The sequence below is a fragment of the Brassica napus genome, chromosome A9, assembly GCF_020379485.1.
Source record: "Brassica napus cultivar Da-Ae chromosome A9, Da-Ae, whole genome shotgun sequence".
Lineage (NCBI taxonomy): Eukaryota > Viridiplantae > Streptophyta > Magnoliopsida > Brassicales > Brassicaceae > Brassica > Brassica napus.
Genome location: NC_063442.1, coordinates 31,093,232 through 31,213,492, shown reverse-complemented (window position 1 = coordinate 31,213,492; position 120,261 = coordinate 31,093,232). Strand labels below are relative to the sequence as shown.

At 35.3% G+C, this 120,261-nt stretch overlaps 15 protein-coding genes, 1 long non-coding RNA gene, 2 other non-coding genes and 2 pseudogenes across 21 annotated transcripts; 11 read left to right on the top strand and 9 right to left on the bottom strand.

The window, feature by feature from the left end:
* Positions 1–3,093: 3,093 nt before the first annotated feature.
* On the top strand, positions 3,094–5,494 carry LOC106440985 (probable pectinesterase/pectinesterase inhibitor 6). The gene is made up of 2 exons (XM_013882767.3): positions 3,094–4,170; positions 4,622–5,494. Exons 1-2 carry the CDS (start codon positions 3,186–3,188, stop codon positions 5,284–5,286), a joined length of 1,650 nt encoding a protein of 549 aa, XP_013738221.2. The 5' UTR covers positions 3,094–3,185; the 3' UTR covers positions 5,287–5,494.
* A 6,432-nt stretch (positions 5,495–11,926) lies between these two features.
* LOC106440986 (21 kDa protein-like) lies at positions 11,927–12,912 on the bottom strand. Its single transcript, XM_013882768.3, has one exon. It carries the CDS (start codon positions 12,819–12,821, stop codon positions 12,126–12,128), a length of 696 nt encoding a protein of 231 aa, XP_013738222.2. The 5' UTR covers positions 12,822–12,912; the 3' UTR covers positions 11,927–12,125.
* A 4,171-nt stretch (positions 12,913–17,083) lies between these two features.
* On the top strand, positions 17,084–19,590 carry LOC106444707 (endoglucanase 4). Its single transcript, XM_013886153.3, has 5 exons — positions 17,084–17,952; positions 18,291–18,383; positions 18,464–18,737; positions 18,870–19,033; positions 19,132–19,590. Exons 1-5 carry the CDS (start codon positions 17,323–17,325, stop codon positions 19,453–19,455), a joined length of 1,485 nt encoding a protein of 494 aa, XP_013741607.2. The 5' UTR covers positions 17,084–17,322; the 3' UTR covers positions 19,456–19,590.
* A 1,872-nt stretch (positions 19,591–21,462) lies between these two features.
* On the top strand, positions 21,463–23,035 carry LOC106440987 (dynein light chain 1, cytoplasmic). Its single transcript, XM_013882769.3, has 2 exons — positions 21,463–21,929; positions 22,550–23,035. Exons 1-2 carry the CDS (start codon positions 21,696–21,698, stop codon positions 22,706–22,708), a joined length of 393 nt encoding a protein of 130 aa, XP_013738223.1. The 5' UTR covers positions 21,463–21,695; the 3' UTR covers positions 22,709–23,035.
* Positions 23,036–24,014: 979 nt separating this feature from the next.
* Positions 24,015–31,261, top strand: LOC106440989 (mediator of RNA polymerase II transcription subunit 23). Of its 2 annotated transcripts, none has more exons than XM_048740967.1 (20): positions 24,015–24,252; positions 24,325–24,368; positions 24,437–24,536; positions 24,606–25,457; positions 25,529–25,766; positions 25,847–26,064; positions 26,142–26,340; positions 26,415–26,689; positions 27,145–27,231; positions 27,350–27,432; positions 27,510–27,672; positions 27,748–28,164; positions 28,412–28,525; positions 28,607–28,732; positions 28,803–28,954; positions 29,101–29,341; positions 29,430–30,210; positions 30,304–30,485; positions 30,565–30,668; positions 30,811–31,261. In XM_048740967.1, the coding sequence occupies exons 1-20, from the start codon at positions 24,148–24,150 to the stop codon at positions 31,013–31,015; spliced, it is 4,686 nt and encodes a 1,561-aa protein (XP_048596924.1). In that variant the 5' UTR covers positions 24,015–24,147; the 3' UTR covers positions 31,016–31,261. The 2 variants fall into 2 exon arrangements, with proteins under 2 accessions (XP_048596924.1, XP_048596923.1); XM_048740966.1 differs by having other exon boundaries at positions 27,338–27,432.
* Positions 31,262–31,424: 163 nt separating this feature from the next.
* On the bottom strand, positions 31,425–32,991 carry LOC106440990 (ubiquitin-conjugating enzyme E2 variant 1A). The gene is made up of 5 exons (XM_013882772.3): positions 32,759–32,991; positions 32,461–32,600; positions 32,008–32,133; positions 31,804–31,930; positions 31,425–31,662 (listed from the first exon to the last, which is right to left on the bottom strand). Exons 1-5 carry the CDS (start codon positions 32,784–32,786, stop codon positions 31,607–31,609), a joined length of 477 nt encoding a protein of 158 aa, XP_013738226.1. The 5' UTR covers positions 32,787–32,991; the 3' UTR covers positions 31,425–31,606.
* Positions 32,992–35,155: 2,164 nt separating this feature from the next.
* On the bottom strand, positions 35,156–36,800 carry LOC106442797. Its single transcript, XM_013884441.3, has one exon. It carries the CDS (start codon positions 36,099–36,101, stop codon positions 35,367–35,369), a length of 735 nt encoding a protein of 244 aa, XP_013739895.1. The 5' UTR covers positions 36,102–36,800; the 3' UTR covers positions 35,156–35,366.
* A 219-nt stretch (positions 36,801–37,019) lies between these two features.
* Positions 37,020–37,649, top strand: LOC106440991 (60S ribosomal protein L27a-2). Its single transcript, XM_013882774.3, has one exon. It carries the CDS (start codon positions 37,092–37,094, stop codon positions 37,530–37,532), a length of 441 nt encoding a protein of 146 aa, XP_013738228.1. The 5' UTR covers positions 37,020–37,091; the 3' UTR covers positions 37,533–37,649.
* Positions 37,650–42,617: 4,968 nt separating this feature from the next.
* On the bottom strand, positions 42,618–42,724 carry LOC125578730. Its single transcript, XR_007316813.1, has one exon. It is a non-coding gene; the product is annotated as a small nucleolar RNA R71 (small nucleolar RNA).
* Positions 42,725–47,254: 4,530 nt separating this feature from the next.
* LOC106444708 (putative FBD-associated F-box protein At1g05080) lies at positions 47,255–50,218 on the top strand. Its single transcript, XM_013886154.3, has 3 exons — positions 47,255–49,580; positions 49,656–49,793; positions 49,881–50,218. The coding sequence occupies exons 1-3, from the start codon at positions 48,678–48,680 to the stop codon at positions 50,205–50,207; spliced, it is 1,368 nt and encodes a 455-aa protein (XP_013741608.1). The 5' UTR covers positions 47,255–48,677; the 3' UTR covers positions 50,208–50,218.
* Positions 50,219–50,432: 214 nt separating this feature from the next.
* Positions 50,433–53,589, bottom strand: LOC106440992 (glutamate--glyoxylate aminotransferase 1). The gene is made up of 14 exons (XM_013882775.3): positions 53,277–53,589; positions 52,975–53,129; positions 52,809–52,874; positions 52,618–52,735; positions 52,449–52,530; positions 52,274–52,361; positions 52,016–52,174; positions 51,764–51,937; positions 51,539–51,670; positions 51,395–51,460; positions 51,245–51,309; positions 51,075–51,166; positions 50,834–50,990; positions 50,433–50,747 (listed from the first exon to the last, which is right to left on the bottom strand). The coding sequence occupies exons 2-14, from the start codon at positions 53,080–53,082 to the stop codon at positions 50,618–50,620; spliced, it is 1,437 nt and encodes a 478-aa protein (XP_013738229.1). The 5' UTR covers positions 53,083–53,129; positions 53,277–53,589; the 3' UTR covers positions 50,433–50,617.
* A 4,572-nt stretch (positions 53,590–58,161) lies between these two features.
* Positions 58,162–58,584, top strand: LOC111211688. Its single transcript, XM_022712952.2, has 2 exons — positions 58,162–58,511; positions 58,563–58,584. The coding sequence occupies exons 1-2, from the start codon at positions 58,162–58,164 to the stop codon at positions 58,582–58,584; spliced, it is 372 nt and encodes a 123-aa protein (XP_022568673.2).
* Positions 58,585–60,516: 1,932 nt separating this feature from the next.
* On the bottom strand, positions 60,517–62,932 carry LOC106374472 (tryptophan aminotransferase-related protein 1). The gene is made up of 5 exons (XM_013814488.3): positions 62,827–62,932; positions 62,135–62,444; positions 61,483–61,760; positions 60,960–61,252; positions 60,517–60,867 (listed from the first exon to the last, which is right to left on the bottom strand). The coding sequence occupies exons 1-5, from the start codon at positions 62,892–62,894 to the stop codon at positions 60,650–60,652; spliced, it is 1,167 nt and encodes a 388-aa protein (XP_013669942.2). The 5' UTR covers positions 62,895–62,932; the 3' UTR covers positions 60,517–60,649.
* A 1,462-nt stretch (positions 62,933–64,394) lies between these two features.
* Positions 64,395–69,236, top strand: LOC125578393 (annotated as a pseudogene).
* Positions 69,237–76,915: 7,679 nt separating this feature from the next.
* LOC106430822 lies at positions 76,916–78,067 on the top strand (annotated as a pseudogene).
* A 1,938-nt stretch (positions 78,068–80,005) lies between these two features.
* LOC106430823 lies at positions 80,006–82,130 on the bottom strand. Of its 3 annotated transcripts, none has more exons than XR_002662390.2 (4): positions 81,803–82,130; positions 81,168–81,703; positions 80,951–81,036; positions 80,006–80,412 (listed from the first exon to the last, which is right to left on the bottom strand). It is a non-coding gene; the product is annotated as an uncharacterized LOC106430823 (long non-coding RNA). The 3 variants fall into 3 exon arrangements; XR_001286087.3 differs by having other exon boundaries at positions 80,117–80,412; positions 80,951–81,458; positions 81,563–81,703; positions 81,803–82,128; XR_002662391.2 differs by having other exon boundaries at positions 80,117–80,412; positions 80,951–81,703; positions 81,803–82,127.
* A 7,969-nt stretch (positions 82,131–90,099) lies between these two features.
* Positions 90,100–94,713, bottom strand: LOC106430840 (tryptophan aminotransferase-related protein 1). The gene is made up of 5 exons (XM_013871636.3): positions 94,574–94,713; positions 93,774–94,083; positions 93,120–93,397; positions 92,601–92,893; positions 90,100–92,507 (listed from the first exon to the last, which is right to left on the bottom strand). Exons 1-5 carry the CDS (start codon positions 94,639–94,641, stop codon positions 92,311–92,313), a joined length of 1,146 nt encoding a protein of 381 aa, XP_013727090.1. The 5' UTR covers positions 94,642–94,713; the 3' UTR covers positions 90,100–92,310.
* Positions 94,714–102,158: 7,445 nt separating this feature from the next.
* On the top strand, positions 102,159–102,265 carry LOC125578689. The gene has a single exon (XR_007316772.1). It is a non-coding gene; the product is annotated as a small nucleolar RNA R71 (small nucleolar RNA).
* A 4,864-nt stretch (positions 102,266–107,129) lies between these two features.
* On the bottom strand, positions 107,130–108,590 carry LOC125578392 (classical arabinogalactan protein 9-like). The gene is made up of 2 exons (XM_048740965.1): positions 108,041–108,590; positions 107,130–107,863 (listed from the first exon to the last, which is right to left on the bottom strand). Exon 2 carries the CDS (start codon positions 107,861–107,863, stop codon positions 107,480–107,482), a length of 384 nt encoding a protein of 127 aa, XP_048596922.1. The 5' UTR covers positions 108,041–108,590; the 3' UTR covers positions 107,130–107,479.
* Positions 108,591–112,164: 3,574 nt separating this feature from the next.
* On the top strand, positions 112,165–114,939 carry LOC106364087 (F-box protein At2g38590-like). Its single transcript, XM_048740964.1, has one exon. The coding sequence runs from the start codon at positions 113,802–113,804 to the stop codon at positions 114,612–114,614; it is 813 nt and encodes a 270-aa protein (XP_048596921.1). The 5' UTR covers positions 112,165–113,801; the 3' UTR covers positions 114,615–114,939.
* The last annotated feature ends 5,322 nt before the right edge of the window (positions 114,940–120,261 follow it).

The window sequence follows — 120,261 nt, the reverse complement described above, 5'->3', positions numbered from 1 at the left end:
AACCCCAATTGTACTTTCAAATAGCAAAAAAAATGTAAGGAGAGATGTCGATCTTGAAGTCGAAAGGGAGTAAAAGATCTGAAAGAGAAGACGAATCATTCACAAAATATATTTGACTTGATTTCGTAATGAATATAGAAAAATTGAATAAGGAAACCTGAAGATTGGTAGAGTCGTATAAAACCCGAATTCTCCTACCGGACCTTCCATATTTAGAATGCAGCTTCTGTCACCTTTCGACTCCACTTAAGGACACCATCCATTTTATTTCCTCTTGAGTATATCTTTCTTACGATCCATTTTCTCTTTCTTTTTTTTTAGGTATCAAATATAGAATAATTAAACTATCGAATATTTCAGAATTCAGATCCAAGTTACTCAAACATTCTCAGATACGACGTGAAAATAATTGAGTGGACGTGCATACACATGACCATGATAAAGAAAACTGGACTACAGTCAGTATAAATCTGTTATATGATCCACATGAAAACGAAACATAGTGACCATATACAGAAATTACATAGTGATTGCTCTCTACAAAGATTTAATAGTACTTTTCACGATAAAAAGCAATGCATAGGAAAAGGCTAGCTAGTGAGAGAGTTAACATATTTTCTTGATAAGTCCAAAAGAAAACACCAAACTCATCTAACGAACTACCACTACCACCACCCGCACTACTGTCTATCACATTCATAAACACACGATAAGCAACACACAAAGCCTTTTGTCTCAAAGCCGCTTCTTATCATTAATCATATAAGAAGTAAATTTCGTCGGTTTCTACGTAACAAACCATTCGAGCTGACTGAAGACAAACTCCCGCTCCCAATAGTACCTTCCTGATCTATCATCTCTATATTGCAAAACTAGTAGTCTTAGCTTGTACTCTTAATCATAAGTTTAGCTGCTTCTATATACGTGCGTCATGTCGGTAAATATAGTTTTCGGTATATATGATCTATTTTCTCTTAAAATAGCATATTTTATAGTCACTTTTCTGGTTCCTAGACAAAACTTTCGTAATATCTATGTGAAAATTGTAGTTCATTCACTTTCATTTTCAACAATCTCCTTCGTATTTATAATAGATTTGGATATCTTTGAATATACCACCCAATCTTTGACAAGTTACGTAAATAAACTCTTTGTACAAAAAAATATGATGGACGACCAAACAACAAGTTCTACAGCCATCTATCACTTTTGTATTTTAATTAGCGACAGATTATTTCCATTAGTGTGTCGTTTTTCTTTTCTTGTGTACGTATGACCATACTTAGATATGAAATGTGACATAATCATTGGACTATAACTGTCTTCCATTGGCACTAAATGTTCGTAAGCTGTATACCTAATGTAGAATCATCATCTAATTTCCACGCTTATGTGATATGTTGTGAATAAACAACAAACGCCAACTAACTTTCAATAAAGCAATCGAACTTAAAAGCAAAATGCTATTAAACCAAATATATTTTTTAAGGTTTGTATTGATCATGTAAATGAAAAAAGATTTATAATCCTTTAGACATATATTAATATATAGTAGTCTTAAAACTCAATTTTTTTTTTCATTTTAGGAAGCATTCTTATTCTAGTAAAGGTAGTTTTTCTAATTATAAAAGCATCTCGTACCGCGGAAAGCCTCCGATCCCTGCAGCCCCAAGATGTTGATTTTGATTGCGAGTAAGAGATTTAAGACACTTCCAGAATTAACACGATAGAACTTTGAATTTCTAAATGCTTAACACTACAGAAAGGCATTTCATCGACATTAGTTATTTTTGTTACAAAAATGTATGTATGTTATACCTATATATACATGCTTTCTTTTTATTCTTTTTACTGTCAACAATGTATTTTAGAATTTAAAAACTTGTCATATATATATGACTTCCATAGTTTCTTTTGGAGTTAAACGCATGACTAATTGTTATGATTTAGCTACGTGACAGAAAATTGCAGATCAAAGTGTCGTTTTTTATAGACCTAAACACATTAATTAAAGGATAAAGTAAGAAAACTTGTAACAACGAGGAAACAAATGATTTCCACAAAAGACGGATTGAATCAACTTTCGAATACTTTAATTTGGTCAAGCTCACACGAAACTCATGTGAGTGATCAAAGTCTGAAAGCCTTCTACCTCTGATTTGGATATGTACTTAAAACACTTTCTGAGAAACACCCTAACGCTTGGTTGGTGGATTTCACATCATAACAATTTTAGATTTTTTATTGGTGATATGTGGTTTTGTGGTTGGAGAAGCAGAGTTCTAATAACTTTATTTCATCATTATTCACACAAAACTGTATTGTACCAGTATAGGCATTCTCTTCGATAATACAAATATATAATAGTCAAAACTTTGCTAATTATCATATAGTTTCACATCATTTGCCAATACTTTTATACTTATTACGCTAAATTTTTGTAGGATTTTTTTGATTATTTAGGTTTCATCTCATTTTTAATATAGAATTTCTAAACCGTTTTTTTTTTCATTTCATCATCTTTTCTAACCATTCATCTTTACAGTCTCTTATTATATATGATTAGTTTATTTCATTCGTTTGTTCCTTTCTATATATTAAATTTGTTTCATAATAATCGAATTTCTATCACCATTTGAAGTCTCAGGTTTTGTGACATTTGGCATTACGGGAAAGGTCCCATGTATCTCAAACTTCTTACACATGTGGCAAACCATCAGCCTCGTGCACTTGTAAAATCAAAAAGTTAGTTTATTTACATGGTTTGTGTGATATTTGAGCTTCCTTTCCTACGTAGTTGTTTGTGTTAAGTTCAAACCAATGGCCATAGCTAACTTGGATTCTTCAAATATCTTCTTACTTCATACATATGTCTAACATTGTTGTTTCATCTTATAAGTTATTAACTAACCACGTAAAAATGTTTCTACATTGTATTATAGCAAAATAAACCATAACAATGTGAGGATACAAATTAAAGTTACAAGTTTTCCTCAAAATTCAATCATACATCACACTCTCTTACGTGGTTGCATACGTGTGTATATGCATTTATGAGAGCTAAAGAGTATCCATTCATTTGCATATACTTTCATACGTTTATATATAACTCTTACTTCCTTATGAAACCACAATATACACTTTCTAATCCAATAATTCTCTATTGATACCTTTCAAATCCCCAAATGGATCACAAACCTCCCAGATGTTTATACACCAAATATATTATACCAATAATTTACGTCCTATCAATTTCTCATACCAACGCCTATTTCATTACCTCATGCAAACAAACTCCATACCCTAACGTCTGCGCCCACCACATATCTAATTCACCTCTCAACACTTTAGACTACCAAACCGATGGGCTCGCTTTCCACGACCTTGTGGTTAGCTCGACCATGGACCAGGCCGTTCACCTACACCGCCTCGTCTCTAAGGTGAAACGGCGTCGTTCTTTCCACAAACATGCCAAGTCAGCTTTGCTCGACTGCTTGGAGCTTTACGAAGACACCATAGACCAACTCAACCACTCTCGGAGATCATATGATTTTAACTTTTCAGCGCATGATAGACAAACCTCGTTAAGCGCTGCCATAGCTAATCAAGACACTTGCAAAAACGGGTTTAAAGATTTTAATCTAACGTCTTCCTATTCAAAATATTTCCCTATACACGTTCACCGGAACCTCACTAAATCGATAAGCAACTCTCTGGCGGTTTCAAAGGCCGCGGCTGAGGCGGTTGCCGAGAAACATCCAGGGACAGCGTTCACAAAATTCAACAAGCAAGGAAGTAGCGGCGGAGGAGGTGGTGGTGGTGGTCGGAGATTGATGTTTTGGGACAACCAGTTTCCTTCGTGGATCCCTCTTACCGACCGTAAACTTCTGGAAGGTTCAGTAACCACGGCTAAACCCGATCTTGTGGTAGCTAAAGACGGTTCGGGTCACTACACAAGTATTCAACAGGCGATAAACGCAGCAGCCAAACTTCCAAGGAGAAACAAGAGACTTGTGATATACGTTAAAGCCGGCGTTTACCGAGAAAACGTGGAGATCAAGAAATCAGTCAAGAACGTGATGGTTATCGGTGACGGCATCGACTCTACCGTCGTCACCGGTAGTAGGAACGTTAAAGATGGCACGACGACGTTTCGGTCCGCAACTTTTGGTACGTCGTCCGTGCTAAATATCAAAAAAATAACTTTTTCAAGTAGTCTTTATTGCTAACTATATCGATTGTTCACACATATACATAAATTTTTTTATATAAAAAATACTACTATAAACTTTTAATACTAACTAAAATTACTTTTAAGTTTTAATCATGAATTAGCTACTAGTTAATAAATTTTCGCCAAGTATTATTTCATAACTTTTCAATAATTTTTGATTTTCAAAGTATATAATTTCTTCTGTCAAATTTTTTTTTTAATATGTTAATATTTTGCTCTCTTTTTTAACGTCTAAACACATAATTTACCCTTTAGATATAACTCTTGAATTTTGAACCAAAAATATATAAATGTATAATAACTCTTGAACTATTATTTAGCAACATGATATATTTTTTTGTTTGGTAAAACAAATGAAATATTTTATTTCTTTTAACCGGCCAACAGCTGTTGCCGGCAGCGGTTTTATCGCACGAGACATAACATTCGAGAACACTGCGGGACCGGAGAAGCACCAGGCGGTGGCTCTCCGATCAGGATCAGATTTCTCCGTATTCTACGGCTGTTCTTTCAAAGGCTACCAAGACACTCTCTACCTTCACTCCCGCCGTCAGTTCTTGAAAAACTGCAACGTCTACGGAACCGTCGACTTCGTCTTCGGAGACGCAACCGCAGTCCTCCAAAACTGCAACATCTACGCTCGTAAACCCATGAGCGGCCAGAAAAACACTGTCACGGCTCAGTCCCGCAAGGACCCTAACGAGAACACAGGTTTCGTCATCCAGAGCTCGACGGTGTCTACAGCGGCGGAGACGTACTTAGGAAGGCCGTGGAAGCAGTATTCGAGGACGGTTTTCATGAAATGCAGTCTCGGAGAAATGCTAAATCCGGCGGGGTGGTTGCCTTGGAGCGGTGACTTTGCTTTGAGGACTCTTTATTACGGAGAATATGGTAACACTGGCGCCGGAGCAAGTGTCTCCGGTAGAGTTAAGTGGCCAGGTTATCATGTTTTGAAGACGGCGACCGAGGCGGGGAAGTTCACGGTGGAGAATTTCTTGGACGGGAATTATTGGATTACTGCTGCGGGAGTGCCGGTCAATGCTGGTCTTTGACTTTGTGTTTCATTAATCTTGACTTTGCATGTGGAGTCTTTGGTTTTTGCTGGCGTGTTGATGTTTATATGATATAGTTTTATTGTCCATGTAATGGATTGCATATGGATTGTTTTGAACATAGAATAAGAAAATCAATGTAATGTGGGTTTGGTTGGAGGAATTGATATACTATACATTTATGTTATATAAGCTTTGAAAGTTGAAATTGCAGTTGTCATTAATTAGATTAGATCATGGTTAACTTTAGTATAGTCTTCATTGTGATTTTAGATGGATCTATGGTGCTTAAATGCTTAATTATTTAGACTATGTAACAGTTAAATTAACTTCGAAAAGATCTATATATATGTGGATACTATGCTCAAGGTAATGAGATACCACTCCTGATTTTCTTTTTAGTGTTTACTTTTGTTTTTTTTTTTAAACTTTACGGAGGATTTGAACACTTATATACATATTTATACTGTAAAAGACAAAATATGTATGTAAACTTAGAAAAGTACAATATGTTTATGTTTGCTTGATAATCAACATCGCAGGTTATTTTAGAGTGTTCGTTGTCCAATATAGAAAATAAAAAAGAATTGGAATTATATTATCGATGGCTAATTCCATTCGGTTTATACTTTGGGCTTTTAAAGATTTTACATGATCCAGATCCAGTGATACAGTCTATCTTTAGTCTAAGACCATTCACGAATTATGTGACAAAGAAGATTCTACTGGAAACAGTAGTGGTGATTGGTGAACCCTTAGAACACTTTTAATGGGGATTCTATCCATTAAAATTCTAAATATGAATATGTGTGTATGTATATATTGTACATACGCATATACAATATATACATACACACATATTCGTATTTAAAATTCCAGTGGATAGAACCCTCATCGAAGGTGCTTTTAAGAATGTAGAGTTAATGTGCATTTCACTTATTAATAAAATTTAATAGTCGATCTGCTATTCTTCTAGACACCAAAGGCGTCCTAATGAAATATAAAACTAGCAATTGTAGATTGCATGAAATCCCTACTACTTATATAATATATATATTGAAAACATATGTATAAAGAATTTTGTGCATATATGTATAACCTTGAGGACTGATGAGTAAAGAGCATAATGTTTTCATACATTGTAGATTTCTGAAAGTGATCTATAGGTAGTATAAGTACTATCTAACGAAACGTTGAAACACATAAAATTTACATTTTGTTTGACGTTTACATCATAAATTAATGGATTAGACACATTATGACTGGCGACTGAATTTAAAATTTGTAGGAGTTCATCGACTTATAAAGAAAGGAAACTAAAAACATGTTCACAAAATGAACACGTGTCAATCAGTAAGCAATAAATTACAGGTAGATCCAACAGAGATAGGCCCTTGAGATTGCGACAAGAAACCGAAAGGACTGTTGTCTCAGTGCGTCTCGTGAATCATTTCTTCCCTAATTCCGATACCTATTTGCTCTTGTGGTTTTCTTATTTTTCTCTACTTTTTCTCCCTCAATGGTAAATACTACGACGACACTTTGACTTTTTTTTAGCCATTCAAAATTATTTCATGCTTTGGATCTAGAGTAATCTTAGAGGAAGCGTATCTATCATATTAAAACTCAAGTACAGTGTTTGGAGACTTGAATAGGACTTTTAAAAATTTGGAGTGTTTGGAAACATGGATTGCAGTCTTTTAAAAAAAAATATTTTTGTTTGAAAACAAGGATAGTAGTATTAAGAAAAAAAAGTAATGGGCTTATATTTTTTTAAAAAATTGAAAGTTATCTAGGCCACTTTTAAAATATACCAAAATGAGTCAATCTAATTCCCTAAAATTTTTTTTTCTAAACTAACCATAAAACAAAATTTAAACTTTATATACATATTTCAAATCAAAATAATAATTCAAATTTGATTTATATCAAAAATTGATTCAAAAATATACATATATTCAAAAATGGATTTTTACTAAACTATTTTTCAATAACCATTATAAAAAAATATTGTCAATATATATAAGAAAAATATAATACAAAGCCCAATTTGAAATACCAACTCAAATTATGGTTTTCATATTTCATATTAAGTTTTAAAAATATAATATATGTAATTATTTATATGATGGTATGTATAAAATACTATTAATTATATGATTACTTATATGATGGTACATATAAAATACGATTAATTATATGATGATAAAATACGATATATAATAATGACTAGGGATGGGCTTTTGGATACCCATACGGGTTTAGTTCTGATCGGTTTGTATTTTGGGTTTTCGGGGTCAAAGATTTCAGCCTTATTAGAATGTTTCTAAATTTTGGTTTGAGTTCAATTTGAATCTTTGCGGGTTTGGTTTGGGTTTGGTTAACTAATTTAAATTATTTTTAAAGTCTTAAATCATTATATATTGTAAATTTCTCAAAATGTATAAATAAAATAATATATTACGTATAAATTTGAATAACATATGTCATAATACTTAAGCTTAACATATCAATTGGCTTGATTTAAAATTTTGGATACGAAATCAATAATTATTTTAAGTATTTTTGGTGATTTGAGTATACTTTAACTATTTCAGATATTTACTTTTGACTATCTATATATATTTTCAAGTATTTAAACCAATTTAAAAGTATCATTTTTGATGTTTTATATACGTTAAATCTAAAAATAATTAATATATATAAGTATATAAATCTATTTTTAAATAAATTCGGATACCCAAATACTTCGGTTCGGATCAGATTCGGTTCTCTAAATAACAAAATTTTGAATAATTAGAATATTTAATCAATTTATGTTTGGGTTTGGTACTATATCTTTGGATCGGTATCGGTTATGTTCCTCGGATTCATTTTTCCAAATCCTAATAATTACATGAAAAACAAATATCAACATATTTTTCAAAATATACACACGCGCGCCTGCGCGGGTCAAAATCTAGTTGAAGGTTTATAACTGGAGTTCACACAGCTTTCGAAAAAAAAAATATTAAAATAAACAAAAGAAGTGAATCCGTCTTCTGCGAGGTCACTGCACTGAATCCGGGTCATCACTGTAGCGCGGGCCCCACAGCACGTGGCGGCCTGCGATTGGTCCGATTAATTAATTTGTTTTTTAAAACAAAAATCAAACAGAAAAAAAGATAAAAAATATATTTTGTGAACCCCTTCCATAGGATTCACTGATGCATATGCCCTTATGATTTTTTATAACACCTTCTCCAACACACTTCTATTTTCATCTTTATATTTTTTCTCTAAAATAGAATATCTCTATTATAGATGTGTATTTGCTCCAATGTATGTCTTTATAATAGAGTTCTTTTATTTATAAAGAAAAATATAGAAATGTGTTATTTTCACTTCTAAATATAGAAGTAAAAAATAACATTCCTCTATATTTTTCTTTAAAATAGAAAAATTTTATTATAAAGTCATACATTAAAGCAAATCCACATATATAATAGAGATCTCTATTTTTTTAAAAAAATATAGAAGCATACATTGGAAATACTCTAAACCTATAATCTACTAAAAACTTTATGCATATTATTTACATTCTTGTAAAGAAAAAAATATTTTTTTGAGTTAAAAGGTAAAAACAAATTCTTATAAGAAATATGTACTTGGTTTTATTGTTATGTACTACTTATATCACTGGGAATCTTCAAATTTTTTTAATACCAATTAAAATTGTATTCATGATATTTTATGGGAATTTGATGGCATGTTCTACCAAACGAACATTATTATTCAGTGTAGCTTATATAAAACTGCTTAGTTAGATATGAATGCTATACAATAGACGCGACTTATGTGGTTGTACAATATATTAATCACTATCTTATAAATTGGAATAGCATGAGACCTAAGTCGGCCAAGTGTGACAGAGTTTCTATTGTGTCCTGTGTGCTATAGCGACAAAGAAATGAGATTGTGGTCAATTTTAGGGGTCACGGGTTCTTGTTTCATTAACACATACTTCCAACTAAATATAAATGTATGTATAACTTTGGTTTTCTATAATGAATTTCCTTTTTTAAAATGGACCATACGTTTGGGGTTCATATATACTGTACAGCAGCGTAAACAAGTTAACTGATTGGCACATTCAATTATTTTATTTAATTAACCAAGCGTTCCGTAGCTTGGTGGTAAAAGAGGTACAGCTGTACTGCCCGCCACCCGGGTTCGAGTCTTGGCCACAACGGATTTAACATCCCTTCCGTTGGGGCGCTGGACCCCTTTCAGGAGGATAGTTGGGAATGTGGCTGCCCAGATACCAAAGTTATCAAAAAAAAAAAAAAAAAAAAACAAGTTAACTAAAGAACGCAGCGAAATGAAGAAAAATGAATGCAGAATACCAATTAATCAAAGAGTTGATGGTTCACTTTCTATTTTTCTTGTTTAAATATAACCGTGTTGGACGCATAGTCATCTAAAGAGTGCATGAACAGCTAAACGCTCGGTTTATAAGATTCATTGCTTTACTAACTAAATTCTCAGCCATAGGTGCCACTAGTCTCCATGAAACTCAGATCATTATATAATTAAGCCATGAACCAAAACGTATCATTTATTGCTTTTGAGTTTGAATCTCATAAACTTTGATACTACTATATATGTTAATGAAGATCTTCCCACAATCATATATATGTATTATTATTGATAATATGCATAAAAGCACTTACGGTTGGTGTATGAAAATTATGAATAATCATATGTACACGAATCTGCGTTTGGTGAACCAAACACTATATTTTATCATTTATATTCTCGCACTTGATTGGAAATATATACATGTACGTACGGTAGTGACACAAATACAAATAAAATAAATTGGAAATGGGAGAAAAAAGGTAAGCATATGCATGTGTAACGCATATACATGTTGTAACCCATTGCAATGGCTCTATAGATTGTCGGCCATTGACATATAACGTCCGCGTAGTAGTGGCGGAGTTACAGCGCATGCATACATTAGCCATATTGTATACTTATTTTTGTATCATTACCATTAGATATCAATAATATGTGACTTATTGATTGGTTCAAAATATATATCCAAAACATATATCGTGTGATATAGGTTTAGCTGGTAACTGCTGACTTGCGTTTGACTCGTTTTAACTTGTTAGCATTATTGAAAATCTCTTTTGCCCAGATTCTTCTAAATTCTTGTATTATTTTTCAATATTTTGTTATCAACATTTAAACCACACAACTAGATTTTGATCCGCGCTTGAAAGCGCGGGTTCTTTTGTTATAACAAATTTTGATATGAATTAGTATTGTGTGATTGTTTTACATTATTATGTTACAAAGTCGAATTATATAAAAGAAATAATTTTTAAAAATATTATATAATTCATGAATTCCTTTATTTGGAATTTTGTATAAATCTTATGTAATTCTCTTTTGCGCATGGGTATTTTATATGGACTCCGAAAAACCAAACCAAAATCAACTCGAAAATTCTGGTTCGATTCGCGTCGGGTCCAGAGAAAAATACGTATTTTTTTGGAAATATGGGTCTTTGTTCGCGTTTGAGACCTACCCGAAACCCGTTTGGGTGCCAAAGTATCCAAAATGTTTGTGTAAATTATATATATTTGTGTATTTTGGATATTTTTTTTAGTATACATATATTTTTGAGTTTTAGTTTGAATTTCCGGTTATAGTTTTGAATTTCGAGTAAGAAATCAAATTTTAAAAATATATTTGGGTATTCAGATAAAATTTTGGGTATTTTCTGGTTCCTCGGATCAGATTTCAAGTACAATTTTAGGTCTTTTGAGTATTTTCTGATTTTCAGGTATTTGTTTAGATTTTGGATATTTTTTCGTGTTTCGAGTATATTTATGTTTATCGAGTTTTATTTGAGTCATAAATATCTGAACGGATTCATATCCGTTACATACAAAAAAATAACATATATTTAATAGTTATTTGAATTATGGAGTCGAAACCATCAAGATACAAAAGAAACCGATCCGAACCCAAATAATATTTTTTCTAAATACCTAATTAGGTCTAAAAATCCAAAACCTAGCAAAATTCATTGATTCGTTTTATAAAATTTTGGGTGAAAAATACTCTCTAGGTTTGATCTATAATGTTTAATAGGACATGACTCATTTATATTTCAAAAGTTGATCTCGTAAAAAAACTTTGATCTAATGGAGGAGGATGATATATATGACAATGACCCCTACGTATTAAAATTTTGGTACCGTTTATTTCAAATATATATATATGTTAAATTGATAGTCATGATCTTATTAAAGTGGGTGGGATTTATTTAAATGTTAGAATATATTATTTTGTTGCTATATAATAGAAGATGGTTAATAATATTTAATTGTATACAATAGGTTGGACTAAAAAATAAATAGGTGCAACAATCTTGTATAAGTAGATTTTTTAGGACTTCTTTCCTTTTAATAGTATTGATGTCAAATACTTATGTTATCTACCACTAAATTTAAATTGAGATAAAGGCAAATTTATTTTTCAGTTCATACAGTTTTGTACCTTAGAAGTTCAGAAACGATTTATATTTGGTAAAAAGACAAATAAATGTAATAAAATTAATCGACTTCTGTAAAATAAAATAATAGACTACTAATAATTTCCACACTTTATTTTAGTAATTTCCACAAACGAAAAGCGTTAACAAGAACTTCTATTCAGCCAATAACAAACAGAATTATCTTATTATACATCTCTATCATGCACGCGTGAGAAACAAAAGCAAAAAAGAAACCAATAATTTATTTTTTAAGTAAAAAAGAAGAAGTATATATGATCAATAATAATCAACGTATCGCATTATCAACACATCGATTAACTAGGGCCAGCGCATTACTAGTCAGCTTCTTGACGCCATCGACCCGAGCGCACACCTCATCTTTCCTCGGCTCATCTTGAACATCTTTAAACTCATCTGTACAAGTCTCCTCATTGGTTAAAGCCGCACTAAGCCAAGTCTGCACGTTACTCATCTGAAACCTGAAAGACTCGAGCGAGCCAGTGGTGACCAAATCCCTCATCTGTTTCATAGAGTCTCTCATTTCATCAACTGCGTCTTTTAGGTTCTCGAAGCAGTCATGAAAAACTGCTGCTGCGGTTGGGTGGTGGCCACCATCTTCGTGGATTTCAAGGAGAGTAGAGACGTTGGAGAGGTATTTGCCTAACTCGAGAGCATTGGAGAGAGTGACGGAGATTGCGGCTCGAGCCAAGAGTGCTGGGTCGTTGTGGACGTAGGTTGAGAAGTTTGAGAGAGAGGAGACGCAGACGTCAGGGTATAACGTGGTGTTGCAGCTCCTCTGGATGAAATCTGAGTCGTCTGATGGGGATGGGGATGGTGATGGTGATGGTGATGGAGAGGGTTGAGAATGGACGGTCAGGATTAATGGGAGAAGGGTTGCTAAGAAGAAGAAGAGAATTGGTTGATGAAGAGAAGGTTTCTTCATGATTTCTTCTGTTATATGTGTGTTTCTTTTCTGTGACATTGAAGTTTCTCTCTTTTGGGTTATGGATTTTGTGACCTCAAGTTGATATTTATATAGAGAAGGTAACACAAATATAGCTTATCCCTTTTGTGCCGTAAAGCGAAATAACGATTTGACGTCAATACCTTATGAATTTTTTTGATGGGTTTTGGAAAAAGTTGATATGTGTGGCTGTGTCCATATGCATAATGGGCCAGGCTGAAATTGTGTGTATTGCTTTTGTTTGTGAAATAAAAATGCAAGCTCTCTTAAATGGGACGAAAGTTAAGAGTAGCATCTAACTTTGTGTTAAACAAATCCGGAGCAAAGATGCATACAAACGAGAAAACGACAATGTGTGGATACCAACTGTTCTAGCTAACGGAAATTTATTAGTAATATTCCGGAGAATTCGATCGATATTTTATTTCTTAAAGTAAAGGTTACAACTTAGAATGTAGTGATGATAGATGCTACCTTTACAAGTTTTCATTGGCTGCTTGATATCGCTTGAGATATCTAAGAACCATTGATCTTGCATCCGATGGGTACATAGCCGAATAAGCATATGTTACTGATCCACTTCGGCTGTAACTAATAAACTAATATGGAATCAGTGGAATAAAAATAAATGGGATGATACGAATGAAATACAGTAAAAAAATAGAATGAAATTCATTTCATTAATTCATGAACCAATTTGTTATGTAATAGTTATTTTTGTATTTTATCTATTATTTTTGAAATCGAAAATGGGATGATACGAATGAAATACAGTAAAAAAATAGAATGAAATTCATTTCATTAATTCATGAACCAATTTGTTATGTAATAGTTATTTTTGTATTTTATCTATTATTTTTGAAATCGATGGAATGACTATTACATTATATTCATAGTAAATGGTAAAAAAATATGTGAAATGAATGGAATCAACCATTTCACATCATTGTATTCCAAAAAATTGTAATCCGGTTACATCTTTCATGTGTACCATGAATGTGTCGTATTGATATATACTTTTAGGCTGTAACTGGTAAAATAATAAGAAATTGGTAAAATTAAAATAAATAGAATGATAGGAATGGAATACATAAAAAAATGGAATGAAATTTATTCTATTCATTCATAACTAAATTTGTTATGGGATCATTCATCTTTGCATTTTACTTATTTAATTGTGGAATTGATGGAATGAGTATTCCATTACATTCATGTCAAATGGTGAATTTTTTTTTGGAATTAATGAAATAAGTCATTCCATTCCAAAAAGTAGGTATGGGCATTCGGGTTTTCGGATTGGGTTCGGGTTGGATTTTGTCGGGTCTGGGTTCTTCGGGTCTTAGATATTTAGACCCAATAGGTGATTAGAATTTGTCGATGCAGGTTTGGTTCGGGTCATGTCGGGTTTGGGCCGGTTCTGGTCTTAGATTGTTGGACCCAATAGGGTAATTAAATTTTTTCAGTTCGGTCCAGTCTAAAAAAATATCAGCAACACAAAAAATACCTGAAGATATTTAAATACACGAAAAATATCTAAAATTTTACCCAAAATCTGACCTCAAGACATGATAATACCCAAAATTTTATCTGATTATCCGAATTATATTTTTTAATCTAAAAATTTACCGAAACCCAGAACCATGCCCGAAAACCAAAATCCAAATCTTAAAAATACCCATAATCTAAAAATATACTGAAACACCCATATATACTTAATATATACTAGAAGTTTTGGGTATTTCGGGTACCCATCGGGTTTCGGATTCGGTTCGGGTCGGATCCAAGACCCACGGATCCTCCACAACAAGACTCAATAGGATAAAAAGATCAGTTTGGTTCCTATCCGAACCGAGATTTTTTGGGTCGGTTTTGAGTTGGATCTTCGAGTCCGGATAAAATGCCCTAGCCTACCAAAAATCAACAATCCAGTTGCAGTCTTATATCTCATGTTTTTCAAAATCAGAGTTTATAGCTTTTTCAAGTATCACTAAAAACTAACTCAGAAGATCTAGCAATAAATTTCCCTAATCTAAATATGCTGATTCTCTAGCAGTCAGTTTCATAATGTAAAACTGTAAATATATAATAATCTAAATGTTACAAATCATAATACACTAAAAGTATAAAACTCATCATGTCTAAAACATGGTGAAGAGCTACAGGGACGCAAATACTTTTTTTTTTCGGTCGAGCCAATCATTCTCTATTGTGTGTATGAGTTCGAAATTAGATATGCCTCTTTAAGATTTTTAATTGTTACCAAGCGAGTTTTGGTGCTTTTAGCATTTTGCTGGATCTTATATTTTAAATGATTCCAAGTGGCAATCTTTTCACTCCTTTGATCGTCTCTCTTTCTCCTAGTGCTGGAGATTTGAAGGCTTAAATTATTGCCTTGAAGGACCAAATGTTAAGAGACACATGGATGATGGAATGTTAACTACTACTTCCGATGATGGAAACTTTAACTACTTCCACTGACATTAAACCCAAATTAAATTAAAGGCCCTTAGTTAAATTAAATCAAAGTTTAGCAATTTCTTCTTTTCAAACGAATGAAAGGGAGAAAACAAAACGTAATTTTGTCAAAAAGTTTAGCAATTGGTTATACCTTGCTTGCATGAGAAATATTCTCTTTATGTTTTTGAATATTGTAATTTGTTTCCGTACATTGTTGATTTCCCTTAGTTCTAATTTGTTGACCAACATCTATGAATTAGGAAGCACTTTACTTCAAAATATTGCACTAAAAGAAACACACAATTTGACTTTTAATATTCACATCAAAAATTAACAAACTGTAATTATGCATGTATATAGGTCTATAAACAACATGTTCCACAAATCTAAACTTGCATAAGGTCTATAAAGTTTACTTTTGCTCTCTACTAATAAAACAAACTTTCCATCTGTCTTATGTTTCAGAGCTTCTATTTTGCCTATGGCCTGCATGGTTGGACCAGCTTTGATTCATACGTCACTCATTCCATTGGAGGTTTCATATATTTCAAGATCAACAATATTTTTTTGGTCTAAAAAAGGTGTTTTCACCTCTTTGCCGGAAACCCAAGCATTGTAAATAGTCCCTCTTACCGTGAGTTGAACGTGGCAGAAGTTACAGCCGCAACCCATTTACCACTAGACCAACTTAACGTTGGTGATCAACAATATTTATGTTCTTCTATTCAAGACTGCTGTAGAATCTTTAGATCACTAATGAGAAAAATGATCCACAAAAGTATAAAGAGCATCTTCAATTAGCCCCCCCCCCCCCCCCCCCCCCCCCCTCTTCCTTTCGAATTGCTCTGTCCTTGTCCTGTATTCACACCCTATATTTCAATGTGTTTATATCTGTATTAGACAAAAAATCTTCAATAGCCCCCCCTCCCTTTTTTACGTATATTAATTTGTGTTTTTTTTAAACATAAAAGACCGTATATTAATTTGTTTACTTCCCAATAATTTTGGCTTTACATTTTCGGGAAAAATAAAAAAAGAAAACAATGTGGAAAATATTGAATGGCGCATTGAACAAGGAAGATTATATGCGTCGGCTTTGTGCAAGTTGCAAGTTGCAAGTTGCAACATCCCTCGCGTTCCAAGTCAACCTCGCATTCCACGCAAATCGTATCTTAATCAAATGGCTATCTCATCTAGTTTATTAACTATATACTAGTATATGTCAAATTGTCAACGTTTCTTCTCTCCTGTCTCAAATTTATAACATTCCCACTCTTTCATTATAACGGCATTTTTATGGTCATGTAAGTATGTATGACTTATGTTTAGACTTTTTTTTGTTGGAATTCAAAAATATAGGAACAAAGTGATACATATTTGTTTGGATTAATATAATTTCAATAATTCGCTAAAAAACCATATTTGACCATATTACGGAATAACATTTTGAAGTTAAACATTAAGTTTTGGATAGTTCCAAAAAAAAAACATTAAGTTTTGGTTTAAATCATATGTATTTAAATTCGAATTAGTTTTCTGATTGTTTAAGTTACATAATATATATGATGATTGGTTACCGGAGTTGAATCCGGCACATTACTCCAAGTATATGAATACATGCATTATATACATTTAACCATATATAGCGTATGTTTGAGTTGAACCGGTTCAATGATATGACCAACATAAGTTCTTGAAAATTGCTATAAACAACTAGTATATCTAGACGTAACTCTTGGGTTAACTTGTCATGGATAGGGCAATACGGAAAAATCTTTACGTATATCCTAAAAAGCCTAAATTACTGGGAATCGCTCGTCAATCACGGGCCGTACAACCCGACCCGATCAACCGTATCTACCCAACATGGTCCACCTTCGTCCAATCAATGAAATCCACGTAGGAACTATCCATTGTCACTTGTCTCGTGGAATCCCAAATGACTCTTTTCTTTTCTCGAGTATAAAAGAGCCTACGCACAAAGAGTCTTTCACATCTCTCCCGCTATATCTCACAAATACAAAAAAAAACAGAACAGAACCAAACTCAAGACTTATAGAAAATGGCGGGAAAATCGTTAACTTTGTCGGGACTCGCTCCGGCGGCGGCGATTATTCTCGCTTTGCTTCTACTTTCACCGGAGATCTGCACAGGACATGACTATCGCGACGCTCTCAAGAAGAGCATCCTCTTCTTCGAAGGTCAGCGCTCCGGCAAGCTGCCACCAGATCAACGCCTTAAATGGCGCCGTGACTCCGGATTACGCGACGGTTCCTCCGCCGGCGTGGACTTGACCGGAGGCTACTACGACGCCGGAGACAACGTGAAGTTCGGTTTCCCGATGGCCTTCACGACGACCATGATGTCATGGAGCGTCATAGACTTCGGGAAAACGATGGGACCGGAGTTAGAAAACGCCGTGAAAGCGATCAAATGGGGAACGGACTACCTCCTCAAAGCGACTGCCATTCCCAGCGTCGTGTTCGTACAAGTCGGAGACGCTTACTCCGACCACAACTGCTGGGAACGTCCTGAGGACATGGACACGCTACGAACGGTTTACAAAGTCGACAAGGATCATCCTGGTTCTGAAGTGGCCGGCGAGACTGCAGCCGCTTTAGCCGCCGCGTCGATCGTGTTTGCAAAACGCGATCCAGCATACTCAAAACGCCTGCTGGACCGTGCAGCAAGGGTACTCTACTTTAATTTTACTTTAACGTTCTTAATTTTCTTCTTTTTAGCAAAAATTGCATGCTTTGTCCAAAAGTTTAAACAGATAATTATGCTTTGCTTGCGTGATTAATGTTCTCTTTTATGTTTTATTATCCGTACACTTTTGATTTCTTGTTCTAACAAATTTTGACAAACATGCAATTTACGCTACTGTTTAACTATAAAGCACTTCACTTTAAAATAAATAAATAAAAACCACAAAATCTGACTTTGTTTTTATTTATTTGTTTGTTTTGGTCAACATCTGGCTTTCTTTAATGACTTTCAAAATGTTAATTCATTAAATCATGGACGTAGGTGTTTGCGTTCGCTAATAAGTACAGAGGAGCGTACAGTGATAGTCTTCGCCAAGCAGTATGTCCTTTTTACTGCAATTTCAACGGTTACGAGGTAACTAAAGGTTTTAATTACCACAATTAGATCTCATAATCAAAAGAAGTAAAACGTTAACTAGATGAGTGTGCGTGCAGGATGAGTTGCTCTGGGGAGCGGCATGGCTACACAAAGCTTCGAAGAAACGAGTATATAGATTGTATATTGTGAAGAACAAAGAGATTCTTAGAGCTGGAGATACTATTCACGAGTTTGGTTGGGATAACAAACATGCTGGGATTAATGTCTTAATCTCCAAAATGGTCTTAATGGGAAAAGCAGATTATTTTCAGAGCTTTAAGCAAAACGCTGACGAGTTTATCTGTTCTTTATTGCCTGGGATTTCTCACCCTCAAGTGGAATACTCACTAGGTAAAAAAAAAAGAGAGTTTTAATTAACTAGTTTCTCTTGTTTCAAAAGAGAAAAAATTAACTAGTTTCTCTAGTGACTTTATTTGTACTCATCATGTTTGATTTTTATTGTGTAACTTAACACAAACACAGGAGGATTACTAGTGAAAAGTGGAGGGAGTAACATGCAGCATGTAACATCTTTGTCATTTCTATTATTAACATATTCTAATTACCTAAGTCACGCCAAGAAGGTGGTGCCTTGTGGCCAATTCACAGCTTCTCCAGCTCTTCTCCGTCAAGTAGCCAAGCGACAGGTAACTAATTAATATTCTTACATTTCGCTGTTTCAGCACCGAGATGAAGGAGTGGACATAATAGTATTTTCTGTTGCTTGTATCGTACGTTAATGTAGGTGGACTACATACTAGGAGATAATCCAATGAAAATGTCGTACATGGTTGGGTATGGTTCGAGGTTTCCACAGAGGATTCACCATCGTGGAAGCTCGGTTCCTTCGGTCGTGGATCATCCTGCTCGCATCGGGTGCAAAGAAGGATCTCGTTATTTCCTCAGCCCGAACCCTAACCCTAACTTGTTAATTGGCGCTGTCGTTGGTGGGCCTAATGTCACTGACGATTTTCCTGATTCAAGGCCGTACTTTCAGCTGACTGAGCCCACGACTTACATCAACGCACCTCTACTGGGCCTTCTTAGTTACTTTTCGGCCCATGCTTAATATTCCCAAAGCATAATGATGAATAGTAGTCTGCTTGTCAAGATTTGTCTAGAGGTGTGCTGATAACTCGTCACCACCCTAAACTACCAGATGTTGAATGTTTATTAGTTTTCTACACCAAGACAATTCAGCCGATAAGGGAATTACTCACAAAACATTGTTTTTACTATACATGTTTATGTAGCACACCAAAGATCAATTGTAATTTGGAATTAAATAGTAGCTGAAATGCCTTGCTTGATGGATGATACATGTCGGTACTTCTTATCTTTTCTAGATGGCATTTTATTTAAATTGCAAGGAAGAAGAAATTACAAGGTTATGAGCCTAAGGGTTATGAGTCATCTAGTTCAAGAGAATAGTTTGGGGAACACAAATGCTCATTTGAGATATTTACTATTTTGATCCACAACTATATCTTAACTTTAAATTTGTTCTGAAGGTGCTTCTCATAGATTTGAATGACATAATCTAAATGATATTGCGCTGACCCATAAAAAAAATCATTTTATTTAAGAGAATAGTTTGAAAGAGAACAAGATCATTTGAGTTTTTTTTTACTATTGTGGACTACAAACAACTCTGAAAATGCTTTCCATAGATTTGAATCCATATAGTCTTAGAGCATCTCCAATGGTGTTATCTGTTAAGCTAGATGGACTTCCAACCTAAAACCAATTGGTGCTAAGTGGAGTGGCCCATCCATCTTATATATTGCTAAGGATCCCTTCCAATATCCGATGTGGGACATTTATCTCTAATACGCCTTCTCGAGATGATGGCTCTTTGAGCGTTAATCTCGGAATGTTCGGACAAGGATCGATGGGCCGACTTTGGGCTGGATCGATAATGGATCGGATTGGACTGCATGGATCGGACTCTGATACCATGTTAAGCTAGATGGGCTTCCAACCTAAAACCAATTGGTACTAATATTATCACCATTTGAGTCTTTATGATTATTAAATTAATTATTTTTATAGAATAGTTAAGGACTTTAATTAAAATAGAATGTCCAATGGTGTTCTCCAATTTGAAGTTCTTAAGAATAATAATAAAAAATTTAAAACATGTAATATGATCAAATATAATGTGTATGATCAACTCCTATTTTTTTAACTCCGTCATTATACGGTCCAGTAAAACAACATCAACCCTCTTGTTTTTGCTCATGCTCAGTATCTTTTGTCGACAACAAGTCGATTAGGAGACTTCCTCCTCTCAAACATAGCTGTTTTGAAATCATTCTTCGATTTCCTGAATCAAAAACCAGAGCTTAGAGAAGAGATCAAATTAAAAGATCAAAACTTTGTGATCAGAATCACCTAACGAACCTTCTCGGTCTTGGCTGGGCAGATTTGGAAGAGTACGAAGCAGCAATCGAGCATCATCAACAACACGATTTCTCTTGAAACAAAGGAGAAGGATTTATTGAGAAAATCAACACACAATCTCAACACAAAAAAATTCAATTGTGAGAGAGTGACGGAGAAAGAAAGACCATAGAGAGAGATTACAGAAAACGCAAAAACGAAGAATGCCACGTCAACAAGGATTCATTCATTTTAATCTTTAATTAGGAACTGTTCCTTAGCTTATTTAGATTTTATATTATTATTGTATTGGTATTTACTTAGGATTATGTGCTAAGGATTTATTTAAATCTTCCGTTGCGGATAGTCTTATATACTTCTTAATAGTGTATTGGTCCGCAAAGAAATTCAATGTGTCTTTCCATTAGTGCAAATCTTCACCAAATTTGACATTTGAAACTTTGCTAAGAAACGATTACTCTTTTTATTTTTAGACCATAAAAAAATTAAAATATTTTTATAAATACTTACAATAAAAATGCGAAAAGGTTTTTTTTTTTTTATCAAAGAAATGTGGGAAGGTTATATAAGTCCCCGACAAAATCGAAGAGAAGGCAGGAAAAGGGTAATAGTTATATTATTTGAAGACCAAAGACCAAGGGTGTAAAAGTTATGAACTTGTCTTTGGTCGGCTGGTTTACGCTAACACAAGAACGCTATTTTGTCTTACTCTCTCTTTCTCAAAAAGATCATTCCTTTTTTCTTCATTCTCTCTCTCTCTTTCTCAGACATTTTTGTCAAACAGATGGTGCTCGCTTAACGAACTAACTAGCCCTCCGGGACTCTCTCTAGCTTTGGGTTTCTTCTCCGATTTAGAAAGGAGGAAAAAAGCGAAAACGAGATCCTAATGCAAGTAGAGCGAGGAACATGGAAGGAGTAGAGCTGGAACTAGAGAGAAGAAGCAAGTTCTTGAACAGCTTGATACAGCAGAAGAAGAAGGCTAAAGAGCAGCATGACCTTAAAGACGAGTTCAATGTTCGAGTTAGAGCTTCCGACATGCCTCTGGTTATGCAGAACAGGGCCTTCGGTTTGTCGCGTGAGCTCTTGAACGCCACTCCTGGAAAGGCCGACAACAAAAGACTCGCTCTCTCCCTTAAAAAGGTCACATCTTTTCTTCTTCTTACTGCTTTTGGGTCCCTATGGGGCTACCGTCTCAAGTCGCATGCTTTCTGTAGATTGTGTTGCTGTCTTCTCGATCTTGCTTTACTTGACGAATCTGGAATCTTTTCCGTTTTAGGATTGGGTGGGGCATAAAGTATGAGTTTCTTTGTAACTAGTCTTGAAACTGGATGTGTTATATTTGCTTATTTGAGATGGGTTTTTTGAGCTGACTAAGGCCATGACTTATGAGACCTAGGATGTACCATTTGATATAATGGATTTTATAGATGTTTCTTTATCTGTTCTGTCAAGTGTTAGATGCTACTGGTCATGATAAATCTGAAGCATTTTGCTTTAGGAACGAGCCCCGCTCAAGCGTAGACTTCTTTCTTCAAAGGAATCGGTTGTCTTCTGATAGACCGGTCTGGCGTTACTACCACCATATATAGAATTTGACATTTATGCAGCTTTTTCATAGAATTTGTACATGTCTCAGGGTCTAATGATGGACACTTTAAAATCTGGGCATATTGTTCCTACTTAGAGAGCATTGATTGTTAGCTTTTAAACTTGCATCAAAATGTATATAAACTTTCCATCTGATCTTACTGTTTTTTCAGGATTTTGATTCAGCCTATGGCCCTGCATGGCACTGCATCGTTGGGACCAGCTTTGGTTCATACGTGACTCATTCTATTGGAGGATTCATATATTTCCAGATCGACAAGGTTTATGTTCTTCTTTTCAAGACTGCAGTGGAGCCCCTCACCAATGAGTAAATGTTGATCCATCTAAAAAAGACCATCTTCAACTAGTCCCCCTTCCTTTCTGTTTTCTCTGTCTCTTATTATTCACACGCTATTTAGTTTCGAGTTTGATGCAAATCAATAACAGGTTTTTAACTCGTGGCGTGTAAATTTTCTTCTCCTGTGAATTTTTTCAAACTTCACAAATGCAACTTGAAATCGCCTTGAGAAACTTTCTCTTTTTCAGTACTTTCGCTACTCACTTGTGTATGTTGTAAAGCTTTGTTTTGGATTGGATACGAATCGTTTAGGTATCTAGAACTGGTAAACAAAATATGATTACCTAATCATGAACTTTCCCTTTCAATATCCATCCGAAGTAAGGAGTTTCAAGCACATGCATATGTTTGGGTTCGTGAAAGAATGTAGCAGAAGCCTATGCCGAGATTGATAAGTCTTTTCTGAGCTGTGAATTTTTTTTTTTGTCAAACAACTTGCATTTCAGTCTACAATAATAAGTCGATCAAGGCCTGATCTTGCCAAAGAGTCAGCCTTAGCCTGAGAGTTCTCTAAACGAAGAATAAAAACATAGGATAGTGGACAGAAGAGAGTGGCAGATTAGTCAAGCAACGATTGAAAAACCTGTGAATCAGTTTAACTACAAAACACAACTAGATTATTTTATTTGGTTTAAAATGGTTTCTAACATTTTCTGCATCTTAGTTATATTTTGCTTAACTTAAATGTCTGTAGTTTCCCCTAACTACAAGATTATTGGTCATATACTCCTTTCCGTTTCACATGATTTATATTTTAGAATTTTCGGGCATATTAAAAAAATATTAAATTTCAATTATAATTTTTTTATAAAATTACAAAAATATATATTTTATAAATTTTAACTAACCAAAATAAAAATATATTGAAAAATATATTGAAAAATATAAAAAATACTCCCTCCGTTCCGGAAGATAAGATTTTCAAGAGTTTATTATTGTTTCACAAAAATAGATTTTCTATATTTTTAAGGTATTTTTGTATAATTTTGAGAAAAATTAATTGTGAATATTTGAATTGATTAAATTTTATTGGTGGGTAGTTATTGGAAAATGTATTAAAAATAAATTGTAAATTAAATTGTAAAGATTTATTATATTCTTAATAAACGTGAAAATTCTAGAAAATTTTATTTTCGGAAACAGAGCGAACATGCTTTTTGGAAATAAATTATTTTTCTAAAAATAGATTATCACGGAAAAGAGGGATTAAGTTATAAGCAGTAGTTAGCGAAAGATTTTCCTAAAAATCCTACTTTCCTAACAACCAAAGCTTGTATGGAGAGTTTAGTTGACAAAAGCTTTGTTTCTTCTTTGTGTTCTTGTCAGCAAAAAAATAAAAAAAATAAAAAGAGATACCGTTTAAACCCAAAACCTGAGAAAGATCACAAACGAACAAAGTGACAGAGAGAGCAAATGGATCAATCGCAGCGCATAGTCGCTGCTCCTTCATCTTCTCGATCGTACCAGTTCCATCCTGCTCGTGCTGCAATCGTTGATCTCTTCAACCTCTACCTAGGGGTACAATCTCTTCCTCCTATCTCCCACCTTCTCCAATTTCGCTTCTGATTTCACTTTTTTTTCCTTTCACAGAGAGGAACCCGTCAAAAGCCCGATGAACCCATACGAGATCCTCCGTAGGTTTCCACACATCCTTCCATTAGCAATCAATTTGACAAATAAAAATCTAATCTTTCTTGGACAGGAACAAATCACAGAAGCGTGTTCACGCTCCCGTTAGAGACTTACCACCTAGAAACGACCAATTCATTGCCGATTTCGAGAAGCTTCAGACCCAATTCAATGTAAAGCTTCCACCTTTTTCATCTTAACATACTAGTTTTTGCTAATACCCAACTCTCTTTTTTAATCAGGACCCGGATCAGTTCCGGGCCATCACGGAGTCTGTTGTGATATCTATGGTCTTGCAATGTAGCAATCACGCACCTAGGGCTGAGTTTCTTCTCTTCACCTTACGTACATTGTGTAGAATTGGTTACGTTAACTGGGATACCTTTTTGCCTTCCCTTCTCTCTTCCGTCTCCGCTGCTGAGGCTTCACTAAGCCAAGCAGCAACTACTGCTGCTACTTCTTCTCAGTCTTTACTTCCTGTTGGTGTTGGTTCTCCAGGAAACGAACCAACTGCTTTCTCAAAATCTTTAGACAGTGTGCAGCAGATTGATATGAGGAATAGCAGTCAACGAGTTAGAGCTGCAGCGGTGAACAGTCTGCGTCAGCTCAGCTGCAAGATCATCTTGATTGGCGTTGAGTTTAACCTCAAACCCGCCACTCATTCCGAGATCTTCCAGTGCATGATGAGCTGGCTTGTGAACTGGGACAAGAGTGATGACTCTGCGGGGAAGAGGTGGAGATCTGAGAAGAGTCTAGCTGAATGGTTGAGGAGCTGCTTGGAAGTGATCTGGCTGTTGGTGGATGTGGGAAAATCTAAGATTCCGTTTTATGAGTTGCTGCGGAGTGGTCTGCAGTTTGTAGAGAACATCCCTGATGACGAAGCCTTGTTCGCTCTTGTCATGGAGATACACCGGAGGAGAGATGCGATGGCCATGCACATGCTTATGTTGGACCAGCATCTTCACTGTCCGACGTTTGGTACTCATCGTATATCGTCCCAACCAACTGCTAATGTTTCGGCAGAAGCTGTGGCTCACCTTCGCTATTCTCCGATTACGTATCCAAGTGTGCTTGGCGAACCTTTATCTGGAGAGGTGAATAGTTTCAAAGCTTAGTTAACTATTTGTGAATTTTAATCCTTTTCTTGTATATTTGACACTGGTAGGATTTGGCAATGTCTGTTCCACAAGGAAGCTTAGATTGGGAAAGAGCAGTGCGTTGCATTAAACATGCGATCCGCACTACTCCGTCGCCAGAATGGTGGAAGCGTGTTCTTGTTGTGACCCCTTGTTATAGGCCTTCTGCACAAGCGGGGCCCATCCCTGGTGCTGTTTTCACTTCTGAAATGATTTGTGAGGCAATCATTGACAGGATTGTTGAGCTTCTCAAGCTAACCAACTCAGGTAATGTTAAGAGTTGAGATACCACTATACTAGGATGATTGTTTTGGTATGAACTTTGGTATCTTCTTCTTTCTATGCAGATGCAAATTGCTGGCAAGAGTGGTTGGTTTTCTCAGATATCTTCTTTTTTCTAATCAAAAGTGGATGTACTGACTTTGTTGATTTTATCGATAAGTTGGTCTTACGCCTTAACGGTGATGATAACCATATTCTTCGAACGAATCATGTGACGTGGTTGCTTGCACAAATAATACGCGTGGAGCTTGTGATGACTGCTTTGAACTCCGATCCTAAAAAGGTCAGTCATTGCTCAATAGCATTGATCTTGTACTTCCTTTTTCTTTGAGCTTGACAACACAACTTCTACTCTATCAGGCGGAGACGACTAGGAAGATCTTATCATTTCACAGGGAAGATAGAACGGATCCCAATAACCCTCAGAGCGTGTTGCTTGACTTTGTAAGCAGCTGTCAGAATCTACGGATTTGGTCACTAAGTGCAACAACTAGGGCATACCTAAACAATGAACAGCTGTTGAAGGGGAAACAGATTGATGAGTGGTGGAGAAGCCAAGGTAGAGTAGATTACTGACAACTCCTTACCGATTATGAAAACTACTCCCTCTCTCAGTTATGTTTCTTGTTTCAGGAGAGCGGATGATGGATTATATGAATTTGGATGATAGGTCGATTGGCATGTTTTGGGTTGTCTCCTATACCATGGCGCAACCGGCGTGTGAAACGGTTATAAACTGGCTGTCTTCAGCTGGCGTGGCTGAGTTGTTGCCTGGAGTAACACCAAACGAGAGAACGATGATGATGCAGGAAGTGAGCCCGTTGCCCATGTCATTGTTATCTGGCTTTTCGATGAACCTGTGCTTGAAGTTGGCCCTTCAGATGGAAGAAGCCTTGTTTGTTAGCCAGGTTTGTTTACTACTTTGTCTCAAAATGTTAGGCTGTAGCAAGTGTGTTAGCTTTAATTTATATCTATAGCTATACAATTCACCAAGCTTTATTTAGTTTTAAAGTCTAAAGCCAAAAAAATAAAGAAATAGTTGTAGAAAGCTTTATTTTCTGTACTAAGCTGTAGGAAAGAATATTTGCTGTAGAAAATATTTTTTTTTATTTTCTTTCTCATTTAGTTTTTACGAATACATCAGATACAATTAAATCAAAAATTCGACTGACTAAATTCTACAGTAACATTTGGACAGCTACAATCCAACCAATCATCCACATTATATATGTTAAGTGATGCAGTGGTCTATGTTGCTTTACTTAGTGACCTGTTTTCTCCACGGTCGATTGTTCAGAAATGTTATAGTAGATTTTAAAATCCTAAGTAAAATGAATTTATGTCATATTAAAACATATGGCAGCTGGTTGTTCCTAGCATTGCAATGGTAGAGACATACACAAGATTGCTGCTCATTTCCCCTCACTCTATGTTCCGTTCGCATTTCACTGTAAGCTAGTTTGCTTCCTTCTGATTCTCTCATCATCTTGTATTTATTACTGTTTTTTTTTTTAATTTATCACAAGCGATTCATGAGATTGCCTAACTTTCTGTAGCAAATTGCCCAGAGAAATGCTTCTCTGTTAAGCAAGCCTTCCGTGAGTTTGCTTGTTCTTGAGATTCTCAACTATCGTCTGCTTCCGTTATACAGGTAAAAAATGAACAAAAAAGTTCTCAAGTTGAAGTAGATCCTTCTATACTGACATCACTAAATGCACCTTTTTGCAGATACCAAGGAAAAAGCAAAAGTTTACTGTATGATGTTACTAAAATACTCTCTGCACTGAAAGCAAAACGTGGCGACCACCGTGTATTCAGACTAGCCGAAAATTTATGCATGAATCTCATTTTATCACTCAGAGACTTCTTTTCTGTTAAACGTGATCAAAAAGTAAGTGTGCGTGTGTGTGTTTTCTTTAAATTTGGTGTCAGGATTAATAATTGTTCTTATGTTACCTATCACTAGGGGCCCACTGACTTCACCGAAACATTAAGCCGCATAACCATCATGACTCTAGCCATCACGATCAAAACACGTGGCATCGCAGATGCTGATCACATGGTTTATCTGCAAACCATGTTGGAACAAGTACTGGCGACGAGCCAGCATACGTGGTCCGAGAAGACGCTGCGCCATTTCCCATCCCTTCTCCGTGACGCTTTGATCGGACGGGTAGACAAGAGGGGCCTATCGATTCAGGCGTGGCAACAGGCTGAAACAACTGTGTTGAACCAGTGCACGCAGCTTCTTTCGCCAGCTGCTGAACCCGCTTACGTCACGACGTACCTCAGTCACAGTTTTCCTCAACACCGTCAGTATCTATGTGCCGGTGCTTGTCTGCTTATGCAAGGCAACCCTGATAAGATCAACAGCGCAAATCTGGTATCTTTTGCTTAGTCTCTATCATGGTTCTAACAATCCTTCTAGGGGGCAACTCAGTTCTAGCCGAGATGATTTTATTAAACTCCGATTTATATGATTCAAATCGGTTTAAAATAGGTTTAAATTGATCTAAATCGGTTTAAAATAGTTACCACCTAGCAATTTTTTGAACCTTGGTCTCTATTCAAACTTGTGAACAGATTTTTATTTGATAGTGGTATGATTTTCTCTTGGAAACGATTATTAGGCACGGGTGCTGAGAGAGGTTACTCCTGACGAAGTCACTGCTAACATATACACTTTCGTAGATGTTTTGCTTCACAACGTTCATTTAGACCTTCAGCGAGGACACGGCTTGGAGGTTCCTCTTCTGTTTGTCTGAACAGCGTGACCGCACTTTTTTTTCCATCTTTTTTACATTGCTTCTTAATATTTTTTTCAGGAGATTCTAAACAAGAACGATGCAAATCTTGCATTTTTCTTCTGGACACATGAAATGCTTCCTCTCGACATTTTTCTTCTAGCGCTCATTGACCGTGATGATGATCCGCACGCCTTGATAATTGCTGTATGTTCCTCATGCTTTTACCTGAAATAAGCGCAAAGATCATATTAAAGTTTACATTTTTTTCCTACAGAGAAGGATACTCGAAAGGCCAGAGCTTCTACAGAGGATTAATGTGTTCTGCGTAAACCGTGGGAATCCTGAGCACTGGCTTTGCACGCAGGTGTTCAAACGCAATGAACTCCAAAAGGCCCTTGGTAACCATCTTGCTTGGAAGGACAACAGGTAATAATGATGTGTCTTAGACCATTTCCATGAGTACTTGGCAAACTTGTATGTGTGTGTGTGACATTTTTATGCCTTTTTCGTCGGCAATTTTCTGTCGCATTCTGTTAAAATTTGGGATTGTTTTGATTGTGTTAAACCCCCAGGTATCCAACGTTCTTTGATGATATTGCGGCACGTTTGCTTCCAGTTATCCCGCTAGTAGTGTACAGGCTCATCGAAAACAATGCGATGGATACAGCTGATAAAATTTTGACTGCATACTCGAATTTTCTGGCTTACCATCCTTTCAGATTCACGTTTGTCCGTGATATACTCGCCTATTTCTATGGCCATCTCCCCGGGCAACTTGTTGTGAAGATTCTCAGAGTGCTTGGTCTCAGCAAGGTAATTGAAAAATACCACCAATCTTTCTAGTGTGTTATCTCATTTCTTTATAGATCTGTGAGAAATCATTTTCCATTTTCTCCTGCAGATTCCATTCTCTGAATCATTCCCACAGTACATCACACACACCGGTCCTGCCACGTGCCCACCTTTGGATTACTTTGCCAACCTCCTACTTAATCTCGTAAACAACGTTATACCTCCACTTAGCAGCAGCAGCAGCAACTGTAGCTCGAGGTCTGGCTCAATGGCTGACATCTTAAACACCTCAGCGAGACCTCCTCACGGTAAAACACCAGGAGCATCTCAGCCCGGACCAGCGAACGCCTCCGAGGGACAGAAAGCATTCTACCAGATCCAGGACCCAGGAACCTACACTCAACTGGTTCTTGAAACGGCCGTGATCGAGATCCTCTCTCTTCCCGTCTCTCCCGCTCAGATTGTCTCTTCTCTTGTCCAGATCATCGTCAACATTCAGTCCACACTTATTCAATCCGGCAACGGGTTCCACGGTGCTGCAAATGGGGTTGGGCAGGGCTCGTCAGTACTGCCTACGTCTCCCTCGGGAGGGAGCACGGACTCCATGGGGACAAGCAGGTCCAGTTGTATGAACACGGCGAGCTTTGTGTCTAGAAGCGGTTATACGTGCCAGCAGCTGTCGTGTCTGTTGATTCAAGCTTGCGGGCTTCTCTTGGCTCAGCTCCCTCCGGAGTTTCACACGCAGCTTTACATGGAGGCTTCGCGTGTGACGAGGGAGACATGGTGGCTTAGTGACAGGAAGAGATCACAAGGTGAAGTGGACTCTGCTGTTGGTTATGCTCTGATGGATCCTACATGGGCTGCTCAGGATAACACCTCCACCGCCATAGGTAACAACACTATATAGCTTCTGAATCCTTAGGTTAATGATTCTTTGTATTTTTTTGAACATGTTAGATTATTGTTGTCTTCTTTTTTTCTAGGAAATGTAGTCGCCTTGCTTCATGCTTTCTTCAGCAATCTCCCACAAGAATGGCTTGATGGCACGCATCTCATCATCAAGAACATCAGACCTGTAACATCTGTCGCAATGCTCAGAGTCGCGTTCCGTATAATGGGGCCACTTCTCCCGAGGCTTGCTAACGCACATGCACTCTTTAACAAGGTACTCTAATGAACCTCTGACTATATATTTCTTTATTGTCAAATTTTTTACTTTGCTATTCTTTTCTGTTTCTCAACAGACTCTAGCCCTTCTCTTAAGCACAATGGTGGATGTTTTCGGAAAGAACTCGCAGACACCGGTCCCTGTTGAAGCATCCCAGATTGCAGATCTAATTGATTTCCTGTAAGATTCTTCTTAATTACCATACCTATAGATTCATTCGTCTCTTTATCCCAATAACAATTCATATAATTGTTCAAGTGCTTAATTTTGTAAGACTTTCTTTAATGGAGTTTCTTTTTGTGTCGTTTTCTAACGGGTGCAGACACCATGTTGTTCACTATGAGGGACAAGGAGGAGCAGTCCAAAGTAGCAGCAAGCCGAGAGCAGACACTTTGGCATTAATCGGAAGAGCAGCAGATTCTCTCCGACCAGATGTACAACACCTTCTCTCTCACCTCAGAACCGATCCCAACTCGTCTATATATGCAGCTGCTCATCAGAATACCGCGAAGACCAACACCTCTTAGGAAAAATAAAATCAGATAATATTTGGTTGGTTAGATCGATAGAAAGAAGCACCGAAGCTGATACATCTCGCAACTTATTCTCTGGTAAATTTGGTTTATGGTCGCAACTAATTTTATGTGTACCTGTATATATTATCAATGATAACGTTTTGTTTATCATTGAAGCATGAGGATGAGAAAGTGCAAGTCCACAACTGTTCTTATGTCACTTTCCTTTTAACTAAATATATATCAACCATTTCTTCACATACACGGTACTATCAGTTAGAACCTATTTACTCAAACTTCCTATTTATTGACTAACAAGAGCAAAAACTAGCTCCCTTTTTTCACAACAATTGGCGCATCTAAGCGGAGGATACTGTGAAATTACACCAGTTAATAGAACAACTTAAGAACTCGTGGCACATTTAGAAGAGAGGAAGTTTATTAGGACCATTATCACCTGTTTTTGGTGGACATATATATATATATAATCTCAAACAACACTACAACATTAAGTTGTAGGCAATTTCCAAAAGCTTCAAATGATGTTTTATATACATTGTCCTTTATATTAATACAAATTGTTGACAGCCCCAACCTCTCTCTTCACATCACACAGCACTTAGCTGGTCCCTTTGGATCTGCCCTAGCTTCCTCGGTACCTGGATAAAGGTTAGAAGCAAACAAGACTTATCATAAGCAAACACACACAGTCCAATAAAAAACTAGCTATTGTCAAAGTTTGTCTTATCAGAAAAGAATTGTAAACCGAGTTTGGTTCTGGTACTATAGAAATTACTTACCTTCCGGGGGCTGAGCTAACTTGCGGTTATGAGAAGTCATCATTTCTTTTTTCAGTTTAACAAGAATGTCCTCCATTGTGTATTCTCGCCGCCAGTTAGTGAGCATAGGGAAGAGACTCGGTTCAACCTGAGAACATACAATTCCTTGTTATAATAAGCTGACATACATATACAACACCAGCAATGAGATGTCACAGAGGTTACCACTCCAGTCTCAGGGTTAACGCAGGCCATGTTTATCCGGGTCTGGAACTTCACACTTGGTGGACTCTCTGGGTACTCCTTACCACAGAACAACTTCAGCTGGAAGATCTTCCCTTCGTATGCAGTCTAATATTTAGTCATATCACCAAACAAACATCATCACAAGCTCCTCAAACTCGAAAAAAATTATTTATTTATTTCTATCCACCCCTCAAAAGAGGTAAGAAAATGTAGCTGAAACCCATTTTGAGTAAAGCGCTGTAAACTAAAATTAATGGATCATTTGCAGTAAAAGGTTAATTACTTTAGGGCACAAAGACATTACCCAAAACATAGGGACAAAAAAGTAGAAAAAAAAAGACATGATTTTTATTTTTGTTAGAACACTAAAAAAGCTTATCATATTCAGACAGAGAGAGAATGTAAGACAAGGGTTGTGAGGAGGGAGAATACATTATGAGGGCCGAGAATGGTGCCAGTCCAGGATTGCATATAGATATCATCAGCATCGTCCATTCCATAGCTCACCGTACCATCTCCGATACCTTTCTCTCCTCTCTCTAGCTCTTCCAACAATCTAAAGTTCCTTGGCACTACACCCCCAACAAATTCATCAATTAGAAAACCCATGTGCGTAATCAATGTTTTCGAGATCAGAAACGTGGATCCGGTCACATTCTGTTGATTAGGAAACCCTAGATCCCAAATTCAATAGCAATGATTAAAATGAAGAGGAACGGATCGGACTTACCAACGACCTTGGCTTCCTCCGAGCTCATCGTAGACGGAATCGAGATCAGAGAGAGAGAGAGAGAGTGTTGAAGTTTGTAAGAGAAAAGATTGGAAGACGCAGAAAGATGGTGAAAAGTTTTTGGTCGTGTTTCTTGTTGAGGGGACTCCAATTATTACCCGGATCCAGGATCCGCTTCCATAACACTCGGATCTACGACTGTAGGAATTTTAAATTTTATTTTATTTAATTTTGGGTATCCATTATCAAATTTATAAGTGTTTATTTATACATAAAATAACTTCTAAAACAACTTTAATATTGTATTATATTTTATAATTTATTTTATTTGTGTTAACATTTCGACTTGAATATTCACAAATATTTCAATGTTTGATATCCAAATTTTAAATATTCACCAAACAATAGATTTATATTGGGATAATTAAAACATGGATCCGAATAGAGGTTTGAATAACATCAAGGGGGTGTATTGAACCAAGTATTTTAAAAGATTGTAAGATTTGAATTAAAATCCCTTGTTATTCAAGTAGTGATTTAGATATATTTTTTCAAATCCTCTGTTATTTTGTATAAAGTGATTAAACATCACTTGAAATCTCCTGTTATTCAATTAACAATTTATAAAACTTTAGCAAGTCCAGTGTTATTCAAAGGTAAATAGCATTTAGAAAATAATAATTTTTTAGAGAAAATTTGAGAGTACTTTACGTTATTTTTAGTTAAAAACAATCCTTAAAGAATAACATCTGTAGAGATGTTATTTGAGAGAACTAAAAGAAAAAAAAAACATTGCCTTCCCGCAAAAAAACCTACGACTCTTATCTCCAGGTTTCTCTAATCTAAAACTATGTGAAACCTGAACGTGTGATCTTATCACGTACACCTCGAATATTGATTCAATTGAAGAAAAGCCATCGTGGAGAACGGGGCGGAGAGAGGGAGGGCGGGTTCGTGGATCTAGGTCGCAGTTACTTCTTATAACTCTAGCTTTGTCCCCTCTTATCTCCAGAACCTGAAGAAACAACACCAGAGCCAGCCATAGACTGTAGAAAGACAAGAAAACAACTAATCAAGAACCAAGATTGTCAAATACCTCTGGTCTAGAGTCAAGAGCACCACTGGACATTCCCACATCAACTCTCCATATGCCACAACCATATTCACTAACAAGGAAAAAAGAACATATTTCATTACAGTTTTTCTACAGAATCTTCTATTTAAGATATTTGGGAATGAGTTTAAAAAAGAAATCAGTTTAGGCCTATAACTGAGAGTATGTCCTACCACCATCGCCTTGGCACCAACAGCTTCAAGACAATTCAAGCTGATGATGATATAACAGTTTTCAGGACTGTGGTGACTCGAATTTAACTTGCCTGTTCAATTGATAGTCATCCTGATCAGAGGTCTCTCTTGAGTAAAGTATGCTCCAAACATAGTCATCCTGATCAGAGGTCTCTCTCGTTAGTTTTGGCCTGTTCATTAAGTAACCTCAATAAGGAGAGTATTGCAATTTCATCCAGCCACGATCCAATATATCTCCTACCTGAACTACTTACTTACTGTAATTTTCATGTATCAGTTTCACATAAGTTGGTACTTAGAAATGTCAAGTAGTGTGACTGTATAAGCCAAATCTAATAATCTTAATCATCATGACAACAATTTAGAAACAGATTGATTGGAACAGGTTGCTTTCACGACAAGCATAGTATACTGTAATATATGTCAATGGCGAAGTTTGATTTCTTTATGCATATTCATAGTGATTAGGTAGATAAACCCGTAAGAAAAATTATATTGACCAAAACTAATATTTCATGTTTCAAATCACCTAAACAACTTTAAAATCTATACAAGGTATCTTATCAAATCACCTAAGATTTTTATTTGTATTTTCAAAATTTCATCAAAATCACTCAAATAACATCAAAACTCACCTAAATCCCATTTAAAATTAAAAACACCCTAAAAGCTTCCAAAACCCTTGATTCAATACCCCCCCCCCTCCCCCCCCCCACCCTCCCCCCCCCCCCCCCCCCCCCCCCCCCCCCCCCCCCCCCAAATGTATGAAAATGTATTTTCATCTATGTAGCAATATTATTCTTGTTCTAAGACTATGGCAGAGAGAGTCTCCCAGCTACCTTGTAGAAAATTAACATGGTTTCTTTTAAAAATATAAATAGTTAACCAAAATGTGAAATCTTATGGATATATTAATATGGAAGTGGGGATATTCCAGACTGCGAACATGTCATTTTGTTAATACATATCATGCTATTTATTGAACTGTTCAACAATTGAGTATAGTTTCTCGTAACAAATTAAGTAACCAACACAAGAACGCAATATCCTTATAAATAGATCTCGTAAGAAAACTACAACTAGTGAAAATAAGCAACCCATGATCTTTTGTTTATTCCAGACTGCGAACATGTCATTTTGTTAATACATATCATGCTATTTATTGAGTATTCACAAATATTTCAAATCCGAACATAATCTTTTGTTTATTTCAAAATCAACAAACCAAAAATAATAAAAGCCCATAGAGCTCCGACTATTTAACAAGTGTGATTTATCATTCTTCAGCAGTCAATTCTACTCAGGGATCATACGGTTTGCTGCTGTTCTTGTGTTTTTTGTTGTTTGATGATGACGCTATGCTTGGAGAAAATAAGCAACCCATGGCTCTTGATGGTGCTAACTTGTCAAACCACGAAACTAACAACTTGGACTTTGGTTTCCTGTTTGACCGTTTTTCTTGGTCTGGTTCGGACGATGATGGCGACATTAAATCAATAGAGGCAGACGACGCTGAGCTAGTTCTTGATTTCTCTTTAGAAAGTAGCTTCACTGCTTGTGCTGTTGTTGTTGGCGGCGACAAAACCTTACCATCTCGAGATTTTACACTCTGGTCGCGTTTGATACTTCCCGAGAAAACCCGAGTTCCGTCAACAGATGAAACCAACGGACGAGAATGCACACTCGGAACATGTTTGATTCTTCCGGAGAAGTTCCTTTTCTCATCAACGGAAAAAGCAGAAGCAGAAAACGCGTTTACGTGATTCTTCTCGGCCATGCTCTTGGAGTGGAAGAGAAGCTTCTTGGACGATGAAACCGGGTTGGGTTGTCGAGAAACCGGGTCGGGTTGTCGAGAAACCGGGAGAGATTTGAGACGGCGGAAACGGGTTTCAAGATTAGTGGGAAGAGCAGAATCGGTGAAGCCAGCAAGGTTGATGGCGGCGACTTGCTCAAGATCGTAGAGATCCTTGGCCTGTGAAAGAAGATCCTCCACAGCTGAAGCGTTTTTACTAGAAAGATATCTGAAACTCGACATTATCGTTTTTTCTTTTTGCGATTCTGTGAGGTTTTCGAAGAAGGAACGATGAATTAAGCTTCTTCTTATACCCAGCACAACGGCTACTTCATGCTTTTATCGTTGCATTTGTCCTTTTTTATGCATTTATAAAATGTTAAATTTCCTTTTTTTTGTCCGCAAACGATATGTTAAATGTCCATGTTCATACGTTACAAGTTAATGTACATATAAGTATATCTCCAAAGATGCTTTTTTTATCCTTTTATCCAATTCCAATAATTGATTTATTAAGTTATACCTTTCCTCTTACCAATACAATTACACTTGCTTGTATAAATCCATTTGCATCCAATAAAATGTTTATCTAATGTCAAGTGTTCAACTATCTATGGTTTGTTAAAGTTCAAGGCGTCTTTTTCCAGTTTTCTGTAACAAATTCAAAACAAAAAGTTTAGCTTCAAATAAATGGTTTGTACTAGCTTTTACAATAACTAGTACAACACCAAAGACCTCAGCTAAAGTTCACCTTCTTTTATGAAGAGTATCAAAACTTTCACTTTCGTCTCAAAGATTCAGGCTTCGTAGGCTTTGCCTCATGTCTCCATCCTCTTGCTCAACCTGAAAGACATATAAAAAAAGAAGATATAGAAAATCCTTTGCCAAATATAGTAAATACAATTGGAGAGTTAATTTTTGTGTTAATGAAAACTGTGTGTTTAATACAAAATCATGATGGTTACAATTTTAAAATCACAATGAACGCAAGAAAAAGATAAAGATGGAATACATCATGAGAGCAATACAAAAGCTCTGTAAAAAGACTTTCGATACGATATCGTTTTTCGTTCACATATCATTGGGCCTACATAATCCATAAGGCCCAAGTCATTATCGTGCACATTAAAAGGCCCAAACACACAAAACATTTCTCATTTATAAAAACCCTAGCCGTGCAGTCCCTATAAAAACCAAACATCCGAGGAAGAACCTAGTAGCAGATCTAACGAAATGGCGACGGCGTTGAAGAAGAACAGGAAGAAGAGAGGCCACGTCAGCGCCGGTCACGGACGTATCGGGAAGCACCGCAAGCATCCAGGAGGTCGCGGTAACGCGGGAGGTATGCATCACCACCGTATCCTCTTCGACAAGTACCATCCAGGCTACTTCGGAAAGGTGGGGATGAGGTACTTCCACAAGCTCCGCAACAAGTTCTACTGCCCCATCGTCAACCTCGACAAGCTCTGGTCTCTCGTCCCCGAGGACGTCAAGGCCAAGTCCACCAAAGACAAGGTGCCCATGATCGATGTGACGCAGCACGGCTTCTTTAAGGTTCTTGGGAAAGGTCATTTGCCTGAGGGCAAGCCTTTCGTTGTCAAGGCTAAGCTTATCTCCAAGACTGCTGAGAAGAAGATCAAGGAGGCTGGTGGCGCCGTCGTCCTCACTGCTTAAGTTAGTTCGAGTTTCTCTTTTAATTATTGTCTTTTTGTATCGTTTTTTGTTGGACTCAAAGTTTGTTGCGTTTTGGAATGAGAGATCTTTTAATCAATATTAATGGATTTTATAATAGGTGTTTGGAGTTTGAATGTTTGCTATAGTTTGAATGAGAGCTCTTTGCTTTCTATGCAAGTTTTGCTCGTTTGGTCTTCATATAGTTTAAACATCTCAAGCCCTTGTTCTTTAGTATCACAGTCATCATGTTTAGAAATGAAAAGGAATATTTTTTTTTGGATTTTTTGAATGTGTGCTATTGATTCTTCACTGGTTTCATGGATATTCTTTGGGGATCATTGCATTGTAAATTTCTGTGCTTTCCCGTTTCGTTTCCACGCTGAGTCTCGTTTCTCGTACAATCTTCTTTTGTTTTAGCCCCTTGGTTGCTGTCTTCTCGTTGTGAAATGAGTCATTACAGACTGTTTTAGCTCATTGTTTGCTATGCAAGTTAGGTGTGTTTCGTCTTCATATAGATCATTGCATGTGTAAACAAACATCAGTAGGTCTTGCTCCTTAATATCTCATTTTATGTTTAGAGATTTTTATATCAGTTTTTTTTTCCTAATGATGATGAGAAGCACTCTCTCTGTTAATAGCGAAACTACAATGCCTAGTTCAATGAACCTACTTTGATTGTTTTCACCACCTGCCTAAAATTCTCGACATTTATCTTTTAAGTACACACAAAATCTCAGAACCAGTCCTGGTTGTGTAATGTACCCAACAGCAAGCCAAATGCCACAATGGTTGGCCATCCCAGTATGTTAATGTCAATGCTGTAATCAAATCGTTAGTTCTCTTATTACCTGAAATTAAAGCCCCATAGTGACTACTAGGAACTCACCATATTTGAAGGAGCAGCCACATAGACTTGAGGGTTCATTAGGTAGCACGCAAACAGAAACCAGTCACTGAAACCCTTCATCGATGAGCCTTTCTGAATGGTGTTGATATCTCACCAAACCATGACCGCAGAGGCAAGTTAGAGTTTTGCAAAGCCTCTGAGATTCTTGAATGCCTTCCATGAGAGCCCTGACCAAAAAGCTCCATCTATTAATCACCACGACATATTCAGCCCGACGGCTCCTCCAGCCATTCCCCAATCGAGTTTCAGCATCAGTAACCAACTCAATATAGCATGCTAAAACAGCACGGTCGCTGCTATAGCCGCCATTGCAACCACTTTGGTTTGTGCCTATAACAATAAACGCATGCCAATTAGTATAAGCTATAAGAAGACAGTCTTCGAGCTAAACAAAGTTGAATCTTCAAGTAACTATTGTTACCTCACCTGCAAGAACTTGGCGTTGGCGAAGTTGACGGCGTAAGCAAAGAGCTGAGGGATCATCCCAGAGGGAGAATCTTCCGGCGGCTTTAGAGACCTCAGCTGGGGACTGTCCGAGGAGACTCAAAAGTGGAGTGGCAGAAACGTATAAAAGGCAAATTAAGAAGAAAGGCAAAAGTGTTAAGATGATTCAAGAATTTTGAAGATATATATATTCCCATCATCTCTAGTTGCCTTGCTCCATATGCTTGCCCACATATCGTCGCCAGTGCACATCCCATCCCAAGCTTAATAAAAAATTTTACTTATTCAAGTGAGTTATATATACTCCTTTTAAGAAAATTAGCAATTTATATGATGCACATGTTAATTAATCGGAGGACATAGTTTTAATGTGAAATAATGGAAACTCTTTTTTTAACAATCTCACGGTGTTGTAAGTTAACTAAAGTCATATCCGACCTCTTAATTCCTTTGGTATATTGTGTTGTATTCAGTTTCCTGTTCTTTATTATATTTTCTATCCGTTTCATGTTTAATCTTCATACTAGATCCGCGCGACCGCGCAGATTTTATTTTTGTTTCAACACATTTCAAATTTGTCCAATTCTATTTTATATTTAAAAAACAATATAAGAACTGTATTTTGTATTAGTAGTTTTTCATCGGTGTATTAGAGATATAACCGTGCAGTGAAAACACTATTATAATATTGACTAATACGATTTGGATTGAAATAACAGTGTATTATAGATGTGCTGTACACAAATCTAATAGTAACCAATACAATTTGGATTAACATACATATCAGTGTATTATAAATATAGATGTAAGGTGAACATACTAATATAACATTAACCAATACGATATAGACTAAAATCCCTGAAGTCTTCATTATAATTCTAATAAAATAATTGTAATAATAAGATAGATAAACAAACAAACGCGTCAAAAAATAAATTAAAAATACTTAATAGATTAACCCCATGCGGATATATAAATGTTTGTATAAATGTTTAGATATAACATTTTTTATTTGGTAAAAATTTAAATGAAACTGTACTAATCCAAAAAAATTATAGTTTCAATTTGTTTTATTAATAGAATAGTATTTTCAATGTGTATGCAAGAAGTTCAATAAATAAAGAATAACAATGTTTGGTTAAAAAGTTAAGTGCAATTAAAAAATATTTTTGTTTTATATTTATCGGCAATCTAACTATTATGATCCAGGAAGCAAAATTTTATTGTATATGCACATGTCAATATCAAATTAATAAGCCCATTAGTAACAACAGTAGTTGTACAGAAAAATGAAAAAAAAAGAATAAAAATGGTTACCCATTATTTCTTTTTCTTTGTTTTATTTTCTTCTAAAGACTTAAACATGTCTTTTTTTCTAAACGTGTTTGTTCCTCTTGGAAGTCATCAATTCATGTTGAAAAAGTATCTGTAACCCGATCAAAATTTAGGAATTCAGAGAACCCCAAGATTTATTTCTTCATTCTCGTTAAACAGAGCAAACCCATTAATAGATATACTCGTAAAAGGTTAGAATATATATATTCGTATTCTTTGTTTTTAATATTCAATTGATACTGATTATTTTGTTCTTATTCAGATTTATTTATTTCTTGATAGATTTATCGATTCCTATATAAGATCGGCTATCAATATGCTCGATTGAGACATGCCAGCTTCTTACATTCTCTGTATGTTTCCTTGGTCGATGTCTTTCTTTCGACATTGTGCTTTTTGGGAGCTTTTTATGAATGTCGAATGATGAATGATATCGATAAGTATTTATGGACACTGATATATGGTGTTTTATACATCTTGTATATATGCTTTTAAATTGGTTTTCAAGTCTTTATCGAGTCTTCCTAGTCCTTTTGGAGTCATTACAGGTCTGGAGTTGCATTGGATGGGAGATGGATCAGCTGGAACAAAAGAGGCAGAAAACAATGCAATTTGGTGGTTTTCACGCAGAACAGTCTTGATGACTGTTCCGGATAGCGGAGCAACCCAAGTGACTGTTCCGAGTGAGTGTTCCAGCGGCAGAGATTTTTTAGGAAACTACAATCATTACGGGATTTGCCCTAATTATCCATATTTTCTCTCCCAGCCGCCTGTGGCTTTGATATATCATATTTTCTGTTTCTCTTTATGATACTACGCTAGTTTACAGAGAGGAACCAGACCCAAAAACTCCATTGTTGGATTTGCTTATTGTAAAGGGAGAAGGATCTCTACACTCTTGAGAAGAATCCTGAACCCTATCTCTTTTATTTTATTGATTCAGCATGTTTTCTTCATCTGTTATCTCTGTGTTTTCTTGCTCCATGGCTGAGTAGTCAGCTTGCTTAGTCTAGGGTGTTAGGGTGTTAGATCTGTGAGCTTGACATAAATAAGTTATAAATCGATTGTCTTCATTCACTGTTGTTCTTAAGGCTTGCATCAAGTTAACCACTTAGTGCCTGATTCTAGGTTTAATCTATTCATCAAAAGTGTTATAGGTTGCTAGACATAACTTGAATGAGCATTGCATCCCTAATCAGCGAAAGTAGATATTAGGGTGTTTTGTGAACATATCGGACTTGATCTCTATTGCTTGCTGTCGCATCTTGATCCAAACGAGAGTTTAGGTATCAAGATCGATCAGCATAGGGGGCAGTTCCACGACAGTGGGCTGTTCTACTTGAGTGATCCGAGTTCTAGACTGGTCTTTAATCGAACTTGAATAATTGTTTGGCTCACACTTGTTTAACACCCGATCAAACCACCCTAGGCTAGCATTTTAGTTATCTGAATACTTTAATTAATCTTGTTACTTGTTTCTCACGAAACCCTCAAATCTTAAAACCCCCATATTGTTTTAGCTAAGTATTGATCCCATAAAGATAAAGTGTAACCGTTGGTCTCTGTGGATTCGATCCTAAAGTGCTACATCGACATACCATTCGATTGTGGTAGTGTGCACATTAGGTTATTTGGTGTGCGTATACACGTAATATCAAATTGGCGCCGTTGCCGGGGACCATCTTTTTACCTTTATTTTTCGGTTATTTATTTAGTCTAAGACCTCTAACTTGCCTTATCCTTTTTGTTGCAGCTAATCTTCCAGGTGCATGACCAGTAGACATACTCGGAGAAACGCACAAGGAGAGTTAGTTACATTTACCAACCAGGAGCTAGCAAGGTTAGAAAGAACAAATCGTCAACAGCCAAGGCAAACTGACACCACTATGGGTGATCACGCCAATCAGGATGATCTCGCTGCGGCTATGGCACTCATGCAGCAGCAGATGCAACAAATGCAGCAGACCATCCAAGCTCAGCAGGATGCTGCTGAACAGGCTGCTCTCGCGCAGCAAGAACAACAGGCGCAGACTGTTCCAATCGGGCAGAGAAACCTTCCGCGTAACATCCCTACTACGCGCTCTGCCATTGTTCCTCCACTCTGCACCAGGCAGGACTTCGAGATCAAGCCTGCTTTGATTGGTCTAGTACAGAGAAAGGTGTTCTCTGGTCTCTCTACAGAAATTCCAATGGAGCATATTGAGAGCTTCGAAAAAGTCTGCAGTTTCACTCGCGCGAATGGTGTTCCACCAGATTACATCAGGTGCATGTTATTCCCATTCTCTCTTGATGGAAAAGCTGCACGGTGGTTGAACTCTCTCCCTACCGGCTCTCTCACTTCATGGGAACAGGTCCGATCAGCGTTCCTCAGCCATTTCTACTCTAAGGCGAGAACAGCTGCATTGAGGAACAAGATCACCTCCTTCAGACAGCTCACTGATGAGCTTTTCTGCGACGCATGGGAGCGCTTCAATGACTATCGCAGAGAATGTCCTCACCATGGATTTGATGATGATTATATCCTGGACATTTTCTATGATGGAGTGGACTGGAAATACCAAGGTGCTCTAAACTCTGCGAGCAATGGAGATTTCATGACTCAAACCACTGCTGGAGCGTTTAAGCTGATTGAGAACATGGCTGCTAGCTCAGCTAATAAGAAAGAGGAGAGTGATTGCTCCAAGAAAGGAAACAGTTCTGACGCCCAGAAAATAGATGAGCTGACTGCCAAGGTTGATCAGCTACTGAAAAACAACCAAGGGCACGTTTTCAGCATGGAACAACCTACGGCCGGGCATATTCAGAACCAGAACCAGCGACAACCGCAGAGCAATCCGCATGCTGTTCCAGCTACCGGGAACAGTCAACCAGATGAGCTGAAGGGTCTGGGTATGATGATGCAACAGCTGTTGCAGGGTCAGCAGGTTCAGGCCAAGGCGTTGAATCAGGTAACCACGGAAATAGACACCAGGATGGGCAACATGTTCACTGAGCTGAATAACAAGTATGACAATCTTGCGATCCATATAAGAAAGATCGATGTTCAGCTTGCTCAAACAGCTGAGAGTGTCAAGAGGCAACAAGAGACGCTCCCTGGAAGAACTGATAAAAATCCTAGGACTGAGCACTGTAATGCAATAGAGCAGTCGTTTGCTGAGACTATTCTAGTCGCAGAAGAGAACACAGAGCAGTCTGCTAGCTCTGAAGTGATTGCTCCTAGCGAACCTGCTGAAACTCCACCAGTCCGAGTCTATGTTCCTAAGGTTCCCTATCCAATTCCACCTAGACATCTGATGGATCCCATTAGTGAAGAGCAGCTGATAGGTTTTAACAAGATGGTGAGAAGGCTTCCTAAAGAACTTGCATTCGAAGATGCTCTGCAGATTCGTCCATTGCTCCAGTTCTTTAAACACTGTAGAGAGACTCAAGAGGAGATCAAGGTCCTCTATATCAAAGCACTGTCTACACCAGCATTGAAGGTATTGCCTAAGGTTGATGATCCTGGAAAGTTTGTTTTCCCATGCTCCATCGCAGGAACAACCTTCAAGGATGCTCTTTGTGACTCTGGTTCTTGTGTGAATCTCGTCTCAAAGGCTATTGTAGACGATTTGGGTATTGCTGATGTTGAGCGTTCTCAGCTGACCCTGACCTTTGCAAACTCTTCCAGAGCAGTCCCATATGGAACCATCCGCAGCCTTCATGTTCAAGTAGGGGAATGCATTGTTCCTGCTGAGTTTCAAGTTGTTGAGATGAACAAGGATCATGAGATGCCTTTGATATTTGGAAGGACATTCATGGCTACTGTTGGAGCAACCATCGATATGCCCAACAAGAGAGTCTGCTTCTCCAACATCAACAAGAAAGTTTTCTACAAGGCTGTACCCACCAGATCTTCCTCATCACACGCCTCTCGCATCTCAGTGTTTGATGTAGAAAAGCTGAAGGTTGTTCCAGAGAAGGAGCATGGTGATAAGGGTGAGAGCAGGCTGTTCTCTGATGAAGATCCTGCACTGATCCTACTAAATCAGAGGGAATTCAAGGGTGAAACAGAAAGTCCAGAAGAAAAGGGTCAAGGGAGATCCTACAATGACTTTGATACCTCTCAAGTGTGATGAGAACTCCATTGAGTATGAGGTAAAGTGCAAGGGTACCTCTAAACCGTTCTCTAAAGTCAGAGCTATTCTCACACATGAGCTGAAGGAGAAAGGGAAGCTGCTGTGAAAGGGTTGTTGAGCAGAGTTCTGAAGCTGAACATGTCTGATTGTGGAGCTTGTTTTGGAACAAGCCCTCCTGCTCAACCCGACTGATCCCAGTCACCAAGTCAAGCTAGAGACTTAAACCAAGCGCTTGGTGGGAGGCAACCCACTGGTGAGTGTCATTAACATTAGGATTTTCTTTTTACTTATTTTTGTTTTTAGTTTGTTGAGTCTCAGGTCATAAATCAGAAAATCCGAGACCCTTGACTGGAGCAAGCAGCTGGCTGCTCTCATTCCAGAGCATCCTTTACCGGAGCAACCGCGTCTTGCTCTGTCAGGCTGCTCCGCGCCAGGTAAGTATCTCGAAAAAAAAAAAAAAAATTTATTCTTGTTTTCACCTTCTCTCTGATTTATTTTCACACCAGGGACGTTGTGAAGTAAGTCTGGGGGAGGGTTTTCGTCGTTTACTAACTCGTTTCTTTCTTTTGTTTTTTTTTGGGTCAATTTGAGTCAGTTTTTATTGAGTCAGTCAAAACTTTGTGGGAATTAGGACCTTATTCTGTGTTGATCACTGACCACCTCGTGCTTTAGTTATCTTATTCAGTGACCTTAGCAGTGGCGAAAGACACACATGTGGACCTGGAACACCCTGACATATCTCACTTGATTCTCCAGAAGTTCTCAGCCGATCAGGTTACACTGGGTAGACTTAACTCCACCTTACTTGAACCTAATCTTGACTGAAATTCTTCTTGTTATGGGCATTAGATCAGGGAAACGAGAACACACTCAGGACTTCTTATCCTTTTTATCCATCTTGCTGATCCTGAGTGGCTAGCTCATCTTTAGCTAGTTCCCACCCTGCACCTTAGCCTTTATTCCACCTTCATGCATTTGTTTTTCAGTGTCATATGTGCAGATATGTGCAAAAAGGTCGGAGAGGAAAGGATCAACGCAGCCTCCTACTCGTTACTGCTGCAGAAATTCAGTCAGAAAGGAGAACAAGCAGATTAAGGGAGCAACCGCTCCATAACCAATGAACTGCGCAAGAGCAGGGGTGGAGAACCAGAATGGTCGCGAAATCAGAACCACCAGTGGCACTCAGAACGATCATGTATTACCTCCTTCTTCGTCACATCACCATATCAGTCTTCAAAAAAAAAAAAAAAAAAAAAAAAAAAAAAAAACGAGATTAATGTGATGGAGAAGGGGAAGAAAGAAAAGAAACATGGAGCCACTGGAAAGGTCGAGCAAGAAGTTGGTACCAAGTATTGAAGAGTGTGTAGAGGAAAGTAGAAAGCAGAACAATCAGTTGCCTGTTCCGTCATCAGAACAGTCGCACCAGATAGAGCAAAAACGAGTAGAGGCTGTGGACATCAATGGATCTATCCTCTCTTGCCATTTTGTGTGATATCCTGCATCCTCTTCAATGAAATGGTAGCCCCTAAACACTCTTAACTCCACCATTAAATAGCCTGTTCCACACCTAGACCGTCTACCCTGAATGATGCCTGTGATGAGAAGCTCACGCTACTCTTAAATGAATGTAGGGAGTTCTGTCTCGATAGTGTTGCTTTTTCAGGTTTGAGATGAAGAGTATGGAGCCGATTTTTGAACAGCAGTCAGTGGGGTTCCGGTAAGGGTGTGTTGTCCTAGTTTTACTGCTTGTATGGTTCAGAGATTCGTGGTTAAAGTATGGTTGCTGAGAATAGGAGAGTTCCCACACTTTCAAACCTTTCTCCCTGTTCTTGATACTTGACATTGTTTGAGGACAAACAAGGATCTAAGTCTGGGGGAATTGATATATGGTGTTTTATACATCTTGTATATATGCTTTTAAATTGGTTTTCAAGTCTTTATCGAGTCTTCCTAGTCCTTTTGGAGTCATTACAGGTCTGGAGTTGCATTGGATGGGAGATGGATCAGCTGGAACAAAAGAGGCAGAAAACAATGCAATTTGGTGGTTTTCACGCAGAACAGTCTTGATGACTGTTCCGGATAGCGGAGCAACCCGAGTGACTGTTCCGAGTGAGTGTTCCAGCGGCAGAGATTTTTTAGGAAACTACAATCATTACGGGATTTGCCCTAATTATCCATATTTTCTCTCCCAGCCGCCTGTGGCTTTGATATATCATATTTTCTGTTTCTCTTTATGATACTACGCTAGTTTACAGAGAGGAACCAGACCCAAAAACTCCATTGTTGGATTTGCTTATTGTAAAGGGAGAAGGATCTCTACACTCTTGAGAAGAATCCTGAACCCTATCTCTTTTATTTTATTGATTCAGCATGTTTTCTTCATCTGTTATCTCTGTGTTTTCTTGCTCCATGGCTGAGTAGTCAGCTTGCTTAGTCTAGGGTGTTAGGGTGTTAGATCTGTGAGCTTGACATAAATAAGTTATAAATCGATTGTCTTCATTCACTGTTGTTCTTAAGGCTTGCATCAAGTTAACCACTTAGTGCCTGATTCTAGGTTTAATCTATTCATCAAAAGTGTTATAGGTTGCTAGACATAACTTGAATGAGCATTGCATCCCTAATCAGCGAAAGTAGATATTAGGGTGTTTTGTGAACATATCGGACTTGATCTCTATTGCTTGCTGTCGCATCTTGATCCAAACGAGAGTTTAGGTATCAAGATCGATCAGCATAGGGGGCAGTTCCACGACAGTGGGCTGTTCTACTTGAGTGATCCGAGTTCTAGACTGGTCTTTAATCGAACTTGAATAATTGTTTGGCTCACACTTGTTTAACACCCGATCAAACCACCCTAGGCTAGCATTTTAGTTATCTGAATACTTTAATTAATCTTGTTACTTGTTTCTCACGAAACCCTCAAATCTTAAAACCCCCATATTGTTTTAGCTAAGTATTGATCCCATAAAGATAAAGTGTAACCGTTGGTCTCTGTGGATTCGATCCTAAAGTGCTACATCGACATACCATTCGATTGTGGTAGTGTGCACATTAGGTTATTTGGTGTGCGTATACACGTAATATCAGACACATTATAGTGGGAGGAAATGGGTATTCCCTAACCTATTAAGTTAGGTATAATAATTACAAAATCTTCGGATTTTATTGACACCGAGATTTTAGATCTAGTATAATAAACTTGGAGAATGAGGTTTTCCATATTCATAATTTTTCAAATCTGGCAATTTGAGTGGAAATATTTGATTGTAACTGAGGTTTTAGCCATAGTAGACTCAACTTGGAGAAGAGGTTTTTCCATAATCAATTTTTTTAAAGTAAAAGTTGATGTTTCTGTTATTGAAAGAAGAATATACATTAGTATATTCTTGTTAACTCGGAGAAGAGGTTTTTCCATATCGGTTTGGTTAATTTAATCAATTGGTTTAGGAGATAACCAGACCAAGACGTTCGGAATTGTATAATGACTGGCTAAAGACTCGTTAATGACTTGCGGTCGACTCGACTCGTTAATGACTCGTGGTCGACTCAACTCGCTCATGACTCGCTGGCTCGACTCGCTAATGACTGACTCTTGATGCAGTGACTTGTTTTCACAGAATTATTGTAACATGTGTAAAATTAATTTTTATTCTTATCTATCTTATAGCAGGTGCGTAAGCATGCCGATCAAAATATTTGATTGGAGATATTTGTTGTATTCATTTGACTATAATAAAAAGAGGGTTTGTTATATTTGTACTATGATATGATATTAATATGATAATGTGAGTATACTATAACAATATAATAGATGTTTTGTTTAATAGATGTATAATAATAGAAGTATAATCTAAAACATATAATAAGATAGATCTTACGGTGGAGTAAAGTGAAAGGTGGTTGATATTGAACTGTTTAAGGAAATATAAGGTTATGGTATGAGTAATAAAAAAAAAAAAAATAATAATGTGATGTCCAATTTAAAAATCCACCTAGAAGTTGTAATGTTTTTATTTTAATAAGATAGATAATATATTTATACTACGTAAAGAAACATAACTCTTCAAATTATCAACGAGTTGATGAAATAGGAAAAATATAAATTTCATGTTTTCTGTTGTGATTTCCTAAGCTAATAAGGAGAAGAATGGATTGACATAAACCGTCTGGTACTAGGAAAAAAAAACTGATATAAATAAATTGCTAGCGATTGGCTTTTTGCAATCTGGGATAAACAAAGCGACACAGAAAAGCAATATCAATACAAAAGAGCTAAGAGTTTTTTGGTTAAAACATCGATCGATCTCTATTATTAGCTAGGTTTGCTCGTGAGAAAAGATCTCAAACATGCCTAACAAAGCTGCAACTTGTCAAGAAATTAAAGAAAAAGTTTGTGAAGACAGGATTAGTGCTTTACCTGATGCTTTACTTGTGCAAATATTGTTGCTCCTTCCGATTAAAGAAGCAGTAGCCACATCGATTCTATCAAAACCATGGCGTTGTATCTGGACGTTGATGCCTAAACTCGTTTGCAAAGATACCAAGCATACAAACAGTAAAAGCGTTTGGTGGTTTTTGGAACAGTCATTGCATCTTCACAAGGCACCTATACTAGAACACCTAGAAGTTAAACTCGGTTCAAGATGTCCTGGTGACGTAGATGTCGGAAAACTGATTTTAAACGCGGTTGAACGCTACGTTCGATTGCTAGACTTCAATCTAAAGTGGCCAGCAAAGCCTGTAAGCTTGCCTAAGACACTTTATACTTGTAAAACGCTCAAGAAATTGATTCTCTCAAACAAGATTCTCATAGAGCTTTCTTTCGAAGCTTTCCTCCCCTCGCTTACTAAACTGGAGCTTATCAATGTGGTGTATAAAGACGAGGGTTCACTCATTAGGCTTTTATCAAGTTGTCCTGTTCTGAAAACTTTGATTGTGGTCCGAGAGAAGAATGACAACGTGATTAAGTTCACTGTGAAAGTGCCTTCTTTAAATAGTTTAGTTTATGTTAATGATAATGATGACGATGGAGTATGTGGTTGTGGTTATGGTAGGGGCTCTTTGATTATAGATTCCCCACAGTTGAAGTATCTTTGCGTCAATGACTTTTCTGAAGATGGTTGCTCGATAGAGAGTATGAGTCCTAACCTTACCATGGCCAGAGTAGACGTTGGTTCTCCCCCTAATGAAAATTTCTTGACATATCTTTCTTCTGTCAAGTTTCTCCATATGACTTGGATCGATGAAACGGTAAGTTACCCTCTCTCAGTTTTGTGATCACATTGAATCATCTACTTATGTTTGGTTCTTTGAAATTGTTTTCAGGAAGTATTCTGTAGCTGCGTCAACTACTCTCAGCTAATAGAGTGTATACTACGTCCATGTCGCGCAGAGTATTGGGTAGAATCAGTGAAGCTGTTGCTTGACAACTCTCCTAATCTTAAAGTTCTTATGATCGAAACTGTAAGTATACCTTCTTCACTCAGGTTTTGATTTTTATTATGTGTTTATTAAATTTATATATAGTACTTTTTTGTTGTTGTTTCTCAGAAGGACATAGGTGAATCCGCTGATGTCCCTCGTTGGAGCGATGTTCCAGCGTGTTTGTCGTCTCAGCTCGAGATTTTGGAATGGAAAAAATATGGAGGGACGAGAGACGAGAAGCAGCTATTGGAGTATATCCTTGCAAGCTCCAAGTGTTTGAAGAGAGCAGGAATCTCCATGAGGTATAGCAAGGACTGCAATGATAAAATGAAAAAGAAGTTGAGGAAAGAGTTAAAGGCCATGCCTAGGGCTTCAGTATCTTCTGAGCTTTTGTTTCCTGCTAAAATTAAATGGAGATCATCAGTGGCACAACATTGTCTTTTTGATTTGTAATAGTTTTACATTCGATTACATTGGTTGTCTAGACTAGACAAGTGTTTGTGACTTTAATTTTGGTTCGTTATCTTTCTTTCTTTTTTTTTTTTAATTGATTTTTGCAGTGACATTTAGTCTGGTTTTCAACAAAAGTCTTTCACTTCTTCAGTTCAGCTCAAGAAAATATTCCATATTCTTATCTTCAATTTAACTGCATAATCTCAAATATGTAATTTATATCAATTTGCAATTTTATATCAATTTATTTCACTCTTTTATATCAATTTGCAATTTTTTTTTAGTAGAGGCAGAAAGAGAGTTTATATTAGATAGAGAAGAGAGTGTACTACAGAGATTTTAGCTTTTTAAAGAGTGTAGCAGAAACACAATAGTTGTTCCCTCATTATATAACAAGAAGAAAGAAGTAATCACATTCTGGAATAACCAAAGCTATTCTCATACTGAGTCATGAACTCGTCGTTGAACTTCTTGAAACTGTCCATGATCTCTGGCATCTCTTCTTCCGCAGGCAAGATTGTTGTCCTCAGATGGAACACACTGTGAAAAGAATAAGAACCGAGTTATAAAACATAAGAAGATATCTCATCACAATCGAAGAGAAACGAAAACCAAAATTATGTTACCCTTCTTTCTGTCCAAATCCAGAGCCAGGCACTGTGGAGATTCCTGTGGCTTCTAAGAGCTTTAGACAGTAGAAAACATCTGGCACTTTTCCTGCTTGTTTAGCAGCTTGAAGAGCTCCAGGTGGTAACTTTATTTGAGGAAACGAATACATTGCACCTAACATATATATATATACACACACATGAATCAACAACAAGTAATGTCTTAATGTCTTAATGTATATGGTTCTTTGGTTATTACCTTCTGTGAAATTGCAGACGACGTTTTTGCAGCTGTTGAATCCATCAGTCATGATCTTTGCTCTTCTTCTCAAAGATTCAAGAATCCCCTTGCTACAAAATGGGTGATATTATAATGATTCAATCCAGGGATGATGCTTAAGTGGCTTTTATGTGTATATATATATATACCTCTCACGGGCGAACTGGTCATATGAAATGTCTCCAGGCTTTGGAGGACTAACCATCAAACCCATCTGCACCATTCATACCACTCTCAGAACAATTCAAATGATTTCTACAAATACAAATCCACATTAGTTTTAAGTCTTTTTGACTTACAAAGATCTGAGCAGAAACATTCGGGCTCAGGGCGATTGATGCAACCTTGTATATCTCTTCAACAACCTTCATAATCAAGAATCATGTTATGGTTTTGACACATAACATAATTAGCTTTAAAGAAGAGAGGTTTAAAGACAAAACCCTGGGAGGGAAGTTGGTCATCTCAAAGTATCCACCTCGCTGTCCACATTCTCCCCAATAACCTTTAGAAACAGTGTGGAAAGATACAAGCTGGACTTCCTTGCTGAACGGCGAACCCATATCCATCAAAACCTTTTTTTTTTGTTTTTGTTAATAAGAATCTTCAATGTTAAATGAATGATCACAAGTTTCACTGAAACATGAAAAGCAAAGATAGAAGCTGACCTTCTTGGAGCTGATAAAGGGACGCTCATCCTGGTATATGTTCTGCTGATAAACCTCATCTCCCAGAAGAACCAACTTCTCGCTGTGACAGAACCGTAATATCTCTCTTAAGTTAGCTTCGCTTAGACACTGACCAGTTGGGTTCCCAGGGTTAATGATCACCATCGCCCTTACCTGTATCCCCACCATTCAAGACAAATCAGTACCTGCATTGATAATTGCAAGAGAAGAAGAAAAAGAGAGAGTGCTCACTGATATGCCTTGAGAACGAGCCTGAGCAACGGACTGTCTAAGGTTATTAACATCAAGCCCCCAGTTTTCAGACTCATCGAGATAGTAAGGGACAAGAGAACCGCCTAAGAGTGATATGGTAGCTGAGTAGAGTGGATACTGTGGAACCGGAACTAGAATCTGCAAAAAAAAAAACAGATAAATGAAAGAAGTGTCATGAGTTAAAAATATCATAACAGATAACTATAAGACTTTCTAGGAAGAAGAGAGAGCATTTACCCCGTCTCTCTCACCGCGTATAACACAGTTCAAGATCTGCATCACACCTTTGCTAGCTCCATCAGTGAGAAATATGAGCTCTGGATCACTGTGTTATGAAAAAATAAAGAAGCAGAAGGCCTGAGCTGGCTTTGCTTATATATCATTGTGAGGAAGATAAAATGAAAACAATCACCTTGGATAGCCATCACGTCTTTGAATGAACTCTGCAACCTCTTTCCTAACTCCTGGAAGGCCTCTTGAGTCACTGTAAGCACCTGTCAGACACACACACACAAAAAGGGAAATAATTTTTCTGATAAAAACAGCTAATTAATGAGTTTGCTGAGCATAATAATAAATACCTAAACCGCCTGAGGTCAAGGAAAGATAATGCTTAGCTCTTGCAATAGCATCAGCTGGGAATATCATTCCAACGTTCGGGTCATCTAGTAGAAACGGTGCTTGACAGAGCGCAACCACCTGCATCAATTGGTTCTTGTTTTTTAATATCTAAGCTTAAGGATAGATTGAAGTATACTATAAATATATATACCTGGCGAGGAAAAGTGAGTGGCTTCTGTCCTAAAGCATGAGGGTTCCCAACGTTTGTGAAAATAATCTGTTTTTATGCAAGCATTCAACACAAGTTAACAAAACAAAAACTGAAACACTGTCAAGTCCTAAACCAAATAAGAACCACACAGGTCTAAAGTTCAAACCTTTTTGCCTTCTTTCTGAAGCTCAGAAGCACGGAGATAGAGTTCACCTCTTACAGCATACTGACACTTCTTCACGTTTTCATTCAGAGACTCGTACTCTAAAGCCATTTGATCTTTTTCTTCACGCTTAAAAGCAATCGCAACCTCACTTCAACCTTATCGAAACAGAAAGAGTTTTGTGTGAGAAGCCACCAAGAATAGAGCAGAAAGGCGACGCCTTTTCAAATGGGTTTTCAAAATTAAAATAGTAATTGATCAAAGAAGAGAGAGTTCATGATCGAGCAAATTCATCAAACACATACCTTCGAACTCAAATCTTGTGACTCTGAAGAGTCTCTCACGTTCCGCAAGAACACGAGTAGAGGGATTGTATTGAACTCTAAAGTGTGCGACTTTAAAAAAAAAAAAAAAAAACTTAATAAAAAAAATATTTGTGAAGCAGATTACAATTGTGTGTTTGAAATAGATTTGGATCCGATCATGTGGCTTCTTAACGAAGGAAGCAGCAGAGCCACTTAAATGGACGAACGCGATTTTTCAGACAAAAACTCTTCTTCAACAATATCCAATAATCATTTTTTATGCTCCCTTCTGTGAGAGAATAAATGTGGCGGAGATTCATGTATCAACTTCTTCTTCAGATTAAATATACTTTCAGTTCCACCACCAATAGGGTACAGCCACGTCTACACTGAGGTTCTCAAAAGGCTTCAACTATAAAATTGAGTTGATTCAACACTTCAATTATAAAATTACTAGTATTATCTGGATATTATTATTTTTAAATAAATATATTTTTATGATATTGTTTACTATAGAAATAATGTTATTTTGAAGGTTTTATATTTAATCTTTCTTCCAAAACCAGGAAAAAAAAATCATCACATATGAAAAATAAGATTGAAGGAAAGCATATCTCTTGCATAATTGTAGATAACTGACATTAGTATATCTATACTATTATTTGAGAAATGAATTTGCTTACTTGTCATATTTTCCATGATTTTAGTTAATTTAATTACTTGTCATATTTTCCATGATTTTAGGATAACTCATTGGTTTAATTAATATTATTTTTTATTTTTTATTTGATATATATATATATATTTATCATGATATCTAAGATAATTAATAACCATTAAACTACTCTATTGATATATATATATATATATACTATTATTTTAAAAAATAGTTTTTAATATATAATTATCATGATATTTATCACATTTATTTAATAAATTGATAATAACAATCTCTACTGTTAATATCTTCATTACTTTTATCTTATATTTAGTTTATAATTTTAGTGACTAAAATCATAGTTAGTTTCTTTGATTTTTATTTGAAATATTGATCAAATACATATTATTATAAAATATCTATATGAGTATACTAATTTATCTGAATAAATCGGGTTTTTTGGTTTATTCGATTTGATCGCTTAATATACAAAACCATATCCATATAATGTGGTTCGGTTTTAAATTGTTCGGTTTTACTGGATTGAATATCCTAGACTATCGTTATTTTGTTAATGTGTTTTATTTGTGATTTTTATAATCCTTTCACTTCCACATGATTTCTTTTCAGTCCAAATACAGTGTGTGTTTAATTTCAAGTACAACTTTCCTAATTTAATTATTACTATTAGAAAATATTTTGATTCAAAATCTACATCACATAAATAAAAATAAAACTTCTGAAACAAAAGAACATAATTTAATACATTGATTACTAATATGAATATTGAAATTTTATAATTTATAATAATTTGAAATTTGTATCTAACTTAATAATTATATTTTGTTAAAAAGAAACATTAGAATTAACAAAATGTTAGGTATATATATTAATCTGCACAGGATGCGGGACATCAACTAGTCTATACTATTATTTGCGAAGTAATTTTTAAGGAACAGAGCTCTTACGTTGAAAATTAGAACGGTTAATATCTATAATACCCTTAATGAATTTTATATATATAATTAATTATATAATCAAAAACGAGTTTTTATTAATAATATTAAATATTTTAAAAAATAAGATAATTTTATATCTAATATAAAATTTTAAAATAAAATATAAACAATTGTAATAAATTCAGTGGTTAAAGTCAATGTTATCTTTAATAAATTTTAATTAAACATACATATTTAATTAGATTTTGTCATATATATATATATGTTTGATTTATTTTTTTTTGAAAACATAAATAATAAGTTATTATTCTGGTTTTTAAATTAATAAAAAATAAACTAATAAATATTTGTAAAAATGATTAAGCCCGCATATGAAAAATAAGATAATTCTTATATATTGTGCAGTTATTTTAAAACATATTTTTCAATTATAAAATTTAAGAATAATATATAAAATAATTATAATAAATTCAGTGGTTAAAGTTAATTTTATCTTTAATAAATTTTAATTAAACATACATATTTAGTTAGATTTTGTCATATCTTATATGCGTCCAAACGACCTATTTTAAAAAATAAATATAAAAATATTAGCTTACTTGTTCTGTTGTGCCAATCTCAGGGACTCCTCCAAGAAATGGAAAGCAAACCACTATGAGAAGCGAAGCACTCTTCAAAGAGAAAAAAAGCCACACGAAAAGAAATGTTTTCAGTTATACTGTTAGCGGTTGCAGTCACTAAAAAATACTCAAAAAAACTTACTTTAACCAGAAGAGAGCGAGTGAAAACTTTGCTATCGGCAGTATTGTAGACTTTGCTATTGGCGGTAAAGCTCTCTAAGCTGCTCACTTCTCTCAAGGCCCAACTGGTCAGCTTTGACTTCCGATGCTTGAACTATCTTCCTCTTTTATATGTCTCCATTGTAGTATCCATCTCCCCATTCCAACGGTTTTTTTTAGCCCCACATCAAAATAAATAAACTGACCTGGGGCACATTACTTATAGCTTCATCCAATTGTGTTCTCTCTTTTTATCTAAAAGATTAGATTTGATCCGCCCTCAGAGGACAGGTATATTTTTTGTTTTACATATTTTTTTAGAAATTTGATTTTTCATCCGTGTCTTTCTTTGTAACCATATATGTATTTTTTTTTAAGTATATTTGTGTTTTTTTTGTAATCATATTTGTGTAAAATATTTTTTTAATTATTACTAAGAATTTTGATAATTCTATTGAATTAGTGATACTGCATAACTATACAATTGTGTCATAGTGATTTTACACAAAATATTTGTACTTTAACGGTAATTTTTTTTGACATCAAACATCTACAAACTTATACTGACTCTGTAAAGCAAACCGGTAACTCTACGTCCATGTGAACAATGAAAGACAGTTGTTTCCTAGCACTGCGTGCTAAGCTATCCGCCTTTTGATTCTCCGTCTGAGGTACATGAATGATCTCTGAGTTTAAGAAGCTTCTTTTCAAAAGCTTGATGTCTTCCAGGTAACTGTCAAATGATGGCCATTCTTCTGGTTCTGAAACCATCTTTACCAATTGAAAATAATCCGTCGCAAAAGTGATCTGAAATTGCCTTAAATTCCTCATACATTCCACTGTCCAGATTAGCACTTCCACTTCCAAATGAAGAGGTCAAAGGCTTGCCCTTACATTCCTTGCCCCTAACAATCCATCAAAACCCGCTACTTTAACCGTACATAGATATGTTTTTTAAATAACAAAATATGTTTACAATTTTTTATTAATCATATAGTATCTAAATAGATAAAATTGTATGTTTTTCATTAACTTTTCCTAATTTGATTTCATAAATAATCATAATAATGTTATTATTATACATAATAGTACACATAATATTACAGCAAACAAAAATATTAGACATTATAATATGTCTTAACAAAAAATATCTATATTATTAAAGTTGAAGTACACATTGACATTGTTTGGCAATATGGATAGTAGTTAAAAAAAACTATTGTTTGGAAACATGGATAGCAGTAAATTAGAAAAAAAAGATAATGGGCTTATTCTACTAAAAAATTGAAAGTCCATTACATTATATTAAAAAGTAATGGGTCTATGTTACTTGATATATATATTCAAATCAAAATAATAATTTAAAATTGATTTATATCAAAAATTCATTCAAAAATATACATATATTCAAAATTTGATTTTTACTAACATATTTTCCAATAACTATTATAGAAATATTTTCAATATATATAAGAAAAATACAATACAAAGCCCAATTTCAAACACCAACTTAAATTATGGTTTTTATATTTAACATTAAATTTTAAAATATAATATATGTGATTATATATATGATTGTACGTATAAAATATTATTAATTATAAGAAAACTTATTTGATGGTACGCATAAAATACAATTAATTATATGATAACACATATTTTGTAACCTATGATGACACATATATGATATATATAATAGTTATTAAGGGTATGCGTTCGGGTTCGTTTTCGGGTCTTTTTGGGATTTCGTGTTCAGTTTAGATCTTTGAGGATTTGGTTTGGATTTGGATAATTAATTTAAGTAGGTTTGGTTTAAATATTTGGATAGAGGATAAATAATTATTTAAGTATTTTTGGATTTTTGAGTATATTTTAACTATTTAATATATTTACGTTTGATTATTTGTATATATTTTCAAGCATTTAAGCAAACTTAAAGTATCATATATATTCTGGATGTTTTTATATATATTAAATCAAAAAATAATTAATTTATATAAGTATACAAATCTATTTTGGATACCCAAAATATTTCGGTTCAGATTAGATTTCAGTTCTTTAAATACCAAAATTTTGAATAATTCAGATATTTAATCAATTTCGATTCGGATTTAATACTACTTATTCGGATTGAGATCAGTTCAATTCTTTGAATTCGAGTTTTTTGCCCAACCCTAAATAGTGACATAAAAATTAAATAACATCATATTTTTTTTAAAAAAATATACCTGCACGGGCGTGCGGGTCAAAAATCTAGTTACACATTATAATTTAAAATGGATATTGTAAATCAAGACCCATGGCCCAATATTTTTTCATCTCCCGACAAAACACTCAAGACGACCGTCTAGGGTTTTATAATGATGGGCTTTCAAATTAGCCCAATATAGTTATCGCCCATAGATCTGAACCGGTTCAAACCTAATTTCTGGTTTATTGTAGATATAAAATCGAACCGGGATGAGGATAGAGAAGCGACGACGGAATCAATGGCTACTGTAACTGCTTCACTTCGTCTTCAACCTATATCCTCCCTCTCCTCATCTTCCTTTACTCCTCCAAGCTCTAGACCTCTCTATCTCAAGTTTCAGACTTCTCACCGCGAAAATCTAATACCTCTATTCCCTTGGAGTAATCTCTTAGAATCAAGACTTGCTCTGCTGGTGGACAACCTCCCGCACATCCTCTCCGTCGTGAACTTCCTAAAATCTGAAGGAATATCCGACGAAGATTTCCCTCGCCTCGTCGACCTCTGCACACAGCTCTTCTCTCTGACTTTCTCCATCTCCGAAACCGATCAATCCCGTCTTCGATTTTCTCACCGGCGAGCTCGAAGTTGGTACCCCGCAATATTTCTCATATGTTTGTGTTTGATTAAATTTTGATGCAGTTCCCGATTATTATGCGATTGAAGTGGTGTTACATAATATATATTTTGATGCAATTAGTATCTATACTATTAAAAGTGAATCACTCATAAAAAATCTACTTAAACAAAATTGTTGGACCATTTCATTAGACTTAACTATTTATTTGGTCTTAACTTATATTTCTTTAACTATATAAATACTTTATATAATTTAAATGAATTCATTTATTATTTTCTCATAATGTATTATAAATTGATCTAACAATAAATCTATATGAATATATGATAAATTATTCAAATGTGATCATTACCACATATGATTCTATTAATAGTATAAATTTTTAATGGTTTAGTTATGTTTAATAGGTATATAATTTGTATTTTAAAATTTTAAATACTCATTTGGTTCTTACTTTGGTTTCTATTTTTTTTTATGCTCGATTATTTATGAAATTCAGCTTAATTTTGAGTTTTTTTTCCAATTTGGTACGGTTCAGTGCACTCGGGTAAATGTACTCAAACATATACATTATCTCTTATATAAGAAAAAAATATTTAATTTCAAAAATAAATCCGCGCTTTCTAAGTACGGGTCAAAATCTAGTTTTTATTTAAGTATGTATTGTTGAAATAACTGTTGGATCTACTTTTATCAATAGATCACACTACTTTTTTAATAGAATAGATTATGCAGTTTTTAGGATAGTGAGATCATGGACACATTGTAAGTAATATTATGAAATTTTATTATATATTGAAAAGTAGAAAACACGAAACAGTTTATTGCATTTGGATGTTTTTGCAATTTTATTTTTTCTTTAATTTGTATAGCATATTCCATATGTCAAAATCTGATTGGTAAAGTGACATGTGCTTTAGTATATAATGAATTATTAGTTTAAGACTCGCGCAATTGCGCTGAATGAATATTATATATAAAAATAAATTTTATCTATTATTATTTATTTGCATTCAGTTACATATTATGTATATAATTAAATTAGACTAAACACATAAATAAAAACAATACATCATCTTTATTTGTGATACTTTTTAGTAAATAAATCAAAAAATCATTTTATTTATTTTATATGGTATATAACTAAATTTTAATGACATGGACATATATATAATATATTTTAATATAAATATTTATTATTGAGAATTCATACTTATATGATAAACATAAAATTTCTAATGTATAATTTTTTGAATGCAAATTTCAAAATTTAAATATTAAGGTTTTAATATTTTTTCAATACAAATTTGGAAATTATCATATTTAAGTATTTTTCTATGTTATATAGTTTAATTTTAAACTATATTAATATATAATATGAATGTCTAGTAAAAGAGATTTCATATTCATATGATTTATGATCATTTGTATCTTGTTATTGTCTAAAAAATTAAACCATTGAACACAAAATTTTAGTGTGAGACATTTAACATTTTTAGTAATTTATAGTCGTTTTAAAAATTTAAAATATAACATATAATATTTTTTTATTATATGGTTAATGTGGTTGTTTAATACTATGTTTTAATAATATAAAATTCAACAAAAAAGATCTGAGATACAAAAATTATTATCAAATATTTATTATTCATAACTAATTGTCATATATACGTTAATTATATTAGGCCATTTCGTAGATTTTATTTAAGGAAAGTGCAAGAATATTCTTTTGTACACTATTTATTAAATTAATAGTTAGTTTAATAAAAAAGTATAATATAAGCTAAGATGAACTAACCTACTTTTCTAAGAATTTTGAATTTTATTCTGACACGTAGCTACAAAACAATATTGTAATGTTTCTCAGTTAATATATAAAGGATTTTACAGCGTATCATTTTTATACCATAAAAGATAAATTCATCATGTGATGAATCTATACGTATTTTTATCCAGTTCGTTCAAATTACGTCTCCATATAGAAAAGTTGACATTTTTTTATTTAACACTCAATGATAGAAAAAACCTTTTAAATTATTATTATAAGATAGATTCAGAAGAAAGGAAAACATCACAATACCATTGTGCTCAACATTACGAAAAGAACAACCATTACTGGAAATGTCATATGGAAAATAAAAACAATAACTTAAGGCTCAGAGCAGGGGATCTCCTCAAAACAGTTAGGATACTTGATGGTGAGAAGCCTGTTGAGAAAGTCCTCAAAGTCTTTGTTGGGTCCAAGCATGTTGACGCGTACGTACTTCTTATCACTGCCACATCGCTCTCCTCCTCTTGTCAAAACATATTTTTCCTTCAAGAGACTTTCGAGATCCTTATCTTCGTTACACCCCAGCCATGCAAATGCTGCAACAACCATTTCAACATATCCAAAACCATTAGTGGACGACCAATACCTTACATATTCAACACACACAAAATGGTTTATGGTTTATTACCAGGATAAGTTGAGCTGCTTTTGCCAAAGAAGTTGCAAAAGGCTTGAGGGTAATCAGGTAGAGTGAATGTGTCACCGGTCTTATCTACGACCCAGCGTAGACTCTCCCACCGTGTCTTCACCTTCTCGTTACCATACTCGAAGAAACTCTCCGATTTGATGCGACAACTTTTGGTGAGTTCATTGAGGATCACGGTGGCTCGAATCTGCGACTCCTTAGACACACCAATTGAGTTGATTGTTAGGTATTGCACCATCTTCTTAGCCACCTCTATGTCCTTCACTAACGCCCACCTTCACTCAAAAAAAAAGTAAATAATTTCAATACTAATTAATGCTTGTATAACGAATTGCATAGATAAGGACCAAATGTGCCTCGTTTCACTGATTGTTTCTCACACATAAATGAACAACCAAAGTGGAGAAAGTACGTTTATCAAACTCTCACACTATATACCGACAAGGATTCAGGGTCAAGTAACTTAAAATGATTTTAAACTAAGTAAGTGGTTAGTTTGACTCACCCGATGCGGGACCCAGCGTGACCGGCGATCTTAGAGAAGGTGAAGAGCATAATGTCGTGGTCTTGACGGTGAGTGATAGGAGTGTAGTGTGGCCAGTAATACGCAAAGTCGTATATCACTTTCCCACCACGGTTCACCACCGGCTCTCTGATGGTCCCATCAGGATTGTTCGGTGATGTCACAATCTCGATGTATGGTCCGGGTTTGTTGAACGTTCTTGCGTCTCCTTCCCACTTGTACAGCTGCGACTGAACATACGATGCCTCCTCCTCGTATGTCTGTAACAAAACGTATAACATAGATATTAAACGAAATTTAAAGGATAGGAATGTAAGACGTTAGCATTATTAATATTAAAGTTCAATTTATGTTTTTTATCTTTGGATGTGTCATGTGTTGCGTGCTCATGAAACATGTATTTGCAGACCATCATAACATGTTTTGTAGCTAGGATATAATTAGGTTATGGATTTCGATTTCCAAATTAAATTGTGTGATCTACTATGCTACAACCATAGTACTAACAAGTGATGATGCAACAACTAGAACATTTATGTTTTTATCATCTCTATAGCCTAAGTGCCATTTCATGAATATGTTATGTTGTTATTAACAATGTTGTTTTAAATCTATTCAGTGAGTGAGGGCTTACGGAGTAGTAAGGAACCGCGGCGACAATGCTGAGAGGCTTGTCCTCAGAGAGAGAAGAAAGTGCGAACAAAGCGGCTTGACAAAGCTGTGAAGAGCCATTACCCACCACGATGTAGCGTTCTTCAGTCGCTGCGTTGCCGATCGCACGGTGCAACGCCTTGATCGCCTCAGCAAGATCTTGCCGCAGGAACCAACACACGTTCGTCTTATCGCTAAAGTAGCTCATCAGGTCCCATCCTGGTATCACCACAACACACCTCTCCTTCATCGTCATACTCATCCAATACTCTTGGAATGCCGTCGGATCTCCTCTGAGAATGATTAACACAAGCAAATTTATCATATTCTTTTTCACTTTTATTTTATTCGTTATGGATTCCTTTTAATCTCGTTTCTGCGTTAAAGATATCCTTCACTTTTATACATTATACAAAGTAGTGTATTGTTTCTCAAATATGAAATCACAACGCTTAGGGTTTTGCAACAAAATTTATTTGACAAAAAATATAGTTGACGATAGTGTCAAAGACAAATACTAGAGAAAAAGTATCGTTTGAAACAATCGAGCCACCGTGATCCTCAATGAACTCACCAATTAAATATAATTTCTCTCAAAGAAAAAAACAATCACGCATATATGTTACTTGGAATTAAAACGAACTTAGCCAATTTTTTGGTAAAATTAACACATACTGATCGAGATTGATGACCGGGTTGGCTGCATCACTGCTGGAAATCTTCATGTTTTCAAATCCAAACATCTTCTCCCCTGACCTCGCTCACTATGTTGCTGCTATTGTAACTAATGTGTTTGAAAACCGTATGGACGATGGTGCTTTTTATAAGGACGCAGAAGGTGAAAGATATGTGATGTGTATCTGTCAGCTTATGGGAAAAGATGCGCCAATTTCTGTGGTCAATATTTTGTTTATTCAACACTTTTGGGTCAAAATGTATACCATAAATATCATATTTTCTTCACTTTTTAGTATGCCAAATGTCTTTTTTGTTTCTGTTTTTTTTTGTCATCCTTGCCAAGTGTCTTACTTGTGTACAGAGTCAATTTACAAAAGGGGAAATGCAATATTTAGATAATGTTACCTAAATACATACTTAGATTTACTTACAGTGTAATTGATTAAAATGTAAACATGCCACGTAAGAGATAAGAACACAGGCTTTACTGTAGCTGTATAAGCAACGTGTTGTGTTATATTTCGACTAGCAATTTCCCTTTTATTTGTTCTTATTAGGGGTGGGCAAAAAAACCGAACCGAACCGATCAAACTGAACCGACTGAACCGAAACTGATTCGAACCAAATCAAAGTTTATTTCAAATCATTCGGTTGAAGATTTTCCCAACCCGAACGGTTCAGTTCAGTTCAGTTTAAACCGAACCGAACCGATAAACCGAAGTGTTTTATAGTTATTTAAATTAAAAATATTAGTAAATTAAAATCCTAAGATTAAGCCCACGTAATTTTCTTTTACACTAAGAAAATCCTAATATAGTTTGATTTCCATGAAACTAATATAATTTATTATACGGTTTCATGCTTTTGTGTAACCATTATTGTATTTCTCTCAAAGACGTGTTCTGTTTTCAATTTTTGTTAGTGAAAAGAACAATATGGAATCATGGGTGTAGAGTTATAGTAAAAATATAGATAAATACTTGTATAGTATATATATAACATATACTAATTATTGATTCGTTGCACTTTTTTTGATGATATCACATGGAAGATGACTTATTACATGCTTTTTTTAATTCTTAAGAGACAAAAATATTGTTTTTTTCTTTTTATTTAGTTAATTTTGGTTTGATTGAATTCTTATAAAGTTATAAACTATATTTGTAACATTTTAAAAGGATTTTATTTTGGTTTTATATTAAATTTAATTTACATACTTAATTTTTTATTATGACCAACATGATTATTTCATGACAACCATACATTTATGTATTAAAACATAATTTCTTGTACAATAAATAAACTAAGAAAAATCCGATTAAACTGAACCGAACCGAAATACAAACCGAATTGAATATGAACCAAACCGAATATAAACCGAACCGAACATAACCGAACCGAAATCGATCCAAACCAAACTAACTATGGTTTACTTCAGCTGAAAAAAATCTAGAACCGAACTAACTAAACCGAACCAAACTCGAACCGAACCGATAAAATAACCGAAGTGCCCACCCCTAGTTCTTATTGTGAATTTGGAATAGTTAATTATTTAAGATATATATATATATATATATATATATATATATATATATATTTTAACGCTTATTTATTACGATATTACAATTATGAAAAAGATTACATAGATACTTTATTATGTATGTAAGATAGAGAATTATGAAAACTAGTCTTGGTAAATCTTTGGAGTGTAAATGTGATCCGTATAGGGTTTTCCAAAAATTGGAAGCTATAGTTTCAGTTTCTGACTTTATATCGTGAGTAAAAATTTGGTTCTCCAACTATCCGGTTGCTTGGTTTTAGTTGTTTTCCTACCCCTGCTCAAGACCCAGTTATTGAAACATGACGACACAAATACAATAAAAAATGTTCCAAGATCAAGAAACACTTTTTTTTTCTTAGTAGACAAAAAAAAGAGATCAAGATTAACAATTATAAATGTGATTATCCTAAAAAAAATATAATATATAATATATCTAACCCATGGTAGGCCCAGCTTCGTATAGGGTTTACGAGTCTTCCGTTGTTACGTATACATAGAGATTCTGAGGTTCAAGGGACAAACAAACAAAAACCTAGTTGCAGGTTTAATTAAACAATGACTAGGATCTCCGATCTTCCGGTAAATTTGGTAGAGGAGATCCTCTATAGGGTTCCCTTGAAATCTATGAGAGGAGTGCGATTAACTTGCAAAGAATGGGACACTTTCAAAGATGCATATTGGTAAACTAAGGGCAGTAAAAGAAGGTGAGTCTCTGATGATCGCAATGATAGAATACAATCTATATCTCATGAAGGTCACTCTCGTGGACAATGAAAATCCATTTATAGAGTGTAAAGGTAAACTTAACAAACAAACTAAGATATCTCAAGTTTTCCACTGTGACGGTTTATTGTTATGCGTCTTCGACGATGATGATACCAAAGCTATTGTTTGGAATCCGTATTGGTGTCAAACAAGGTGTTTAGAATTTAGATATTCTCATCGCCCATATAGACGGGACATGTTCAGTTACGCTCTAGGATATGAGGACAAGGGCTCTTGTCGTAGCTACAAATTCTTGAGGTTTATAGATCAGTGCGTTGACTATAAGACCAGAGACGAATTTCTATGGTATGAGATTTACGATTTCGACTCTAGTTTATGGAAGTCTCTTGATATCACTCCACACTGGCGTATACTGTGTCATCAGCCTGGCGTGTCTCTCAAAGGAAATACTTACTGGCCTGCTTCACAAAGAAACACAAACGATGTGATTGACGATCACATTATCTGTTTCGATTTTACAAGTGAGAGTTTTGGTCCCCTTCTGCGTCTCCCGTTTGACGCTGGTGATGAGGACTATGTAACTTTATATGTTTTACTTACGCACAATGAAGCAGGTCCAATGGAGTTTGAATATGGATTACTACTAAGATTGAGGCAGAAAAGATGTTGTGGAGCAAGTTCTTGAGAGTGTTAGAACCGGATCATAACTCTCTGATTACAGGTGATAGTTTCTTTATTGACGAGGACAAGAAAGTCGCCATGGGTTTTGAAGAAGACTACTCCAAAACTTTCAACATTGCTGGAGAGGCTGGATACTATAAAAAAACTGAAATTCGTATAACGTTTAGGGGGAAACATACATTGTAGGGCAAAGGCGTGTTCTTATGTTCCAAGCCTAGTGCAAATTAAGCAACCTGCTGCAGGAGGTAAAAGGAAACACCAAAGCGACTTAGAAAAGCAACGATGTGATCAAAACATGTCGAGACTTGTCTCACTTAAAAAGCGTGGCACGGTTTGGTGGTAATCTGCAGGAGGAAAGCAAAAGGAGAATAAACGAGATGATTAGTCTTCCAACTATGTCTTTCATTTACTCTTCTGATACCGTATTTTTAATTAATTAATTAAGACTAGAGGTATCACCGCGCTACACGCGGTTTGTTTGTCTATAAAACTTACATGTATATTTTTAATATTAAACTTAAATGGCAAAATTTAATTATATAACTTATTTGTTTTGATATAATATTTAACAAATTATAAAGATATTTTGAAAAATATAATTTTTTTCTTCAAAATATTTTTAATTTATATTTTAGTATATATTTTAGATTTAAACATAGTTAAAAATTCTATTAATCTTTTAGTAATCATGTTAAATTTTATTAAAAGTTCAAATACTCTATATTTAATAAATTTTTAATATTTTCTATTATTTTATATTTCTTATATTTCTTTATAAGTAATCTGATTTAATTTTTAAACTATTATTTTAAGAATAGGTAAATGACCTTCATTTCATATATATATATATATATATATATTTATAAATGTGTAATAATTTTGAATACTTAAATCTGTAAAGTTTGATAACCAATAAAAATTATTCAATAATCTTTAATTTGAAACTATAGTTATTCAATATTAAAATTTGTTTGGTATTTACTATTATTTTAATGATAATTTATTAAAAAAATGTGAAATCTGGAGATTTCAATGAGGATGATTCCATGTTTAGATACTACGTAAAAGTACTTTGGATAGATTATGCGTATTTCAAATATGCAGATGTTATTAGTCATTGTTGTTGTGTAAAAAATAATATATATATATATATATATATATAACATTGCAATATTGTTTGTACGTTAGAGTAGAAACATACTTCCATTACTATTTTACATTCTTAAATTAATTATTAATTATTAAACAGTTTAAAATGGAGTTAAAATAGCGGAAATCAGAATATAAATTTTTCGAGATTTGAAAAACTTTCTCATATTGCATCGATTGGTGATGTTCTAACCTAAATTGATCTTTACAGAAAATTATTTCATAATGCATTGATTGCTGACTAAATTGAACTTTACACAAAAATATTTCGTATAACATTATAAATAAATGATGGAAAATTAATCTAATGTATATATATATATATGATAGACTGAAAATAACAACTAAAAGAATTACGGCAAATTTCTCAAATTGCTCTTTTAAGATTTAATAACTCACAAAGAGAAACATGACTAAAACATGTTTCATTAAAGAAGTAAAAGACCATTCTACTTTTATTTTATAGATTTAAATATAATAATTATTTAAATAAAAATAGGGTCGACGACCTATTTCCACACCATAACTATCATATAGTAACAGATCCACACAAACTTTCACCCTCGTCATAATTAGACACAATTAAACTATCTCAACCTATTTCCACCCAATTTTAAAGATCGAAACTCGTTTCCACACAAAGGAAGATTGAGCTTAGTTTTGATAGTTATTGTGTGGAAATAGGTCGTCGACCCATAAAAATACAATAATAATTTTTATTTTTGAATAATACAGTTTTGAATTCAAATTTTGTTTTTTTTCAGATTTCTCAATATTTTAACTTGAAATCCCAAATTATTACTGAAACTAAAAACTTTTATGTGAAATTGTGTAGTTTGTTTTAAAGAAAAATCATGTACACACCCCTCTAATTTAAACCATAATTCTATATTAGTTAATTATAGAAGTATAAATGTCTATTTATCTTTTAGTGAAATCTCTTTTTTGTCATTTTGACCCTTGAATGCTATATTTGTAACAAAAAAATTCTAGATCATCCTAAAAAACTTCTCAGAAAAGTATTTGTAATGAGCTAATCAAAAGCCACAAACATATTTTAATTTTTACTTTAATAGTATATGCTGATTTTTTTCAGTGGTACACACGAAAAGCCACAAAGTTTCATTAATTATTTACTTTATTTAGTATATACAAATCTTGTATGTTCTGACAAACGTTTTGACATAACTTTATTTTAATTTATTTTGGTATCAATTTTACAAAACATTTAGAGTAGACATCAAAGTAACGCTTAAGATAATTTTTAATTTTATTTTTACTGAATTTTAATTTTTATTTATAAATATGTTTTCTTTATTTTTTTAACAAATTAAACACAATGTATCCATTTAGTTAGTTAAACGTTTTATGTTGTTTATCTGAAAATATCATATGAAGTACACTCTAAGAGAATGCTAAAATTGGCTTAGATCGTATAAATTTTCTTGCGCTACACCCAACTGCTGACTTATATATTTCAATTTGTTGCAAATGTGTTATGTATGTTTTTTATTATCTGTTCTTCTTTTCTACAACATTAACTCAATAAGTTATTTTTTTCATAAGTGTTCTTGCATGTAAATGTTAATTACTTTATCAGTATTGAGATTTAAGAGTATAATATATATATATATATATGAGTGTGTGACTTGCTAGAATTGACCTACCATGAATGATTTCCCTTGGTTAACAATAATTGTTGTATTATATTTGGCTATAAAAGAAGAATATATAGTGCAACAAACATAGTTAAGGAGAGGAAGATATCTCTAGATTCAATATTTTTTAATGATGTTGATTGATTGTTAATGTCCATTTAGTTATCATGTAGGGTTGTCTAGTATTTGTTTGGGCAGTTAAATTTTCTTAGTCACTTTCTTTTGTTATTTTATAATATGTTCTATTTTAAGTAAAATTAATGAAAACTTGACGTTTTGGTTTTCTTTTAGCCAGCGAAGTGGAGATTGAAGGAAGGAGGAGCATCGTATACGTCGGCTATAGTTTAATAAATTAATAATCAAAGTTTTTTTTTGTTGCAAAGCAATATGACATGGCAATTTAAAAACATATGGTTGGCTGATTTTCTTTGCTGATGTGGACATCCTCTCCTTTCAAGTTATTCTTCTTTTAGTATAGTATAGATGTCGTTTTGGTGTTGGTTACCTCTTTTTTTTATATATTACATTTTTTTGGATGATTAGTTTTAGGGTTTAATTATAGTTTCGTATTCCTTAGGTTTTCACAGATAACAAAGATCACTATAGTGACGACATTCCTACTCCTCCACAGCTCTCTGAGTCAGTAAACGAGATGATTAGTCTTTCAAGGATTAGTGACGACATGAGCTGAGTGGGTTTTTATAATAGTGTTTATTTATTAAATGGTTTTGACATTTTGCAACACTACATATTTTATCGATTATAAAATAATGAATACAAATGTTGGTATCTTAAATATATTATCGTTGTTGAATAATTAACGTATTTCATCTCATTTTAATTTTTTTTTAAGACTTCATATGCACAAAAGAAATTAAATTTTACGGCTAACACAAATCACCAAAACTAAATAGACAATATCGATTGTATAATGACGAAAATGAATTAGGTTTTCTGCTCTCGATTTGTTTACTATTTACTTTTCATAAGTGATTTTATTTTCTACCTCTATAAAATTTTGCTTTCGTTCCCGTCTTTCTTTCATTGATATGAGTTAAGTTTCTTTTTTTAACTTCTTCTATGAATTTGGTTTACATAAGTATCAATTTAAAAAAAAATAGACATCTGTAAAAATTAGTTAACTTCAGAAACATATCTAATAATCAAAATTTTGAAAACAAAACACCGGCAAACAATACTAACGGGTTAATGTTCAAATATAATATATCAAGTTGTTATAGAATATAAGTGCAAACTCAAAATATAAATGTCTGGTCTAGTATATGTTCACCAGCTCGGTCTAAAAATCATCTAATTCAAAAACAACAAAACAAATTACTTATTTCACCAGTGCAGGTAATATCTGAGTCCGAACGGATAATATCCGAACCCGAATGGATATATAAAGATAATCAAACATAAGTATATATAACCCTATATTTCTAGTTTATTTCTCTCACTTTATTCAAAATATTTGTATTAATGATGTTTATTGCTCAAAATTAGATAGTAAATTATGGACAAAATTATTTGCTACTCAATTAAAATACATATTAAGCTCTTGTTTCTTGCCTTAACAAAAGTTGCATTTAAAATTTCGAAACAACTACTAATTTTGTGTCTTTCTAACCTATTAATAGTTTACTCTTTTAAAAATTAGAAAACCAGTTAAGTTAAAAATACAAAAAATAAATTAAACAATGAATAATTTATTTATTTTTTCTTCAAAATTTAAATATTTGAATCCAACCCAAAATATCTGAACCCGGACATAAGATACCCGAACAAGACTCGAAATGTAGAAATATAACCCAAACCTTTATACTGAAATATCCGATATGAACCCAAACGTGTATCCGAACGTCCATCCTACGATATATGATTATTTTTATCTTGCTTGAACAAAAAAAACTTAAACCATTGATCACAAAATTTTCAAGGTGGGATTTTTACCAATTTTAGTAATTTATAGTTGTTTTTAAAAATTCAAAATAAAACATATAAGAAAAAAACTAATTTTTTATTATATGCTTAATGTGATTGTTGAATTTGTTTTAATAGTATAAAATTAAACAAGAAAGAGAGAGGTTAGAAAAATTGTTATCAAATATATATTATTCATAATCATTAATTATCATATATATGTTAACCATATTTGGTAATTCCAAAACTTTTATTTAAGAAAATAAAAAATTCTTTTATACACTACTAATTAATTTGATTGTTAGTTTTTTTTTCTAACAATTCTAAGAATCATTTTCGTGATGACATGTGGCTACGAAAATATGTTGTAATGCTCTAGGATTAATATATAGGGGATAGTATACTTAGTGGAGGATATAGAAATAAATTATATCTGAAGCAGAATTATAAAATCGGTTTCATAACTTTATAAAAATAAATTTTCAACATGAGCAGTATTATACAAATTCACAAAACTATACTAATTTTAAAAATTTATAGTGGACGGTTTCCCCTTTTAAAGATGTCAATGAAGGCCGCAACCTGCGGTTATGGCTAAGTAGCCTAGTAGCGCGGTGGATATAGACATGTACACAATTTGCGGCGAGTCGTGTCCACACAAACAAAAATAAAATAGAGTCCGCTGCGGATTGGACTATTTGTATGCTAACTCGCTTAACAATTTTAAAAATAAGAACTTTGAAAGAATATAAAGATTATGAATAATATAAGGCACAAAGGTTTTCCTAAATATATTATTATCGATAACAAATGGAGTTCCGCAGGTTGGCCATAAAATCACTTAACTATGCAGGACATGTGTGGACGTAAATATACAAACTGCAATCTACGGTAGACTGGCCCATATAAAGTTGAACCCCTTACAGGTTGGCCTACTTTTATATGGATTGACCCATAGAAAAAGACCCCCTCTCAAACACAATGTAGAATCGTCTCAAACACATGTGGATTCGTCACTTACTAGCTAACCATAGTTGGTGCAACGAAAAACATGTTTTCTAAATCTTTCAGCTATCATATGTTTACATTAAATTTTGAGTAAGTGGTTATTTTTTATATAATACCTAATTGATAGAATTAAATAAAGCTATTGTTTGAAAAAATATTTCATCCATTTAATGTATTTTATTGGTTTTAATGTTTAATGTTTTTATTATTGATATGGATTTATTGGATTAATCCATTATTATGACCTGCATTAATTAATTTTAAACTATTTTTATGATTGAAATGTGGTAATCTACCTATTTATTTTTCTAACGTTTATTTTTAAATTAAATTAAACCAAAAACGTAAATGTTTGTTGTGTTAGGTGCACATTTACTTAAAGTTTGTTTTAGAATCTATCGGTCAAATCACTAATGTTTAATTTGTTTAGGTATGTTTATTTAAATTTAAAATCATAATTCTACGTATGAAATAATCTTTTTTTTTTTTTTTGTCGACGACGTATGAAATAATCAAAATTAGATATTCATCAACTTTTATTAAAATTACAATTTAATATGATATTAACTTATCATTGTGTTTTTATATTTTTAATTTATATTTGATTATTTAAAATAAAAAATATTTGTAATTAAATTAAAATAATATTATAATTTTTAAATTTTTCTTAGTATTTAGTTTCTAAAATACAAGGTAGAATATTTTTATTTATGATGCTCTACCCATTAAAAAAAGTTATACTTTCCAAAATTTTAAAATACATTTCAATAATTTTGAGAATAATTTTATTAATGCTTCAAGGCTTTGTCCTTAAGAGTTGATTGATCACTTCAATTATAAAATTATTATTACTAAGAAACAAATCCGCACGTTCGTATGGGCAACTAAATTCTTTACCAAAAAAGTATTTAATATTAATAGAATTATCTATTTATATTTAATACTTTTAAATTTTGTTTGATTTAATTAATGAATATATTAGTTTAAAATAAAACAATTTAATAACTTAAGAATGAGACGTAAGATGTACGTAACAAAATTAACTACAAATTGGCTGTTGAATTTAGAAAAAAATAAATTAACATTTTTATCAGGAATACCGAGTTGAGACGATGGCAAAGATTGGTCAACCTTTTCTCGTGTTCAGTATTAGGGATGTCAACCTCTTTGATTAGCCTTTGCGGATTTCTTAATCCGAAGTCTGCATGACAACTATTTTGGCATAGGGCATTTTTTTTAACCCATAATTGGTATTTCAGCATGTGCAACCATCAAACCAGAGACTAAAGCAAATTGACAAAACATAATTCCATTAACCAATAGATGGTACTCAGGAACCTATCATTGACTTACGACACTGTTTCAAAATGTTTCTCGCCAAATGTTTTTAATTCAGAGTATCCTTTCATCCACAGATAAATATAGATTCTTGATTTAGGCTTCGATCTCCACTTTTTAGGCATCTGCCTGAATGAGACACAAGACGCTCTTTTATATAGTTACTAGGGCCGGCGTCCGCGCTGCGCGCGGATTACATGTTTAATAAAAATCAGGTGAATTAAAATTGTGTGTTTTTTGGTTTCTGAAAGGATAAGTTAAGTTTTGTTTTTTTATACAGGGGAGAAGTTCGAAACGGTGATCATTTTTTTTTTAAAAAACAACTGTAAGTATGAATAATAAATAGTTTTGAGGAATTCGATATTTGAATGAGAAAATAATCTTTGTGTGTGACAATTTAATTGATGTAGGAAGTGGTAACGTAAATGTTTTAAAAGTTGACTGGTGGTGTTTGCTATGAGGCTTAAGATAGCAGTTTATTCCTCTTTTGGAAGCGTTGAATGATATCAATTTCGTTGTTAAAGTAGAAGCGCGTTCCAGGTGTTGCTGTGAGTGATAGTTTTTGTGAAAAAGGCAAATATTTGTTAGCATTTAGTTTTTTGTAAAGTTTATGTTTAGTTTATTACCTTCATGTATCCGTGGAATGATACTTGTGATGATTACGACTTGTTTTTTCCTTGTTGATATGCGATTTAACTCCCTGAAATTAGATGCCTCCTTGTCCCATAAAGTTAGACGTACCAATTTCGATCTACAAATAATTATTGTATTAGATTTTGTTTAGTTGTAAACCAATTATTACTTAATAAAAAGTTTGTACCTGTCTAAACGTAATCCAATGATGATTTTTGAATCTGTGTAGTGGTTATATAAATCACTTCCTTGGATGAGGCAAATGCGGCCAACAACATCTGTAGGAATAATTTGGTTGTTTGGAAAAAAATTAGGATTTATTTTTGTGTGAGAGAGTTTTTGTTTTTTTTTTACCTGGTAGGAAGTTGGTTTCACTTGCTAAGCTGATCAACTGGGTGTAGCGTTGTGGCCGGAATATGTATGAAGGAATCGGTGCAATGTTTTCTTGAATCAGTGTAATAGTTGTTGTTTCTTTGATATTGATTATGTATGGTTGATCGGTAAGCCTGTAACGTTGGTTATTGGGGAGGAGATTAAAATATCTAATGTGATAAATTTTCCCTTCTTCGAAGCGTTGGTACATTGTGTCAGACGTAGAAATAGGTACATTCCCCTCCATTTTTTGTTCCTGTTTAGTGGTTAGAAGCAATCATTTGAAATATAGTTGGAATAATTAAAAATATGAATTTTAGACAAACCTGGATGTCAAGACATATGAAAGTTGTCCCTAGGAAAGCATCTTTATTTTTGTGATTTGTGATGGGCCAGACCCTAAGGATCCTAACGATTATTGGATGAGGTTCGAGGGTGTTGTCCTAATTGCTTTGATCTTGTGGTGCATGTGCTACATAGATAAGAATGAGAATTAGTATTTTTTTGGCAATTTTGTTTAAATTTTTTTTTTTGAAGTGAACATAGTTAGGGTGTGTTTTTTTTAAGTATTGTCATGGTTTTTTTTAAAGTTTAAGTAGGCCGGGCCATAATTATAGGTGGTAGTAGTAAATTTGTTGGGTGAGTTTGATAGTAGAATTTAGTTTTTTATAGAAATTTACAGGGACTGTGTGTGAAATGAGGGGGTTTTGTTATTTTGGGCGTACTATTTTAAGATCAAAGGGAACTTAGCCGGTTTGCACATTGTTATAGAAAACAGTTGAAATAAAAAATTGTCTGAAATAATAGAAAATGCAAAAGAAAATAGTTTGACAGTTGAAATAAGTAATGGGATGGGCTGGAAAATTTTATAATCTAGCCCAACAGCAAAGAGACGGAGACAGCAATTTCGTGAGCGAAACCGGTTAACGGGCTGGGCTGCAATTACGATTTGTTGGTCTGGGTTACCAGTGACGTGGCAGAATGAATGGCTGAGAATATTTTGCCTATGTGGCATCCTTTATAACATCCAAAATTAGTAGCTTTTATATAGTTATTTTCTATAATAAATACTCCTCATATCCTTTATTTTAGAATATATTTAACATATCTGGTCTTCTCCTTTTGACCCAAGGCTTCATGCCACCTTTACGGAAGCTTTCATCGGTTCAACAGCGGCCACTAATCTGCCACCATTAGGAGTAGCGACTAACCTTTTTCCTTGGATTACTTGGGGAATCTGGACAGCAAGAAACTACTATGTCTTTGAGAATAGAGTCTTCACACCTAAAGAAATCATAGCGAATGCTATCAGATTGGCAAGAGAATGGAGCTTCGCGCAAACATCTCCATATTCATCTCCCTCGCCACAGCTCAGCCGAACGCTTCCACCAACTCTGACATCCCCATTTGTAGTCTGTTTTACTGATGCAGCTTGGCAGGCTGGATCAAAGAAGGCAGGCTGTGGATGGATCTTCACAGACCACCGGGATGCGTGGTTGAAGCAGGGAACGAGTACCTTCAACTACACTTCATCGCCACTGATGGCTGTGGCTCTCGCCGTCAGAACAGCTCTCCTCAATGCCCTCGAAGCGGGCTATACCAGAATCTGTATTAAATCAGATTGTCAAGCACTTGTTGCTATTATCTCCTCGAAACAACACCCGGCGGATCTCCACGGAATCACTCGGGATATCGAGTTTCTATCTCTCTCCTTTGATTGTATCTCCTTTGTTTTCATTTCCAGAAACTTGAACTCGGCTGCTGACGCCCTTGCAAAATCATCTCTGTACTCTGCTCCCACCAACTAGTTTGCTTGGTTTGGGTTTCATCTATATTATTCAGTGTTCAAAAAAAAAAAAAAAGAATATATTTAACTTCATTTTATATTTACTCTAAAATAGATTTTGAAATAATCCTACTCTATTTTTCACTTTATAATAGAGTAAAAATAGATATGTTCCATAAATAGAATAATTTATTTAGTTTTTGGTTATAACTATTGCATTTTAAAATAGAATACTATAGGAGAAGAACCTAACTCCATTATAGAGTTATTATATTTTGAAGAAAAAATAGAATAATCCATTGGAGATGATCTTATGCCATCAAAATAGTAATAGTACTATTTAATCCATTCTTTACTAAAATTTGTATCTGTTTTTATTAATTTATTATTTGTGTTCCATTTTTACTCCCACATTTATTTATTATATATTTTTACTATACACAAGTTTCAAAATATAATATACACATATGAAATATTAGTTTGAGTTATTTTAAAATTTTAAGTTTTTTTTTTAAATACTGATCAATTAAGGAATTTATGGGAAAAGATCAAATATTGACAATGTTAGCTACTCAAAAGAATAACAAAAAAAAAATTGTAGTTGTCTTTTAATAATCTCCCAAAAAAACATATAGAAAATAGCAATTTGCAAAAGTATCCATTTACAATTATAAATAAAAATTAATCTTGACCTTATTATTACTGGAAAAAATCTTCTTAGATATGAAGTTTTTTACTGCAACATTTTATCTCTATAATATAAGACTGATCGAATATTAAATAGCAGATGAGTACTGTCTAAATCGTTGTAACTTAGCTTATAATGTTTTTTCTGTGTAACCAATAAGCATTGTTCCTATTGCCCATTTATGGGTCAAATTATCAATATACAATACTAAAAGGGGAATAAAGGCTCCCCTCATGCTTCCACGTCCTCAATTATAATTAACTAATCAGAAAAGTGTTTTTTGACACGTCAGCAAATTGTGGGTCCCATTTGGGAAAAAATTGTTTTATCTGCTGCGTCACTTGAGAAGACCCAATTGGTATGTGTGTTTAATGAATGTAACAAATGGATTGTGTGAGACTAATTGAAGAAGTCGTTTATGTTTACGACGTCGTAGAAGTTAACCTAGGTTTCCTGCATCGCTTCAGACAGATCTGAAAACTCACCTTTCTCCTTTATCTTTTCGTTATCTGATTATCTCCGGCGAACTCTTCATTTTCCCATATTTAATCACTTCAACATAAATGGTCACGATTCTTTACATCTTTGTGAACCCTACTTATATAGCTTTCGGTCTCTATTCCCATCTCCTAATCTCCAGTGAGATCAGCTCTAATTCTATCTGGTCTCTTTAAAAACAATAAAAATCTAACTTTTTTTCATTTTCTCGGAAAAGAAAAACAATCTTTCTGAAATGGATCGCGGAAGGAGGGATCGCATCGATCGTAGCGGGATGTTCGACCCACCCGCTTAATCTAACCAAGGTCTGAATGCAGCTCCAAGGGGAATCAGCCTCGATTCAGACAAATCTCCGACCAGCTCTTGCTTTCCAGACTTCCTCCGCCGTTCACGCGCCTTCGCCTCCTCCGCGCGTGGGTATAATCACCATCGGATCTCGCATTATCAGACAAGAAGGCACGTGCACTCTCTTCTCCGGCATCTCCGCAACCGTTCTCCGCCAGACTCTCTACTTGACGACTCGTATGGGTCTATACGACATCCTGAAAACCAAATGGACCGACCTGGAAACCAAAACCATACCGACGGCAGCGCCAAAACCTCCGGTGATGAACCCGGCGGATGTTTCCATGGTGCGAATGCAAGCCGACGGAGGCTCCCGGTGGTCGACCGGAGGAACTACAAGAGCGTTTTGGCCGCGATCGCGCAGATGGTTCGCGGCGAAGGCGTCACGTCGCTGTGGAGAGGTTCGTCGATGATGATAAACAGAGCACACGAGCGTCGCAGCTGGCTACGTACGACTCGGTGAAAGAGACGATTTTGGAGAGAGGGTTGATGAGAGACGGGCTCGGGACTCACGTGACGTCAAGCTTTGCGGTGGGGTTTGTGGCTTCGGTCACGTCGAACCCGGTGGATATCAAGACGAGAGTGATGAATATGAAGGTGGAGGCGGGGAAAACGGCGCCGTATAAGGGAGCAGTTGATTGCATGTTGAAGACGGTGAGAGCTGAAGGGATCATGGCTTTCTACAAGGGGTTTTTGCCGACGGTGTCGAGACAAGCACCGTTCACGATGATTATGCCGGTGGTGTTAATATGTTCTCATTCTATGTTTTCTATTTTGAGTGTAAATTCAAGTAGATAGATTTCTCATCTGGGTAACGCATCATGTTTGAAAGTTCAGATCTTTGAATCCAATTTAATAATCTGCCGACAAAACTTTGTCTCCCCTATATACTTCATATAGCAGACCGGAGCAGTGCATCTCTTATCAAGTCAAGGCTTTATTGAACTGTCACAGATTTCAACCAATCATCGACAATGTCTTCCTCTGCTGCTACCGTTGCTCAACAATCTGTTTCCTCCTCAACCTTTGACGATCTCAGCCTTGGTCCGACTTCACAGGTGGTTGCTGGCCAGATCCTCTGCTTTTGGGATTGAAGGAACATGAAGAAAAATGGTGAATTTGTGGGTATGACCATCCTCCTGCTAGATGAAAAGGTTTCAACATTCCTCTTTTAACCTTTAAAGATTATCAAAAAAATTTAAGCAAATTTACAAACTAACAGATAATAAAGCCTTACTTGGATTCAATGAAGGGATCCTGTATTTGCATATCGGGAAAACAAGGCTCTGTTTTACTTCAATCAAAGACGTATATTCAGATAATAACACTGCGTTCACTTAGAACAGTTTAGGACCTTATCTCTCCATGTTTGATTGCAAGTTTGATAAAAGAGATTCATCAAAAGTTTGTAGTTTTCTTTGCAGTGTAACATGTTCATTAATTATATTTTTGTGTGGTGCTCTGAAAATGGTGTTATTCTCATTAACATATTGTTTTGGTCTGTCGGTTTTATTTTAGGTGTAAAACCTCGACTGATGAAGGCTAAGATCGAGATGCTGAGATTTACTCTGGTGAATCAACCGGAGTTCCAGTGAGTTATCACATATTTTATTGAATGAACACATACATCTATGAATCCTTGAGTAAAATAAGTTATGATTTTGTTAGGTTTCCTTAGATAGAAGAAAGATTAGGGTTAGCATGCTTTTTGGAAACCTGAAAATAATATGTTTTTTAAACTAGATGTGGAAGGCATGGACCTTCAAAGAACTACTTCTAGAGAACTAGGAAACTCATTGCAGGTTGTGATATTTCATTTATTTTAAGTATAGTAGAAGGTTCATGGATATATGATATATCTATATCCTTCGTAGGTAGTGGTAAATACAGTCGTACACAAATAAATTTAAAAATTGTAATTTGCAGAATTGTAAGTGTTTTAGATGAAAACTAACAATTTCTAACATGCATATTAAGATTTTATTGGTTGATTGAAAATTATTTCTAATAAAAGACTTTTTCTGCATTAGCCTGTCCCAAAAGAAGTTATAATAGCTATTTTTGCCCCTAACTGTACGCATTCAATTTAAAATCACGTACTTGCAAGTTTTGCATTTTTAGGCCCGAAATAGCCATGACCTTCATTATTCTCTTGACTATTAAATCACAAACTTAGGCTACTAAGCTGCAAAAAAATAAAGCCTCAAAGAAAATCTAACATACAAATTTACTATAACTCAATACCCCACCATAAATCCTTAAAATTACAAATATCACATGCAAAAGACCAATTCAGAACACACCATCTCCTCATCCTTAATATAAAGCAACAACATCCTCGCTGCGTGCGTAAGTGAACACAACATCATGTACACAACATTAGCCAATACAACAACAACGTTCCTGGCAGAAGAAGTGAGGCAAATGCGAGAATAATAATAATGCAGTTCGTAGGTTTGCAACTCAGATTGTAGGGCAGGATCAAACCGTAGGAGTTAGAATTCTTAAACCGTTTTTGTATATAAATTATTTTCAGGAACACACAAAACGTCTATGCAATGTGTTTAATCAGATTGAAGTTAAGACTTCTTCAGAATTTTTGATTAAAAACCTAATTCCATACCTCAGACAGTGATAATTTTTGTATATATCTACTATTTATAAATTTTAGAAAGCTTTTAAGTTGGGTTTGAAGTCCTCACTAATACATGTTTTCGAGAAGTCATTCAAGACCATATTTGAGCAAGTATCTCAACTTTGCATAAAGGGATGACCGAGCACACAAACACTACCCAACAAACAGAAAAAACTAGAACATCAAATAATAGCATCTATATTATTAAAACTGAAGTACACATTGAGATTGTTTGGAAACATGAATAGTAATCTTAAAGAAAATTGTTTGGAAACTTGGATAATTATTGGTCTTTTAGTAATTTCATTAACATAAGGCTTTAACCAATGTTTCTTATCCTGTCCCGTTAATCTTCTAAACCATCTGGTTTAATTAATTCAATTAATTTTTAAAAAAGACGCTACAACCTAAAATCTCGCATGCAATCTTAGCAATATATAGAAATCAGTCCCATATATTACGTAATTATTCATAGGAAGATTTTTTTCCACTTCTTTTTTTTTCTCCAAGGTAGATATCTTTTAGCTCTGTTATCTTTCCTCCTAATTTCCGTCAGATGCCTTTCTAATTTGTTACCATAATCTGCGCAAACATTTATAACAATATTTATAAATCATTCCCATATATTTTCAAAAGATATGATTTAGTTTAAAAAATTTAATGCAGAGAATATCCGCACAAAATCTATGCACGCCATAACTCCCCTTAACCAACATTCTTTCACCTGTCTATATATACCGAGTCTAAGACGTTCCTAACATTCACACACATCTCAGAAAACAAACATGTCTGGCGCAAGAAAAATGGTTCTTATCAATGATCTCAAGCCATTCAAAGACGAATGGCGAATTAGTTTTAAAGTGTTTTTATTGAGTTCTAACAAGTATTGATTTGCTTTTATTTTAGACAGATTACTGTTTTTCTTTAAGTGTTATAATTTTGAACTTCTTTGTTATTTATAACACATTCATTCACAAGAATACATATATGCATCATTATTCAATCAATACTAAAGCCATATAGTACTATGTAACTATGTAAGGCAATGGTTCAATCTTAATCCTAAATCTACATGATACTACATTGCTTTCATATCAATTAAGTAATAATAGTTACTAACCCTAAGTTGTTGTTTACTTTCTCTGCTCAGGGTGGGAGAGTAACTTCGTTCTGCTCAGCTTGTGGTTGTTCCTTCGCCCACATTTTCTCATTGTAAACAAAAAACAACAACCGCTCAACACACTAGAAAAATACAAATTTGTTGTCCATTTTCATGGAGTAATCTCTGAAACTCTGATAAATAAGTAAATACACATATTAAAACCAGCCGTACTTACTTCTTTTCAACAGTGCTCTTCCCATGAAAATAATTGTCTTCCTCCTCCACTGGCTTGCCAAAGACACGATGCTCTGTAAAAGCAACCTCATCAAACTCCTCTAATAATTATTCTCGATCTATCAACTCCACTACAGCTCCAATAAACTGCTTCTATGTTTGCAGCACTTCTGGAGAAGCTGATATACCAATTCCAATTAATATACACACAAAGCAACTGAAGAAATAAATAACTAAAATCAGTAAATTATCTGCGTGCCCGCGGATGAACAGTTCTAAAGCGCTCCAATAGCTGAATTAGCAAACACACAAAATGAAATTTGACAACAAACATCATCACCACATGACTATACAGCTACCAAATTCTATAAGTAATTGAATAATTAAGAAAAATACTTTCCATGTAGACTCCGACTATCTCAAATCCTCTTCGATGTTCTCTGTTCGTCTTCTCCTCCAAAGCCGGTGTGTTAGGGCATGAGTTCTCATAAACAGATCTTCTATAGTAAGCTTCTTAGCTTGACCCGTGCTCCCGTTCTACATGATGCAAATCGACAACAATCAATATCTAAGAAATAAAACAAAACCTAAATATCCTCAAAATCAGAAGTTTTATATGTACAGTTTTTCACTTACGATCTGCATACATATTCTTAGTTTTGATCCAGAAACATAAGAACATGTGGTCTGGATCTTAGCTTTGTTTTTATCGAAAAATAAGTTTGTTTCCTTTCGTCGGTGACACAAAACTGTTTGTTTTTTTCCCGGAAAAAAAAGAAACAGATACCTAATGGGGTTTTTGACACATCAAACAATTTTTTTGAGCCCAAATAACGGTATACATCAGCCCAAATCATAATCTTAATTTCATTTTCATTAATGAAATTGTGATTATAATTTTCTTTAGAAAAATGATTTAAGAAAATATATTAGGGCAATTCTTTCAAATAGACTTTTTAAGTTTTTGTCACAAAAATAGACCTCAAAAACTAAAATGACCAAAATAGCATTTTTTATTTTGAAAATTTTAAATTTAAAAAAAAAATTGAAATCATATCCCCAAAACTCCACTCTTCAACTCTAAACCCTAAACTCTAAATCCTAAACCTTAAACCCTAAACCCTAAACTCCACCCCTTAACTCTAAACTCTAATGTCTAGATTAATTAACCATATGGGTATATGTGTATATTTATTTCTTTTGATAAAACATTTAAGTCTATTTTGGTCATTTTTATTTTTATGGTCTATATTTGTGACATAACAATTTCTAGGTCTATCCCAAGGAATTTCTCAATATTATATTATATATTGTTAAAAAAAAAACATTTCTTCTTTATTTAGGTACAAACATAAAATTCACAATAATTATAGATATATATTTTGTTTATAAAATCGTTAAAATTGATAGCATATTATCATTTACTAAACAATTAACATTTCAATATGTACTTTTTTTAAAAAAAATAGAAGACTTAAAATGGAAAAGAAATAAAAATTTATAAAAAAATAAAAATTAATATGGTGATACAATTGTATTACAAAATGGTTATTCATCTTAAATATATGAGAAGTTCATATAGAAAACAAAAAACACATATAAAAACACTTAACACCCGCACGGGCGTGCGGGTCAAGCTCTAGTTAATATTCAAAATTATTTCCAAAAAATCTGATTAATTAAATAATTAAAATAAGAAACTGTAAAATTAATATTACATCAACAACAGTAAGAAAGTAAACCTTCTATAAATTTACAACTAATAATATTTCAAATCATGATGCAAAATTTTCTTTCTATCACAAACAAACTTAAAAAAAAACAGAAATTAAATAGCAACAATAAATGTTAAGTTTAAATTTTGGTTAAAAACGTTGACAAAATTATTTTGGTTAAAACAATAAATTGAAGACAACACATAAATAACTGGTATACAAATCGGTGGTACTTTCTTTTAAAGACAAGTACAAAAATGAAACTTAATAATTTTAAAACCAATCAAAATTTATACAGTTGTAATTATAAGCTTTACAATTGTTTTACATAAAAATAAATAACCAATATAAAGAATATATATATATATCTTAACTTATAATTTAGTTAACTTTTATTAATCTTACTAATATCCTACATAAAACTCCAATAAACACACAACAAATTATTTCAAATATTTTTAAATTTGCATTTATATTTATAGTTCTATAACAAGTTTCAGTGTATATCATATTTGTTCGTTTTTAAAATAAATATAAATATAAAAATTAAACTAAAATTATTGGAAAAAATCCGGGCGTAGCCCGGAAAACTCCCTAGTATATATAATTTTAGTAAATAGCAGATGATTGATGCAAATATATAATGTTAAAAAATTGAGTGGCATTCGAATTTAATAGAGTTTTTATACAATTTGTAGTAACAATTTTCGAAGACGTAACTGTTGAAAAACTTTAACTAAATGAAATGGTTGTTCTAAGAGATATAACTACTTAAATGAATGGATGCCTTCTAATCTCAACTCTATGTAAGCAATTCATATTTAAAATAAATCTAAAACATTTAGCTTAAAATTTATTATAGAGAATATTGATCTAATAAAATTGAAAAGTGAGTTTCCTCCATATTGTAACCTAAAATCGAAAGAAAATTAAATTAAGATCAGACATGAAACGATGGTTGCATGAAATATTATGTAATGGAAATAGAGTGCCAAATATGTGTTTCATAGAGTTCTTCAAGATAAAATATGTTATTAAGAACACTATATTATAGAATAACAAAAAAAAAAGTAACAATTGGAAGATATAAAATTATTTCAATGAATGAATGCCTTTTATTTCCAATATGATTCCTACATAAATAATTCTCATTTATAATATTAATTTAAACCATTAAATTAGACTTTCTTAAGAACCAATTTCATGTATTGGCACTCATGGAAGTATAACTTACAACCGCAATTCTAAATGTATTATTTTCAGTTTTATGCTTAATTTTTTTTGTATTTAGTAGTTATTTATCACTAACATCACCACATTCATTTAGATATTAAATTTTTGTAATATAAAATTTTATAAATTTTTACCTTATTAAGTTTCAAAATTTACAACTGTTAGATAAACTATCATAGAAATTCAAACAGAAGTGGAATATATTAAATACGAAAAACTATTTTAAAATTACAACAATATTTTAAAATTTATTTATATGGCACACTCACATTATATTTATGGTAAAACCCAAAAAATTATTAGATATTATCAATTTTTTTTATACTCTATAATATACAGTCGAAGATGATTTTATATCTATCACATTCATATATTTTTTTAACTTTTAGCTTTTATTTGTGTATTTTGAAATAACAAAATATTTGTATAGAAGAACATGTCTTTTACTACAACAGTTTGATAATTTCCAATCTTATAAATAATATATTCTTTTTGTTAGATTATAAAACTATGATAAGTTCAATGGTTGCATTAGACTATTTTTTATAAAAAATAATGACGCAAGTATAAAACAAAACATATTTGCTATTATATATAGAGAAACCTATAAAAATATCATGAAGATGTTAAGAGAAATACATATGAAGGTCATATCCAAAGATCTCATAATCTTTCTATGATGGTGGTGTATGAGGAATTAAGATAACTAAACACTTGAACGTGTCGATTGATTTATTGGTGCATTATTCAGAAATCAAAAGAGATGTATGAAATGATGCGTCGTTGAAATTTTTTAAAGAAGTAGAAAATATTTTGTTGTTCATAAATTAAAGAGGTACTAGATTTTGACCCGCGCAGGCGCGCGGGTGTATATTTTGAAAAATATGTTGATATTTGTTTTTCATGTAATTATTAGGATTTGGAAAAATGAATTCGAGAAACATAACCGATACCGATCCAAAAATATAGTACCAAACCCGAACATAAATTGATTAAATATTCTAATTATTCAAAATTTTGTTATTTAGAGAACCGAATCTGATCTGAACCGAAGTATTTGAGTATCTGAATTTATCTAAAAATAGATTTATATACTTATATATATTAATTATTTTAAGATTTAACGTATATAAAACATCAAAATGATACTTTTAAATTAGTTTAAATACTTGAAAATATATATAGATAGTCAAAAGTAAATATCTGAAATAGTTAAAGTATACTCAAATCACCAAAAATACTTAAAATAATTATTGATTCCATATCCAAAATTTTAAATCAAGCCAATTGATATGTTAAGCTTAAGTATTATGACATATGTTATTCAAATTTATACGTAATATATTATTTTATTTATACATTTTGAGAAATTTAAAATATATAATGATTTAAGACTTTAAAAATAATTTAAATTAGTTATCCAAACCCAAACCAAACCCGCAAAGATCCACATCGAACTCAAACCAAAATTTAGAAATATTCTAATAAGGCTGAAATCTTTGACCCCGAAAACCCGAAATACAAACCGATTAGAACCAAACCCGTATGGGTACCCAAAAGCCCATCCCTAGTCATTATTATATATCGTATTTTATCATCATATAATTAATCGTATTTTATATGTACCATCATATAAGTAATCATATAATTAATAGTATTTTATACATACCATCATATAAATAATTACATAGATTATACTTTTAAAACTTAATATGAAATATAAAAACCATAATTTGAGTTGGTATTTCAAATTGGGCTTTGTATTATATTTTTATTATATATATTGACAATATTTTTTATAATGGTTATTGAAAAATAGTTTAGTAAAAATCCATTTTTGAATATATATATATATATATATTTTTTTTTGAATCAATTTTTGATATAAATCAAATTTGAATTATTATTTTGATTTGAAATATGTATATAAAGTTTAAATTTTGTTTTATGGTTAGTTTAGAAAAAAAAATTTAGGCAATTAGATTGACCCATTTTGGTATATTTTAAAAGTGGCCTAGATAACTTTCAATTTTTTAAAAAAACATAAGCCCATTATTTTTTTTCTTAATATTACTATCCTTGTTTTCAAACAAAAATAATTTTTTTTTAAAAGACTGCAATCCATGTTTCCAAACACTCCAAATTTTTTAATAGTCCTATTCAAGTCTCCAAACACTCCAATTTTGTACTTGAGTTTTAATAAGATAGATACGAACAAGTGTGTCTTTCAGAAATTAAAATAATCCTGTAAAAAGTGTATGATTCAAAAATTAAAAGAATCATGTAAAAAGTGTTTAGGAAAAAGATGTTGACATGAAGCAAATAAGAGTTGCAAAGGTTGAACATGAATCTATGAGAGACAGCAGCAAGATAGCAAGGCAAGACAAGGGTTTGGAGTTGTTAAACAAGTACTGTCCGTACAAGAGAAGAACCCTAACCCTAATGTAACTTGCAAGACAAGAGACGGACTTAGTCTGATCAAGGAAGCTTATTTAAATCAGCTAGAAGTGTGAAGAATGCCGACACAAATTAAGGAAAGAGAGACGTAATTGGAGGAGAGTCACGGGTTGGTTAAGGAAGATCAGATCAGAGTGGACCATTGTGAACGGTCGCTTTCTACTCGGCTGGACGAGCCTGACCCGCCAGACCTCTCTCCTCTTTGTTTATTCTTATTTGTACTTCCTTGCATTTGTTTATTGTTTCTCTCTTGGCAACTTGTGATCTGGTTTGTCTTTAAATAGGTTGTAACATGTTCAGAATTAATCTAAGGAAATATGATTCCTCTTTACTGTCCTAATTCTCTCGGGTACGACAATCGAGGCACTGTCAGCTTGCTTCTTCCTCGACGCCGGTAAGGCCTCCGGCGTCGGGTCTTATGCTCCGGCATTTGTCTATCTCCATCGTCTGCTCGTTCCTCTAGCTTTCTCTCTCCACCATCATCATCTTGCGTTCCGTTCTCCACCGTCATCGTCTCGCGTTACTCCATGTCTCTGTCTCGCTTTCTCGCTGGATTTGTTGTTGCTCTCATCATCATCACATCCCCCGTCCAGAGCGTAGTCACCTCCACTCCTGCTCTTCTCTTCATCACCACCTCCCAAGCTCACTTCATCGTCAACAACTCTCCCGCTCAGCTCGTAGTCGCCGCCATTCCTAACCGCGTTCTCGTCGTAGCTCCTCTCAGTATTAACAGAAACACCAGATCTATTAATTCTGAAGGAAAGCTCGCCAGATCTGCTCTCACCGACCTTCCCTCTTCCACTGTGTTGACTCCCTCAACACTATCAAGTAGACACTCTTCCAGATCCAAGCCGGGTGCTCAGCAACAATGAAACCTCCATGGGGCTCTGGTTTACATCGACGAGTCCCACCGGACGTGGTGGGGTCATTCCGTCATTGTTCTCTGGAGTATTTATACGGCCACCACCCGATGCTCTCCTCCTATCAACCAACGAGGACTCAAGCGCTTTCAGTTTGATTGGATTTGTAGATTGTTTGGTCAGATGTATTTTGGTAATACCTTGCTGGTCCCGACACGGTAATGTCAAGGTCCGAAGTGTAGGACTGAGTTCAATGTCCACTCCGCCACAAAAGTTCAGTAGTTTCAGAGTCTCCATGAAGGTGAAGATGTCTCCTTTATCAGATTGTTCAACCGGTACGACCAGGGTTCACCTAGCCCAAAGCAGTGATGTTGTGCTTAAGTTAAGGACCCTATTTGTTCAGCCATCACAAGTCAGTAAAGTGTGTAGTAGCTCTCTTGTCACTAGCACTATTCGGTTTCATGGTCTAGCCATTTTGTTCATCAGCGCCAAATCCAAGATTTTTAAACGCTATGTTACTATTGAGATTCACCTAGTCTCTTCAGGGAACCTCATCGTCAGAACTAGAGCTGGTCTTGCTCGTTCCGCTTCTTTCTAACTTTGCTGTTTCGTTTATTCAACGTCGATTCCGACTATTCCGTGCTCGTGGTAGTAACCTATTCAGGGATGCATCTGATGATTTCCCATGGTTCTCCTGTTGTCGAGCAAGTACTTGTTATGTTGTTTTGTTTTTGCATTATGTTATTCATCAAACTGTCGAGGATCCCTCCGTTTATTATCTTGTTACCATTGAGCACAGCTCCAGATGTAATCGTTTAGACCTTTTCGTTTTAATATAATCGTTGACAAAAAAAAATGATTCCTCTTTACTCTTTCTCTTAAGCAAACAAACTCACTCATATCTCTCTCACTCTCTCACGGATCTATATCACATTCTCCTCAAATATTAATCACCAAATTCATACAATTCTATAAAAGACATGTTATGCTATAACAATCAGATAATGTCAGAGCTTACTTAAAAACAAAAATCATGTTTATTAGATGATAAAACTGTAATAAACCTAAACTTTGGATTAAACATTAGTGAATCAGCAGAAAACAGACACTTTACTTATTAGTGAAAAACACTTTAAATTGTTAGGTGTTGCACTGTTTTCTTCTAAAATCTTTATTTGTCTTCGTCTTTCTTTCCTATCGGTTCGTTTTAACTTTCGATAGCTAGAAAAACAAATAGTTGTCACCATGATCACGTACACCTCATATATGTACTCTTCTTCTCAATATTAAAAATTCCACGGATTATTTTTGCTAGATTTTACTATGGCCATTTCTCTCGTTGATATGTTGCATATATTTTAGATGAGTATTATATTATTGATCAAAACTTCATCATATCTATACTATTAAAGTAGGATCCTATTGTCATAATTACTTAGGGACATGTTTCCTTCACTAACATTGCATGTTTCATTAAGGACAATTAAGTAATATTAATAACAAATTTATATTGGGTCATTATTTTTGGATCCAGCCCAAATCAAATCTCTCTTGAGCCATTTGGGCCTATTAAAAAATCAGATTCAGTTCTCACTTCTTTTTTTCCTTTGGGCCATTGAGTCCAAGTTAAAATAATTTTTTTCAACTATTCTTAATTATTTTTTTTTTCTTAATATAATTTAAGCATTCATAAAAATAATTAAATTTTTTTATTGAAAAGTATAAATTTTTATTAAAAGTATATAATTTTTTAATTAAAATATTAACCCCATAATAAAATTAATTTATCAGAGTTATACCAACTTAATTCATTAAAAAAAATAAAGTTTAATTTTTTAAACATAAATAGTCATTTAAAATAAAATACGATAAATAAAGATAAATTTTTAAGTCTTTTATAAAATAAAACACAAATATATGAAAATGTGACATTTACTAAATATTTGTCAATTGAAAAAAAAAACAAAAATAAACCCGCGCTTTGAAAGCGCGGATCAAAATCTAGTCTATACTATTAAAGCAGAATCCTATTGTCATATTTACCTTAGCCCGCCCTTTCCTTCACTAACATTGCATGTTTCATTAAGGGCAATTAAGTAATATTAATAACAAATCTATATTGGGTCATTATTTTTGGATCCAGCCCACATCAAATCTCTCTTGGGCCTGTTGGGCCTATTAAAAAATCAGATTCAATTCTCACTTTTTTTTTCCTTTGAGTCATTGAGTCCAAGTTCAAATAATTTTTTTCAACTATTCTTAATTATTATTTTTTTCTTTTCTTAATATAATTTAAGCATTCATAAAAATAATTGAATTTTTTTATTGAAAAATATAAATCTTTATTAAAAGTATATAATTTTTTAATTAAAATATTAACCCCATGATAAAATTAATTTATCAGAGTTATACCAAATTAATTCATTAAAAAAATAAAGTTTAATTTTTTAAACATAAATAGTTATTTAAAATAAAATACGATAAATAAAGATAAAATTTTTAAGTCTTTTATAAAATAAAACACAAATATATGAAAATGTGACATTTACTAAATATTTGTCAATTGAAAAAAAAACAAAAATAAATCCGCGCTTTGAAAGCGCGGGTCAAAATCTAGTCAGAATGTTAAATTCAGAATGTTAATTTCAGAAAAAGAAAAAAATTCCAGGCTATGATACGGTTAGTTCAAGAGCGTGTTAATTTCACCTCACTTTTTTCTGCAAACAAAATTATATAATTGCTATGATACAGTTAGTTCAAGAGCGTGTTCGTCATTTATTTAAGCCTGGTATAATACCTTTTGAATTAAAATGCCATGAGACTACATCTGCAAATTTAAAACAAAGGACTTAAAGTAGCTCCAGGCTACAATGTGGTTTGTTGTACGGATGCTACAGCCAGTAAAAAGAAAGCGATTGAAGTTTCCAAAGTGTGATTGCAGACTATCAGACCATCATTAACCCAGTCTCTTCAAAGAAAGAAAGCGAAAGGAATGCCGTTTGCATATTGATGACATCAGACCCTAAATGAAACTTAAATTTTATCCACTAGATCACATAACTGAAACAATCTCGACCGTATAATTTTAGTTTTATTTTCCTATAAAAAAATGTTGATGTCACCGAAGTTGGTTTGCTATTATGTATAGATACAGACGGTTTTGAGTGGTAATGTGGTACAACCTAATTCAGCGCCACACTACTATCATTTTATACCATAAAAGGTGAATTCATCATGTGATGAGTCAAGGTTAGGGCATATATACTCAATGATGGAGCAGCTCTTAGAGCATCAACAACGCGGACGCTTAACCCGGTTGCTTAGTATTTTTAGGTTAAAAAGAAAAAGAAAATTGTGTAATTAAATAAGAAGCGCTGCTTAATTAAGCTTCACAAGAAGCGCTGCTTATGTAACACGTGTCAAACAATCACCGTTCTTCCTCTCTCTTGACGAAATCGTCCGATGCCGCTCTCTCTTTTCTCGATCACACGTCTCGAAGCCGGAGACCTCCGACGGAGTTGTGTCGCGACCTGCTCGGACCTCGTTTCAGGCTGTCTCTGCTGCCTTCGGACTTCTCCTACCTCTCTCCTCGTCGGATCTTCTTTTTTCGTCACTGCATAAACCATAGCTTTGTGGATTCAATTCGTTATCATGAATCAACAGCGAAGGATGATGCTGCCCCATTTGTTTCTGTATATAGGCTTCTGATTGATAATCTTATTAAAGCTGAGAGGTTGGAGATGGCTCTTACGCTTCTTGAAGAGGTTGCAAACATTCTGTAGTCTTGTCAAGGGACTTTTCCGGGATAGGAAGATCAGTGAAGCACTTTTGCTTCTGGATTTCGTATCACATATGGTTTGTCCTCTTTCTCTCTTCTTGAATTTGACAAGTGTAGTAATAGTTAATGTTCCTCAAGCTTTTTTACTTCGCAATGATCACATGAATCTTATACTGTTTGTGTATTTTCCTCCTTCATTGTAATTCAGTTTGGTATTTATTTCTGGTATCTCATTGCTGAATTGCCTCAATTTTGTAGGAAACTCAGTGGATAGAAGAAAAGAAAGTATCTGATGGGGCTTAGGCTTATTGATCCATGATTTCTAGTTCTCTGATTTTGATCAGTTAGATGGTGCATCTGATGCTGAGCATCCTACTAAAAACCTGAAATTGCCAAGGTTGGGAGCATCAGATAACGTATTGGGGAGATCACTACGAGCATGTGGGGGCATTGGAACTCAATGAAGTTGATTGACCTCCTTTGAACGCTCTACAGCTGCATCAATGCTTCATATTGTTGCTGGTACTAGGAGCTTTTGCTATTATTGGTCTTGTTCAAGCTCAGGATCAACAAGGTATCCACTTCTTATCTTAATGTTTTGTGTCTTGAAATACTTCTACTCTTTATTTACTTGTATTCTTGTAGAGTGTGCTTGAAATGTTTTGTGTTTCAATGTTTATTTTTTTTTAAGAATCCATAAATAAGATACTTGCATTGGAGGACAACAATTTAGAAGTTTCTTAAATGAAGTGCTTAACACCCATTTATTACTAAAAAAGTGATTAAGAACCCCATTAGGGGTGCTAGGGTTAATGGTGCTCTTAGGGTTCTATATTCCCCTCATTATGAACTCATTTAATTAATAATACACTTTCTATTTTGGTTAAGTATTTTTATCCAATTAGTTCAAAATACTTTTCCAAATAGAAAGATAGTGACATTTTTTTTTAACACTCAATGATAGTAAATCTTTTAAATTATTATTATAAGATAAATTCAGAAGAAAGGAAAACATCAGAATACCATTGTGCTCAACATTTCGAAAAGAACAACCATGATTGGAAATGTCATATGGAAAGAAAAAAAACAATAATCTAAGGCTCAAAGAAAGCATCTAGGATACTTGATGGTGAGAAGCCTGTTGAGAAAGTCTTGAAAGTCTTTGTTGGGTCCAAGCATGTCGACGCGTACGTACTTCTTATCACTGCCACATCTCTCTCCTCCTCTTTTTAAAACATATTTTTCCTTCAAGAGAATTTTGAGATCCTTATCTTTGTTACACCCCAGCCATGCAAACGCTGCAACAACCATTTCAACATATCCAAAACCATTAGTGGATGGCCAAGACCGTTACATATTCAACACACACAAAATAATTTGTGGTTTATTACCAGGATAAGTGGAGCTGCTTTTGCCAAAGAAGTTGCAAAAGGCTAGAGGGTAATCAGGTAGAGTGAATTTGTCACCGGTCTTATCTACGACCCAGCGTAGACTCTCCCACCGTGACTTCACCTTCTCGTTACCATACTTGAAGAAACTCTCCGATTTGATGCGACAACTTTTGGTGAGTTCATTGAGGATTGCGGTGGCTCGAATCTGCGACTCCTTAGACACACCAATTGAGTTGATTGTTAGGTATTGCACCATCTTTTTAGCCACCTCTATGTCCTTCACTAAGGCCCACCTTCACTCAAAAAAAAGTAAATAATTTCAATAACTAATGCTTGTATAACGAATTGCATAGATAAGTACCAAATGTGCCTCGTTTCAGTGATTGTTTCTCACACATAAATGAACAACCAAAGTGGAGCAAGTACGTTTATCAAACTCTCACGCTATATATCGACAAGGATTCAGGGTCAAGTAACTTAAAATGATTTTAAACTAAGTAAGTGGTTAGTTTGACTCACCCGATGCGGGACCCAGCGTGACCGGCGATCTTAGAGAAGGTGAAGAGCATAATGTCGTGGTCTTGACGGTGAGTGATAGGAGTGTAGTGTGGCCAGTAATACGCAAAGTCGTATATCACTTTCCCACCACGGTTCACCACCGGCTCTCTGATGGTCCCATCAGGATTGTTCGGTGATGTCACCATCTCGATGTATGGTCCGGGTTTGTTGAACGTTCTTGCGTCTCCTTCCCACTTGTACAGCTGCGACTGAACATACGATGCCTCCTCCTCGTATGTCTGTAACAAAACGTATAACATAGATATTAAACGAAATTTAAAGGATAGGAATGTAAGACGTTAGCATTATTAATATTAAAGTTCAATTTATGTTTTTTTATCTCTGGGATGTGTCATGTGTTGCGTGCTCATGAAACATGTATTTGCAGACCATCATAACATGTTCTGTAGCTAGGATATAATTAGGTCATGGATTTCGATTTCTAAATTAAATTGTGTGATCTACTATGCTACAACCATAGTACTAACAAGTGATGATGCAACAACTAGAACATTTATGTTTTTATCATCTATATAGTCTAAGTGCCATTTCATGAATATGTTATGTTGTTATTAACAATGTTGTTTTAAATCTATTCAGTGAGTGAGGGCTTACGGAGTAGTAAGGAACCGCAGCGACAATGCTGAGAGGCTTGTCCTCAGAGAGAGAAGAAAGTGCGAACAAAGCGGCTTGACAAAGCTGTGTAGAGCCATTACCCACCACGATGTAGCGTTCTTCAGTCGCTGCGTTGCCGATCGCACGGTGCAACGCCTTGATCGCCTCAGCAAGATCTTGCCGCAGGAACCAACACACGTTCGTCTTATCGCTAAAGTAGCTCATCAGGTCCCATCCTGGTATCACCACAACACACCTCTCCTTCATCTTCGTACTCATCCAATACTCTTGGAATGCCGTCGGATCTCCTCTGAGAATAATTAACACAAGCAAATTTATCATTCTTTTTTACTTTTATTTTAATCGTTATGGATTCTTTTTAATCTTGTTTATGCGTTAAAAAAATCCTTCACACTTATACGTTATACATAGCAGTGTATTGTTTCTCAAATATGAATTAATCACAACGCTTAGGGTTTTACAACAAAATTTATTTGACAAAAAATATATTTGACGATAGTGTCAAAGACAAATACTAGAGAAAAAGTAACGTTTGAAACAATCGAGAATCGAGACTTAAGTTTCGATTGTGAAAGGCAAATGTGTGTTTGGTCAAATCAAAATTTTGATGACAGACGTCAGATGTTTGAGATTCCAAACTTATTGTTCATATAAAATTTTAGCGGAAAGTCATTAGCCAATTATTAATATAATTTCTCTCAAAGAAAAACGCAATCATGCATATATGTTACTTGGAATTAAAACGAACTTAGTCATTTTTTGGTAAAATTAACACATACTGATCGAGATTGATGACCGGGTTGGTTGCAGCACTGCTGGAAATCTTCATGTTTTCAAATCCAAACATCTTCTCCCCTGACCTCGCTCACTATGTTGCTGCTATTGTAACTAATGTGTTTGAAAACCGTATGGACTATGGTGCTTTTTATAAGGACGCAGAAGGTGAAAGATATGTGTTGTGTATCTGTCAGCTTACGGAAAAAGATGCGCAAATTTCTGTGGTCAATATTTTGTTTATTCAACACTTTTGGGTCAATATGTATACCATAAATATCATATTATCTTCACTTTTTAGTATGCCAAGTGTCTTTTTTGTTTCTGTTTTTTTTGTCATCCTTGCCAAATGTCTTACTTGTGTACAAAGTCAATTTACAAAAGGGGAAATGCAATACTCCCTCTGTTTCACAATAGATGATGTTATTCCTTAGTGCACAAAGATTAAGAAATTTACTTTTCTCTAAAAAATAATTTTAAAAATATAATTTAAAAATCATCCAACCAATTACAAAAATGACTACAACATCTAATTGGTTACACAGTTTTCAATAAAGCTAAAAATAACATAAAAATATCACAACATCATCTATTTTGAAACAACAAAAATCTTCTAAAACATCATCTAATATGAAACAGAGGGAGTATTTAGATAATGTTACCTAAATACATACAGTACTTAGATTTACTTACTGTGTTATTAATCAAAATGTAAACATGCCACGTAAGAGATAAGAACACAAGCTTTACTGTAGCTGTATAAGCAACGTGTTGTGTTATATTTCGACTAGCAATTTCCCTTTTATTTGTTCTTATTGTGAATTTGGAATAATTAATTATTTAAGATATATATATATATATAATATATATGTATTTTTAACGCTGATTTATTACGAAATTATAATTATGAAAAAAATTATATGGATATTTTATTATGTATGTAAGATAGAGAATTATGAAAACTAGTCTGGGTAAATCTTTGGAGTCTAAATGGGATCCGTATTTTTCAGAAAAATTGGAAGCTATAGTTTCAGTTTCTGACTTTATATCGTGAGTAAAAATTTGGTTTTCCAACTACCGGTTTGCTTGGTTTTAGTTGTTTTCCTACCCCTGCTCAAGACCCAGTTGTTGAAACATGACGACACAAATACAATAAAAAATGTTCTAAGATCAAGAAACACTTTTTTTTTTCTTAGTCGACAAAAAAAAGAGATCAAGATTAACAATTATAAATGTGATTATCCTAAAAAAATATAATATATAATATATCTAGTCCATGGTAGGCCCAGCTTCGTATAGGGTTTTTGAGTCTTCCGTTGTTATGTATACATAGGTGATGATTGGTTTGACTGTGGCTTTAAAAATTTAGCTGTAGATGTTTAGTTGTAGATAAATCGGTTGTAGTTGTAAAGTTGTTACTGTAGACTTTTTCTGCAGAGACTTTTGTTGTAGTTAAATTTGTTGTAGCTCTAAGATGTAGATAATTTAAAATAAAATATATGAAATATGTGTTGTATATATAAAATTATTATTTTATATCAATTAAAATAATTTATATTAATATTTTTAAAATAAATTATCAAAATTTATTGTAATTTAAAATGTGATATGTAAATAATATTTATATTATTTAAATATCTTAATAATTTTAAAACACTCAAATTCAAAATTAAAATATTTATAAAAGTTTTTATTATGATTATATAACTTATTTGATATTATATATTTTTTTTTTCATTTACAGATTCTACAACCTATAAAAAGAAGATGTAGGATTTTTGCCTAAAATACATAAGAAAAAATTTTGCTTTATTTTTTTTTGCTGTAGCTTTAAAAATAAAGCTAAAGCATGATTGGTAAAACTAAATAAAAACTTGATGTAGACTTTAATTTTTAAAAGTAAAGCTACAACATGATTGGTAAAATTTAGTGATTTAAAAATAAATAAAGCTAAAGTAGGGAGATAAATCTGAACCAATCACTCCCATAGAGATTTTGAGTTTCAAGTGACCAGGAGACAAACAAACAAAAACCTAGTTACAGGTTTAATTAAACAACTAGATTTTGATCCGTACGGATAATTTTTTATTTTTTAAAAATTAAATTCAAACTGATAATAGTTTTCAGTTATGTTTACATTGTGTTAGTATATTGCTTTTAGATACCTACAAAATGATGTTTTCTTCATTAATTGTACCGGCTAGTTAAAAAGTTTCAACCTTCACTTCTTTGTTTAGTTGGGTACATTTTACCCAGGCCCGGCTCAAGAGGATGGGCAAAGGGGCATTGGTCAAGGGCCTAAAAGATTTTTTGCATAAATAATATTAAAAATGGTTTAATATTTTTTAAAAAAATTAAAGATAAATGTCCGAAATTTTTAAGTTACCATATATTTACGTAAAAAAAATTTTTTTTTAACTATTTTGCCAAGGGCCCAAAATTCTTTTGAGCCGGGCCTGATTTTACCCTCCAAACTGGTTTGTGTTGACCAAATAAAATTAGCCACAAAACGATAAAATTATTAGAACTGATGCCAGATTATTTTAAAAACTCGATTTACAAAAACTCGTGTGATATATTGATACACGGGGTTATGCATATTGATTTTTTTAGTCATAAAACTATGGTTAATATTCAGTTGAGGTCAGAATAAGTTTTATTAGAAGAATCAAATCGGTTTATGTTTATTCTAATTTAGTATCTTCAGTTCAGTAGTTGATGTTAGGAGTTTTCAAGGCTCCTAAGACAAATGTTGTAGTATAAAAGATTGTCGAACCAGTTCTGAAGGATATCAAAGCACTGAGAATGCAAGTACTCACTTAATCTAAGTGCAACCAATGATTTAGAAGGGTTTTAAACTATGACTAAAACTAGAAAGCAATAACAGAATGATACTTTCTTGACTAAAGGAAAAGAGAACTCATGGGTATAGGGATTAGACCTTGGGTGATCAAGTATCGAACTAAGGATGGCAAATGATCAATCAAACAATCAACCTTAAGCCTAGACACAATTCTAAGCAAGCTCTATGTCTAGATGAATGCTCATTTGCTAACATATCTCAAACATCAAATGTCTTTGGTTGAATAATATGAAAGCAATCATTACTAACAAGTCTATTAGCTATCTTAGTACCTTTAACAACAAATGTCTTTGGCAAAGTATACTAAAAGCCTAGGAGAGTTGTCTCGGACATTTCATCGAACACCTTTCGGGTGAGAAATGCCTAAGGATCAACAACTGAGTGGCCAACTCAGAAGATGCATTATGATTACTCTACTAGCAAGGAAATATGAATGATCTACACTAAAACATCCTAACTCTAACCTAATCACCCTTAATCTCCCTAACCCATGAATTCCAAAGGTGATTACTCACTACTCTCCATGATTCCTCTTAAACCCATATTGGATTTCAGATTAATCATGTAAAGAAATAGATAAGAAATCAACAAGAACACAAGAACATAACAATCAAAATCCAAGAGATGAACTTCTCAAGAGAGTTCTTGTGTCTTTCTCAATAGATCCAAGATAAAAGATAATCTGCCACTGGTGGCTACAAAAGATGTTTAAAACATAGGTTTTTCCAAGTGCAAAACGTCCAAAATAAATTGCAAAAAGGTCCTTAAGAAATCATGATTTTCGGCAGCAAAATAACGCGGAGCGACTTGCAGGTGTCGCTCCGGGAAGTCGCTCCAGGGCTGATTTTGGTGTCTCCGGGCGAGGGGTCGCGAGCGACTTTGGTGTGTCGCTCCAACGGGTCGCTCTGGATCGGGAGCGACCTTGGTAGGTCGCTCTGAGAGGTCGCTCCAGGCTTCGCTTCGTGTCGTCTCTCCATAAAGACGCGAGCGACCTCGGGGTGTCGCTTTGGGAGGTCGCTCCGAGAGGGGTGTGAGATGCGAGCGACTTCGTGGTGTCGCTCCGGGAGGTCGCTCTGGGCTCGTTCTCGCGTCTCCGAGTGATGAAACCGCGAGCGACTTCTCCCTGTCGCTCTGGTAAGGTCGCTCCAATAGGGAAGTCAGAGCGACTTGGTGGTGTCGCTCCGGACTGGTCGCTCCATGCCTTGCTCGCCCAATGACCACTCTAAACACTCCTTTTTGAGCTCCAAATGCACCCAAATGTCTCCAGAAACTCCATGTGGTACTCAAATACCTGATAGAGACATATGTATGCAAAATGCAACCTAAACATGTCTAAATCCTAATCTATATGATGAAAATGTTTATGAATGAATGGATAAAACAATGTAAATATGCAAGATATCAACTCCCCCAAACTTGTTCTTTTACTTGTCCACAAGTGAACTTTCTAGAACTCATAGGGAGAGAGGTTGAAGGAGGGAGCACATAGCCAAAAGAAACACAACTAGCACACTCTCTTATTACACTCTAGCTTCTCTAGGCCTATCTTAACTCTTTTTGTTCTTACACTCATCATCAAGCATCCACACATTCAAATCAACCAACTCTCACATTCATTAAGCACAAAACATCAGGTGAATTCTTGCAAATGGTCAGTTGGTCCAAGTCATTTGGTTGGGTAAGGGAAGGCTTTTATTCAAGTGATTCAAGAGGTTCAAAACATATGATCTTTAAGGTGGTTTACTCTCAAAACAAGTAGCCTTGACATTGCACATAATATATCTAAGAAAGGGACCAACTCATGCATACAATGCTCAATCTCCATTGTTCTACCATTTTCCCAAACATACAATTACACAATCATTCCCAAATGTCAAACCCAACTCACATCTCTCACCAAAAGATCTTAAGAACTTTAACTCTTTCTTTTTGAAATCTACAAGGGATTTTTCTACAACCTCAAAACATTTCTTAGCTCCTAACAACTTTGCTAGCCCCCTTTTCTTTCTTTTTTTTTTTTTTTTTTTTTTCGATTTCTTTTTTTTTTTTTTTTTTATATATATATATTTTTTTTTTTAGGTTGGGGGCCAAGACTTTTCAAAACTAGAGCTAGAGGTTCTCTACTTATCCCAGAAAATCAATTCACTTAAGCACAAAGAGTCTATCCTTTTTATTTTTCATTTCTCCCAAATCATGATCACAACACTCACCCTCCCACCTATAGCTAGACAAAAGAGTGTCCAATCTAGCAAAAATGAAGATCAAGCATTGTCGTTCCCGATACTCTCAACATTATGCGCATGTAAGACTTTCCGAAGAAGGCCTCACTCATCAAACAATGAAAGCTTAAAAGGAAGGAAAGGTTTTGGGAGTGGTCTACCACTAGAGTTTGTCAAAAAGATTGGCATAAAAGATGTGACAACTCCAGTGTGTATAGCCATGACTCAGTACACAAGGGACCCTAAGCAAGAAGCATTAAGTTCATTCATTTCTAATAAGGTTGTAGTTGGCTTCAAAGACTGAGTTTCAGCAATCAACAAGTTTCAAGAAGAGTTTTCAAGGCTCGAAACATACAAGTCTTTTTGAGAGGTGCAAAAGCTACTCAAGGTGCAACGTAGTGTTCTTTACAAGGCATTTAAAATCATTGCTCCCAATGCAAGTGAATGCAACCTATATGCTCTAGACTCTCCTAATGGTGCAAATGATGCAAACTAAATGATTGGTTTTTTTTTTTTTTTATACAAATAGGTATGCAATGCATGACTCAATGAAACAACATCAAAGCAAACATGATCAAATACTTGGTACCTCCCCCAAACTTGAGTTACACAGTCTCTGTGTCGTCAAGTAGAGAGAGATACCGAAAAGAAGACTAATATGCAAAAATGAAATGGTATATACAAGGGAGTGTGGTGGGTTACCTTCTATAGGGAATGAGTAGAGGGAGATGCTCCCTCCTCGTCGTCCTCAGGTGGTAACTCTTCAAGGTGCTCATCAGCAGGGGTGTCCATCTCTTCAATGTAGAAGGCTTGCCCGAACACAGTTGGTTTCCTCATTTTCCTCTTGATGTCAAAGTGGAGGATGTTCTCTTTACCCAAATGGAGATCAATCGTGCCCTCCTTCACATTAACAATAGCTCCTGCTGTAGCTAAGAATGGCCTTCCTAGAATCAATGGATCTTGAGCCTCCTCACCCATCTCAAGCACCACAAAATCTGTAGGTATCTCATACCTTCCAATCTTCACAGGGAGGTCCTCTAAGATGCCCACAGGGTACTTCACTGAACGATCAGCTAACACCAGAGAGAGTCTACACTTCTTGTACTGAGTGAATCCAAGCTTCTTTGCAACAGACAAAGGCATCAAGCTGACACTAGCTCCCAAATCGCAGAGACTTTTCTCAAATACCATAGGTCCAAGAGCACAAGGTAGTGTGAAGCTTCCTGGATCCTCTAATTTCTCTGGAACATCAAGCCTCTGGATGATGGCATTGCACTCATGGGTAAGATTCATCATGCTTTCCATCTCCTTCTTCTTTGCAGCTACAACATCTTTCAGGAAATTGTTGTATTGAGGAATCAACATGAAAGCATCGATGATGGGCATTGCAACCTGAGCTTCACTCATTTGCTTCTCAAACAGAGCTTTGTATTTCTCTAGCAGCTGCTTCTTGAATCTACCAGGGAATGGAAGTTTGGGTTCATAGGGAGGAGGAACAAAAGAACTTTCACTTGCTGGAGTAACAACTTCACCATCCTTTACTGTCTTCTTCTCCTCTCCAACCTTTCCTTTACCTTTGGCTTCCACTATCTTCTCCAAGATCTCGTCATTGATCTTCTCATCAACAATCACCACTTCATCATCTATGTTGATGGCAACCCCCTCACCTAATTTCTCAGCATCCTTGGTGAGGGTTCTAGGAGGTAACTGCTTACCACTCCTAAGGGTGATAGCTTTGGCCTCCTTGGGATTTTGGTCAGACTTTCCAGGTAGAGATCCTTGCTGGCGATTCTGGTGAGTGTTCATGGAAGCAAATTGATTCTCTAAATTCCTGACTGTAGAAGCAAGGTGTGAGAATTTGTTGTTGAGCTCATTGTAGCTCCCATCAATCTTGGAATGAAGGTTCTTCAACTCATAACCAACTTGCTTCTCACTTCTAGTCTGAGACTCCAAGATTTGCTTCAGTAAGGTATCAGTGCTGCTCTCTTGAGGAGCAGAGGAACCAGACGAGGGGTTTTGCTGAGGCTGATAGCTGCTTGCTGGTTGTTTCTTGGCGGATAGCCACTCTGCTGGTTGTTGGAATAGGACTTCTGTTGGTAGTTGTTGTACTGAAAGTTGGGTTCTTTCTTGTACCAGCTACCATTGTTGTTGATGAAACACAGCTCTTCCTGACCTTCCAAACCCTCAACTTCATGGACAATAGCTGGTGTCTCTTGGCTTGGGTTGCCGACAAAGTGCAGCTGCTCTTGGGTAGCTTTATCAGCAAGGAGGATGTCTATCTTATCCTGTAGAGCTTTCAACTCCTTCCTCGTTTGCTTATCCTCAGTTCTACTGCTTCTGTCGTGGTCTCCACTGTAGACTGCATCACTCTTTACCATGTTGTCAACCAGTTCTTCTGCATCCTCCTCAGTTCTCCCCAAGAAGAACCCATTGCTAGCTGTATCCAGTCTGGCTCTGTACTTAGGAAGAGCACCACGGTAGAATGTGCTCAGCAAGCTCTCCTTAGAAAAGCCATGGTGTGGGCATTGAGCTTGGTAGCCCTTGAATCTCTCCCAGGCTTCACTGAAGCCTTCCAAGTTCTTCTGTTGAAAGCTGGAAATCTCGTTTCTCAGCTTAGCAGTTCTTGAAGTAGAGAAGAACTTCTCCAAGAATGCTTTCTTGCAGTCATCCCAAGTAGTGATGGAGTCACTGGGTAGAGACTTCTCCCACTGACGTGCCTTATCCCCCAAAGAGAAAGGGAATAGCTTGAGCTTTAAGGCATCTTCGGACACACCATTGGTTTTTGACAACCCACAGTAGCTGTCGAACCTGTCCAAGTGATCAAATGGATCCTCTAGAGCCAAGCCATGATACTTGTTGTTCTCGATCACGTTGAGGAGTCCTGATTTGATCTCAAAGTTGTTGGCTGCCACAGCGGGTGCTCGGATTCCCAATCTATGACCATGAATGTTGGGGCGGTCGTAAGTGCCAATGGGTCGAGCTGCTCGCTGTTGGTTTTGAGGTATGTCTCCCATATCAGTACTCAATCTCTGCAAGTGAGCCTGTTGCTCTTCTTCTCTTCTATTTCTAGCACACTCTCTCTCTAAAGCTCTGATGTCTGCAGCTATTGGAACTAGGTTTGATGGACCCCTGCTCCTCAAGTTCATACACCTGTAGATTAAAGGGAGGTGAAGAAAGAGAATCAGTAACAAAAGAAAATAAAAATGACTTAGTCTCAAGCAAGTGACTAAATCTCAATGTTCAAATCTACTCAGAATTTGGCAACGGCGCCAATTTGATGTTAGGAGTTTTCAAGGCTCCTAAGACAAATGTTGTAGTATAAAAGATTGTCGAACCAGTTCTGAGGGATATCAAAGCACTGAGAATGCAAGTACTCACTTAATCTAAGTGCAACCAATGATTTAGAAGGGTTTTAAACTATGACTAAAACTAGAAAGCAATAACAGAATGATACTTTCTTGACTAAAGGAAAAGAGAACTCATGGGTATAGGGATTAGACCTTGGGTGATCAAGTATCGAACTAAGGATGGCAAATGATCAATCAAACTATCAACCTTAAGCCTAGACACAATTCTAAGCAAGCTCTATGTCTAGATGAATGCTCATTTGCTAACATATCTCAAACATCAAATGTCTTTGGTTGAATAATATGAAAGCAATCATTACTAACAAGTCTATTAGCTATCTTAGTACCTTTAACAACAAATGTCTTTGGCAAAGTATACTAAAAGCCTAGGAGAGTTGTCTCGGGCATTTCATCGAACACCTTTCGGGTGAGAAATGCCTAAGGATCAACAACTGAGTGGCCAACTCAGAAGATGCATTATGATTACTCTACTAGCAAGGAAATATGAATGATCTACACTAAAACATCCTAGCTCTAACCTAATCACCCTTAATCTCCCTAACCCATGAATTCCAAAGGTGATTACTCACTAATCTCCATGATTCCTCTTAAACCCATATTGGATTTCAGATTAATCATGTAAAGAAATAGATAAGAAATCAACAAGAACACAAGAACATAACAATCAAAATCCAAGAGATGAACTTCTCAAGAGAGTTCTTGTGTCTTTCTCAATAGATCCAAGATAAAAGATAATCTGCCACTGGTGGCTACAAAAGATGTTTAAAACATAGGTTTTTCCAAGTGCAAAACGTCCAAAATAAATTGCAAAAAGGTCCTTAAGAAATCATGATTTTCGGCAGCAAAATAACGCGGAGCGACTTGCAGGTGTCGCTCCGGGAAGTCGCTCCAGGGCCGATTTTTGGTGTCTCCGGGCGAGGGGTCGCGAGCGACTTTGGTGTGTCGCTCCAACGGGTCGCTCTGGATCGGGAGCGACCTTGGTAGGTCGCTCTGAGAGGTCGCTCCAGGCTTCGCTTCGTGTCGTCTCTCCATAAAGACGCGAGCGACCTCGGGGTGTCGCTTTGGGAGGTCGCTCCGAGAGGGGTGTGAGATGCGAGCGACTTCGTGGTGTCGCTCCGGGAGGTCGCTCTGGGCTCGTTCTCGCGTCTCCGAGTGATGAAACCGCGAGCGACTTCTCCCTGTCGCTCTGGTAAGGTCGCTCCAATAGGGAAGTCAGAGCGACTTGGTGGTGTCGCTCCGGACTGGTCGCTCCATGCCTTGCTCGCCCAATGACCACTCTAAACACTCCTTTTTGAGCTCCAAATGCACCCAAATGTCTCCAGAAACTCCATGTGGTACTCAAATACCTGATAGAGACATATGTATGCAAAATGCAACCTAAACATGTCTAAATCCTAATCTATATGATGAAAATGTTTATGAATGAATGGATAAAACAATGTAAATATGCAAGATATCAGTAGTTATGGTAAATATTTGTATTAAACAATATGTCAATCTCTCATTATCCAAATACTTTTGAGTCGTTAGATTCAGGTGTAAGGACACACGATTCTTAAATATACATTGTTAGACTAAGGAGATGATTGGTTGTGGTTGTAGTTGTTTTGGACAACTAAAATTTAGTCTAAAGCTATATATGTCTATCAATTGAGCTTTTCTTTCCTTAAAAAACTCACAGTAAGAAAATCTCTGCAAAATCAAAATATGGCTGTAAAGAGTTTTATTTCCAAAAAAAATGATTGCTTTAGAAAGCTACATCAACGGAATCTACAGCAAATAAATCTATAGATTAAATTCTACAGTAAAAATTATAAAACTACAGTTCTTACCAATCATCCTCTAATACCTGACAAAAATAATGTTAATAAAACTTCTATAAATGAATAAAATTCATGGCACGATTCATAATAAACATGTCAGGATAGGCTACGGTATTAAGTGAACATTAATAGTATATTCTGAAAAAGATATGAATGCTCAAAATAACTTCACATTTATTGTTAGGATGGTATGTGATACTGTTAGCATATTATTAAATTAATACAAAAACTTATTTAATAAAAAATTCAATGGATTTTAACTTAAAAATCATACATAAAAGCTATTTTGATTTCTGTTTTAATAGTATAGATTTTGTGATTATTCATATATTCAAATTTACTTAAAAAACTTAGTGGTTATGATTCGAATTTCATATATTCTCTTGCTTGTTCTGCAATTGTAGGGGTAATCGAGTTTGAATCTGCCAAATTAGTAGATTTTGGAATTCTATGTAGAAGATATTGGGTGGGGACGAAATATCTTATAAGCGTTAATAGTAGATCTTATAGGATAAATAATTAATTGTACATATGAATTATGAATGATTAGCATATACTAAGCTGGTCATATTGGAAGAAAGAATTAAGAGCTTAATCAAATCGTTCAACTGCATGAAGAATGATTGTTAGTTTATCTTTTTCTATGAATTGAATTACCCATTTAATTTACATAACTTTGCTGTTGGTGCAGGTTAAATAAGCAAAAGGAAGGATTATCATAATATAAACTATGCTTGGTGTCGATATTCACTACAAGAAAACATATTTTTTACGAGGGCAATATACGTTGTAACTTCGTCGTAAACGGGGTGTTACGACGAATGAACCGCGAAACACGTTTCGTCGTAAAACGCCCGTCGTAACCGACGTTTCGTCGTAACCGACGTTTCGTCGTAAATGACTTGTTAAGTTTACGACGAAATATATTCCTCGTAAAGCGCAGGGCAGAGATTCGTCGTAAACGACACGTAAAATTTCGTGGTAAACTCCACGTAATGGATTCGATGTAAAGCACACGTAAACATTTTCGTTGTAACACCCTCGTAAATATTTCGATGTAAACTCCACGTAACATTTCGATGTAAAGACCACGTAAAATCTTCGATGTAAAAGACTCCTAATTATTTTCGACGGTAATCAGTTGTAAATGTTTACGTCGAGCCTACATCGACGTTTCGTTTTATAATATATTTTGAATATTATTTTTAACCTCAAATATATATATATATAAATTTGAATTTATTTAAAATTCTGAATTTTAAATAATTTTAATTTTAAAACGAAATATGAAAATAAAAAACATTTATAAAAAAGCATTTAAAAGTCATAATATTTAAATTCATAATACAAACCGAAAATATTAAAAAAACTACATATCATCGAAGTAGTCGGTGGGGTTGCTCGGCTGTTGACGGGTTGGATCGGACTCTTGGGGATCTCGTACTGGCAACCCAAGAGCGGCTCGTCTCTGACTCAACATTCTCTGCATAACCGGGTTTCCCACGGCCATCACGTCTAGCAAATCCTCAAGAGAGTCTAAACGAACCTGCTGGCTATCCATTCGAGCTTTCATCTGAGAAGTCTCTTCATCCCGTCTCGAAGTGTATGACGAAGTTGCCCTTGCAACTTGGTTAACGGAGCCTATACCGACTATTCGGCCCTTCTTTCTAGGAGCCAGCTATAAAATTAAAACATATATTAATATAGTTATTAAAAATAATGAAAAAAAAAATTTTAGTTGTACTACCTCTTCGAAGATTCGGTCGGCTTCTTCGGTGGACAATGTGACGGGTAATCCATCGGGAGACTCCTGAGTTAGTTGCGTCTCCCGTTCTTCAATCCGAGTAGCCACTGCTTGAGCGAGTTTCTCTGATGCAGGATCCACAAAAACTCCGTCGGATGTGGCGTGAGTCATCTTGAATAGGTCAGACAGAGATGGTAAGACTCCCGTCTTCTCCAACTACAAAAAAAAAATATTAAAAGTTATATTAATTGAATATTTTAAAATAAATATTTAAAAACAAAACTTACAACGTCTAGACGGATGCCTGCATGTGGTTTTTGGCCGGTTCTGTGAAGCATGGGCAAATTACCATCTTTATCCTTCGTTCTTCGAGAAGCCGAGCACGAATTGGCCTTTTTGATCGAAGACGGGTGCTTCCAATAGGCGATGAGGCCATCCCACACATCCGTCGTGAGCTCAGTGGGCTTTCCCTCATACCCGTCGAGCTCCCACTTGTCCTTCCAATCGGAGACTGTGTTGCAGAGGCGGATCTTTGCTTTTGCAACGAATTCCGCCTTCACCATCTCGGTGATTCCCAAAGACCAATGCCACTTTTGCTGAAACACAAAAAATTTGAAAAAATTACAATTAATAATAATATTTAAAAAATATATACATATTTAAAAGTTAAAATTTAATTAAATTTAAAAATCTTACCGCAAACATTTTAAACCACGTGATCTTAACGTGATTTGGAGTCTTGCTCCAGTTCGGATATGCCCCGTCGTAGTAACCCTTAATCGTTTTCGAAACGCTCCGGCCAACACGGTTATTAGCCCCAAACCTGAAAGGAAAACAATTTAACCGTTAGAAAATAAAAATATTTTAAATTTTTATGTAATAAAAATTAATAACTTACCAATAAGTTCCTCGGGGTCTATCGGGGTCTAGAACATCCAAACCCTCTCGTCCGGGCTGGGCAAGCAAATCCTCTACCGTATATCTCGCGAATGGGGCATATGAAGGCACACGCAAATCCGGATGAACTGCACCTTCTGGGACAGGCTCAGGTGCAGCCGCTGGAGGAGGAGGTGGAGGCATATGCGGTGGAGGCATTTGCGGTGGAGGCATCTGCGGTGGAGGAGGACTCCAAGCAACTCTCTGAGAAGGCTGAGAGTCTGGAACTGCGGTGGAGGATGATGGACCAGAAGACGATGGACCGGAAGAAGATGTACCGGAACCATCGTCGCCAAACAAATCTCTATAACTAGGTGCTCTGGATTTTCTTCTAGGAGCCATCTAAAAAAAATTAAAATAAATTTTATCAGTTACGACATAATAAAAATATTATTCCGTTACCTAACTAATCACCTAAACTAATTACCTAACTAATCACCTAAACTAATTCCGTTACCTAACTAATCACCTAAACTAATTTAAAAAAAAAAAAAAAGAGAGAGAGAAGAGAGAGTTTACCTTAGAGAGAGCAAAGGAATTTGGGAGGAATGAGCGAGGCAGCCTCGCTCTCGGCGTCCCCTTATATAGATTAGGATTCGTCGTAAAATCGACGTAAATTTACGACGAAATTACCAGGCCCGCGTTTTTCCATTTACGACGAATTTACCAGGCCCGTGTTTTTTAATTTACGACGAAATTACCAGGCCCGTGTTTTTCGAGTTACGACGAAATTACCAGGCCCGCGTTTTTCCATTTACGACGAAATTACGACGCTTAACCCTAAACACCGAGAATGAAATCCCTAAACCCCAAAGTGACATATCATCTAACATCATATCTTATATCATACTACTTCTTACTCTTTCTTTTAGAAAATGTTACAATAGAGAAATCCAACATTTGATACATATATTACATCACTCTAAATCGTTTTCGTTCTCATCACTATCATTACAATCATCATCGTCGCTTCTCTCGAACTCGTCTTCACGTGCTTCATCTGTCGCATCTTCGGGAATATCTTCATATTGAAAGTTTTGCGGGTCGATCAAAAGGATTTCATCAGTTGGTTGTTCTGGTACCTCAACTTCAGTGATAGCGTCTTCTTCTTGCAAGGGCGGTTCTTCTCCAACGACAATGCGTCCACGAGGTGTAACTTTGATAGCAGTTACCCAGTTTATCCCGGAAGTTCGAAGCCGAGGATAAGGAAGGAAGCTAACTTGCTCGGCTTGTGAAGCTAAAATGAAAGGCTCAAATTTGTTGTATCTTCTCCCAAAATTGACATCCACAACACCAAATTTGTTATACCGAATCCCTCGGTTCACAACAGGATCGAACCATTCACATTTGAAGAGGACGCATTTTAGCTTCAATAACCCCGGAAATTCCACTTCAATAATCTCCTGCAATATCCCGTAAAAGTCTGTTTCACCTTTCACACATATTCCGTAGTTACTCGTTGCCCGATGTCTCCCATACTCGTATGTGTGAAAGGTAAATCCTCGTGTGAAATACATAGGTGATGTGGTGACCTTTGCAACTGGACCTTGAACCAATTCATGAAACCATACGGGATAATAAGGATCGTCATAATCAACCTGCAAAAAACATATATATATTCTTAAACACTTACTTAATTAATATAATAGTATGAGATATATTACCTGTGATTTTAACCACTTGACAAAGTGCTTATCTTTACGTGTATCCACATCAGTTGCAGATATTCCTGGTATTGCTTCTTCAACTTGAGATACAAACATCCTGCAAATTGAACAAATAATCAAATCATACATAATTAACTTCAATTCATATAATTAACATTCACAAAAAAATTTACCTTTCAAAGTAACGGGTCATTGCATCCTCGCAGTTGAGCAGAATATAAGTGTGGGCACTATGTTTATCTTCTTCACATGACCACCATACTTCTTTCGTTTTACCACCAAACCGTCCAATTTCGCAGAAAATGTCAGGAACACCATCAATTGGATATGATGTCGGTACTCCACCATCATCATATCTTCTAGGAACTCTTTTTCTCGTACGAACAGTTGGAGCAAAGTAGTATGATGTGAAGTTAGATGTTTCGGCTGTCAAACTCCCTGCAACTATTGAACCTTCTACCTTTGCAAGATTTCTTGCTTTCCCCTTCAAATGTTTCATCTGTCGCTCATACGGATACATCCATCCGTTGTGAACAGGTCCACGAAGCAATGCTTCATACGGTAGGTGGACAACTAGATGCTCCATGACGTCAAAAAATGAAGGAGGAAATATCTTCTCCAGGTTGCACAATATGATCGGAATGTTCTGATGAAGTTGTTCGATGACTTCTTCTTTGAACGTACGTGTGCTAAGATCTCTGAAAAATGCTCCGATGGCTGTATATTTTAAAAGGAATCAAATTAATAACATTTCGTAACATAGGTATATATATAAATTTATAATTACCTGCAAGTGCTTCGTGGACATTTGCTGGAAGGAGCTCGGCAAAAGCAAATGGAAGCAGTCGTTGCATAAACACATGACAATCATGACTTTTCATTCCGGAGAACTTTTGACCTCGTTCAATACATCTTGACATATTTGAAACATAACCATCAGGAAACTTAACTTCCGATGCAACCCAGTCAAACAAGGTTGTTTTCGCTGCTGATGACAACCGGAAGATGGGAACAGGAACGTTTCCATTGCTCTTGATATGTAACTCACTTCTTGAGCAAATATCAGGTAAGTCCATCCTTGACTTTTTGTTATCTTTTGTCTTCCCAGGGACGTTAAGTAATGTATTCATGATGTTCTCAAAAAAGTTCTTCTCGATATGCATGACATCCAGATTGTGGCGTAAGAGAAGATCCTTCCAATACGGTAGCTCCCAAAATATACTCTTCTTATGCCAATTGTGAGATACACCATACCCATCAGGCATATTTCCAGGAACATGCCAATTTCCTCCAACCTTAACTGTTTCCTGAGCTCCGTAATAATCAATGTCCGCTTCGATCTGCTGGCCGGTGAGATATGGAGGAGGACTGTCTCTGACAATTTTTTTGTGTCGAAACAATGTCTTGTTTCTTCTGTACGGATGGGCAAGTGGAAGAAACCGACGATGACAATCAAACCAACAACTCTTCCTACCATTCTTCAGTTGAAAAGCATCCGTGGATCCAAGACAATACGGACAAGATAATCTTCCATGTGTTGTCCAGCCAGACAACATCCCATAAGCAGGGAAATCACTTATCGTCCACATCAGAACTGCTCGCATCGTAAAATTGGTTTTCAAGGAACAATCGTACGTCCTCACCCCTTCTGACCACAATTGCTTTAGCTCTTCTATCAACGGTTGAAGAAAAACATCAAGAGACCGTTTTGGATGCTTCGGCCCTGGGATTAATATGGTCAAAAATAGAAATTCTTGTTCCATGCACATATCCGGCGGTAAATTATACGGCGTAAGAATGACTGGCCACAAAGAATATTGTCTACCAGACATTCCAAATGGACTAAATCCATCGGTGCATAACCCAAGATAGACATTCCGAATATTTGTAGCAAAATCTCCGTGTACCTTGTTGAAATGTTTCCACGCTCTTGCGTCTGATGGATGTGCAACCTCACCATCTCTCTGGACATGTTCGGCATGCCACCTCATCGACGCAGCAGTCCTCTCAGATTGATATAATCTTTTCAATCTGTCTGTAATTGGTAGGTACCACATCCTTTGGTACGGTACCCTATTCCTCCCACGGCCTTGCGGTTTGAATCGTGGTTTTTTGCAGAATCGACACTCTTCTAACTTGTCATCTTCCTTCCAGTAGATCATGCAGTTGTCGATGCAAACATCAATCATCTCCGAGGGTAACCCAAGACTATAAACCAATTTCTGAATCTCATAATAAGATTCAGCAGACACGTTGTCTTCTGGCAAATACTCTTTAAACAACTCCGCCCATGCATCCATGCAATTCTCAGGTAAATTATGATCCGTTTTAATATTCATCATCCTAGCTGCTAGAGACAATTTAGAGAGACCTTCTCTACAACCAGTGTAGATTGGTTGATTTGCAGCATCTAGCATTTCATAAAATCTTTTTGCATCCAAATTAGGTTCTTCTACATTTCCAGTTCCATCTGCTATTGTTGTAGTTGTTTCTAAAAATGCATCACTAATCATATCTTGAACCCTATCATGATCTACCATCTGCTCCTCTTGATGATAATTATATTCATTATGCACATGATTCGGTTCTTCATTATGATGAGCATCCTCAAAATTAGCATTACTACTACTAGCTTCATTTCCCCCATAACCCTCTCCATGTTGATACCAAATGTAATACTGTGGTGTAAATCCTCTGTTTACTAAATGATTCCATACAGTTTCACTACGTGCAAATTTCGAATTTTTGCATTTTGAACAGGGGCAGAACATCTTACCGCTTTCCTGCGTGATCGGTGTACAGCCCGCCTGGTGCATGAATGTCTCTAGCCCGTTCAGAAATGCATTCGTCACTCTCCCGTCGGAATCTTTGTGCAAATACATCCAACTTCGTAACTCGTAAATACTACCGCCACCGACCATTTTTTCTACTATTTTTTTTAAATTTTTTTTTTTTCCGTTTGTGTCTTGTGAGGAAGAGAGTTGTGTGTTGTGAGGAAGAGAGTTGTGGGAAATGACATATATATAGAGAAATTTTCGAGTTGGGTAGTTGAAATATAACAACGATTTTACAAGGGAAAGTTTACATGGATTTTACATAGTTTTTTTACAACGACTTTACAACGAAACTCGATAAGTTTTTCACCTAAATATAACGGTAACATGATTCGTTGTAATATCGATGTAAAATTTCATTTTCGACGTACTTACGTCGTAATATTACATGGCGTTTACGACGAAATTTGGTTTCGTCGTAATTGCGTTGTTACCCCACCAATTACTATTTCTAAAACAACGATAAGGAACCTGTGTCGTTCGTCTGTCTGCCAATTCAGTGGAACGACAAGGAGAAAGTGGACGGAAGTGCAGCTGGTTTGTACTTGAGAGGAACCTTTGACGATGGTCGGAGGTTTCACTCAAGTATAAACCAACTTCACTTCCCTCCATTTTCTCCTTATCGCTCTACTGAATTGGCAGACAGACGAATGACTCATGTTCGTTATCGTTATCTTCGAAATAGTAATTGGTGGTTCGAGAAGAAGAGAGTTGTGTGTTGTGAGGAAGAGAGTTGTGTGTTGTGAGGAAGAGAGTTGTGGGAAATGACATATATATAGAGAAATATGGTAAGTTTTACATGGATTTTACATGGAAAATTTACAACGCGTTTACAACGAACTTAGGTAAGTTAAAGCACTTTCAATACACGTTTTCACCTTTATGTAACGGTAACATGATTCGTTGTAATGTCGATGTAACGTTTACAACTATTTTGCATTCCACGTACTTTCGTCGTAAACTTACATTAACTTTACGACGAATACATTTCGTCGTAAATTACCATCGAGTTTACGACGAAGTCATGTCGCGTCGTAATTGCGTTGTAAAGCTTATGTAAATTTACGAGGAAATAATTTCCTCGTAAAATACCGTTGTTACTGCTACGTTTTCTTGTAGTGATTGGAGGACAAATGATTTGGTGGGAAAGCAAAATATTTTTAACACTATTTGACTATTTCCTTAAATTTTGTTAGTTGTAATTATTGTAGGGAATTATATGCTACTTGAAAAATTGGAAAAAGGCAAACATTATTGAAGGAATAATTTATTTAATTTCCAGTGGTATTGAATTGTAAAGATTGTGTAAGTCCAAGAGTTATTTTTTATTTATACTTCATTTTAATAAATTAGATCACTAAGATTTCCGATCTTCCGGTAAATTTGGTAGAGGAGATCCTCTATAAGATTCCCCTGAAATCAATGAGAACAGTGCGATTAACTTGCAAAGAATGTGACACTTTATCCAAAAACAGAAGCTTTTCAAAGATGCATATTGGTAAACTAAGGGCAGTAAAAGAAGGTGAGTCTCTGATGATCGCAATGATAGATTACAATCTATATCTCATGAAGGTCACTCTCGTGGACAATGAAAATCCATTTATAGAGTGTAAAGGTAAACTTAACAAATAAAATAAGATATCTCAAGTTTTCCACTGTGACGGTTTATTGTTATGCGTCTTGGACGATGATGATACCAAAGCTATTGTTTGGAATCCGTATTGGTGTCAAACAAGGTGTTTAGAATTTAGATATTCTCATCGCCCATATAGACGGGACATGTTCAGTTACGCTCTAGGATATGAGGACAAGGGTTCTTGTCCTAGCTACAAATTCTTGAGGTTTATAGATCAGTGCGTTGACTATAAGACCAGAGACGAATTTCTATGGTATGAGATTTACGATTTCGACTCTAGTTTATGGAAGTCTCTTGATATCACTCCACACTGGCGTATACTATGTCATCAGCCTGGTGTGTCTCTCAAAGGAAATACTTACTGGCCTGCTTCACAAAGAAACACAAACGATGTGATTGACGATCACATTATCTGTTTCGATTTTACAAGTGAGAGTTTTGGTCCCCTTCTGCGTCTCCCGTTTGACGCTGGTGATGAGGACTATGTGACTTTATCATATGTTAGAGAAGAGAAGCTTGCGGTTTTACTTACGCACAACGAAGCAGGTCCAATGGAGTTTGAGATATGGATTACTACTAAGATTGAGGCCGAAAAGGTGTTGTGGAGCAAGTTCTTGAGAGTGTTAGAACCGGATCATAACTCTCTGATTACAGGTGATAGTTTCTTTATTGACGAGGACAAGAAAGTCGCCATGGGTTTTGAAGAAGACTACTCCAAAACTTTCAACATTGCTGGAGAGGCTGGATACTATAAAAAACTGAAATTCGTAGAACGTTTAGGGGGAAACATACACTGTAGGGCAAAGGCGTGTTCTTATGTTCCAAGCCTAGTGCAAATTAAGCAACCTGCTGCAGTAGGTAAAAGGAAACACCAAAACGACTTAGAAAAGCAACGATGTGATCAAAACATGTCGAGCCTTGTCTCACTTAATAAGCGCGGCACGGTTTGGTGGTAATCTGCAGGAGGAAAACACGGTTTGGTTTCATCTTTTTCTTATATATGTTACATTTTTTTGGATGATGAGTTTTAGGGTTTAATTATAGTTTCGTATTACTTAGGTTTTCGACTTCTCCTCCATATATATATATATATATATATATCATCTCTTGGCTTGAGGAAATGCCTTGTCTTACTGAATACTAATAAAGAATTTTCCACTTTAGATGATTTGTTCCAATTAAATTCAACAAAATAAGAAAGCTTAGATTCTCGATATATTTATCTACGTTGGATCAGATAAGTAACAGAATGTTCTACGTTGGATCACATGTTCTATGTTCACTGACTCTTTTTTTTTGTCACTAAAATACTTCAAATTAAAATAGGCATAAAGCCCAGCCCATGAGGGGTCCATTACAACATAGATAATCTGAGGGTTTACTTTGCCAGAGCATCGGCATCCTCATTGTTCTTCCTAACGATATGAGAAAAAAGAAATTGAAACAAATGCAGATGATAGAAGGTGGATATCCTTGACGATTCCCAGAAATTCCTTCCTCTGCTTCTTGTCGTTAATTGATCCAATGAGCGTTAAGTTGTCGGAGTGAAGCCTGAGATTCGCAATCTCTTGGTTTCCTGCCAAACGGAGTCCCTCTCTGACTGCTAAAGCTTCAGCTATCAGTGGTGAGGCGACGTGATCCTGAAACGATGATCCTCTGGTAATTTCCTTCCCCAAATTATCCCATAAAATCCAAGCTAAACCGGCTTTACAAGAGATTGAATCCCACGCCGCATCTGTCTTAATCGTTGTTATGGTCGAGAGAGGGGGATGTGGCGCCATATCTATACTCGGACTTCGGCGTAGGTGAGTATGATATTGATCTAGATTGGTGGCTTTAGGATTCTTCAGTTGCGCTGCTCCCCATTCTCTAGCTAGAGCTAAACTTCTTGATGCTGTTTCCTCAGGTGAAGATGGTTTGCCTTTGAAGACAAGCAAGTTCCGGTCTTTCCAAATAGTCCAGCACACCCAAGGGAATACGGTTGTTGTTACTCCTGTGGGGGGGAGACAGATTGATGTACGAAACCGGACCACTGCTGTAGAGAAGGTGTCTGCTGCAGCTATGTGAACTGCTTCTTTCAGAGGTATTCTAGACCAGACTTCCTTTGCAAATGGACACAAGAGGAAAATATGTAAAGGAGATTCAATTTCCTTGCATCTTAGGCATCTCACGTCTGTAATGCCTCTTCTCTGCAAATTTTCTCCTAGAGGGATCGCGTCCCGGAGCACCGACCAAAGGAAAGTCTTTAGCTTGGGGGAACAAGATAAGTTCCACACGTCCTTGATCCAATTAAACTCGTTTGGTGATACTACTTCCCTTTGTTCTCTAGAACCGTTTGCAACTGAATTGTACCTGGATCTTGTTGTGTAGATACCTGAAGGGAGAGGGTGCCAGATGAAACTGTCTTCAGCTCCTACTTGACTTGGTTGTAGATTCAAGATTCTCTCCTTGAATTCAGGTACAAATCTTGCAATTCTCTCCGTATTCCATTTCATATCATCGGTGAGTAGATCCGAGACTCTCATGTCCAGAGCTTCTTCTTGTATAGGTCCGCATATCTTCACTTGCTCATCTAGGGACAGCCATGAGTCGCTCCAAATCTTTGTTGTCATACCATTGCCAATGGCTTTTCCTAAGTTCTATCGTAACAGGTTTCTTCCTTGTATAATCCCTCTCCATCCATGAGAGCAAGTTGCCGGGAGGTCAACAATCAGGAAATTCTTTTTATGGCAATACTTGGCACGAAGTACTCTTGCCAGTAAGCTATCAGGTACAGTGATAATTCTCCACGCAATCTTAGCCAGTAGTGCCTGATTGAATAACTGAATGTCTCTGAATCCAAGTCCTCCCTCAGCTTTTGATTTAGTTAGTTTGCTCCATGCTACCCAACTCATCTTCCTTTTGTTATCTGATCCATCCCACCAGAACCGTGTGAGCACAGATTGGATCCGCTTATACATACTCATTGGAAGCTCAAAGCAAGACATTGGATAGGTTGGGATTGCAGTGAGGACCGCTTTCAACATAGTCAATTTGCCAGCCTTGGAGAGGCGTTTTGATGACCAACTCAGTGCTCTCTGTCGGATTTTGTCCACAATGGTTGTGAAGAGGTCTCTCTTGCGCTTTCCAAAGTTCTCAGGTACTCCCAAATACTTGCCTTCTCCTCCCTCACTTGAGATTTCTAGAATTCTTTTTACTTCCTCTTTGTTTGCTGGAGGGGTTTGCTTGGCAAAGGTGATCGCTGATTTGTTTTTATTTATTTGTTGCCCTGAAGCTGCTTCATAACTTGTAAGTATCTCCTTCAGTTGTTGGCAGGAGGCTGGAGATGTGGAGCAGAAGAACATTGTATCATCAGCAAATAGCAAGTGGTTAACCTGTGGGCTTCCTTGTGCGACTCTCACTCCCTGTAAGGTTCCTTCTCTTGCTGCCTTTTTACACAAACCTGATAGGACCTCTCCACATAGAATAAAGAGGTAGGGTGAGATAGGAACAAAGGTCCTCTACGGGATGATTCGTAGGGATGATGTCTTCTTTGTTTTGTGTACTGGGGGGAGGAGTACTCTGCTTTGTCTTGAGGCTCATGACGACTCCTTCTAGCGTACATCTGGTGAGGTGAGACTTGTTCCTTCAACGGTGGAGGGTTTCTGGTATGTCTGGTGCTGATTCTTTCTCCATATCTTCTCCCATGGCGGTCCACTCGTTTACCGAAGTCGTTGTGAGATCTATACTTCTCCACGTTTTCACTTATTACCCGTTTGGGGTGATTATCAGACTGATATTCTCCCATGGTCTCTTTTGGTGGAATATAGCTTTCCACTTCAGGTTCCAGATCTTGACGCTTTTGTTGATTACAGGGGGGGGGGGGGGGGGGGGGGGGGGCTCAGCGCCTTGGGGGTGAAATTTTGTGGTCAGAAGACGGTTCACAATCTCCTCCATTTCACCTCGTGCATCTCCAGCAAGTACTCATATACGTCTTGCCGCCGCTTCAGTTGGGTCTTCACAACTCAGGTACTGTCTCGTATACTCTTGTAGCTGTTCCATGATCTCTTCTCTGGTTTAAGTTTGGAGGTTTACGTCTAGATCCTGTAAAGTTTGCTCTTGTGGAACAGGGGAGCAGGAGCTTGTCTTGTAGATGTTGGGGTTGATTCCTTTTTTCTTGTGTCAAGGTTCTGTTTAACTCTCCACTCCCTTACGTCCTTCTGGGGGAACAAAGGTCCTCTACGGGATGATTCGTAGGGATGATGTCTTCTTTGTTTTGTGTACTGGGGGGAGGAGTACTCTGCTTTGTCTTGAGGCTCATGACGACTCCTTCTAGCGTACATCTGGTGAGGTGAGACTTGTTCCTTCAACGGTGGAGGGTTTCTGGTATGTCTGGTGCTGATTCTTTCTCCATATCTTCTCCCATGGCGGTCCACTCGTTTACCGAAGTCGTTGTGAGATCTATACTTCTCCACGTTTTCACTTATTACCCGTTTGGGGTGATTATCAGACTGATATTCTCCCATGGTCTCTTTTGGTGGAATATAGCTTTCCACTTCAGGTTCCAGATCTTGACGCTTTTGTTGATTATCTTTTTCTGGCAGAGAAGGGCATATCTCGCTTCTGTGGGAGAGGCAGAGGCAGATGGAGCAGTGATTTTCCAAACGCTCATACTCCAAGGTAATCTTACTCTCTTCTCCAGATCCATATTCAATTATGTACTCTTTGGTGAGAGGTTTGAGGCCATTTACCAACACTCTAATTCTCGCAGAAGTCTTCGTGAGTTCGTATTTTTCATAGGTTCCCAGCTCCTTTCCAATGTTACAGACCATGGTCTCATGCCAGAAATGGAGTGGTAGGCCCTTTATGCGAACCCATAAACGAATGAGAGAGGGAAACGTCTCCGAGATAATTGGTTCCCATCTCTGGATGATAACCATCCAGTAACCGAAGTGGTAGGGTCTGTTATCTAAGACATCTCTCAGGTCTTCTTCCTTCTCAAATCGAAACTGAAAGCAGTTATGGCCTAGATCTGAACCCACGACATCTCCTTGTATGTTCCATTTCCTTGGGAGAGAGGTAATGAGCGTCCTTATCCTCTGTTCTTGTGGGTTGGTAAGCCTCCCAATCAGTGTTAGTGAGTTATCTTCAATCAGAGCCGAGGTATCCAGAGATGGAGCTCTGATTCTCTTAACCTGGGGTTCAGCATGGTCAGAGGCTAAACCCTTGCCTTTCTCAGCCGCAGTAAGTCTTCTTGCCATAGCGTCTAGTCGACTTCGAGCTCGTAAAAGGATTTTACGAGGTTTCAGGATTGTTGCTTACAGAACACGGATAACGTCAACAGAAGCCTTGCTTGCAAAGGGTCTTGAAGAATCAGGGATTTGCAGCCAAGGTTCTTCAGTGTAGATTGTAGAACTTTTTCTGCTGGGTTGTTGTTTCTTGGAGGAAGCTTCTTTTGGCCAACTTTTAGGGTTGATGGGGGTTGCGTAGTGGTTTTGATTTGAAAAAAACTTTCTAAACAGAGGAAGTTTAGAGAGTTGTCACCATCCTTGAAACCCGTGAAGCCTTTTCCTTGTCAATGCCTGGGGACTCGTGCCTGGGAGAGAAATCTCGACCAGCTCACACTATCTGGTCGAACTTTGTACTAAAATAAAATGCCTATGTTCACTGACTCTATCAAAGAAATTACAACTGTAACAGAAGTTTCCCCTATTACCTCAGACACTACTGCTAAAGAGAAGTTCTCTAGCTGCAGAGATTGTTCCTTTTTCAAATAGAGTCCCAGTTCCATATTCTGTTCAGTTTGAGTGTTCCGCAAATACTTCTATCTCTCCCTCGAAGGTTAAAGAATTTGAGCCTCATCCCTCCACCACTCCGATCATAGATATCACAGATAACAAAGATCACTATAGTGACGACATTCCTACTCCTCCACAATTCTATGAGTCAGTAAACGAGATGATTAGTCTTTCAAGGATTTGAAAGGATTTCATTTTATTTTTCAAATCCTCTCTTATTGTATCTAGCATTTATGGAGGTTATTAGATGAATTTTAGATAAATTATAAAATTATAAGATTCCATGGTTATTAGTTTATAGATTTTTAAAATTTTAGTAAAATTTTTTTAAGGAGTTTTAAATTTCATTCAAAATCTTTTATTATTTAAAAAGTTTTGATACCATTGATGTTGTAATTCTATTGTTATTGGGGTGTAAAATTTTTATGATTTTTTTATGACTCAACTTTGAAAATATATGTATATCCCTTAGATTTTCAAAATCTATGTAGTGCAAAAATACACACTTTTGATATTGTCCATCGTATTGTATTCGTTCCGATTGTTACGCAAAAAAGTGATGATTTTGGCATTTACCCATTTTAGTCCAAAATTGTAACGTGAAGAACATAACACCATTAGACAATTCTTTCTGAGTGTGAACCAATATTAGAAGAACAAGAATCAAACCATGGGGAAATGATAATCGCAGAACCAAAAATAACCGTTTTGTTTATCCATTTGTCTTATTACCAAGTACCAAGTACCACCATCAATTTCTTACTTCGTCATTTATAAAAACTACAAAACTGAATCTTTCTAACCTCAGCATCTAGGAAGCAAAACT

Coding starts and splice junctions, on each gene's coding strand:
- LOC106440985 (XM_013882767.3), top strand. CDS start 3,186: ATGGATCACAAACCTCCCAGATGTTTATACACCAAATATATTATACCA. Junction 4,171..4,621: donor GTTTCGGTCCGCAACTTTTG/GTACGTCGTCCG, acceptor ACCGGCCAACAG/CTGTTGCCGGCAGCGGTTTT.
- LOC106440986 (XM_013882768.3), bottom strand. CDS start 12,821: ATGTCACAGAAAAGAAACACACATATAACAGAAGAAATCATGAAGAAA.
- LOC106444707 (XM_013886153.3), top strand. CDS start 17,323: ATGGCGGGAAAATCGTTAACTTTGTCGGGACTCGCTCCGGCGGCGGCG. Junction 18,384..18,463: donor GCAATTTCAACGGTTACGAG/GTAACTAAAGGT, acceptor GTGTGCGTGCAG/GATGAGTTGCTCTGGGGAGC. Junction 18,738..18,869: donor TCAAGTGGAATACTCACTAG/GTAAAAAAAAAA, acceptor ACACAAACACAG/GAGGATTACTAGTGAAAAGT.
- LOC106440987 (XM_013882769.3), top strand. CDS start 21,696: ATGGAAGGAGTAGAGCTGGAACTAGAGAGAAGAAGCAAGTTCTTGAAC. Junction 21,930..22,549: donor TCGCTCTCTCCCTTAAAAAG/GTCACATCTTTT, acceptor CTGTTTTTTCAG/GATTTTGATTCAGCCTATGG.
- LOC106440989 (XM_048740966.1), top strand. CDS start 24,148: ATGGATCAATCGCAGCGCATAGTCGCTGCTCCTTCATCTTCTCGATCG. Junction 28,733..28,802: donor CGCACGCCTTGATAATTGCT/GTATGTTCCTCA, acceptor TTTTTCCTACAG/AGAAGGATACTCGAAAGGCC. Junction 28,955..29,100: donor CTTGCTTGGAAGGACAACAG/GTAATAATGATG, acceptor TTAAACCCCCAG/GTATCCAACGTTCTTTGATG.
- LOC106440990 (XM_013882772.3), bottom strand. CDS start 32,786: ATGAGCTCGGAGGAAGCCAAGGTCGTTG. Junction 32,134..32,460: donor CCATTCTCGGCCCTCATAAT/GTATTCTCCCTC, acceptor ACTAAATATTAG/ACTGCATACGAAGGGAAGAT. Junction 31,663..31,803: donor GTTAGCTCAGCCCCCGGAAG/GTAAGTAATTTC, acceptor ACCTTTATCCAG/GTACCGAGGAAGCTAGGGCA.
- LOC106442797 (XM_013884441.3), bottom strand. CDS start 36,101: ATGTCGAGTTTCAGATATCTTTCTAGTAAAAACGCTTCAGCTGTGGAG.
- LOC106440991 (XM_013882774.3), top strand. CDS start 37,092: ATGGCGACGGCGTTGAAGAAGAACAGGAAGAAGAGAGGCCACGTCAGC.
- LOC106444708 (XM_013886154.3), top strand. CDS start 48,678: ATGCCTAACAAAGCTGCAACTTGTCAAGAAATTAAAGAAAAAGTTTGT. Junction 49,581..49,655: donor TGACTTGGATCGATGAAACG/GTAAGTTACCCT, acceptor AATTGTTTTCAG/GAAGTATTCTGTAGCTGCGT. Junction 49,794..49,880: donor AAGTTCTTATGATCGAAACT/GTAAGTATACCT, acceptor GTTGTTTCTCAG/AAGGACATAGGTGAATCCGC.
- LOC106440992 (XM_013882775.3), bottom strand. CDS start 53,082: ATGGCTTTAGAGTACGAGTCTCTGAATGAAAACGTGAAGAAGTGTCAG. Junction 52,875..52,974: donor TTCAGAAAGAAGGCAAAAAG/GTTTGAACTTTA, acceptor GCATAAAAACAG/ATTATTTTCACAAACGTTGG. Junction 51,671..51,763: donor CCTTTATCAGCTCCAAGAAG/GTCAGCTTCTAT, acceptor CAAAAAAAAAAG/GTTTTGATGGATATGGGTTC.
- LOC111211688 (XM_022712952.2), top strand. CDS start 58,162: ATGGCTACTGTAACTGCTTCACTTCGTCTTCAACCTATATCCTCCCTC. Junction 58,512..58,562: donor CACCGGCGAGCTCGAAGTTG/GTACCCCGCAAT, acceptor ATTTTGATGCAG/TTCCCGATTATTATGCGATT.
- LOC106374472 (XM_013814488.3), bottom strand. CDS start 62,894: ATGTTTGGATTTGAAAACATGAAGATTTCCAGCAGTGATGCAGCCAAC. Junction 61,253..61,482: donor CACGCTGGGTCCCGCATCGG/GTGAGTCAAACT, acceptor TTTTGAGTGAAG/GTGGGCGTTAGTGAAGGACA. Junction 60,868..60,959: donor AAGCAGCTCAACTTATCCTG/GTAATAAACCAT, acceptor TGGTTGTTGCAG/CATTTGCATGGCTGGGGTGT.
- LOC106430840 (XM_013871636.3), bottom strand. CDS start 94,641: ATGTTTGGATTTGAAAACATGAAGATTTCCAGCAGTGCTGCAACCAAC. Junction 93,398..93,773: donor CTGCGGTTCCTTACTACTCC/GTAAGCCCTCAC, acceptor GTTTTGTTACAG/ACATACGAGGAGGAGGCATC. Junction 92,508..92,600: donor AAGCAGCTCCACTTATCCTG/GTAATAAACCAC, acceptor TGGTTGTTGCAG/CGTTTGCATGGCTGGGGTGT.
- LOC125578392 (XM_048740965.1), bottom strand. CDS start 107,863: ATGGCTCCTAGAAGAAAATCCAGAGCACCTAGTTATAGAGATTTGTTT.
- LOC106364087 (XM_048740964.1), top strand. CDS start 113,802: ATGTTCAGTTACGCTCTAGGATATGAGGACAAGGGTTCTTGTCCTAGC.